This window comes from Zootoca vivipara, chromosome 1, assembly GCF_963506605.1.
Source record: "Zootoca vivipara chromosome 1, rZooViv1.1, whole genome shotgun sequence".
Lineage (NCBI taxonomy): Eukaryota > Metazoa > Chordata > Lepidosauria > Squamata > Lacertidae > Zootoca > Zootoca vivipara.
The window spans coordinates 89,468,821-89,591,863 of NC_083276.1; the positions used below are offsets into that span (position 1 = coordinate 89,468,821).

Sequence of the window (123,043 nt, forward strand, 5' to 3'; positions counted from 1 at the left end):
GCCACTTCTGGCAAACCAGAGCAGCACATGGAAACACCGTTTACCTTCCCGCTGTAGCGGTTCCTATTTATCTACTTGCATTTTGACATGCTTTCGAACTGCTAGGTTGGCAGGAGCTGGGACCAAGCAACAGGAGCTCACCCCGTCACAGGGATTCGAACCGCCGACCTTCTGATCAGCAAGCCCTAGGCTCAGTAGTTTAGCCCACAGCACCACCTGGGTCCCCACATGACTCCTAGTAAATTATTATTACTAGGAGTCTATATTAATTTATATACTACCCTTCATCTGAAGATCTTAGGGCGGTTCATAAGATAAAAATACAGGATTAAAGCACAAAATAAATTGTTAAAACAACCAAACAAACAAAACCAATAACCCCCCTCCCACAGACACATTTATAAGGCCATAGAATATTAATAATATGCATAAGTTTATCTGCATCGAGATGCTGGAGGGGATGTTAAGAAATTTGACCATACCTCCACCTATGGTGGGGTTGTACTAGAGTGCAATAATTTTGGGCAACAGTATTCAGAGAAATTGATACTATCTCAAAATGCCACATTGTCCCAACAGCTCTATTAGTTCTTTTGTCTGTATTTGATTAGGGCAATCAAAATTTTCATAACAAAGACTTGATAGTGCACCATTAGGCTGTGCTATAAATAGTTTCAATTGCTACCTTTCATGCATTCACATACCTGTGGTTTATTTCTTTTGACTTTATGTTTGTTTTTGTTCAACAATGATCTATCAATGGTATATGGATTATGAATAATGTCATCAACTCCTGTTTGAGAACACTGTAATTTGTAGAAATTTGTATAATCTTTTTAAAAGTTTGAAAATTAATGTAATTTTTTAAAATGAACTGATTAAAGGTGAAGACTTGTATTTATGCCATTGCAGTCCTGTTGAGTATGATTAAAAAATAAGCCAGTTTAAATCCAAGAATCGGGCTTTGCACATAAACTCATAACTCTTTTGCACTAGATTCCAAACTACCATCTCCCACAATTTCTTGGTTTAATTTAATATAACAATAACAAGACTTGCTTTTCTCTATGGATTACTGGGGGAGGGTCTTGGCTCAGTGGCACAACATTGCTCTACATGCAGAAGGGCCCAGGTTCAATCCCTGACATTTCCAGGCAGTCCTGGGAGGTATGGACAACACTTCGCTAGATGGACCAATGGTCTGACTCAGTTCTAGGTAGCTTCATGCCTTCCTAAGCCATTTGATTTCAACTGCTGCCTTCCGCAGTGGAAACTTTGAGCTGTAGATTTAAGGAGCAGGGCACTACCAGGAGCCACACACAGCATGTGCGTGTATGCCATCTGTTTGCTCTTAAGACATTATCTTTACAAGAGACCTCAAGTTCTAGGAAGATAGCAGACTTGCGTAGACTGTCTGACGGGCCACCTCCTGATGGCAAACACTGTAAATGAAGATTAAACTCAAGACTGAAAAAATAAGGAAACTAAACAACGGATCTGGAACCGAAAAGGTCATTCTGTGCTTTCTGTTTTATACATTGGAACTGGCAAGTGACTAGGCTGCTAACACACACATTCTTCCTGTAAAAGCAGTGTCACGAGGAAGAACATCTTTCTGCTTTTCATATTGTTGAGGGAACGTGAGGGAGGCAGATGAGATTATGTGTAGGGTTTCTGCTCTTTAAGTCTTTTCAAGGATAGCTAACCTCCAGGTGTTGTTAGACTCCTATCAGTCTCAGCCAGCAGGACCAATGGTCAGGGATGATGGGAACTGTATTGTAAACATTTCAGAGGCTGTGACAAGAGGAAGAGAATAATATTACTAGAACTGTTGGAAAAGATCTGGACTAGGTTGGATTAAAATGATTGGAAAGAACTTGGAACTTTGATTAGAATGGCAGCAATTGTCGATATTCAGAACCCTCAGAATTTGAAGCATGGGGAAGCAAAAATTTTATAATTTGGCATAATATTTGGTTTACTAGATATATATTTGTATAATTTGGAATAAATGGTTTGATATGATTGATTTGTAAGTGAAAATTTAATAAAAAATTATTAATTTTTAACCTCCAGGTGTTGTTAGACTCTTATCAGTCTCAGCCAGCAGGTCCAATGGTCAGGGATGATGGGAATTGTATATATATATTTCTTAAATATTCTGTTTTACGATTTAAAATACTCATTTTACATCCTTAAGATATCAATCCACTCATCAACCTGGAATGAAGAGGCAGGTAGTCTGTGCTGGGACTGGTGTTTAACATCTTTATAAATGACTTGGATAAAGGAGTGGAGGGGATGCTCTTTAAACTTGCAGATGACACTAAACTGGGTGTGGTGGTTAAGAGATATCTTAAGAGATAGAAACAGGATACAGGAGCTTGACATGATGACGTGGGAAAGGCTCTAAGGGTTTTAGTAAACCTCAAGCTGAGTGAAGTCAAATGGGCCTTAGAAAGCATTGCTAATAACAAGGCCAGTGGAAGTGATGATATTCCAGCTGAACTATTTAAAATTTTAAAAGATGATGCTGTTAAGGTGCTACACCCAATATGCCAGCAAGTTTGGAAAACTCAGCAATGGCCAGAGGATTGGAGAAGATCAGTCTACATCCCAATTCCAAAGAAGGGCAATGCCAAAGAATGCTCCAAATACTGCACAATTGCGCTCATTTCACACGCTAGCAAGGTTATGCTTAAAATTCTACAAGGCAGGCTTAGGCAGTATGTGGACCAAGAACTCCCAGAAGTGCAAGCTGGATTTCGAAGGGGCAGAGGAACCAGAGACCAAATAGCAAACATGCGCTGGATTATGGAGAAAGCTAGAGAGTTCCAGAAAAACATCTACTTCTGCTTCATTGACTATGCAAAAGCCTTTGACTGTGTCGACCACAGCAAACTATGGCAAGTTCTTAAAGAAATGGGAGTGCCTGATCACCTCATCTGTCTCCTGAGAAATCTCTATGTGGGACAAGAAGCTACAGTTAGAACTGGATATGGAACAACTGATTGGTTCAAAATTGGGAAAGGAGTACGACAAGGTTGTATATTGTCTCCCTGCTTATTTAACTTATATGCAGAATTCATCATGCGAAAGGCTGGACTAGATGAATCCCAAGCCGGAATTAAGATTGCCGGAAGAAATATCAACAACCTCAGATATGCAGATGACACAACCTTGATGGCAGAAAGTGAGGAGGAATTAAAGAACCTTTTAATGAGGGTGAAAGAGGAGAGCGCAAAATATGGTCTGAAGCTCAACATCAAAAAAACCAAGATCATGGTCACTGGTCCCATCACCTCCTGGCAAATAGAAGGGGAGGAAATGGAGGCAGTGAGAGATTTTACTTTCTTGGGCTCCTTGATCACTGCAGATGGTGACAGCAGTCACGAAATTAAAAGACGCCTGCTTCTTGGGAGAAAAGCAATGACAAACCTAGACAGCATCTTAAAAAGCAGAGACATCACCTTGCCGACAAAGGTCCGTATAGTTAAAGCTATGGTTTTCCCAGTAGTGATGTATGGAAGTGAGAGCTGGACCATAAAGAAGGCTGATCGCCGAAGAATTGATGCTTTTGAATTATGGTGCTGGAGGAGACTCTTGAGAGTCCCATGGACTGCAAGAAGATCAAACCTATCCATTCTTAAGGAAATCAGCCCTGAGTGCTCACTAGAAGGACAGATCGTGAAGCTGAGGCTCCAATACTTTGGCCACCTCATGAGAAGAGAAGAATCCTTGGAAAAGACCTTGATGTTGGGAAAGATGGAGGGCACTAGGAGAAGGGGACGACAGAGGACAAGATGGTTGGACAGTGTTCTCGAGGCTACGAACATGAGTTTGACCAAACTGCGGGAAGCAGTGGAAGACAGGAGTGCCTGGCGTGCTATGGTCCATGGGGTCACGAAGAGTCGGACATGACTAAACGACTAAACAACAACAACAAGCTAAACATGATGCAGCAGTGTGATGCATTGGCAAAAAGGGGGGTGGCGATTGATATTCTAGAATGTATTGACAGAAGTATAGTGTCCAGATGACATCCAGAGCGCTGCATCCAGTTCTGGGCACCACAGTTTAAGAAGTAATTTAACAAACTGGAATGTGTCCAGAGGAAGTGACCGGAAGAATTAAAAATCAGGAAGACCAAAATTTTAATAAGGAATGGGGGAAATTCACAACCTATCTTACAAACCATTGTAAATAGCTAAAATCATTACTGGGATTAGAATAACACTTGTATTTTAATGGTGAATTTTGGACATAATGGAGATGCAAAATATTTGGATTATTGTAAAAGATGCAGGAGGAAAGGACTAACAATAGGACCCTCAAAGGGGAGGAAGGAAGTCCAGGAGATTATGTGGAATCTTGTTTCTATATTGCATGTTGATATGTTATTGTAAAAATTTTATTTGAAAAACCCAAATAAATAAATTTACCAAAAAAAGAGAGGAATGTGTCCAGAGGACAGTGAGAAAGATTGTGGAGCATCTGGAACAAGCAAACCAGGATGAATGCTCAATAAATAGGTTGCCTAGAGGAGTTTGACCAAACTGCGGGAGGCAGTGGAAGACAGGAGTGCCTGGTGTGCTATGGTCCATGGGGTCACGAAGAGTTGGACACGACTAAACGACTAAACAACAATAGAGGGGAGGAAATGAGTCAGAACACCATCTAGCTCAGTATTTTCTACACTGACTGGCAGCAGCTCTTCAGGATTTCAGAGAGGAATCTTTCCCAGCACGACTTAGAGATACCATGAAGCTGGGACATTCTGCATGCAAAGCAGAGGCACTACCCACTGAACTACAGCTCTTTCCCATTCTTGCAGAGTAGAGAGGCAATGTTCTTCATACTCTGGAAGCTAAACCTGTCCTGGCTAACATTTCCCTGTAACTCTGAGCAAGCTACACTTTTCTTCTGCAGATGCAGGATTCCTACTCATAGTTTATGAGGGGAAGGAAAGGAGTAAAAGTTCAGCCAGAGAACCCATACAACGTAGTTAACTTTCCTCTCTTTTTATGGACTGGCTATATACCAGTAATTCGGCCCCTATTAAGTTAAAAAATGTGCTACTGAAAGAATCCGATAAAGGTTTCTTAAGAGAAACAAAGGTCAGTGGATAGCAGTTAATTTTACATGATTGATGAACCACACATGGCTGATAGAGCACATTTTGTGTAATGAATATATTGACTTCTGTCAATGTAGGACAGCTCGCATTGCTCCTATTCTTTACATTTGTGCAATGTCACTAGAACAGAAAGTTCTCCTTGGCACAGGGAAGTTTGACATATGTTTATGGAAGGTGCAGGAGGAAATTTTCCTGGGAAAGGCCCCCTCCCCCAAATGCAGGAAGATGTGTCTGTTTTTCCTCAAGTGCCATTGTTGTGTTGTTGTTTAGTCGTTTAGTCGTGTCCGACTCTTCGTGACCCCATGGACCATAGCACGCCAGGCACTCCTGTCTTGCACTGCCTCCCGCAGTTTGGTCAAACTCATGTTCGTAGCTTCGAGAACACTGTCCAACCATCTTGTCCTCTGTCGTCCCCTTCTCCTTGTGCCCTCCATCTTTCCCAACATTAGGGTCTTTTCCAACATCATGGGTCTTTGCCATTATGTATTGCATTAGCACATAGTGCATTAACTTAATGCAGGAGTGGCTAACATTTTTAGACCTGGAGGCAGCGTTACCACTTTACAACCCCTCTGGGACCCACATGCCAGCATGCCCAAAACATGGGCACAGCCACCACAACTGCACACATCACATGCACACAGTGACTGGCCTAAGATCCCACAGTGAGGTTCATAGTTGAATGGGAATTTAGTTTAGTCCAGCCATCTAACCACTTAGACCACACTGCAGTTTTCTTTAAGCTTTAGTGTGGTGCAGTTTGTATACCGTAGACCCAGGTGGAAATCCCTACTCAGCTATGAATTTTACTGGATGATCTTAGGCTAGTCACTATCTCTCAGTCTAACCTACTTCACAATGTTGTTGAGAGGACAAAAGGGAAGAGAGAAAGAGCCATTGCACACCACTTTTAGAGCTCCATTGAGGAAGCGAGGGACAGAACTAGGATGAATAAAAAATGTGAGACTATAAACCTTCTGGTATGCTAGCTATCAAGCACCACTGAGGTAGTAAGGGGCTGGACTATCCATAATTTTCAGTTACAGGTAGGTAGCCGTGTTGGTCTGACGTAGTTGAAACAAAATAAAAACATTCCTTCCAGCAGCACCTTAGAGACCCACTAAGTTTGTCATAGGTATGAGCTTTCGTGTGAACTGAAATACAGTTAAATCTCATACAAGTTTATGCAAATCCAATAGGACCCACTCTCAGGTAAATGTGCATATAAAGTATTGTTAATATGACATTTGAGAAACAACTTCAAAATCATTCTCCATTTATGCTTGCATAGAGTTTATTTGACAATGAAACAATAGCCATTTCTCTCTCTTTTATTGCAGGTATTTGTAAATCACAAATGATTTTTTGTATTTTTCATTAAAAGCACAGAGTTAAAGATATTTCAGCTCTATATGGGTCTTCTCGTTTAAATAAGCTACTACTTTTTCACACTCAGAAATGTGCAATAGGGTATTGTAATTCTCTTGACATCAGCACTGCGATACATAGACTAGATTTTGGCCAAAAATGTTAACAGTTGTTTCAGGCGGGTGGAAAAGAATAGCAGATACCACTGGGAAGTTCTCCTGATAAACCCCACTGAAATGAATGGGAGTTGCTTAAGAACACAGCTACTGTGCTCTTATGTAGCTCTCATTCCTTTCAATGAGGTTTGTCCACAACAAATTCCTGGAGAACTACTGTGTCCTAAATCTCTGGGCCTTATAAAAGCTACATATTAGTGGCTGGTTTTTGGAGCTGATCTAAAGCGAGAGGAAGCCTCTTATAGTGGTAGGAAACGATTCATTAAGATCTTGGAGTTATGTTGCAATTTTTCCCACTGGGTCGAATCATGATGGATGCTGATGTACAGGGCATGGCCTCTGAGCACAATCCCCTCCAGCGAATGTCGCTGGTTAGGAGGGCTGAGAAACAGTTATCGTACCACCAGCCGCCACCATTATCTAGTGCACAGTTTGCACTGGCCCTCCGGTCATTATCCTTGTCTTCAGCAGAAAACCTCATGTTGTCATGGGTTCCCCATTCGCCTATAGTGGTCAGTGAATCCCCAGCATCCCCTGTATAGTTCCCTAGCCTCAAAGCATAACCACTGTCTTCATCATCCACTTTAAAACTCTGGTATTCCGCGTACTTGGTTTGCCCTTGACTGTCCTCTATGACAAATCGTACAGAGAAGGCGTTCTGGTTGGTTAAGAGGTGCATGTATTCATTGCCGAGCCAGTGGTTTCCCCGCAGGTCCCCAAAGCCAAGCTTATAAGAAAGCCATGGCTGTGACCAGGCTGCCTTTGTGTTGACATTGTTTCTGTGCAGGACCGTCCAGCCGCCCCCATCATACTCCATGTCACAGTAGACCGCCAGCAAGGGAGAGTATTTGGGACGGACGACATACAGGCCGCTTTGCTTCCTGCCACGGACTTGAGCTGCTCTGCAGTCCCTTGCAATGTATTCTGAAACAGAAGAACCAGACTCCTTGTGAGTTCCTTGCAGGCAGACACATAGAAATAAAACCCACAAGCAATTCAACAAGCTGAGGTTTTTGGACTGGTGCTGCGGACCTTTTAATAAGGAACTTATCGCCACTTGAGATAAGACATGCTCCGACAACCTGCTCTTTCAGAAGCACGCTTAAGGCCTTTTCCGAATGCATTTTTAAATTGATTATTTGCTGAACATCTTCTGGTGTTATTTTAACTGTATTATTTCTGGTGTGTATTTCATACATCGTTGGTTTTCTGTGTACCCCACTCTGATTTTTTTAACAACGTGAGCAGTTTATAAATCTTTTAAATACCCCTCACTGGCAGTGGCACCATCACTTTGAGAAAGAGGTTCAGGGCCCCACTCTGCAGAATAGGCAAGAGGGCTGACTTACAACATACATGAAGTAATAAATCCACCATTAAGACCAGAGTCTAAAATGATCGGAGAGCACCATAGCCAGCTGGCCTCAATTCAGTTCTATTAGGCCTTTGCTGCATAACCCCTCCCTTAGCAGACACACCTTAAGCCCTATGGGAACCAGAAGATATTTGCAATGTGTATCACTAGTGATCATTAGCAGTAGATGGGGGAACCTCTCTAGATGCCTAGGCCTTCAACTCCCATCAGCTTCCAAGCCAACATGGCCAATGAACTGGGCTGATGGGAGTTGTTTTCCAACAACATTTGGAGATTCTACAGGTTCTTCATCCCTGCATCAGGTAGCAATGGTCCCTTACCAAATTTCCTCTCTTGTTACATTGTCATTTAGGTTTTGAGTAGCATTTCAGTGCTTTTTGTTACCTTCATAAATGTTGGGTTTTCCAGCATTAATCAGGGAAGCAGCGTCTTTGGTTGTCAGCATATGTTTATTGGCAATTTTTGATAACAGCTCATCCTTAGTTAAAGATGATGAGATGGCAATGAGAACGCAGAAACAAAGAGAAGAGTAAAGTAGCATCTTGGGAACCTGGGGAGGAAAAAGACCAGGTCATGAACAAATAGGTTCAACATTGCCATCTTCCTAAGGGAACTACTGCCTTCTGACAAAACGCCTCTTCCAGTGCAGGAATTAAAGTCATTATCTTCTGCGATCCAGTGGCATTTTGTACTCTGTGAACCACTTCCAGATATACCTTCTTATAACAATTTCTGCAACATAACTCAGAGCCAAAAATATGTAGAATTGATTTTAAAAAGAAATCAGTAGAAAGGACTAGAAAATAACAGACATTAGAATAAGTTAAGAATCAATGTACACACTTCCATGTACTCTGTATCCAATGTGCTCCCACCACTCGTTTTGGGAAGCCTTGTGCACATGATGTTGGCCACAATCTACAGCTATCCTGTAGCTTTTGTGTGTGTGAAGCACTGTGTTTTGATGCATTCCCTCCCCCACAAAAAACAACCCAGTTTCAACCAAATTCAGAACCGCTCATCAGATGAAGACACCCCACTAGCGTGGACTTAGGTGGGAGACTTGGGTAAACATCAAACCATTATGATATGTACAGTACAGCAATGTGCAAATACTGTTTCAAACACAGTGAAAAAGGACAACCTTGTTGCATTGTAAGCCAGTATTGTGTACAGTATTGCCCCAGATGTACAGGATCACATGTATCCTTAGGTCCCCTTGAAGATTTGATGGAATTTTTATTTTTTGAACCCGAAAATTAATAAAATAAACTATTAATGCTGGGACTTTTCCTGAATGCCTAGAAATGGAGTGGTCTGTTACTGTGCACAAATGATGGTTTCTGCTTAGCATCAGCGATCCAATGAAGCCTTTGCACTTTGATAACTATACAAATGTATTGGTTGAGATTAAAGCCTGGCTTTAGGACTGATAACATGTTTATTTCTGTTTCCTAATTCAAAACTTAATTTCTTTCCTAAATTCTGTACCTAGCAACAGAATAATAAAACTAGCTTGGCTAATAGGAGACACTGCTTTTTTTTGGGGGGGGGGGGAACACATGTATACTTACTAAAAAAGAAACCCTTTTGAAAAACTTTAAAATGATCATTGCAACCACCACTCCAAAATGTAGTTGAATTAAGTTAGTTGTGTTTAATTCCCACAGAAATCAATGGGAGTTGAGTGAAGTCATGAACCCATTTCATTTCATCAGGACCCAGGTTCAATTAACTTCAGCTGCATTCCTATACATTTCTACTCAGAAGTATGTCCCATTTAGTTCTATGGGGCTTAGTTCCAGGTAAGTGGCTGTAGGTCTAACTTTGCAGCCAATGTATTGGGGTGGGTGTTATTGTTTTGTTTGTTACTATGTTGTATCTTTTGGTGCTTTTATATTGTAAACCACCCTGTAATCCTTGGATAAAGGGCACTATTGAATTGAAATGAAATGAAAAAATTCATTTATTGTTCCAGATCTGAACACATGTCTGGAGACCAGTTTTAGTTTTCTCAGGGTAAACCTTGAAGTGCTACTAATGCCTTCATACCAATTTAATGGGATATCATGGTGGAACAGAAAAACATGAGGGTATCCACTGCAAGCAACAACCATTCCATGCCACCTTTTTCCCAATAAGACTTAACTGTGTGCTCTTGCTCCAAAATTTAGTCAAAGGTACCAACACTCTTGCCTTTTCATTGTAATGGATTAAGTAAACCAGACACTGGCTGGAGCCTAGTATCCAGATGTTAGTTACCCGACCACTGCTGACTATCTAATGAAAACGGTTGCATATTCTGAATGCAGCACTATTTATATGGACACAGTTCATTTTAAACCTTAAATCTTTGCTTCTTGTTTCTTTGTTTCCATTTCTCTTTACCTGTTGTCTAACTTTGGGTTGTAGGATCCTTAAGCTAGGAACTATCTACCCAAGGTCCCTATTATTTGTAATAATATTGATATGCATAATACATTGTATTTGATGCCCAATATGTGTCTCTTCTGACTAGCTGGCCAGGCTAGGGGTTTTGAACTTCTCCAAGAATTTGAAAAATGGCACATAACCCCCCCCCCCAATTATATTTTAGAACTTGGGACGTAATTTTGACAGTCAAACATGTTACTGATCTTAAACGCGGCAATTACGTTCTTTTCAAAGAACAGTAGGGGGAGTGAGGTTGTACGTTGTGCCGAAGTTTAACAGCCTGTTTTGAATAAGAAGAACTAAATCTAGATAGGAGAGAAAATGGAGGTTAGAACTTACCTTTCTGACTGATGCTTCTTAGAGGCAAGATTGCATGATCTGAAGAAGGCTCCTTCAGACAACACAAATGATTTTTATTTTGCTTATATGCTAATATTTTATACTGGGATGGGCAAGCAAAGTAAATAGCTCATTATAGATGTTTGCATAAAGTGTCATTGGATGCCCAGTCATGCAGGAACAGCTTGTAAATGGGTGACCAAACAGTAGGGAATATAATCTTAAACAGTTCCTGCTGCTTTGGGGTGTGCCCTATAAACTCTTAAGTACCATAAAGGATTATATTTGCAAAGTAATTTCAACTTTCTGTCAACACAGCCAATGGCAATGGGGAAACTTCCTGAAAGGTTGAATGCCCACCTATGGCTTTAGCTCAAATGATGCACCTAAAAGTTTGCTGTCTGGGTGGAGGGAAATTAAGCACTGTAGCACCATAGTTGGCACAGTTTGGCAACAAGCAGCTCTTTTAAGCAAATCTTCAGGCGGTTTCCATCTGCCGCACCATTCACCAACTGAAATATAATTAAGGGGCTCCCCTCATGCTCTTCAGTGATAATTTATCTTGAAATCAGACCCTTACAATAAATGGGCATGTGTGTGCCCATGTGCATGCACACAGGGTAAACTTCAGATCATATAGAGCAGTGTTTCCCAACCTTGTGCCTCCAGCTGTTTTTGGACTACAACTCCCATCATCCATAGCTAGCAAGACCAGTGGTCAGGAATGATGGGAATTGTAGTCTGAAAACAGCTGGAGGCACAAGGTTGGGAAACACTGATATGGAGATCGTTTCTGTGCAAATAAAAATCCTTAGCCACATGCAAACCTCCGAACATTTTTGCTACAGTTTTGGGGAAACATTCACAAAGAGCAAGAGCGAGGGTGGACATTCTAGTTCGAGTTGCCTGAAAACAAACCACATGCAACAATGCAATGGCATCTTCACCTGGGAGCGTACGGCTCTCAGGGAGTGGCAGTGCAGATGTTTTGCATGGAAAAGGTCCCTGATCCTATATTGTGGCATCTCTAGGTAAGGATAAGAAATGGTGAAGAGGTGCTGCCAGTCAGTGTAAATAGATAAAAAGGAGCAGACCACACTAGTGGTCTAACTTGATATAAGACAACTTCATATACTCTTGTATGACAGTGATCTACTCCAGGTATGTCTACACCGCAGCCTTAAATTGCTTTAATATCCTTTTGCTTCTGTCCCATCTTTGAGGGAACTGCAGTTTGGACTGGGGCAGGAGGAGGCACAAAAGGGCCGAAAAGAATTTTTGGCATCTTACCAAGTACAGTTAAAGTGTTCTTTGAAGGAAGTGATATAGAAAAAAAATAGTTATAGCAGAATAGAAACTGATTTAAATCAGGACTGCAATCTTCCCCTCACTCCATCTTGGTTCTAAGGTGACACAGACTCATAGCTGTCAACCCCCGGATTTGAAGATGGTAAGGAATCCTATGGGTCTGTCAATTCCCAGATATGAAAGTAAGGGCGCTGAATAAGGGAATTTCCTGCAAAAAGGGGGGGGGAGTTGACATGCAGACTTCATGGCTACAACACGAAGCCAATTTTGGCACACATCCTCCTTCTCTCTACCCCCTGGTTTCTGCAACATCCATCCATCCTGATAATTCTGAAGAGCTCAGAAGTGTGTTTACTATTTTGGGAACCTGTAGATGATCCTATCAAGACATTGCCCAACTGTGGATTGTAGCATTTTTCTTATGGCCTTTCCTTTCCTTTTTTTTTTTTACAAAAAAGAATTAAATAATCTTTCTCGTAAGTACTTCATATATTTCTTAATAGAGATGCAGGTGATGCTGTGGTCTAAACCACTGAGCCTCTTCGGTTTGCCAATTGGAAGGACTTAACCATATTAAATGATTAATTCAACCACCAAAAGTTCATTTACAAATAAATGGACTGTTTACTCTGCCTAGGATATTGTTTTGTCATGCTTTATTTGTGTTTTTTTTTACTTTTATGCTGCTTTAATTTTTAGCTTTACTGTATTTTACATTTTGTATATTTTATTGTCACGTGGTCTTGGTTTTTACTGAAGATTATAAGCTCCTTTGTGGATGAAGTTCCTCAAAAAGTGGGATATATATGGTTTATGCAACAAACAAACAAATAATAGGAGCTTTTACGTGTCTTATAAGTTCATTGGTATTTTGACTGGTTTTATAGCATACACAGTTTATTTAAATGTGTATGTTCACTCTGTGTCAAGCTGCAGTGAATTAAGAATGCTAATTAGAAGCAGGAGACACACAAGAAAAACAGCACAAAATTACATTAAATGAAGGATGCAATCCTTTCATGGGAGTATGTCCCACTGAACACATTAGAACGGATAAGACATAACCAAATTCCAACATTTTTGCTCACGGCACGTGTCTGGTTTTTTTAGAGACAACAATGGCTCAGAACGTTCCAGCTGCATGGGCTGGTTGAGAGATACTGGGCAGATGCAAAGCCATCTTTCCCATAGGGCTTAGTGGTGCGTCACGCCAGGGCGCCGGCCTCTCAGAGGCGCTGCAGCGTCCGCCACCTGTGCCCCGTCAACTATATGGCTGGCAGGCATGCAGCTTGCCTCCCAAGCCTCCGTGGGGATTACTCTCCCGCAGTGGCATGCGGGAGAGTTCCCCCCCCCCAATGGCTGGCAGTGCGCAGCTTCGGCCCCATGGTAATTTGGGGGCGCTGGGCAGATATTTGCACCCCAGCGCCACATCTGCTAAAGACGAAAAGGAAGTGTCCCTAATTCAAACAAATTTGCAGCAAATTACAAAGCTCACAATGCACTCTTAAGTGAAATTGGGAGGGTGTGAAGTGATGAATTGTCTACCTTGATCTCCACATTTTTAAAATTCCACTCCTTGGTTCTAATGCAGTGGAAATTAGTTTTACGAGCAGCTCCAAGCCTAGATGAGGGAGTCCATTGCTCCCCACCACCACCACCACCAGTTGTATCTTTATGCCCTTGGAACCATCCACAGGTATACTGGGGGCCTCTGCAGCAGACATGCCCATGTGCTTGCAAAACCCTTCTCTGCTGGACACACATCTAATCAGTCCTAACCCCTTCAAACTAGTGAACTGGGGAGTTAGAATTGCTTTCCCCCCCTTAGTTACCGTATATAAAAATAGAATTGCACCAGTTTGCTGAAATGGGTAAAGTGAATGATCTTTCTTGTGAAGACCAGGACCTGGATTCCAACATCTGTGCTGACTTCCTAATTCTTGGCCCCCACTTTTTAAATCTGCACTAACAATATAGTACAAAACCAATTGCGCCAGAGTTATAGTTCTTGTCCAGAAAAACATAATTTCCATGTAGTCCTTCACTGACACACATAAAGGTGCCTTTGATTCAATGCATGATGGAGAGCTGCTCGTTCAGTTTTAAGTAATTATCATCATGGGTTTAACAGGGGTTTTATCCAGTTGATTTAAAACAAGCTATGTGTACATTTTAAATATATAAATAATTAATACCACTTGGCTTACATTTTTAAAAACTCAGTTTACATTTTTATTTACAGTTTTATTCATAATTTTATTTGAGGAAAAGGGGGTCTGGTTTTAGTTCCCTTCCCAAGAGCTTATTGAAAGTGATGAAGTAGGTACAGTGGTACCTCGCTAGACGAATGCCTCACAAGATGAATTTTTCACAAGACGAATGTGTTTTGTGATTTCAATGGAGACTCGCAAGACGAAGTTTCCTATGGCACGCTTCGCAAGACGAATTTTTTTCGTCCCATAGGGTGCCTCGCAAGACGAATTTGTCTTGCGAGGTACCCTATGGGAAACCTTCAATGCATTCCTATGGGAGCCGCTTCACAAAACGAATTTTTCGCTATACAAAGTGACTCGCGGGACGAATTAAATTCTTCTTGTGAGGCACCACTGTAATCCTACTTTGACTCAAAATACATGGGCAGACAGTTCATCAAAAGCTGTGTCTTGCCAGCACTTTCCCTTCATCTCTGAATCATAAACAGGCACCCCATTCACTCCTTGGAGGAATTCCATGGAAAAGCATATTTTTTCCAGCTATGCTACAGCACCATAGGCCAAACCCAAGGACATTCTACAGAGCCATGTTCTGCACCTCCATCTCTTTAATTTCTTTTTCTTTCTTTTTGGAAAAGGGAGGGGTAAAATTAGATAGGAGTCACAGAATTGGGTGAGGGGTTAACACTTTCTCCAAGTCATCAGGTGGGAAAATGAATGAGATTGGAACCATGGCATTTGTAGAATGGAGTTAATAACCTTCCTCCCCACCAAGCCATTTCCCTCCATCTAGAATCCAATCACAGATTATCTGTGTGTCTTCCCAGCTTTGGCCTTACAAACTAAGCACTTTGCTGAGTCCTGGCTCTTGGACCTGATCAGCTTCTGTTTTTCAGAAGGTAGGTAGCCGTGTTGGTCTGGATCGAAGTAAAATAAAAAAATTCCTTCAGTAGCACCTTAAAGACCAACTAAGTTTTTATTTTGGTATGAGCTTTCGTGTGCATGCACACTTCTTCTTCTGAAGAAGTGTGCATGCACACGAAAGCTCATACCAAAATAAAAACTTAGTTGGTCTTTAAGGTGCTACTGAAGGAATTTTTTTGTTTTTCAGAAGGAATTCTCTGGACCACACTGCCTCCTAGAGGTGCTCTTAAAATAGTGCATCACTAGGATCAAATGGGCGTCAAGTTTTCCAACTATGGCATAAGGAATACAATGCGGGCTTTGCCACGGATGACAGAAGCTTTGTTTTTCCAGGGCTTATAAATGCAGCAGACAAATGCATCATCATGGTCTAACAGCCAGACCATCTGCATGAAGGCTGAGTGCCAAATCTCACCCAGCGCCATTAGCGAGGCTGTGCTATTAGAAAAGAAAATGCTGTAAGATCCCGACCCACTAATTGCATCTGACAGAACGTTTTCCCTGGTTGAAGGAAAGCAAGCACAGCCTTTTGTTTCTGTGTGGGAGCAAAAATAATCGTCTTATGGCAGCATCTGATGGATTCTGTAGGTTTTTCAGAACCTATTGCAAATGCAGAAAAGGGGCAAGATTAAAGGGGGACACAAGTACTTAATCTTACAGGGGAAGATTCCTAATACTTGATTCCTCCATTGATTTTTCTATTAGGCTAGGGCATCAAGTGTGTGAACAATTAATGAATCTGCACACTATGTATTTGTCAATCTGTGGTGGTCGTGGTTAGATTTCTTTGTTTAGACATCCTGTGTTCAGTCTGATCCTGGGAGAAGTTGGTACCCATTTGCTTCTGATTGTGTGTGTGTGTGTGTGTGTGACAGAACCATATTTCTCCCTAATCATATTGAGAGATAATCTCATCTAGCCTCTTGTACCCAAGCGGGGCTTTCTAAAGAAAATCCATGTTGCCTAAAGATTTATTTAGCTTCTCATGGAAAATCTACAGTGGGAGTGGGGGTGGGGAGTCTGCCCTACTCTTGCGGCCAATTTATTCCCTTGACCAATCACTTTTATGGCCTGGTGTTTTCCCCTGTATATATGGCAATGTCAAGGGAATGATGCTCTATAGAGAGCGTGAGAAGGCAGTGAGCCTACAAGCTAAAATTCTACATGGGGATGAAACAGAAGAAGTGGAGGCAAGGCTTAACAGTCAATAGGAGAAAATGCATTAATTATTATGTAATAATAATAATAATAATAATAATAATTTAATAATAATAATTTTATTTATACCCCGCCCTTCCCAGTCAAGACCGGGCTCAGGGCAGCTAACAGCAAGAATATCAAAGCAAGCATAAAAAAAAACAATTCAATTAAAATGCAGATTAAATACAATGTTAAAATTCCATTTTAAAATTAGGAATCTACAAGTGCAACCTCATTTAAATATCTGTAGGATAAAGCCTTAGGGGAGGGTAACACTGGGGTCAGACTGAGTCAGTCCAAAGGCCAAGCAGAACAGCTCCGTCTTGAAGGCCCTACGAAAAGATGACAACTCCCGCTGGCCCTAGTCTCCTGAGAGAGCGCGTTCCACCAGGTCGGGGCTAGTACTGAGAAGGCCCTGGTCCTGGTCGAGGCCAGTCTAACCACCTTGTGACTTGGGATCTCCAGTATGTTCTTATTTGTGGACCTTAATGCCCTCTGCGGGGCATACCGGGAGAGGCGGTCTCATAGGTACAAGGGTCCTAAGCCGCATAAGGCATTAAAGGTCAAAACCAGCACCTTAAACCTGACCCTGTACTCCACCAGGAGCCAGTGCAGCTGGTAAAGCACTGGATGAATGTGATCTCGCGATGAGGACCCCGTAAGAAGTCTCACCGTGGTATTTCTGCACCCGCTGGAGTTTCTGGGTCAGTTTCAAGGGCAGCCCTGCATAGAGCAAGTTACAATAATCATTGCATTTCTATCCCGAATTGTCTAGACTGGAAAGAGAAGTTGCTGAATTACAACTTATCACCAAGCTCAAAACCATGGAGGGACCTGGTTTGAACAGAGACATAGGATTCTTATCTCATTATACATGATAAAGCGATCTTCAGCCATCTCAACCCTTGCTTTTTCATGCAAAACCATTTGCAGTCGTTTTCAGTCATCAACAGCTATCAGTCAGTCAATCACCCACTTCCACCACCCTTCTGAGTGATACCCCCTCCCCACCCCACCCCCTCCCCACCCACTCCCCACCCCTTCTCCACATAAACGCCTGGGGACTCCTATTTCAGTGTATCTGAAGAAGTGTGCATGCACACGAAAGCTCATACCAAAATAAAAACTTAGTTGGTCTTTAAGGTGCTACTGAAGGAATTTTTTTTATTTTACTTCGACCCAGACCAACACGGCTACCTACCTGTAACCATAAATAAAAGAGTTACAGGTAGGTAGCCGTGTTGGTCTGAGTCGAAGCGAAATAAAAAAATTCTTTCAGTAGCACCTTAGTTGGTCTTTAAGGTGCTACTGAAGGAATTTTTTTTTATAAATAAAAGAATCAAACAAGAATACAGCCAAACCTAATCTTTGTTTAGGACCCTATTTGATGCCTCTACCTCAAAGTGGCTGTGAAGTGGCTCCTGGGTCATAAGAAAAGGATTGTTGACCTCTACATCCATACCCCTCCCCTTGCACAGAATGGCAGGCTCCTGTTTGCTCATTTGGTCCGTATTGCACATCCCAGGCACATCCTGGTGGTCTGTGTTGTAGCAGAGAGGTGAAATCTTGTTGGCATAAACCACCAATTCGGAACGACTAGGCCATTGTATTTTCATAGGCACTGGTGTACTTTCCCAGGGTACTGCTGCCAGTTGGCACCCTCAGGGATGACATGATAGAAGAAAGCAGACAAAGGACAACAGCTGCAGCAAAATCCACATCAGCAACCATTTGGCCAGGCTGCTGTAGTAGCCACTCTACTCTCTGAGTAAGAGGCAACTCATCATGGCCTGACACAAAGTCAGGTGGTGGTTGGCATCTGCTGCCACCCATCATAAATTCACAGGATGCACACTGCATACAAACATCTTTTTTTAAAAAAAGAGTACTGGAATTATTTATGGTGCAAAAATATTCAGGGTGCCTTCCAAAGGCACATTTTAAAATAAGTTTATTTGAAATCCACGGGATTTAGTTGTCGCAAGTAACAGGGCTTATAATTTGGAGCACCCTGCTAAAATATCCAGGCAATTTAACTCAAGGGGAGTCCTGTCCAAGTAGTCATGTAACTGCTGCTACAAAACCTTTTGTGAAGCCTCTTCTACAGCAGCCTGCCCAGATCAAGAAGGGCAGAAGGGAGATTGGTATCTGCTGGTAGATCTCACTGTGATCTGAAGTAGATCAGCAATGTTTTAGGACTCCCACTTGTTTTAACAATGGCTGCAACAAAATGACTTACCCACCCCACCTTGATATACTGTGAAATGAAGAAATCTGGGTGAGCGGGTAACCACAGGTGGTTTTCTGTATGGAAGGCCTTGTGAGCTCAGTTCAGCTGTCATACTCAAATCCCTGTGCTCAGAATTCTTAAATTCTAAGTGAATGTATTTTGCACCAGTGCAGGCATCCCCAAACTGCGGCCATCCAGATGTTTTGGCCTACAACTCCCATGATCCCTAGCTAACAGGACCAGTGGTCAGGAATGATGGGAAATGTAGTCCAAAACATCTGGAGGGCCGAAGTTTGGGAATGCCTGCACTAGTGCTTTCTATTGAATCAATTCATTTTTGAGATTATTTTGAGTGGTGATGATGTTTCATCAGTTGAAATTGTGTGTGTGTGTGTGTGTGTGTGTGTGTGTGTGTGTGTGTAACCATGCCACTACATGCAGTTTTAATGACTTCCCAACACACTCCACTAAGAGTAAGATCAAAGGTAGGAAATGACATGTTATATATACACTTGGGTAATTCTGCAATCTGGAATTCTGCAATCACCCAATCCAAAATGTAGTACATACTGTATTACTACATAGGTATAGTATGTAGTATACTACATAGGGCTTGCACCCACCACCCCAGTTGACGTTTTGTTCTTTGTGATTCTCCAGTGGTTTGACTTCACCCCTGAAGGTGCACTCCAGTGTCGTTTCAGACAGATGGAAGCCAGCAATTATCCTCAGTGTGAAACTTTGTGTTTGTAAAGATGCAACCTCAGAATTTTGTGCAACTGAGAGTGGGCACAGGCAAACATTTTTCAAGTAGTAACTGACCATTGTGTAATTGTAATCACAAACTAAGGAGGAGAAGAAAGTGGGTGGGTGGGGGGGGGGAGAGTTGAATGAATTATTTGCATCTGTCTTTATTACAGAAGATCTACTGCAGGGCAGATATCTATGCCTGAACTCACTTTCTCCATAAGGGACCCTAAAGAACTAAGGTAAATGGTGGTGACAAGAGACGATGAGCTAGACCTTATTGACAGATGTAAAATTAACATCAGGTCCTGATGGGATCCACCTAAGGCATCCAAGTGTGAAATTACTGATCTTCTAACAAAAACATGTCCCTTGTCCCTAAGGTTGTTCTCTGTACTAGAGGACTGGAAAGCAGCCAATGGAATATCAATTTTTAAAAGGGGAGGCAGGAAATTACAGGCTGATTAGCTGAATATACTCTGCCTAAATTGATGGAATATATTATTAAAGATGAAATTATCAAGCATACAGAACAGGGGTTGACAGCCTGTGACCCTCTAGCTGTTGGCCTCTGAATCTATCAGCCCCAGCCAGTATGGCCAATGGTGGAGGATAATGGCTGTCCACTATCATCTGGAAGGCTACATGTTGCCCACTACTAATATAGAATAATAAGTCTTGTTAAAGAACAAGGCTGGCTTCTAAAGATTTTCGAGAGTGTCAGTAAACATATGGACAGGGGCAATCTGTTAGATATTGCATACTTGGACTTTTTAAAAGCTTTGACATAGTCCTTCACACTGTAGTAAATGTTGGTAAATGTTTGCCCACATTAACCTTGCTTTTAGGGTACATTGTTTTTGTCCTTAAGTATGAGCAATGTACTCATAGGAAAAGGTAAAGGGACCCCTGGACGGTTAAGTCCAGTCAAAGGCGACTATGGGGTGCAGTGCTCATCTCACTTTCAGGCCGAGGGAGACAATGTTTGTCCACAGAGAGCTTTCTGGGTCATGTGGCCAGCAGAACTAAACCGCTTCTGGTGCAACAGAACACTGTGATGGAAGCCAGAGAGCACGGAAATGCCATTTACCTTCCCCTACTGTATTTATCTACTTGCACTGGCGTGCTTTCAAACTGCTAGGTTAGCAGGGACAGAGCAACGGGAACTCACCCCATTGTGGGGATTCAAACCACCGACCTTCCAATCGGCAAGCCCAAGAGGCTCAGTAATTTAGACCACAGCACCACCACCCATGCCCCCACCGTACTCATGAGCAACCATTATTCAAGTATTGTGTACAGCAGGGCTAAAAGTGCACTCATGCAGCTTTCCTATTTGATCCACAAGGCTCAAAGGCTAATTTGATTCAAATTAGAATAGGCTACAGTACAAAACTTGTCATGAGAACCAGCCCTTAGAGGTGAGACTTCACCACAAAAAATGAGTTCATGCAGATTTCTTCCTCCATTTTTGCCGTTGCAAAACCCAGCCAACAAAATCAAGGCTATTGTGATGATAGTGTATTTAGGCAAGATATAGAATAGTCTTTTGTTTTTCATTTTAAAAATTGAGTCCTTTCTGCTCTTTCCATTCATTGCTTCTTACAAACAGCATATACTGTAGGTGGAGGAGATCGTAAGCGTTTGCCATAGATGACAGAGACTAATACCACATCTGTTAAGAATGCTTAATTTCCTTATACAGGACAAAACTCTACCTATGTGTTTCCCATAAAGGGGTGAGCATTGGGTTCCTGTCAGCTCCCTGCCAATTAGCACTGTATTCAATTGGTTAGCAGGTATACACACGTTCATTCGTAATGATTTCTCTGACTGCACTCCCACCCGGCCCATGGCACTCTAAAGCTCACAGAGCACATCAGAGGTTTTTGCAGTCAATACTAAGCGAGGTTAGTTCTTAAAAATTAGTTCAGGAGAAAATCCTATATATTCCATTCCAATCCCCCTGAGGCACTTGCATCCCCTTTTACACAACACAGGGCAGGTTCACTGATTTCCAGTCGTCAGAGTGAAACAAACTGCCCTTTGAGTCATGACCTCCAGAAACCAAACGATGTGTAATTTGGGTGTGAAGATGGGAAAGCACACATCAGATACTTGCTGGCAGACAGGTGAAGCGCTCATGTATCCCTACCTTCCTGGAAGGCTTTTTGTGGGGGGCAGGTTTCCTGTGCCTTCAATGCATGCATGGAAAAGTACATACAGTATTGGGCAAGTGCCTCTGTGGCCTATGTAGTTATTAAAGGTAGAGGGGGCTGGCTGCCACAGTTCAGTTTGCAATCTACCACCCTGGTGTGCAGATGACTAAGAGCAGGAAGAGAGTCCTGCCCCCAGTAACCCTGGATATAAGGGGAAAGATTAAAAACAGAAACACTGAAGAATTAGAACATATGCAGAATGCCCTTCACCCCCTATACTTGGCCACCCAGCAGAGATCAGCTAGTCCTTAGCTCATTCAGCATCCCACAGAGTTCAGGCTATAGCGGCCAAAATAATTCATTCACGTAACTATAAGTCACCATAAGTCTTGTGAGTGCTGCTCTAAAAGAACTGAATCTCCCAGTGTGATTCCATGGGGATGCAGTTGGCTGGCAGTGGTATTAAAAGGCGACATCTGATGGCACCCTGAGCAAATTTAGCCAAATATTGAAGGCCTGCCAAAGCAGCATCTGCCCAGTAGCCAATAAAGCATTTGTTCTCTGCTCCATTTAATAGAGCAGTGCTTTCAGCTCCGTGAAACAAACGTCTCAAAAGATGGCCCACAATCACCTTATGGCTTCCGCTATACAACTTAACAATCGTGGCAATTATCTCTAAGGTACCGCAGCTTTCACCCACAATAACTTTCTTATGTAGAGAAATGAGAGTGTAGCAAATAAAATATTTACTCAAATATTTATTAAAATAGGCTACTTAGAGTAACATCAGCTCCAAGGAACATGACTGGATGTTTGATCCTCAGTTATGAGTGCAAAGAGTTAGAAGGGAGGGGAGGACTCCCTCCCCTTTGCTTGTTCTTTGCAATGTTGCAACTGGTTCCCCTTTGCTAAAAAGTACCTGCGCATAAAACCATACCCCCAATAAGAGTTTGGTCTCCCCTGCGTCTCCCCCTCCAACCCCCACTGAGCTTTGCATTTGGAATCTGGACCAGGCTCTGGGCCACTACAGCATCTCTACAAAAAGTACTGATGACCAAAGACATGGCCATTCAACTGTGATCATCTTTAGACTGTGCACTAAATATTGTGTCATTATACATGCAGAAATGCTACACAGGGGGGCAGAAAGTCTCTGCCAAAGAACGCTGGAATCCGAATCTGTTTTTTCTAAAGCACAAAGCACTTATCTCCTGAAAATCTCAAGCAGGGCCACACCCTGAAACATTTCCCTAAGTGGCAGTGTAGGCAAAATTATGCAACACTAGAGAACATAGTTTTCCTTGATCATTTGTTTAATGCTAATGACGCAGGAGATTTCATTGAATGCAACCTACACTTTGTCATATGTAGGTTGCTTTCTGATATGGGTATAGGAGTGGCTGAATGAGTAAATCCTTTGAACTGAGGAATGTCACATTCCATTGTAGTTACAGATATGGAGAAATGGGTCTTCTTGGTGGATTATTCCACACATTTGAGACTGGCATACAATAGACTTCCATCTGACCTCCTCTCAGTAGTATCATGAAATTTATAACAGCTAATTCGTTCCAGGCATCTGGCCGTTGTTGTACACAACATAATAAGTGACCTTGTAGTAATCAGACAGTTGGTATATCTAGTTTAATCCTTTCTCCTCTGTTTCAGGAGGAGATTTCCCCCAGCCCTGCTACCCAAGAATCTTCATGGGCGAGGTCAGGAACTGAAGCTTGGGTTTCATTCATGTGCCCTACACACTCGTAAGCACAGGTGGAACAAACTCTGGCTTCCCCACTCATCAGCATCATCTCCTGAATCCTTTCCAGTCTTCTATCCTTCTCTCCTGTTTCCTGCATCTTTTCCATGGTTTGAAAAAGTATCCTCCCCCATTCTATGTAGTTTTAGAACACCAGGAAGGGACAGTATATTTTGTGATAAAAATTAATTGAAGTATCCCACAAAATCTGGTTGTATATGTATGGCTTGGAGGAAAGGTTTTATTTCTCTTCAGCTGTCTTTAGTAGAAAGTAAAGAGGGCTCACCTCTGAGTAAACTAGCATAAGTTTGGTATTTGTCATCAAAGGGAATAAATGCAAAAATGGAAACAGCTCTCTGTAGCTCTTGACTAATCGACACACCCAGTTTTGTGCACTGCCAGAAAAATATGCAGGACTGAAATAATCACTCTGGTGTTGCAGCAATTGATGACTGACTGACAGACATATGGGAACCAGATCTACTGGAACACTGAATGCTTCTGTGGCTCTTAGAACCAGATAATAATTAACAATGGCGGCTGCAGTTTGCTAACAAGAACTGTCCTCCAGATTACACAGCCATTAATAATAACCTGTGTTTTTTTTTGTGAGAGTTCAGGTAGAGATTTTGGCCTTTCCAGTGCACCTGTATGCATGCTATGTCGTACTATCCTCCTTACCTGGAATTCCAACCTCTTGTGAGAGACTCTTTTACTATCTCCTTAAGTCTGTGTTCTTAGGTGCTTCTCATATCCATTCATTCTTCCGTGGTATGCTCTTTTACGTAACAATGATCCAGAAGATGTTAGGTGTACAGAGTAGCTAGCATTATGATCAGGCCAGCAAATGTGTGCAGAGATAGGAGTAGGGTGTCTAATATATTTCTTGATAGAGATATCATCATCATCATCATCATTATTACTATTATTACCATTATTATGTGGAATTTGTAAATACAGTACATAAATATTCAGGTTTAAACAACCACATACTTAAATTTCTTCAGAACCATTTGAGTGATTTAAATCTGCACATATTGCTTATCACCATGCAATACTTCTGCTCTGGAACCACATAAAAGCTCATAGAGTTTGTGAACCTACTATTGTGGTATATGGAAAGTCATTACAATTTGCCCCAGAGGATTATAGGCTGAAACAATGGCCAATGTAGCTCAAGAAGAACCATCACTAGTTTGAAGGTAAAGACATTCTTCAGCCTTCTTCATTATTCTCTTTCCTCTCCTGTGGATTGACATGTGTTGCCATCTTGGCTTGCAACCAGCTTCCCCTGATTTCCTGACTAAACTGCAACAGCAGAGCAACTAACATCGGGGGGGGGGGGAAGGAACACATTTTCTTTCATGCTCTCTGCAGTTTCCTACTGATGTCAATGATGCCTCAGTAAGCCCTGCATGAGAAATACAGTGGAAGACAGATCACAGGATTTGGCTTGGATTCCATCTGGCAGAAGACCAGTGCTGTACTGCATTCACTTCCACCAAACCTACCAACAGGAATTCAAAAAGGTTGGTGCATGAGAATGCGCAATCGATTTTTTAGTGTATGTCTTAACTTTAAAGGAGAAAAAAGTTGAGCTTTTAAAAGATAGCTCAGCCCTGAGGATGATTCCCTGTGGTGTGGTCAGTGTCGGATTTATGTACAGTATAAGCTAAACAAGCTATAGCTTAGGGCTCCACTCTCTTGGGGGCCCCAGAAAAACTTAAAGGGAAAAAACCTGGATGTACATTTCCAAAATATAAGATAAAAAAACAAATAAAATAAAACCTACATACAACCACAGTGTTTTGTGTTGTGTAGGCTCCTATGATGTAAGTAATGGGCCCCGCCTGCTAGCCTGCTCCCTAAAATATCACTGGTTTTAAATACCTGGTAGCCAGGTAGCCTGCTCCCTAAAATATCACTGGTTTTAAATACAGTACCTTATTAGGTCCATAAATTACCATATAGCATATATTCAACACAAAAAACAGCGACAATTTGTTGTTGACAAAGGACAGCTGGACATATAAAGGGCTCCATTACGTACATTCAGTAATTTAGGGCCTCATCAAACCTAAATCCGGCCCTGAGTGTGGTCCACAGGTATGATTGAAATGAATAATATTAGGGTATGCTGTCCAATCACCTGTCCCCCTTAAAAATTGTAACTGGTTCTGATTATCAAAATCACATGACCAGGGCATTCCCCTTACTAAACGGTACCCGCAAATCAGTGTACTCCAAAGTTGAAAATCTTGCACTATAAGGGGTTAGGCTAAAATGATCCTCGAGGTCCCTTCCAACCCTACAATTCTGTGATTCTATGATAAAGAGTTTGATCTCTCTTCCATATCTTCATATTTTCCGGGCCTTTACATTATTGAGCTACCACAGTATCTTTACAGTCTCGTAACAAAGACATGGCCACTCTATTTCCCATAGTAGCCTTTTGAAGAGGAGTGTAAGAGCACAAATAGTATGCTGGGGACTGAAGCAATTAACTGAGTATTGGCAGCACGTGTTTTATCTACAAGGCTGTCTTCCTGAAGGTATGCAAAAGCCATTCGATTTTGTTTAGAAGGAATAAAACACATTTCAGATGGGAATTAAGAGTTGCATTGCTGTGAAATCATAAAGACAAACATTTATTGTTACAATGCAGATAATTATTGCTTTTAAAAACTGTCTTCTGCCACACAATCAAAGCTCTCTTGCTTTTATTATTATGAAGATTATCCTAACTTAAAAAAAAATCCATTCAGTTTCATTTCTTCCAAATCAATGATCATCAGAAAAGAATGAAACATACAGGGTTTTGTTTTGGGGTTTGTTTGTTTGTTTGTTTGCAAAACCTTTAAAAAACAGTATCGAATACAAAACACAGCATCTGACTATACCAAATTAACTTGGTGTTCTTTGCATACTTATTGGGGTTTGACAGTATATAGCAGGTTGCATCAAAATCACTTTTGCCTATAAGTTCCCCAGGCATCTAGCTAGAAACTGACTCTTTTGAGGTTTCATGATGTGGATAACTGAATGCATAGACTGGGATTCTGTGGCCCTTCTGTGTGCAGACCAGCTTTCGGTCCAGCATAGGGCTCCCGATGGCAGAAGGGGGAGAATGAATGTGAGTTTCATCAAATCTTCACTTTCCCCCTGTCCCTGCACTATTCTCACACTGTTCCAGAGAGTCCTCTCAATGCCCAAGAGCAGATGTTCAAGGGTGGAAGAAAGAGACTGCAGCGGGAAGGAGCCATCAGTGGAACCCTCCTCTGCTTTACAGCTGCAAGAGCGTCTCTGCTCAAGAGACACTCAGGATCCAAAAACCATTATGTGAAATGGGGGAAGGGCAGTTGAAGCACCAGGTGGGTGGTGCCCCTCCATATCACAGGATCGTTCACCATCAAATGTCTGATGAAAAGAATGCCAGGAGATTCTTGCATGGAAGCATGCAAAGTTTGGTCCTGCTCCAGCTGTTCTGGTATTGTTTTGTTTTATGTGCATAGGTGTGAACTGATTTGCTTCATTTTATTAATATTATGGCTGCACTATTCATTAAACAAACGTCTTCTGCAGCTTGCTGCCAACGTATGTACACTATCGCCACTGATCTAGTGGTATTTTCATATGCCTCCTGACAATACAGTGGTACTTCGGGTTAAGAACTTAATTCGTTCTGGAGGTCCGTTCTTAACCTGAAACTGTTCTTAACCTGAGGCTAATGGGGCCTTCCGCTGCTGCCACCATGCAATTTCTGTTCTCATCCTGAAGCAAAGTTCTTAACCCGAGGAACTATTTCTGGGTTAGCGGTGTCTGTAACCTGAAGCGTCTGTAACCTGAAGCGTCTGTAACCCGAGGTACCACTGTATAAGCAAATGGTGTTATTTGAAAATGAAGTTCCACAAAAGCCATTTTAGAGCCCTGGTAATTACTGTATTGGGACCCAGGTGGCGCTGTGGGTTAAACCACTGAGCCTAGGGCTTGCTGATGAGAAGGTCGGCGGTTCGAATCCCTGCAACGGGGTGAGTTCCCGTTGCTCGGTCCCAGCTCCTGCCAAACTAGCAGTTCGAAAGCATGTCAAAGTGCAAGTAGATAAATAGGTACTGCTACAGTGGGAAGGTAAACGGCGTTTCCATGTGCTGCTCTGGTTTGCCAGAAGCGGCTTTGTCATGCTGGCCACATGACCTGGAAGCTGTACTCCCTCGGCCAATAATGCAAGATGAGCGCACAACCCCAGAGTCGGTCACGACTGGACCTAATGGTCAGGGGTCCCTTTACCTTTTAATTACTGTATTATTATTTATTAAATTTGGAGTGTTTCATGTGAGACAACAGGGTTCCGGTGCTACTTGTTGGATGCTGCAACACCTCCTTCCTGTGCACTGCAATTCTGTATATTCTGTGAGGGAATATTTATATATTTATTATCTCAGTTGCTCCAAGGATCTCAAGGTGGCATACATTATTCCCCCCCTCCTCACTTTATCTTCACAACAACCCTGTGAGGTGAGTTATGTCAAAAGACAATGACTGGACCAAGGTGAGCTTCATGGCTGAGTTGGAATTTAAACCCAGACTCTAACCACTAATCACTCTTAACCACTATACCATGTTGGTATTGGGCCTAAGTTCAACGAGGCAGGTATCTACAAGGCAGCTTGCATGCAGAGATTGTGTTTAAGATATCATCACCTCAAAAAAGTCCACATTTTGCAATCATTTTGGGACAAAACCGATACTATCTCTTTGCTTATGAAACACCAGGTGCAAGCTATAAATGATGACTCATGCTAAAGGTAAGTATTGCCATTATAACAGAGCATACTATGGGCTAATTTCTTACCAGGAAATCATGCTTCATTTAGTTCCTTAAACTGTGGCTTTCACTGATGCCTGTAATATTCCTTCCTATTTCACATAATAGAAAAAAAAAACACCCACCCCCATTGTCCTGCATGAGTTGGAGGAATGCCTTCTTCAGCAAGGAGTCTGCTCTTCTGGTGTGGGTTCCCTGTACAATTTACAACCCTGGAAAATCAGGGTTCCATGCTGCACAGGGAGCCAAATTAGGGTTTAGGGTTTTTTTTTTTCAAAAAAAGGAGACAGAGCTAGCACACTCATCTTTGCACGTTGATTTAACTCAGAACTGGAGTGCTGTGGCTTCATTATTTATTTACTTACTACAGTTATATCCCACCTTTCCTTCAAGGCGATGTACATACTCGTCACCCCCATTTTCTCCTCACCACAACCCCGTGAGGTTGTTTAGACTGACTTAATGACTGGCCCAAGGACACCCAGTGAGTTTCATGGCTAAGATTTCTCGATTGATATCTTAATTTTGTAAACAAGCCTGGGAACCACCAAGCGAATTCCCTTTAGCCTCTGGCTGCACAGTCTGCAAAACTAGTTCACGCACGGTGAACAGAGAACCATTAGCAAAGACTGACCTGCTGTGGTAAGAAAGAGAAAAATATAAGAATTGATAGTTGTGGTCACAGCACAGCCTAGCCACCTGTCTCCAACAACAGCAAACCCTAGTAGTAGGAAGAAACATGCAAGAGTGATTCATCGCACACTTCCCTTGCAGCTGTCAAACTTTGAAGGTTGAAAGGAGCCCTAAGCACAATAACCACATTTCATGGTCACATTGCTTAGGCCAGCCTGTGGTTGTCCAGTTGCTGGTGGTGCTTACCATCCCTGATGGCCAAGCTGTGCGGAGCTAATGGGTCTTCTGAGTCCAAAATATCTGGAGAACCAAAAGTACTCCATCCTGGCTTATATTCTTCACATACCTTTTGAGGCTGCAATCTATTTTAGCAAAGCAAATTAGGAATTTCAGCATGCATAAGTGCAAGCTAAATATATAACTTTACAGGCCTGGTTTTAACTAAGCTTACTCAGAAGAAAGTCCCACTGATTTTATTGGGAGTTCCATCCAAGTTAGCTTTAGGCACTGCACCTGTAAGATTGGTACTGGCCCCCCCAATCTCTGCTGAGTTGGTGCACAAGATTCCAAGGGGCCTGGGTTCCTTTTGGGGGAAATGAGGTGTGGAGGAGTCTGCAGTGCCTTTGCAATATGATTTATGGACACATATTTGCACCAGAAGCTTTCAAAGGAAAAGAGATTTTGCAGCATTCACATCGCAGCAGGAGCCCGTCCTTCACAACAGCTCAGCACTGGTTTCCCAGACACCTCTGTGCCTCTCTCCCAGCCTGCCCAAATGGTTACAGAGGCAGATTTATGGGAGCAGGACCAGTTCAGTTGCATTGGAGCCTCAGCGGAGCCTCAGAGGTGCTGCAACTATAGTATAGAATGGAAGGTGAGAGGACAGGGGTCCCTGAATTTTGGCAACACACATGGTGCTGCTGAAATCTGAGACTCCAGGGTCCACCACTGATGGTTCTGGCCTTCACAGCAGCTGATGGGAGCTCTCCTCCTCCTTCCCCAACTTCTAAATTTCAAAAGGACATATTTTTCCTGTGTGACATCACGACCCCTGCCTCCTTGGCAACCTGCTCCCCTCACCGGAAGAGCCTCCTGTCATTGATGAGTTAATGACTTGCTTCTAACACGTTTTGTCATTCTTAATGACTTCTTTCTCAAGTGAGGCCCTGGCATCTTCCCTTCAATACTCATATTACTAAATTCTGCAATTTATTAATTTCTAACATTCACTGACTTTAGCGGTTATGGGTGCCCTTGCACCCCAAAGTCTGCTACCTCAGATCTGTAACAATATTTTATGGAAACATGGTACAATATTGTATCCTACATACGGGCATTTTTTGGGGGGGGGGATCTCACATGTGCCTGGTGCGAGACTGTTGGCTCCCCAGTACTCTTACACAACACCTGCCTTGGGAATTGTTTTTTGACCCAAAGGTGACCAAATATTAGCTTTAGAAATAAATCGTAACAGTGACATGTTATTCAAATCCTAAAGTAACTGTGGCTAATGTTAACTATGTTTTGTTTCTGAAGACGGTTTGATTCAGAGAATCCATAGCTAATATTAACTACAGTGTGTCAAATTCAGGTGACAAACTAAGCAAGACTGGAAGTCAAAACTTCTATCCTTCTTGCAGCTAAGCACCGGAGTGGGAGGCGAAGCACATGAACCTAAGGCTCACTGTGGCTTGTTCTCATCATGCTAAATTATTGCCACCCCAATCAGACAAGTCTCTATAAAGTACAGAGAGCCAAGGCAGTATTATACCTGTTCTATGTGATCTGCACTTCCCAGGCCAATTTAAGGTGCTGAGTGGCCCTAAGCGATTTGGGGGCAAAATATCATTTTCAGCTATACCTGCATTTTCATGCACACTTCCCCTCAAAATAAGCATTTTGGAACTCATTACTTTACCAAAGCACTGCAAAATTTAGAGAAGTGTGAATTCCAAAGGATTTCTGCATTTCAATTCATGTATTGTTTTGGCAGGTTCACCCTCAGAGGCAAACTGAATTGAATCTGCCCCACCATCCTTAACAACACTAACAACACAGTCTGCTCCAATTCCCCACATCTGTCCACCCAGCATTTTTGGGGAACTGCAGGCTGAGCATCGCACAAGACCCTAATCACAATATACTCCTGCCCAATGCAGCAAAATACAGTCAATCCTGCTGAGCTCTCTGAACCTTCATTTTAAGGCAGCTGGGTATTTCAAACCCATCACACATAAATATGGAACTAAAGCACCTTTCTCTGTTTAATTGAAATCACTATTCATTACATAAAGGTAAAGGTAAAGGGACCCCTGACCATTAGGTCCAGTCGTGACCGACTCTGGGGTTGCGCGCTCATCTCGCATTATTGGCCGAGGGAGCCAGCGTATAGCTTCCAGGTCATGTGGCCAGCATGACAAAGCCGCTTCTGGCAAACCAGAGCAGCACATGGAAACGCCGTTTACCTTCCCGCTGTAGCGGTTCCTATTTATCTACTTGCATTTTGACATGCTTTCGAACTGCTAGGTTGGCAGGAGCTGGGACCAAGCAACGGGAGCTCACCCCGTCACAGGGATTCGAACCGCCGGCCTTCTGGTCAGCAAGCCCTAGGCTCAGTGGTTTAACCACAGCGCCACCTGGGTCCCATAGGTAAAGGGACCCCTGACCATTAGGTCCAGTCGTGACCGACTCTGGGGTTGCGCGCTCATCTCGCATTATTGGCCGAGGGAGCCGGCGTATAGCTTCCAGGTCACGTGGCCAGCATGACAAAGCCGCTTCTGGCAAACCAGAGCAGCACATGGAAACGCCGTTTACCTTCCTGCTGTAGCGGTTCCTATTTATCTACTTGCATTTTGACGTGCTTTCGAACTGCTAGGTTGGCAGGAGCTGGGACCAAGCAACGGGAGCTCACCCCGTCACAGGGATTCGAACCGCCGACCTTCTGATCAGCAAGCCCTAGGCTCAGTGGTTTAACCACAGCGCCACCTGGGTCCATATTCATTACATACCACACCACTGTTCCTGGGTTCAAGTTAAATCATGAAGTCGTCATGATTTTACCAAGGATTCTCACATGGCTCCAGAGTCACAATCCTAAGTTTTGAATATTGGACATAGGTGCAGCTTGGGAATTCTTAAATCAATACTTCTGCACAGTTAAGCCTATCTTTAGGATGTTAAACATGTAGGCTACCTTTGAAGGTGACCTGGAAGCTACAACTAATCCAGAATGTGGCAGCTAGACTGGTGACTGGGAGTGGCCGCCGAGACAGCATGACACCAGTCTTGAAAGACCTACATTGGCTCCCAGTATGTTTCTGAGCACAATTCAAAGTGTTGGTGCTGACCTTTAAAGCCCTAAATGGCCTCGGTCCAGTATACCTGAAGGAGCGTCTCCATCTCCATCGTTCTGCCCGGACATTGAGGTCCAGTGCTGAGGGCCTTCTGGCGGTTCCCTCACTGCGAGAAGCCAAGTTACAGGGAACCAGGCAGAGGGTCTTCTTGGTAGTGGCACCCGCCCTGTGGAACGCCCTCCCATCAGATGTCAAAGAAATAAACAACTACCAGACTTTTTGAAGACATCTGAAGGCAGCCCTGTTTAGGGAAGCTTTTAATGTTTAACAGACTATTGTATTTTAATATTTTGTTGGAAGCCGCCCAGAGTGCCTGGGGAAACCCAGCCAGATGGATGGGGTATAAATTACTATTATTATTATCATTATTATTAGTGAGGACATACTGTGTGGGAGAATTAAGTACCAGGATTTATATTATATTATCATTATTATCATTATTATTATTATATGCTGGGGGACGGACAGACCTGTGGATCCACTTTCACTGTGTTTTAGGTACATAAAAGAAAAGCCTTTCCCTTCCTATACCTGCTTCCTCAAAAGTCTTAATGAGCTGAATAGGGCATATTTCCATATCAGCATGAGCATCATTACAGCGTACGAGCGCAGTGCTACAGATGTTTACTCAAAAGTGAATCCCATGGTGGTTTTTACAGCGTTATACTTGGAAGGAAGAGTTGAAGCTTCACCGCTTAACCCTATGCATGTCTACTCAGAACTCACTCCCAGGGAAGTGTGTTTGCAGGTTGGCTGCCTCAACAGCTTTACGCAAGAATATATTATGGCGATGTTGTAAACACGTCCCGCAAAACAGGCACGCACCATAGCTGCCAAGTTTTCCCTTTTCTCGCGAGGAAGCCTATTCAGCATAATGGAAAATCCCTTAAAAAAGGGATAACTTGGCAGCTATGGCACGCACTCAGCTCGCCCGCCTTTGCAATGCACGGTGCCGCTTTTTTACACGCGATTCTGACTACAAGAAGAAATAATGAGGCTACTGTATGCAAGTTCTGCAGCGATTGCACATCACAAAAATGAAAATTCTGGAGAATCACAAAACACCCAAAGAAGGAAAGCTACGACGATCCAAAAGCACAGCCGCAACTAAGGACAATGATCACAAGAAAAAAAGGGCGTGGGAGAGAACTGCGCTAGATCCAAAATAAAAAGCTGCGCTTCCAAAAAGAAAAAGAAAAAAACCCGCGCCCCGCAAAATAAAAAAGCCCAAGATGAAATCGCCAGCAGGTGTCACTACAGCTCTCATTCAAGCAGCTGCCGTCCTTCCCCTGCCATTTGTAAGAGCCTCGCGAAATACTGCAAAAATCCACCCTTGGTTGCTCTGAATGAAGCTTCAACTTCGGAGAGGCTTACGGCTTACGGCTGCCCTTGCAGCGACGGACGTCCTGGCCAGCCAACCGCCTGCCTCGGAAAGGGAGGTGGGCGGGGCTTCGGCCGGCGCAGCCAACCGCGTCGCGTGATTCGAGCCAGGCGCTAGGCAGTGACAGAGGAGAGGCGAAGGGGCGGGGGAGGGGGGAGCGAGAGCTGGCAGAATTCGGGCGCTTCTCGCGAGAGCTTGCCCCTTCCCACTTTCCGCTGGGTGACTGCGCAGCTGCCATGTTGGTTGCTATGCTGCTGCCTGTCTGAAGGCAGGCTGGAGGAGAGGAAGGAGGGAGGCAGGCTCTCGGGTGGAGGAGGAGGAGGAGCAGGAGGGGAGGAAGACGGAGGAGGTGGCGGCGGCGGCGGCGGCAGCTGCTGTTCGTTCTCGGCCCCCCGCTCAGTGCAGGCAGGCAGAGCCCCGGTGTTAAGCTACCGCCTCCCCCCCCCCAGCCTCGGCCCCACGGCTGCAGGATAAGGAAGAGAGGGGGAAGCCTCCTTGCGGGGTGGGAGGGAGAAAAAGGTCCTTCCCCTCAGGCAGAGAGGGGTGACTTCTGAGACCCCTTCCCCCTCTCTCCCTCCCTCCATTGGAGGGGGTGCCCAGTGGGTGGGGAGGGGGGGAGGCTCCATTGCCTTCCCCCCTCCCTCCACCTGCTCACCCACCTACCCACCCACCCTTGCCTTTCTGTCTGCGGCAGGAATGTGGGGGGGCTCTGAGTTGAGAGGGGGGCGCTCACTGCAACGGTTGCTGGAGACCCCCATCCTATTCGCCTGCTGCTGCTGCTCCTCGCGGGGTGCAAGAACTCGACTGAACTGAGCCGTTTCTGCGGGTTAAATTGAGCCTTTTGTGTGTGAGGGGTGTGTGTGTGTTGGGGGGCAAGACCCCCTTCCCACCTCCACTTTACCTTTTGGCTTCCCTTTTCTGGGTTGCTCCCTTGCTCCATTATCATCCTCTGGAAGGACGTGGCTGTTATATGAAGGTAAGAGAATATTACTGGGGGTTTCGGTTTTAAGTTTTCAAGTTAAATTGGGGGACTCCCTCTCCATTTTTTTAAAAAATAGTAAAATTGCTACATGCTCTCGTTTCAAATGTTGGATGTGTTATATCCCTTAGGTTAAGGATGTAGAGTTAAAAATTACAAGCCCACCTCCTAGATCGCTGTGGGTCTGAGTGCTAAATGTTGGAGGACCCAATAGATGCAGAGGAATGTGTGGCAACAGGAAAGGAGGTGGGTGGGTGAATGACTGTTAAGAGTTGCCAAATCATAATTTTTCCAAAGTATTGATCTGGAGAGGGTAGCATTGATTTACAGTTGTGGATTTGTTGAATTATATAGTGTATATGGTGCTCCTTAAAAATGGAATATGCCTTCTTTGAGTGTGCTGTTTGCGCTAGAAGGGAGTTAAAGAGATGTTAATGTTATTTTAGGTCAAGCTATTTTTCAGTTCAATATTGGTTCACTGAAGATTGGGAAGGTCCTGAAGTAAAGAGGTTCTTTCCCCCCTACCTTTGTTAGTCAAGCTGATGTATTTACAGTAGATGCAGACTGGTAACATTTGTATAAATGGTTTCTTAAACCCAAAGGTTGTGTATGGTTGGCTGTGTTGTGTTTGCGTTCCATTATGTTAGCTGAAGAAGCAGCAGGATTACGTTATTCTTAGGGGCAGTGGAGCCATGACAAAATTAGGTTGTGTGAAGGTGTGTAGGGTTCTTGATTGCATATAAAGGTATTTGAAGGTATTTGAAGAAATGCTTTTATATCACCAAGCCATTCAAATAGGTTCTGAGATCAAAATGTTGCTCTATTGTATTCCATTAATTTTTTCCCAGAATTATGTGTGAAATGTTACATTAAATTTTTATATTAAAAAAAAAACTGAAACGGGCAGGCATCAGTTACTTTGAGGTGTATTTCTAAAAAGACATTCTGAGAGATCAAAAGTCAAGCTAGAATGTGTTGCATTGTATTTTCAAGGGGTAGTTGCCTGTACTGTATATGTACAGTATGTACAAAAACCGAGGTTCCACTGTAGTTTGAATGATCTTGTATCTATCCTGCTTCTAGCAGCACACTGTATGCATATACTAAATATGCAAGATAGTAACTTTGAAAATAAAGAAATTATAATTAAAGGATATTGCAGCTTTCTTTTTATTTTGATGTTTCAGCTAATCTTAAGAACCCTAGGGTTACACTTCTTTGGGGAGATATGACACCTGACATACCTCATGTAAAACTCTCATTTGTCATTATCCCTTTGAAAAAGATGTCATGCCAAATAAAATGCCAATGTTTAAAGTGCCATTCAAAAGAACAATAAGGATAGTGGTAGTGTTTTCTATTTATGGCCCTAATTGATTTTGCAACTCTTCAGTTTTGCTTTCTGAAATTACTTTTTAAAGTTCATAGCATAGATTCACACTGATGAATTGGATCAGGGTTTCATATCAATAAGGGGGGGAGAGGAAGCTCAACTGCAAGTTACTTTATTTCTAAATTAGTGTGTATACAATTATCTTATTGAAGGGATTTATGTTATAATAAGCAATTGTTACCTTTTCTATATCTTCTGAATATGCTCTTGTCTGTCACCTGAAGAGAAAAGAATGTTCATGAAGGTTTTTCTACTGGCTAGATTTTAAATGAAATATAGTTTGATATTATCAAATAAAGTAGCAAATATTAATGTAGAAATAAACACAATAGAATTTCATGTCGTTTTAAATTAATGGGTGGTTATATGCATGTAATAAATAAAATTTGTAAAATTAGCATACTTAACATTTCTCTTGCTTTTTATGCTTCTAAAATCTTAGGCTTCAGCATCATTCCAGATTGTGAAAGTTGGACTTCAAAATAATTCTTTAGGCATTTCCTCATCTCATGAATTACCCAATCTAGAATACTGTAGTAGATATTTTTTTCTTCATCTTTGTTTTGTCAATGGTTAAGTAATGCTTTGTAATGCTGGAGTCAATATTTTCTGATATTGTCAGATGTTTTGTAAGCCAGTAAATCTTCAGTGTATTAAAATAATATGACTTTGTGAAATGAACATTTCTGCAGCAGCATAGCTTTACTAGCTAGCACACTGCATAAAGATAACATAGCACTTGCTAGAATTCTTCTGTCCAATGTACTTTTGGCATCCTTGTGCTTAATTTACTTTAGTTCCCTCCCTCATACATTTTAATGGAATAACAGATGGTAGGCCTATTCAGAAGTAAGTCCCACTGAAGTAAGTGTGCAAAGGGTTGCACCCTAAATCCAGAATCTTGTATGTTGTATCAGCCCTTATGATAGTATGCATATTTAGAATGGCTCACTTTTTGATTGAAATTCTGTCCTGACTACTTCATTTAGGCCCTATCCTGGGTCTTGCATGCCAGTCAATGAATGTTTAGTATGGGCCGCTAAATTAATTTTTGAAAATGCACAGTAGTACAGGCCATTTAAAAATAACATAAAGACATTGAAAGCAGATATGTTGATTGTATGTGTTTAATTTCAGTCATGTGCTACTTCGATCTAATAAGGGGTAATTCATATGTGCAAGCAAGTTTCCATGTACAAGATGCCTCCATTGCATATTCAAATGGTTGTTGTGGTCAGTGTTAGAAACTCAGGTTGACAAATTTGGCATCAGATGACACTGAAAACTAGGTTATGGGTGTACTAACAGTATGTTTAGATGCCATTATTATTACTATTATTATTATATAACAAGGTTACAAAGCTGAAAATGAATGAACTCCAGCTAAAATCTTATGTTAATTTTTCATATGATCTAGTTCTCATCTGAAGACCGCAGAAAGCTCCCCTAATATTCTTATGTGGGTCCCTTCTCTAGTCTTCAGAGAATGGTTGTAAGTGGGAAGACAGAAAAAGGTACTCCATTCCTTCCACTCTGCAGACAAGCTCTTGATTGTCCCTAAACCCTCTTTCCTTCATATTATGTAATCTTTCTGGCACAACAACTAACACTTATTGCAGGCCTACACAACTGATGGCAGAGACATCCGCCTTGCGTGTCCAGTTTGCACAACCTAAGACTTCAGTGTCCCTCAATGACCCCACTCCAAATTTTATTTAGATTTTAAGCACTACTATGATAGTCTGAGGTAAATAAGACTTTCAAATGCACAACTTAAACCGTCATAAACTAACCAGCTAGTATATTTCAAATTAAAAGCATTTCATACATTATGTCCCACGTGCATTAAACAAAGCAACTGAAACTTAACCAAAACATGTTGGGTTTAAAATACAAACAAAAAGTTCTGGAAAGCACAAGTGCAAGGAATGAAGTTTAATCCCCAAATACCTTCCCTTCTCCAAATATGTTACCTGATATTGCTTCAACTTCCTGGACTTAACAACCATCTTAATACTGGGATGTTACTGCCAAAGACCGTCTCTCCCCACCCCACCCCCAATAGATACACATATAGCTCTTACATGGCACCCAGCCCCTACGTCCACTACTAACTTTTGCTTCTGCCAGAAAGCCTTTATATATCTAAATTCTTTAGATAAATTCTTACCTGCTTCCCAGTGCAATATTACTCCGAACTTCCATCATGCCTACCCACGTTCCCTTTCTCCTCTCCGAGCTGACTCCTGGAATGCCAACATATCCCTTCCAGGGAGTTATTCCACATGTACCACCCCACCCCTGAGCGCTTTCTTTCTCACACGCGACAAGGCTTAACACGACAGATGATAGCTCAGTTGGTTAGAGCATAGTGCTGATATTGGTGGTGGCAAGTAGTGGTGCCGAGGTTCCAGGTATGGGGCAGCTGCGTATTCCTGCGTTTCAGGGGGTTGGACTAGATGGTACTCAGTGTCCCTCCCAACTCTACAATTCTATGATCCCTTAATATTTCTCCAAACCACACTGTCCCCACATGCTTATACTCTTCATTGCTCTTCCTCATGCTCCTTCCATGTTTTGTCCTGTCTTCTTGGCACTTTTAATAGTTGCCAGCTTTAAGAGCCTTACCACCCCACCCCACCCCACAGAGGTGTGTGTGCCCCATAGGCCAGTATGGCGTGGCTGCAGCCAGGCTGGGTCCTTGCAAAAGTCCCGGAGCCGGGGGAGGAGGAGCGGACAATGCCACCAAGGCAACCAGAGTGGGGAGAGGAAACCACTGCAGCCAGCCATAGGGAGCTGAGCTGGGTGAGGAAGTGAGTGGAGGCAACAGAAGTCAGGCGCTCCGAGAGCACCTCACAGAAAAAGAGAAGCAGTGATGACTGGCTGGTGGCTCCGAACAAGCTGCCTGGCTCCACTGCCAGAGCCCAGCCTGGCCCTGCAATAGGGCGGGGGAGGGAGAGAGGGAGAGAAGCACCTATCCGGGTGGCCTGGCCAGTTCAGTGTGGCTGCTGTGAGGTGCCATGCACTTTGGCTCATGCTGCAGCACGCACTGGGAAAGTTTCCCTCAGTGGTAACAATTTTACTTGTGAGTCGCACGAGGCGGCATTTTGAGTCCTGTGCTGTCCGCAGTGCCATCCAGGTGACTTACGATATGGTGCAAGCAGGGGTAGTATCAGCTGCAATTTTACTTGTGAGTTGGGCATGTCGGCACTTTGACTCTCACACCGCTCACAGCACCACCCAGGTGATTTGCGCTGCAGCATGCGGGTGGGGGGGGGCGTTTTACTCTTGAGTCTCAGGTGCCATATACCATGACCATGATGCAAAATGTGCTTAACACCCGGGGAGTTTGGATGCTGGTTGTGGTGGTCCAGGATCTCCCTAATTCCATTGCCTTGTCCTGTATAGTCTATTCTGGACGTGATCCAGAAGAAGAATGTGTAGCAGGAGATTGTTCTGCTGCTGTTCTTAGGGAACTCCATTCCTTCTGTTGGAAGGAGGGGGACATGGTGCAAACACCTCCTTACTGCTATTCGTCTTTTTGGGGTGGGGAGAAGAGAGGACTGCAAGTGCTGCTCTAGTAATAGAATTGTGAATCCTGGATGACTGAAAAACTAATCCCATTGATTTCACTTTGTGGTTTTCGTGCAACTACAATATAGTGGAAGCATGAATAAAGACAACAGTGCCTGGGGAATGCCAGTGGCTTAAAGCCAAAAGCTCATTTGAAGAAGCTGTGTATACATGGTTATTGCTGGCAACATTTATGTGTCTTTCTGGCTTCACATAGATTTTTTTTGGGGGGGAGGGGTTACCTTAGAGGTATTGCAGAAACATCTGTAGTTTCCTGAAAAGCAGAATGAGTGATGTTTTTGTGCATGCACATTTCTTTCCCTATCTACTTTTCTGATATATTGGCTTGGATAAATTCTTATTTAAAAACAATTGTAGTGCTACAAAAATATTGTGCATAGTTTTGTTGCTCTAGCTTATGTTTTACCTTTCTAATTCCCATTTTGTAGTTCTTCAAGCTTTGACATTAGAAGGGTAGAACTATCACTTTGTATAGATATAGCTCAATTACACCATGAAAAATGTCTGGATTTTTTAAAAAACTGACACTACTTTCTAAACATGAAAATGTCACTTAAGGTGGCATATTGACTAAGGATGTCTTTTTTAAATACAGCTCAGTTTTTTGTTTTAGCCTCTGTATTGCAAAACTTGTACAGGTTATATGTGGATTTCATCATGGCATCTCCAGTTGGGTCTCTGCTGTAGGCACTCCTACATGAACAGGCTACAGAGATCCCCAATAAGTACTGACTTATGGGGAATCTCTCTGGCTTCTCCTTGTAGGAGATCAGACTACGCCATAAGTGGTCAACCTGCAACAAAAGCTAGTTAACCAGTATAGCATGGCCTGCTTGCCTGATACTGGCATGTCATGACTAAATGCTTGACTGCCTGTTCATCTGGCTCAAAGAAACAGTAGGAGGCAGAATGTCAAAGGCAAATCAGGTTGCATATGTGCTTCAGTATGTTCATCTAGGATAGTACTTATCATTGTTGGAGCCTGACTTGTGGCACTTACCCACACTAGTTGGATGGGGATGCCATAGCATTAACATCTTGGATTTGGTAGGATTGGGTATAAGCTAGCACTGTAAATACATACTGTACTTTTGTCTCTGTGCAAAATTTCATTGATTTCTACAAACACACATACATGAAGCTGCAAAATATTAAGACTCATTCATATATTAAGTATTTTTGTGCACAAAAAGGCATCTAACATGTAACTGCAGCAAATATGTGTCTTATGCATAGACAGTGGTACCTCGGGTTAAGAACTTAATTCATTCTGGAGGTCCATTCCTAACCTGAAACTATTCTTAACCTGAGGTACCACTTTAACTAATGGGGCCTCCCTCTGCCTCTGCACCGCTGCTGCACGATTTCTGTTCTCATCCTGAAGCAAAGTTCTTTACCCGAGGTACTGGGTTAGCGGAGTCTGTAACCTGAAGCGTCCGTAACCCGAGGTACCACTGTAGTCATCATGAATCCAGAATGGACTGCAACTCCTTTGTTGTATACACATGCTGGCAAACTAGTATGTGCAATGGTCCACACCTAAAGCAGTTAAAGCCATTCCATGAAAATGGTGACTTACACATATGTGCATTTTTATTCAAAATTACAGCATTTCTAACAGATCCTAGTAATTTAGAGTCATTGACTATGATAGTAGATTGTAAACAGTACACAAAACAGCATGAACTAAAGTACATTTGCTAGGAGCAGTTCTGAATAACCATACATGGGACCTTGTTTATAGCTGAAATATAACAATTCTGGTGGAGCTAATAGATTGTGACTATTATGTTTTAAGGGGGACGAGCAATTCATTATATCTCAGAAAACTTTGCTTTATTATTATTATTATTATTATTATTATTATTATTATTATTATTATTATTATATCCTGCCTACTCTGGACAGCTTACAGCATACCTATATAAAAACACAACCGAACATCAAACATTAAAAAGCAGAATACCCTATACAGGCAACAAACCAATAAATCCAACCAATAATAACAGCAATAATAAACAGTTTACAGTTATACCCAAATTAAAATAACCACCAACTGCAACTAAACATTTAAACAACCCCAGCCCAACAAAAACAAATAAAAGAGGAACCAAAATTAGAACAGACTAAAACATTGTAAAACATTTTAGCCAGCTGCCCCAACCCAAGAGTTGTTCTAGCAATGTCTCAGTAGCTTCCCAGGAGCATCTTTTGACTGTTCAATGTGAGTCTGGGCGCTGCCCCCTAGGCCAGGTAAAAATGGGCCTTGCAGCAGGGAGTGGTCTTCCTTCCAGCACTCATGTCAGCAGCAATGTTGCTGTATTGGCCTTGGAATAAGATATATTTTAGTCATATGTGACTACCGCCTTTGCAGTACAGCTGCGAGGCCCTGTTTTTTGTGATCTGCTGCCCTAGCTATTTGGATTTCTCATCCTGAGTGCTTACATTTTGGTAAGGGATTGAGTGGTATACAATATTTTTGATACTAAAAGCTAGGTATGCCAATGGTTGATAATTGGCCATCCTTCTTTTCTGGCTGGTTAAAATTCTTTGTAACTGAGATACTCATAAATTGATCCAGCAAAAGGTATTGCTTAGCACTTTTTGTACTTGGCATTATTGGGTTGGATCCAGCTTCTACTTCTGGAAGCTGCCTTAGCCTGATTTTCAGGGCTTCTCCCTTCCCCCTCAGTCCCCATGCCACACCCCATCATTTTCAGCAGGTTCTGCTGACCTCTGGGAGAGGCTTTATAGTTTATAGGGAACTGATAGGGGAGGGGGGGGAAATCAGTCTGACGTTGATTTTTCTCTGAATCCAACACATTCTTGTACAGTATTATTAAATTTGCTGCCATGGAAGACTTTTAGGGGAAAATCTTAATGTGTATCTTTCACTAGCAAATGTTCATATGCTGTTATGTTGCTTTTGTCTAGGCTGGCTGCTTGGCTAAGAAAAGTTTCACACTTTCGAAGTTAAAAGATGGCTTGGATTCTCCAAAAAGAATCCATTTAGAGTAATAGTTTGAAACCATTGGCTTTAAACATATATGAAAACACACCATCTGTTGAGGTTACCAGGAATTGATTTATGTCACCCTGCTCTTCACACCAGTCCTTTTCTGATTTTCACATTTACTAATCATGAGCCTTTGGATTTTCTGTAGCACTTACTGTCTAGGTTCCCCCGCCCAAGCTACAACATGGTTGAACAAGCAAATCTTTCTTTTGAGACAAACAACTCTTCTTTCTTTTTGTACCATGTGCATTCTGGTGCCATCACTGCTTACAAAGTGATGGAAAGTCATCCGTTAGTTTCACCCTGCCTTTACTCAAGCTGCTGTAAAATTGTTATGTACAGAAATAGCCATGCTGCAAGTGTGCATCAAGAAACTGAAGAGTGTACTGTGGTATCATGAGGAGGGACAGGGTCACAGAAAGGTGTGGAACTAGGCAGCAGAATTAAGCACAGCTGCTGCCTGTCCCCTAACACTATTTGATGGCATTGCTGTAGCTACAGTACGTATGACACAGTGATTCATAGGCCACTTAGGATAATGTAGTCTTATTGATTTCAGTGAAAGTACACCAGAGTAAATAGTTTGCATATGCCAGGGATACCTTGCAGGGTGGATTTGATTTAAATCATAGTTTTCTACATAAAGACTAATGCTTGCTGGTATAACTTTAATATGCTAGTAGATGAAGATTTTTAGAATAACAACTTTTCCTATTAGTTTTTTTTATCCCCAGTTTGATAGGTTAATCATTCATATTTGGACAACTTTTCTGTTGTACTTAGGAAGGAGAAAAATAATAATTACCTTAATAATAACAATTTAAATAGATTTATTCAACTGAAACAATAACATTACAACATATGTTATTTGCTTAAACAAACATCCATGTTTGTTAACTAATTTGGCTAAACAAAAACAAGATATATATATTTTAAGAAACCTAGACTGTCAGCTACACAGGAAAAACTTAAATGCTGTCCACTCCAAACAATCAGAAAAACGTTGTTTCTATTCTATTCACTGAACTTCTTGAAACTTAGCACTGAAGGGGTTGATTCTGTATGCATAGGTTTGTAGAACAATAGGATTAAGGTCTTTTTCTCAACTCTGTTCATGTTATAACATTTTTGCTGTGAAGAAGAGGCATGTGATCTTTGCTGAGTCAAATTCAGTTTTGAGAACTGCAAAAGTAAACCAAGCATCCGTGATAATATCTTGTGGGCAGAGAAACTGCCCAATAATCTTACAAAAACCTCTAGAAGAGCATGACATTGTGAATGGATTAATGAAATTTATTTACCAAAAAAATTAAACATATACAACCTTACTCTACATAATTAAAAATAATCTTTATTTCATGATGGAATAACCTTTGGATGGTAATATATTTTCCTCTAAAAGCATTTTATTTTAAAAAATCCAATTTAAATTAAAAAAATCCGATTTTTTTGATTTTTTTTTTTAAAATCATTGATTTTTATCCACCCTGATACCTTGTTAGCTCTCTTCGCAGATTTTAAAGAGTACAATAGAGTGTTGGCCATTTGACTTGCAAAATGAATACAGTAGAATTCAGTCAAATACTGGTCAGTTATACTGTACTTGCAAACAAGGAAGAAGAGGAGACTTCCTGAAAGATTTTATGCAACCCTCATCTTTCCCACTGGGGTGAGGGAAGCCAGCAGCAACATTGTATCAGCTGAGCAGGGTGGAGGGGGTCATGCTCAGTACCTTAATGTAGAAAACATGTAATTGTTTTCCCTGTTTGTGATAATGGAGGGTTCAGAATACTTGACTACCCATAGCAGTTTACTGGTATTGCTACTTACCTTAAAATTTTAAATTATTCTTTTTTTCTATAGAGAAAGTATAGGTCTAAATAATTACTAAAGACAACTCCCCCAAACTTCAGGTTTAACAATTTTTGCAGTATTATTCACCACTTGGGTTATTTTCTAGTCTTGGGAGTTCTTGGCACAATCTCCTCGTTCTTGAAAGCCTTTTTTTTCTTTTTTCTTCTTTACATTTAGCTTTCCAAGTGCTCTACGGCATCTTGTTGTCCATTATTTCTCCCCCCCCCATTTGACCTGCCTTGTCTCTCTCACTAAAGCAATAGAAAACATGTTTATTGTGTTAGCACACCAGTGACTTGTTAAAATTACTACTTTCCCCTGTGATAAGTAGGTAGGATTTGGTAGCTGATTTTTTAAATACTTTGCTTAAGAAGCGAGGTCTACAGTTACGTTGTGATTTCTAGGAATATTTTCTGTGAACTTTCTTGCTAGCGAGAAGTTTAGTTGTACTCTCAAGTCACAAGTGAAGTGGTGTTTCAATTCATTCCTCAGTGAATAATCAATGGATTTTTAAGAGGATGCACATCTCTGGAACACTGTCAGACTGTATAAATATTTATGATGTGGAGGGAAAGCACAGTGGTTGTGCTAGTAATTTTTAATTGCTTGGCTCTTTTTATAGTTTAAAGCCTTCTAATTTCCAGCTAATCTGTTAAAATTAAATATTCTTATGGAATACCTTCTCTCCCAAATTTTACAATGAGCTTTATTATTTCTAGACTGGTTCATTTCAGATTTGTTCCATGGTTTACATGTACAGTCTTAGTCAGGGGTCCCCAAACTTACCCGGCTTTGGGCCGGATGTCTGCCGCGCCGATTGCGTGGTGGGCTGGAGGGTGGGGGAGCACGTGCGGGGGCGCGGGAGCACGTGGCTGTGCGTGCCCATGCGCATGCGCAGACGCTATTTCTGGCACACTCCTGACCTGGAAAGCGCCGGAAATAGCTTCTGCGCATGTGCAGAAGCCTCCTCCGACCCGGAAGTGCACCGGAAATGACGCTTGCGTGTGCGCACAAGCTATTTCCGTCACTTTTCCGTGTTGGAAGTCGGCAGCCGCACCGCGCCGGTAAGAGTGGGCGGTGGCAGCGGGCGGCGGGGCAGCATAAAAGAGCCTTGGGGGCCGTATGTGGCCCCTGGGCCGTAGTCTGGGGACCCCTGGTCTTAGTGATTCTTCACTTATATGGGAGATATCCAATTGGTGTCCCTCTGCTGGCAGAAAGCATCTACTAGTTGCATGGGGAGGGTGACAGTCGATGGCAATTTCTCTCCCTCATCTGCTCTGGATGGCTGCTCAGCAGATGGAGGTTGGGGCAGGGAACTGCAGGAAGAGAAGGAATTGCCAGACATTGCCTCCTTTCCTGCTCCTAGATGCCTTCTATAAGCCTTCTATAAGGGACTTCTATAAGCCCTTCTATAAGGGATACCAATTGGATATCTCCCTATCTGTCATTTCTCTTACTGCAAGACTTCTTGTGATAATAAATTTTGAATAGAGAAGAATAGAATGCTAAAGGTAGCAGTTTGCTTTCCTATATAATTTTACAATTTGACTGTGATTTTAATTACTAGTTAATTGTTTTGAACCTTGTTGTCTTTTGGTAAATTCAGGATATGTACTTATTAGGAAGAGCAGTGCTGATATAAACAGTACAAAATTCCCATGTCTGTATTTGATAGTTGAAAATTGTTTTAGAAATTTGCTCTTACTGCTACTATTAACCCATATGTGCACATTAGCATCTAGGTACACGTCTCTTAAATGACTCACACTGATTTCACTTTGAAAGAATGACATTCTAAATAGAAATCATCACAATGCATTTATTCATTGCTAGTGCTGATTCTGTTGTCTTTGTCCATGGAGTTTTCTTGGCAGGGATACTGGAGTGGCTTGCCAGTTCCTTCTCCAGGTGGATCACGTTTAGTCAAAACTCTCCACTATGACCTGTCCATCTTGGGTGGCCCTGCATGGCATAGCTCATAGCTTCTCTGAGTTATTCAAGCCCCTTCGCCACGACAAGGCATTGATCCATGAAGGGGACAAACCTAGACAGCATCTTAAAAAGCAGAGACATCACCTTGCCGACAAAGGTCCGTATAGTTAAAGCTATGGTTTTCCCAGTAGTGATGTATGGAAGTGAGAGTTGGACCATAAAGAAGGCTGATCGCCGAAGAATTGATGCTTTTGAATTATGGTGCTGGAGGAGACTCTTGAGAGTCCCATGGACTGCAAGAAGATCAAACCTATCCATTCTTAAGGAAATCAGCCCTGAGTGCTCCCTGGAAGGACGGATCGTGAAGCTGAGGCTCCAATACTTTGGCCACCTCATGAGAAGAGAAGAATCCTTGGAAAAGACCCTGATGTTGGGAAAGATTGAGGGCACTAGGAGAAGGGGACGACAGAGGACAAGATGGTTGGACAGTGTTCTCGAAGCTACGAACATGAGTTTGACCAAACTGCGGGAGGCAGTGCAAGACAGGAGTGCCTGGCGTGCTATGGTCCATGGGGTCACGAAGAGTCGGACACGACTAAACGACTAAACAACAACAGTGCTGATTCTACTAAAATACTGGTACTGTGCAAAATAAATATTCAAGTAAAACTGCAGCAGGTATAATTTATTTATTCAGTTTGGAACCACCCATTAACCCAAAGGTTCCCATCCAAAGCACAGTGTTAATATATTGATATTTCAAGTCCTGATAGGTGGTATCTGACAAAGTAAGTTAGTGTAAGGACTTCTGGCTGTGCAAAAGAACTTATTGTCCCTGCATGCCCACTAAATTTGCTCTAGGTTTTCTCCAAGCCCTCTGTAGCAGATTTGAAGGACTCACAGGGGAAGGAAAGGGTGCAGTTCCACTTTGCAGAACTATTTTATTGGGTACTTTTATTGGTTGATTATAGAGAAGTGCAGGTATAGTTGGAATGACATGAGACAGGCAGCAGAAGGGGAGCTGTCAGAATTCCAGTGATGCAAGCCACCTTTTGCATTCAACCCATTTTTGCCTTAAATTCTGGCTTTGGTATTTTTGTGTGTCTTAAAAATATTTATAGATTTGTGTAGAAATCTTAACTTGGTGCATTTTATTGAATTCAGATTACAGTGAGTTTTCCAAAAACAGAAGCAATGTTTTTCCATGCTTCACTACAGAAAGAATTATAATTACAATTTGGTGCATTGTCCAGATGACTCTTTTCTCTTGGGTTTGAATTTATTTCTTTGTGTAAAATGAAATAGATGCAAGGTGCCTTTGTAGTGTGATTATTACTGCAATGACAGATAATGGTTTTTAACTTTATTGGGAAGGGGGAGAGAGTAAAAATATGAAATGTGTTACTGTACTTGATAGAGTAGGTAGACCATGGCCATAAAGAGGTTAATGGCAAAAGCAGCTTGTATGGTGAATTTTCTATAGCTTGATTAAAATTTGGTGGGAGGTGTTTAAGAGAAATTTGCAAAAAGAAATTTCCATTACAAGTTCAAAATATTTATTGCTTTTTAGTATGTGGTATATAAACTGCAAAGTTCATCTTCATAACCAAGAGTGTTGTGAGGTCATTTTTAAAATGAGTGATTGGATATGCTCATACTGTTTCTGTCATAGAATCAAGTACTCAAAATAAATACAGAGGCAAGAAGGCAAATGTTTCTGATGCATTCGTTTCTGCTTAAGTTTTCTTCCTTGTATCTTAATAGATTGTGATGAAGAAAAAAGCAAAGAGAGGGGATAGATTAGAATATAGTGCCTGTAATCCAAACATTTTCATCTGAACTAGAGAAATTTCAAGTTAGACTGAGATTAAGAGCTTTGTTCTGATCACAACAATTGAATCAATTAACATGTGTATAGAGGCCTGTGACTTCATCTAGATATCTACTTCACCTGATATATCCAGATACATCACTGTTGTTGCTTTCAAGTGATAGGGTTTAATCGAGAATCTAGGGCACAGCAACAAATTTTTGCATCAGAAAAGGTATCCCAGGATTTAAGGATATGTGTGGAAATCCCATACCGTAGTTGGATTCTACCCCAGATGAAAATGAAACAAAGCGAACAACCCCCACCCATTCTATGTGACAGTGTGAATTCCTGCCCTTGGTATGGTAGTGTGTTGCTTGTAGGTGAATTTAATGGGGGGAGCGTTCAAACACTTGCTTCTTTCACCTGATTTTAAAGCAATGATGTGGGAATTGTTTGGCTTGATTTGTAATTGGGTTTGGCAAAATGGTCTCTGGATTTGTCCCTTCTTTCCTGCTCCTAGATGCCTTCTATAAGCCTTCTATAAGGGACTTGACTGCTGTAGTGGCAACAATCAAAGTACTTTTGGATCCCAGGAAATAATGCTTTACAGTGCACCTGATTTCCATGTTAAGGATTCAGACTACTGAAAACTACATTTTTGGGGGCTCCTGGTTGTTGGTATGAGTGTAGAAATGAAGCAAATGACTCTCCAGTGACACTTTGGAACCATTGCCAAGAAAGCTGGTAAAATTCCAGTTTTGGCTCCCTATTTGAAACATAGTCAGGCATTGACTTCTGAGTTGCGACCTAAAACAAAAACTTTGGGACACTACTGTTCCAAAATGGAGCTGTTGCAAGAGAGTAGCATTACATGAATATTTTTTCTCCATGAATGTTTAGATCAACTTTAATGTACTATGTGTAAATCAGCCTCTCATAGCTAGTTTTTGTTTTTATTTTTTAACCAAATACTGTACTAGTATCTGATAGCTTTCAGTTTAACTTTTTTATTAGACTTTCTCCACCTGTACAGACATGCACAGTCCATCAACATACAGATTACATACAGTATAGACACCATGAAACATCAAGTTAATCCATCAGAATAATGATATTATTACAAATATCCCAAAAGGAACATGGATCTGTATGTGGAAAGACATCCTGCTGTATGTATGAATCTTAAGGATTATTTATTTACAGTGGACGTTCGGGTTGCGAACGTGATCAATACAGGAGGCACGTTAGCAACCCGCAGCATTTGCAACTCGCAGTGCCGCATCTGCACATGCGCGGGTCGTGATTCGGTGCTTCTGCGCAAAGCGTGATTTAGTGTTCCTGTGCATGCGCGAGTGCCGAAACCCAGAAGTAACCCGTTCCATTATTTCCGGGTTCAGCGCGATATGCAACCCGAAAACACACAACCTGAAGTGTCTGTAACCCAAGGTATGGCTGTATTTATTCCCCACTTCTCCTGACAGGGATTCTGACATTGTATACCTTCACAAGTAACATGTTTATGAAGCCTGAGATTGGGACTCACTTCTGCCATATGAAATAAACTTTTCAAAGTCTTACATTTAAGTCCTAGTTTAAATGATTTTTTTCCTCTTTGTATTAAAAAGCACATCAAGCACAAGCTATGATGTATGTTTCCAAGATCACATAGAGTTCACAGTGTCACTTATCCCTGCTGAAACTAAAGTGATCTTACTATCCTTTGTTAGGTTCTTAGTTTTTTTAATAGTTGGTGAGCAATTGCCTATTGGTTTGTGCCCCCCCCAATAATTCATGTGATTTAGAATATCTAGTGACATGCAGATATTTAATTACTCAAATTTAATTTAAAAAACTCCATTCATCCTGGGAAATATTTACTAACATAATTGGGAAGTCTTGTAATAATAACAACAGAAAAAGCTGAAACTCTTTTTTTTTACTTGATCTCTATACCTTCAATTTTCTCTCCTCAGTTGAGTTCTTTCAATAATCTCTGTTAATGTTAATGGGAATAAGAAAAAAAATGAACAGTAATTAAAAAAAATTAGGGGAACTAAAATCTTTGTAGTTGAAATTCTAGAATACCAGTATAATTGGATTCTTCTCCACCTATGAAAAGATTCTCAAGTTTTTGAACATGGCCGTAATTTTATGCATGATAACTGGCATAACAGGTGGGATCTGAAAGTGCACAAATGTTTTGAAAGCCCGAAAGGAGGATTTGCATATGTCATGTACCATGCATATTGTTTTCAGATTCCCAGCCTTTCTCCAGGATCTCAGGTGGTGATTTTCCATCTCATAACTGTGAAATAGGTTAGACTGAGAAGTAATGACTTTCCCAAGGCCACCTACAGAGTTTCATACTGTTCAGGGATTTGAACCTGGATTCCCACAAGTTTAACATTAACCACTACATCCCACAGTGTCCCAATGTTATATTGCTCAACAGGAATAATTGAGGAGTAGATTATAACAGAAAAATCACTCTTTGGCAGTTTCATAGAACAGGAATCTTATGTAGAGAGAATCATATGCTTAAGTATTATAAACATTCTCTCACAACCTTACCTTGTACTACATGTTTAATGGTAACCACTAAAACAAGAAACAATTTCCCACATGGTAGTGACTCTTGCATTGAAAACTTCATTTGCAAACCAGTCTCAAGATGTTACCTTTGTGTGCAGAACTGGGTAAAATAGTCTGCTGCATTCATTGTTTTTTATCTGCAAGTATCTGAGAAGTGAAGAAGAGCCTGTTGGATCAGCCAAATGGCCCATCTAATTCAGCACCCAGTTTTCATGGTCGCCAACCAGATGCCTGTGGAAAGCTCTCAACAGCACTCTCCCCTCCTGTGGCCCCTTGCAACCAATATTTAGAAATTATTGCCTCTGACAGTGTAGGTGAAATATATCCATCATGGCTAGAAACCTCTGATAGCCTTATCGTCCATGAATTTGTCTAATCTTCTTGACATAGCAGGAGCCAGTGTGGTGTTCCACAGATATTGCTTGACTACAACTCACATCATCCCTGACCATTGTCCATGCTGGCTTGGGCTGATGGCAGTTGGAGTCCCAGCTACATGTAGAAGGTACCCGTCCCCATTTAATGCCATTAAAGCAAATGAAATGGAGCTGTACACTGATCTTTCAGTACTTTAAAATTGTAAACCACGTTGAGTGCCTTCGGCGGAAAGGTGGTATATAAATGGAATGAATAAACTGAATGAATGAATGAATGAATGAATGACTCTTCAGTTAACACAGGAAGTTTGACTTTTGTAATGATTGCAATATACGCAGAAATAATGTCACGTGTGTGAAGTGGTTCTTAACTGAAGCGAAAATATGTGTCTGCCTCAAAATTATATTAACCACTAAATCGTAGAAGTATGGGGGGGTGTACATTGGAAGGTTTGGGCACGATCTGTATGTATATCCATGCAGTTACATGAATGGAAAATGGGAGACTAATCTGTATACAGATGTAATGTTCAAAAATTAAAAAATCACAAGATCAGCAAAACCTGACATCTACAGAAATAATAGGCATTGTTTGTTTGTTCATGGTAAATAGAAATATGGACTGCATAATGGTAGCAGAAGCACCGTTTCAAGAACTCATGACAACAAAACATCTGTAGCTTAAAGTGTGCAAATAAAAACATGGTTTATATCTGAGGCTTCAAATCACAGAATTTGAAGACTTTGGAAGAATAGAACTTGGAACTGGCATTCTATTCAGTGTTTCGTTATTTAAGCAGACTGCACTAAACTTGAACATGCCCAACCAAATGTCTTAACTGAGAGCACCATGCAGTAGAACCTAAGATGTAGGTTTATTTTCTTGTTTATTGACTCCCCCTTTTTTGCTTTCTTGTACTCCCAGCACTTTCTCCATTACTTTTCACGTACAGTGGAACCTCGGTTTATGAATTTTCGGTTTATGAACACTGTGGACCCATCTGGAACGGATTAATCCACTTTCCATTACTTTCAATGGGAAAGTTCGCTTCAGTTTATGAACGCTTCAGTTTAAGTACTCTGTGGACCGTCTGGAACGGATTAATCCACTTTCAATTACTTTCAATGGAAAAGTTCGCTTCAGTTTATGAATGCTTCAGTTTATGAACAGACTTCCAGAACCAATTGTGTTCATAAACCGAGGTACCACTGTACTGAGTTATGCTTGTTCTCTAGAAGTGCAGAGATAGGGAGGAAACTGCTAGAAAATTAAAATCATGATTATGTTCAAGGGATGTTAATGGAAAGAGCTTGGATCACATTTTTTGATCAACTGAAATGCTAAGTTGCAATCTGAATATTGGTTAATCATATTAAATAACAGGAGCTAATTAGTTCTTTTAGTTGTAGCAGGTTTTTGTAGCAAGCAGCTGAAGGGAACAGCAACTTGTTACAGAAATAACTGTGTTTCTGGTTCAGGGAAATCTAAGACAAAATTTATTCAAACCTGAAATGCAGAAATGAGAAAACAGAGGAGTAATTCGTGTTGTTTTTAAAAGAGAATTTAATCCTATCTCTGTACATGTGCATGTCTGTCCTTAACTTTGTTTTCTGTTTGATTTGATTTACAGGTTATAGTTGACAAAATTAATGTTATCCTAAAGCATATACAAAACTGGCAAATATAAATAGCTGTAGAGCCATGTTTACAGAGTAGTTTAATAATAGTCTGACCCTTGGCTGCATGCATGGCAGCTTAGATCAGCATCACACACATTTTAGCCTTGAGTTTTACTCCTCAGGAGAAACCTTGAGCCATGTTGCATTACTTCTGTGCCTTGCCACATGTTGGCAGTCTTCAGAATCTTGAAAATCTGGATTTTATTACGTAATAACTCTGTGATTAATATTAAATTAATAGATTTTTAAACACAACAGGGCTGCTTGTCTTTTTAAGGTGAATTTTGAAAGTGTTAAGCAAAAATACAGTAAACGATCTTCATTTATAGTTGCATGAATAGAAATTTCTTAATTGTTATACGTCATCCTCTCATGTAATATATCTATAGTTTTAGTTCTATGAAAGGCAGGCCTACAAATATATTTATTTCTATTGAACACCATGTTCCATAGCCTCAAGGCAAATGATGACCTTATTCTGCTTATTATTTTAGTTTTCTTATTACATACATTTGTATATTATCTTTGCTTAAATATATTTTCCTCATAATGCTGTTTTTTCTGTCCTTGGCTTTTAAGTGGGTCATTTAAAATACACCAGGACTTGGGTTCCAGAGTGCTAAGATCCATGCATTAAACACTTATAAAAGAAGCTAAGAAATTTTCATCTTCCAAGTAGCATTTTTATGGGATATGAAATTGTGTGTCCCCTCATGTAGTCCTCCCTCCCTCCCTCTTTCCTTTCCTTTCCTTTCCTTTTTGGGGGCATGTTAAGCCCTTATGAAGTGGCTTATGATCATGTTCACTCTCTTTTGACAGAGAAGAAGCAAATTAAGCCTTTAGTATAACTCATAAACAAGCATATAATTTTAGTATGTCACACAGATTGCTTATGGTTGTACTTTTCAGAATCCTTATGAATATTTAGTTTGATTGCCATAATATATGCTGAAGAAATGTGCAACATTTGCCTCCCTCTCTATTTCTTCTGTGTGCTGCTTTCTCTTCCCCATCACTTTTTTATTGGCTGCAGGCTTTCCTTCATCTCCCATGTTGAAGGCAAACACGTATTTGGGCTTCCATCTAAATAGCAGAAAAAAATAACAATTAGCTTTTAAGTCTGTGTCTCTTTTAGCAATATATATAAAAACTATTTTGGTCCATCTTTCCTTTTAATAAGGAAATAAGTATAATCTTTGGCCATTATAAGTACAGTAATAGTAAGAAATATATTCATTTCATAGAGAGATGTAGGGAAGAGAGACCTTGCGTAATACATATGGTGTTCCTTCCTTTGGGAGGAAGGCAGGGATATATATTTAACAGCATCGCCACAAAAACATTTAGGTAACATTTTAGTAACACAGAAAACAAATGTTTAGGTAACATTTTAGTAACACAGAAAACAAATGTAACCATGTTGTCCTATAAGAAATATATTCAAAAGCTGGATTAGGCCAATACCTTTCTTAGGACCACCAAAAAGTCACAAATAGTGAGGAAGCTTTTGAGTTTTCCAAAACACTCTCATCAGGCTGCATGTTAAATAAAGCCAGTGGTGAGGTCAGGGAAGAGAAGAAAGTTGCTGCTGTGTGTATAACTCAGAATCACTTATGGCAGTGAAGGGGTGAGGACTGTGGGAGTGTACAGACCATAAATTTAAGTTCAGATCATGATTTGGCAGTTCTGAAAACAGGCAGTCTCTGCCCAACATGCTTGTTAGGATGTCTGTTTCATTTTACTCTGATTATTCACTATTGATTTTTTTTTATGGCCATAGCTTTTTTTTCTTCAGACAGGAATAGATAAGATTTGCAGCACACCAGCCCCTCTGGAGTGAATAAGGCTTGCCAAATTATAAACAAATATGTTTGCTGGGCAAAGATTAAAGTTTTAACTTTAAAAAAAGAGAGGAAATTTCTAACTTTATTTTGGGGTAGAATTGGGTGACATTTGCAGGCAAGACCAGACTTTCTGAGGGCATGAATCCTCTGGACTGATTTCAGAAGGATAATGGCAGTGGTTTCCTGGAGGGGCAGCCATTACAGTTTTAGGAAGCCCCCCCCCCCAAATCTTATCTTACTTAATGCTCTGTGGACATGGGTCTGAAAATTGCAGACTGGAGGGGTTTTCCTGTGTAAGAAACCTGCCAAATTGTAAGCAAATAGGTTCAGGGAATGTTGTTCTAGATTTTATTGGGGAAGCTCAAAGGGAATCACTTTCTGGGTGAAATCATTCCCTCTTATTAGAAGCTTGTTCACAACAGAGCTCTAGTGTTTATTCTCCCTCCACCATTCCTCCCTATCATTGTCTTAAGCTTAGAGACATTTATTTTCTTTCAGCAGATGCTTGTCTGTAGGATTTTGTTCTTATGTTTGGGTCACCAAAGCACCATGGTCCTTGCTTCAATTTGTATTATCTTGTATAGCTCCCACTTCACCTCAGACAAGCCAAAACACCTTGAGGTGGTACCATTTCCCCTTGAAATTCCACATTTGTCTGACTCCAGTGTAAACCACTAGTGAACATATATAAAGGGCGAGCACATACAAAGGTGAGACTTCTCCAACTATAAATGTTTCTCTGTTAGCAAGTATGTAAGTTACTATACAATATTATGCAAGTAGCACATAGTAACAGTACAGGGTGCCAGCAGTTTATACTTATTTGGGGATGAATGACATCCTGTTTTCTGTAGCATCTGTGCTAATGCCACAGAACTTAGCTTTTGGAGGTTTCTGCTGTGATAGGCATCACAGATGATGCACGTCTCTGTTGTTGCTCACAATATATTCATAACTGAAAATGAATAAAATGATGATACCTCTGTCTCATCATTTTCTGTCTTATTCCAAATGGTGCCGTGAGACCAGTCACTTATATAATAAGTATTGAACTAGCTGTTAAACTAAGTTTGCTGTGAAATAACCTTGAAATCCCAGTGTGAAGTCCTTGGGTACTTTAGGGCGTGTAAACTTGGCAGCCAAAGAAAGTCAAAACAAACTTTCTTAATGAGTAATTCTAGAAGACTAACCTTGTATGCAGAAGCAGAAAGATAATGCTGCAGTACCAAAGGACTTGAGCATGCTCATCCTTCATCTACATTTTAATTTATTCACAATAATTCTGCTTGTACATGCAAACCTGTCTGCTTGTATTTTATATTTCTGAAGGATAAATATGCTGTAGCATACGCGAGGGGAGAGTGTGAACCTCTTCATAAGAAATAATGCAGTGAACAGTTTACATAGCGACATGGTCTGGGTTTATGGACCACATGGATCAAGTATACACAGACCGAGTTCTACACTTTGGAAACATTGAATTAAAAGTATGAATAGCAGGAGCTAGGTACTGCCTTTAGCACAATCTGTTTGACTACCTGTTGTGTGGTTTCTAAAAATTACCAAAAATTATGTACACCAGCCAGTTATGGTACACATGGAGACTCCTGCAAGCAAAGTGAGCTGACAATAACTTCCATAGATATCTGACTTCATCATCAATAATGGATGATGAAAATATACTAAGAAAATAGGATGAGGGAAAATGTAGAATAAACCAAGTTACAGATAATGAAACACCAAAACAAACACAGCAGCAAAAATAAAAATAACACTTACTGGCTCAGTCCCAACAGAGACAGATTTCTTGTGTACCATACTCTCTCTCTTTCAGCATCCCTAGAAAGCACACCAGTGACTCATAGCCTTCCTAGTGTGTCTGGCTCTCGGCTTCCACTGCCCTGAGATCTGATCTCAGCAGCTAAAATGGAGCAACTAGGATTATTCTTACTTCCAAATCAAATGGGCCTTTTGGCAGCTCCATGCATGTTGCAAGATACATGTGCCCCAACTTAAGTCTGTTGCACCATCAGTACAGAGAATTTCATTCAAACATGTGTTCATATGGCTCTTTTTTTTAAAGCCTAGATTCACTGCACTATATTGGATAGTAGTTGTTACTTGGTTGCATTTATTTTGGCAATACTGTATACGGTTCTTCATGGAATCTTGACACAGTATATCCAGATCTACAGCCTGTGTGCTGCATAACCTTGAACCCTGTAAACAAGAACAAGTTATAGTACAGTTGGACACTACACATCAAATGAGTGTCACACAGGCCGAGATTCATGATGCTCATTGCATGTATCTATACACTTAGGACACTAGCTTTCATATACATACAGTATACACATACACATTATTTGTATACTGTCTCTGGGCAGTCTGCAACATAAAAATTACATTAAAATAACAAATAAGCACAACTATTAAATCAATCAATTGCAAACTGAGTAGAACGAGCATTTTCTTATGTACAAAATTAAATATACGAGGGACTGAAGGCACAACTGTCTGCTGCACACAGCATTATGTAGTAGAATCCCCCATTACTTGTCTGTACTGTATATTGCTCCATACCACCGGGCAGGTAGAAATTGCTGTGCAGAGCATTCTAGCTCCAGATAGTAAACTTTGCCCCTGCTGGCTTTGTGATCACTCGGGTGTTGTGATCTGGAAAGAGAATTGGCTCTTTGCCTTTAAACTGCTCTCTTGCACTTCCATGAAGGGAAAATAATTCTGTTGAATTTCCAAAGGGCTCTTTCCTGAGCTTTGTGGTTCCCTGCCAACAAGCATCAGTGTAAACTTATGGAGTGTTGACTTTCATTTAAGAACGAAATAGTGGTGCTTCTTCCCAGGTGTGTGTGTGTGTGTGTGTGTGTGAGAGAGAGAGAGAGAGAGAGAGAGAGAGAGAGTGCTAAAAAAGCTAAATTTTAAAATGTAAGTGTGAGTTATTTATGTAGTTTTGAGCGGAATTCAGCATGTCAAAACTGAACTTTTAGTACCAGTAACTAGGGAGGAAGCTATTGTATTTCTGAATTGCAAATTTTCTTGATTTTCAAAAATGGTTCCCTTATGGTATGGGGGGGGGAGCTGCTCTTTGAGCAATAAAAGTCTGAAGACTCCTTGTGCTTTTTGAACTAGTGCTGTGGTACTCTGGTCCTTATTCTCAATTTATAACTAGCAGGGAATAAAACCCATTCTTGGTTCCACAGATGTTCTTTTAGCGTCATCTCTATTTAACTTCCTGGGGCAATTCTGGTTCTTCTCTAGTAAGAGTTCTTTCAGCAAAGCAAAAAACGTACTTAGCCAGTGCAGAACATTTGATCCACTCTAATGACTTTTATACTTTGTTTAGCTCTCAAGATTAATCTGTAGTTTGGCATGACAAGCTTTGCTTACATTTATATTTATACTGTTTGCGTTACAACTTTATAACCTGCATTTCTGAAAGCTTTTTTTAAATGCAATGGCATTTACTGTTGCAACACTGTAAAACTCTACCTTTGGGTACTTGGGTTGTGTTTGATGTTACATGCACTAAAAGGAATTAGCTTTCCATGTTCATTATGTTAAGTTTGTTTTCTGTCTTCTACACTATTCATAAACCTTCATAAAGCAGGTGTTTGACAAAATGAGCCCAGTAAGTTTGCAAAATACATATTGGACATAGTACTTGAAAACCTGGTCTCTAGAAAGGTGGCTACTTAAAATTCCACCTTTCAGAATTAGATGTCAAAGCTATAACTTAAATAAAGGAGAGAGGTGGTACTTTGGATTGCTTTAAACATTAATTTTCTGCTGTGAACTAATGGGGGGGTCATGAAGTGTGGTGTGGCTTTCATTCTGTTTAGGACACAACTTCATTCTCCTTTCCATTATGTTGCAATTAACATATACAAAGTATTTATTATAAATATATAATAAATTTAAAAGGATAATTTACATCTTAGGAGCACATACAGATTAGAATGAGATGATTGCCATCAGAACCTCTTGTCATATGGCTGTGTATGGTTGTTGTAACACATTTCATAAAATCTCAATGGCATTGCTAGCAGCTATTTCAAAGGTGCACTGCTGCCATGATTTTTTCATAGTAGTATGGATCCATCACCATATGGAAGGAATACTTGGATTTTACACTACATACATGAAGTTGGCCCCTCAGGCACACATTCAAAAACAACTAAGGATTTTACAGAGATTGCCCTGTGATCTGTGCTTCATTTGCTCTTGCCTGCATTTTCCTCCAAAATGTTTGCATCTATTTTACAACGCAGACTTTCTAGACTTAAAAAAAATAAATCTTAGAATATATAATTATGGATGGCTACGAGATAATAATGCAATGTTCTTTCTTAAATAAGAAAGGGTCAAGTTAAAGTTGGTGCTCAAGGATGGCAGAAATTTGCTAGTTTCAGCTTGAAAGGAAAAATACATGTATTCTATAAAACTAAGTAGAATATATTGGATACAGTAACTGAGATTAGTTTTTGTTATTAAACCCAACTTCTGAATTATCAAGGTTAAAGTGTTAATGATCTTTGTTCCTCCCCCCCTTAAAGACGTCGTGTGGACAGTAATGACCGCACGTTTCCGATTGCCTGCTGGCAGAACCTACAATGTACGAGCATCTGAGCTGGCACGAGACAGACAGCATACAGAGGTGGTCTGCAATATTCTTCTTCTGGACAATACTGTACAAGCTTTTAGAGTTAACGTAAGTATAATATTGTAGGAAACATGTTGTATCTCATTTAGAATTGCCTCATAGTAGAGTCCTAGGCTTTAGAAAACATGCTCTTGATTTTGCATATTTAGTTAATCAATAGTATACATTAGCCATCCATTTACTTACATTAACATGGTCATTAATACAGAGTCCTTTCCCAAGGGCCTCCTGGTTTGTTTGTTTTTGACGAGGCTTCACAGCAGGGATGGCCTGAGGAGGATATGGGAAATTCACCTTGCATGAGTGCTGGCGCTAGATACATCCATGTATATAGTGTTTTAAAGACTTTGCAGAATGCACCATTTTAGTAGGGACCTTTGCAACAAATAATACAGTGGTGCCTCGCTTAACGAATGCCCTGCTTAACGAAATTTCCGCTTAACGAAAGGATTTTTCAAGCGGAGCTTACCTCGCTAGACGAATGCGTTTTACGAAAAATTCGTCTAGCGAATCGCGGTTTCCCATAGGAATGCATTGAAATTCAATTAATGCGTTCCTGTGGGCAAAAAAAAAGTCAAAAAATTTAGTGCATTCCTATGGGATTCGCTAGACGAATTTTTCGCTATAAGAAAAGACCCGTGGAATGAATTAATTTCGTCTAGCGAGGCACCACTGTATAGCTTAAAATGTTTTCCCTCTTGTTATACCCTGAAAATGATTCCTTGCTTAATTAAATACTATGAGACCCAAATAAAGGTTGATATTAAGCTAGAATGAGAATAAATTTGAATGTTATACATGTTTTATATTAGTACATTAGTACAATTTAGAAATTATTATTTATTATTAAAAACAGTTTAAAGCAACTTACAATTACAGAAATAAGGTGGGTCTTAAAAACATTCACCTAAAGTGTCAGAAGCCAGAGGTGTGTTAAAATGCACTCCTTTGGACATTGTCCCAAAGCATCTTTTACAAAAGACATTTGGAGTACAGTTCTATGCAGATTTTCTCAGAAGTCCCACAGTGTTCAACAGGACTTACTCTCAGGGAAGTGCACATATGATTGCTGCCGTAATGGTTTATTCTGATTATTGTAACCTTATTGCATGTATTCAAAACAAAAGCATAGAACTACAAATAACTCCATATTTAACATTTTTATTAATGCTCCTTATGTTAAAAATCAAATGGAGGCCCTATTCTTGCTGCCCACTGAGTGCTGGATACATGTATATTTTAAGGTTGCTTTGCAAATAAGTTTGAGCTTTATGAGTATGTCTACAGTAGCCAATAATTTAACTGGTCTGTCAGTAATAACCTACAGAGATTACATTGATCTTTGCTGAATGGAGGCAGCTTGTGACTGATTTAGACCAATGATGGGTTTTACAGTTAAAACTTAGGAGTTTTATCAAAACACTTGTCCAAATAGTGCATCTTTTTGTAATGAGAAAGCTATAAAAATGCATTTGTGGAAAAACAAATGCCAAAAGGCTACTTAGGACACTGTTCAGACACCTAAAATTTACAAAGGGAAAATGTATTGTGAAATAGCTTTTCCATGTCAAATGTTTCTCAACTTTTTTGGTCCTCGGCATTTATTGTGCACAGAAAGGAAGTTCTGCATAAGTAACTTGGCCAACAGGCCAAAGCATGCAAGGTAGCGTGAAAGGAAGCACATAGTCTGGAATGCGTGAAAGAAACAAAGGAGTGGTTAGGAAGCAAACCTATGTGGTTTTGGAGGTAGAAACATGACTAAAGTATTTTAGGCAGGGGCAGACTTGCTTAGCATTTTTATGGCCACAAGGCTGCATTGTAATATGGTGGCAGTAGACAAGTCATCTGAATTTGAGACATATAGGAACATGTCATCTTTTGAGCAAGCCAAAGTTGGCTGTCACATTCAGTTATACTTTGCAAATGAAGACATGTTTAAAATAAATATTTTGAAATATGCAGGCTCTTTTGTTTTTATCAGACAGTTTGTATTCTTGGGCCATGAGTACCTGACAAGAGAAATTGTATGTCAATGTGGACCTTTAGCTTTAAATAAATTAAGAGGTTCTTTTCAGATGCTGTGACTGATAAAATTTCAGGGAACTGTTTTCACAATTGGCATCACTTTGAAAGTCTCAGCTCCTTGCTTCACTGGCTTTATAGCCACAAAAGACAAGGTAAAGCCTGTCCTACGGAAGTATAATGTGTTTCAGAATTCAAAGATCTGAAAGATGCACACTAGGTTTAAAAATGCACATCTGGCATATATATAGTCATACCGGTATCTCTGCTTTAGTTTCTATAAATGCGAGTTTTCAAAATGACTATCCAGGCCACTCTTCCTAAGTTGTAGTCCAAAAATATAAACCAAGAGACAATGCAGTTGAAAAGTGGAATTGGTCTCTTGTTTACATCATAAAACCCTCCAAAGGACCAGAGTAGAAGTCTGGTAAGGTTTGTTTCAGCTTAAACAATAGGAAATTGCTGTATGGGTTATTTGGGAGGAAGGGCAGTATATAAACTGAATGCAATTCTTAATGATGGTAGTAATAATAATTCATATCCCACCTTTCCCACAATGATCTCAGTGTGGTATATCTACCTCCCTCCCCCAGCATCTTGTTCCTGCAACAGTCTTGTTAGGCAGAGAGACTGACTGGCACAAGGTTATCCAGTGAGCATCATGGCTGGCAGGGATTTGAACTCTGATATTTCAGGTCCTAGTCTAACTTTCTCAACTACTTGAGCATACTGGCTTGAAAGTGGGAAGAAGTCAAAGTTGAAATGCAGATTTTCAGGTTAAGGACAATAAAACTTTCTGATTTAAAAGTCTTAAGTTTTCTCAGAGACCCAGTTTCTGTCTCAATTTTTCCAGGATGGGTAGTGATTAGAGACAAAGTAACCTGCTTTGGTGGTGGTTGAATGATTTTGAAAACATTTTCATTTGCTATTTTCTTCCTACAGAAACATGATCAGGGACAAGTTCTGCTGAATATAGTTTTCAAGCATCTTGATCTGACTGAAAGAGACTATTTTGGTTTACAATTGGCTGATGATTCTACTGATAACCCGGTAAGCTGTGTGATTTCTAAACAAATTCCTCTTTGTTGTTCTCAAAGTTTGAGATTGCAAGTTCTACACTTCTAGACACTTGCACTAAGTTTAGTTTGGTGAGGGAGAGACTGATGTTGCAGAGCCATTTGTAGGAGAGCTCTGTTGCAGAACTAAGCACTTACTTACTTACTTAAAAATGATTCAGTAATTTTTTGGAGAGCCTGAAAAGGACCTTACAAGGGATAACTAGGTGTGGCATGCCACTTGAGCATAGCTGCCAAGTTATCCCTTTTTTTAAGGGATTTTCCCTTATGCTGAATAGGCTTCCTCACGAGAAAAGGGAAAACTTGGCAGCTATGCACTTGAGCTTATGAGAGTTTTGATTCTAAAATGGAACTTCCCTTTCCCTCTCCCTTACAGCCTCCCATGACACCCCCCCCCCCCATTTATGGGGTTGAAAAATCCTCTGTAGTGGATTGGAAGAGTCATGGGGGCTGCATGGTACAGAAGAGGAAGCCTCATCACATTCATTGTCATGACATTGGATCTCACCCAAAATGTTGACACCTCTGCTACAGAAAAAGATGAAGAGAATCTATTTATTTCGCTTACTACTTATCCACTTATAACTATAGTATTTTCTTCCCACCCCTAACTTTTGATTAATACATGACATGTTGCAGATTTGCTTACATACTCTAGAAGGGATCAGTACAATCATTCAGTATGCCTAACTTGGTTTTATTTCTGTCACTTTTATTTGTGACTAGTGCCTGACATGCAAAGCAATCATATTTACCAGCAGAAGTTGGCATCTTAGGGTATAAATACAAGTCATTACCTGGTTCTGTAGCAGATGTTCTGCAGATATCACAATCCATTGTAATGCTAATACTAATTGTAGTTTAGTAGCTAGGGAATGTTATTAACTTATCATCTGAAGGCGGGCATTAAATTAAGTTTTAGTCTCCTGGTTCTCTAGAATGGTTTTATATGTTCTTTGACAATACTTCAGATAGTTAATATTTTGCTATAATATAGTGGTTGTAATGGGAACTTTGAATGTCTGGTTTTGTTCCAGCTGTTTATAATCGTTAAAAAAAGCTTATGCAAGATCTCATTTAATCACTTGCAAAGTGATTAGTGATATAAGATTATACATGCTCATAGTATCATACAGGATTTCCAGGGTTCAATGGCCACATTAGAGGGACCCTTAAAAAAAATAAATCAAGGCTATCAACATGCAGAATATGCACAACTTGCAGACTGGCAGCATTAAGATAAATTCAACAGTGTAAATATGTTTTAATGGATGTAATAATGGAAAACTGATTGGTACAGTTTTTGTAAATTATGCAGGGATATAAGATATGTAAAATGAACCACGGAAAGAGAAGAAAGGAAGTCATTGATATTTTAAATATGTAAAGTGTTTATCTGAAATTGAAAAGCAGAAAATTTAATAAAATCGTATTTAAAAAATCAAGGCTGATTAAAACCGGTAGATCTCAAAACAGATTCACCCTCCTTCAGTTGTCTTAGTAAGGTTGATTGTTTACTGTTGCAAGAAAACTTGGGATAGTATTTTGTAAATGAATGCTAAATATGCAAGTGTGCTGTATTTTCCTGGTTTTGAGTATAGTTTTTCTCTTTAAATGGTATAAAGTTTGGAGAACCATGCTAAAGTTAAGACCATGTGTGTCATGGAATTTCTAGAGTTTAAACAAAGCATTTTAGGAGGAAAAAATAGATGTTAAAATAAGCTTATATGAAGCCTTTTTTTACTTACAAGGAGAACGGTGAAGGAAGTAGGCTTCATTTATTCACTGCACTGGAAAAAAAATCAAAATTGTATACCAAGACAACTTAAGTAAAATGTTGCATTGAAGTGGAATTGAGATCCATTCATTAGCATCTGACAAATAGCAGTCCATAGAAACAAGTCATTCATTGTCCTCTGATATTGCTAGCATTCAGGTGGCAGCTATATAGTGTTCCGGGCAGGTTAACACCAATTGAATTCAGAAAGGGATTAGTTGGAAATTGGTAATGTTGAGAGGAATAGAAAAACAGGGTTGATCCCAGATTTGAGGGGCCCTAGACAAAGTGTATTCTGGTGTGCCCGTTCTACAGTTGATGGTCCTTGCTTGGCTTATTTGGTTGTGACAGGCAGCAATGGTGCTTTAAGCAGCACCAGACATCCTGGGACCCTGGCAGCTGACCAAGAACACCAGGTGCTAATGCCCATATTGTGGGGAAGTCATATTCCTGATTTCTGTTGCATCCAGGCTGCTGGATACCCTTCAGAAAGCATAAGCTGAACAAATAAACACTTATTTGTGGATGCAGTATGCATATTTTCGATCCTATCTATTCCATCCATATTGTTAGGCAAGCTTTTTTTCCAAAGAGAGAGCCGCGTGAGCTGAGAATATCAGCAATCTCTGTGTGTTAAGTGGAATTTTTTTTCCGTGGTGAAGACTACATCCCTGCTTCTTGCCCTTAGTTTCATTCTTGTCAGCAAGCTGGCGTTGCATTTGGTAGGAACCAGCTTTCTTTTATCTTGTTTTAGTCTTGGTTATTATTATGCCACATAAGGCAGGGTTTCATCAGGAACAGTTTTCTTTATTATTGTTGGCACGCCCACGTTTTCATTCCTGTTCATTTCCACAACATAAAGCTTTCTTACTGTTGTAATATTTTTACAGTGTTGTATCATTTACTTCAAATTCTCACAGATTGGAGGAACACTCACAGCATGTCATACATTCTTTCGTATTGCACCATCAGGTGACATGTTAGAACAACGTGGTCCTTTTGTTTACTGGTTCTTATAAGAATAGTCATACTGATTGTGCACTAGCTTAGATGACAGATCCTTTGTGGTGATAAAGCATCTTTTCCAGCTTGCAGAGCCTAGAAATCAGTGGCCTAGAAAGCAATTCTTGAAGGCTGCACATATGGTTGGTAACACACCCCTTGGCTCAGTGTTCATGCTGGCTGTTTCAGAGAGACAGAATTGGGCAAGCTTAGTTTCCTAAGGAAAATATGGCTATTTTAAACAGGATGCATGTGGCCTTTTGTTCTTTCTAATATCAGCCTGCACATCTTTAATAGGTGAAGTCTGGCAACCGATTTTTATTTTCATGCTTGTGACACCATTTATATTAGCTCATTTTCCAAGCCCCTGCTAGCTCTCCCCTCAGGAATTAGTGAGTGTTTGTGAAGTCTACATCTTTGGGGGAAAGTATAGACACCTTCTTTAATTGTATATGCCAATATATAGGGGGGGGGGAGAGAGAGAATTTGATCTCCTGCTAAATTTGCCCGTTTGCCCTCTGACAAAGAAATGACCAGTCCATAATTTTAATGGTAGGTTTATTGTAGCTTTGAGAGACAGAATAATTAGTTTTATTTCGGAATTGATAAACAGTTCTTGGAATAATAATTGAATAAATGGGATATCTCATTCAAGGCGTTAAACTTAGCTACAACATCTGGAATTATCTTACTTTTATAGGCTTCTCATTATGCTCCCTCTAGTGCTGAGTTCAATTGCTAATTTTTATAGTAATGTGACAGATTGGCACTTAAAATGATTTATTTAAGAATTAGAGGACAATTGTCACTGCTATAGGGTGTACTAAAAATGTGTAGTAATCTAAATAGGAGTCTATAAAAGTATTTAAAGCCTTGGAACCAGGGTCCAAAGAACCCACCTTGGACTAGTCATCAAGGAAAATTGTGTTTTGTATCTAGCAATTGTGACATACAATAAAAACATACATATGTACATTTGTTTTGTTAAGAGACGTGTTGCAACAATGCTTTGTGTTACTTTAGAAAAACACATAATGAGGTAATCTTTTCATTCCCCCAGAGGTGGCTGGATCCAAACAAGCCAATCAGGAAGCAGTTAAAGAGTGAGCAAAATATTTTTTATCTCTTTTGAATGCAAATGTTCATTAAATAATGATAAATAATTCCTAAATTAAAGTTGTAAAAATCTAATACGATGTTTTGGTTAATTTTAGGAGGATCTCCTCACAGCTTGAACTTCAGAGTCAAATTTTTTGTAAGCGATCCTAATAAGCTTCAAGAAGAATACACACGGTATCAGTCTCTCTCTTATTTTAATAAGATACTTTGATGTTCATTGCATAGGAGTGTCTGCAATTGATATAAAAATGTGTATACATTTTGATTGCATCTGAGGAATTTAGGGATTTTTTATTACCAGCCTATCCGAAACTGAAAATTATTCTTGATTAGCATGTATTCTGTGTAGCATATATTCTGAACGTACCTGCTATAGTTCATGCCTATATCTGGATTTAGAACTTATACATGCTCTTGAACCCAAGTCATGCACAATTTGACAAAAATGCACAGTGTTTTAAGTTGCATTGTGTTGAATATAGTCTGATCCTTACCCACCCATCCCTCCCAACTCTTCAATATCTATATATTAGGGGAAGCTGTGGTTTAAGGGACTAACCAGACATATGCATGTTTGTTAAACATGGGTTTAACCATTCATTTATAAAGCAGGGTGGAGAGTGCAAGGAAGTAGTGAAATATTTTACTTCCCCACTTTATCTTATGGTGCTTTCTTGCTTTACAGGTTTTATTCTTTGCCTCCCACGCTCCTTACATGAAAAGTTAACCCCCACTATTCCTACACTATATTAAAAATGGGCTTACATCTGATTTTGTCCTCAAATTGCAAGTTAATTATTTTAGGGTAGATAAATATGTATCCAAAGGCATACTTCAATACTATACTCTAGTGCCTTGCTAATGAAAATCATATTTTTACATTTGAATTAATATGTTTTTAACATAGACTAAATAATGTAGACGAAAGGTTATTTTTGTTGAACTCGTTGTTCACTGAAGAGTTCAGAGGGCTGTTGCAGCAGTTTTGCAAACACTGCTTTTAAATCAATTGGTTTTCCAGTGCATAAGTGGTTTGCAATCTACGTTGTAAGTGAAGTTCAGACAACAACTAATTAAGCTCCTTTTGTATTTGAACACACACAGAGCTGCATTCACTTCATCTGACCCTATCCTCCCCTTGCCCCACAAAAATATCTCCCAGGCAGCAGCTTCTTTCAGCCTATGACTACAACCAAACAGTCTACATACAGAGCAGCTCTAAATTAAGTCCATGCAAAAGTGTAATGCTACACTTTAAAAAGCACCCCTAATATTTTAAAGTTATAAATAACAGCACTGCAAATAGAGAAGCGGTATTGAAGAATACAGTTTGGGTTTTAGCGCTACAGAAATCACTCTGCAAATCATTGTTGATATGGTTGATGAAATTGGTATATAATTTCCAGAGTTCAACTTCCATCATCATGAAATGAGAAGTTGGGGATTTGGGCATAACTTTTTTTTGTCAGTTTATTTTCATTTACATCCTGGGGAGTTTGAGTAATGCAGAATGGTTTGGAGGACTGATTTATGTGTTACTTGAGTACTAGCAAGATGTAGCAAGAAATCACACCACATAGGGGCACCCACCTGTCAAAATCCCTCCTGCCGCTTTGCAAGTCTTCCCATGCTTCCTCTTCAAACCCAATATCAGAGGTTTAAAAGAGGAGCATGGGGAGATTTGCAAAGTGCCCTTTGAAGCTGCATCCATTCCATTCTTTAAAGGATGGAGTGGAGGTTGCTTCAAAGCACACTTTTATCAAGTGCTTTAAGATGCTTTAACTCTGGTGGATTGCTACTTGGAAGGAAGGCAGAGAGGGAAAGCTCTCTTCACTTTCCTCATTTCCATACAACTGGCACAATTATGCACACTGGCACAAGTATATGTTTGCTTGTCCTCACAGCAAGTCATACACAAGTCATACACCTCAGAATGCCAAAGAGCAAACCAGGTCCTGCAGCAACAGAGAATGCACTTAGATACGATCTTATTGATAGCCTGCTGCATCTCACAATTCCATGGCAAGATCAGGCCTTTGACAGGATTGTCATCTCTGTCCCTTGGGAAATCACTCAGAACTGTTGCTGGAAACTTTCATCTGGCCAACCTAATGCTGCATTGCCATTCACTTCTGCCAGAAAACTGCTGGAAAAAACCTGACTTTGCAAATTCCCTGCTCCCCTCTTTTCTGCCTTTAAGCACGTGTGTGCGTGCACACACAGACATACAGAGAGAGAATAAAGAGGGGGTGGATTGTTCCATCTGCCAAACCCTGAAAGGAATCAATAGGGGTGCCAGGGTAGGGTTTCCTAACTTAATACTCCTGGATTGGGCTTTGGCTCTGAGAATCTGCTCTTTAACTACCAGTTGAGCTATTTGTCATGCACGCCCACCAAGCTACCCTCATCCATATGTCAGATGGAAGAAGAAAAGAAGAGAGCAGCCTAGCTAGGACAGAGGAGAAAGTGTTGTGCATGCAATGTGAAGGAGTGGGAGAAAGATAAGGAGCAAAGGGGCTGATGAGTGCCACAACTAGAGGCAGAGGCCAAAAGAGACCCAGGGAGAGTTACTAGCAGCACTAAAGAGCCTTGGCTGGTTTGGATCAAGTTCCAAAGACTTCTGTGCTTCATAGCAAAACCTGAAGTCTTCAACATGACTTGATCATTAGTTATTGGTTTGTTTAATATTTTTTAGACTGCTAAAACCTGAGTGGTTTAAAAGTAAAAACCGTAAAAATCAATAGAATACAAATGAAAATGAAAGTAATAGTGTCAATAGAAATTCAGAAACATAACACTGAGCAGTGCAATGTAATGAATAAATAAATAAATGTGTAGACAAGCAAATGTATTTAATAGGCATAACCAATGTGTCACAGTTGACTCCACGGAGGAGGGTGTTTTCGCACTTTGGTCCTCCAGATGTTGCTGAACTACAACTCCCATCAGCCTAAGCCAGCATGACCAAAGGTCAGGACTGATGGGATTGCAGTTCAGCAGCATCTGGAAGGCCAATGGTTCCCCATCTACTGCAGAAAAGACCATGTTGATACGAACCATGATACAATGTGCAGGGCTTCCTTTGGTAGTGGTTAAGATTGAGTGGTTCTATACAGGGAAGACAGTCTGCCACATACCTTGCTCCTAAGCTTTTCAGAGCTTTATATGTTAACAGAACCTAGAATGGGCCTTGGTAGCTAATGGGCAGCCAGTCCAGTTCTTTCAACACAGGAATAATAGGTCTATAGCTAGAAACCCCACTCATCATGCTAGCTCCTGTGCTGTGTATTAGCGAAAGCTTCCTAAGATCGCCCCACCTAAAGCACATTGCAGTGCATGGACCTCAGTGGGCAGGGTGTAGTTGCTGAACCAACTGAAGTTGGTGGTGGGTGCTTCATTCCACCAAGGTCAAGTAGAGTTGTAATACCCCAATAATACCCTCAGATTAAGTACCTGCTCCTCCCGAGAGTGTCCATGTCTGCTTAGAACAGGTGAACAGAATTCCTGTAACCTCATAGGATCTCTGCCTTACCAGGCTCAGTCCACTTGCATCATCCATTTGCAAATGTGAATGGCAAAGAAAAGTAGGGCACATTGAAAAGCAGGGCTTGCTTCAGGCTCTTCATCTTTCTTTATTGAGAAAGCCTTTTCATCCCACTTGTGGCTGAGGGGCACTCCCTGGATGTAAAGATGGCTGGAGCTTGGGCCAGTCGCTGTTTCACTTCACAGCACACCTGGCTGTCCTATACTTTAAAAAAAAAAGTTTTTAAAAGGTCACTTGGGGATCTCCTGGACTGTGTGCCTTGGACTTCTGACCAGAAATCCAGCCTTAATGTATCTACTGCCATCTCCTGTTCACTATTGAGAAGCACTCCTGAAAGAAACATTTTGGATCCATACCTATGAATCCCAAGTGTGAAACCAGGATATGCTTAATCCATACAAGTGTATGCAGGGGGTGGGCACAAACTACTATATAAAAGTAAATTACAAATGCATCGCTTAAGAGTAATTCACAGAGAAAGAGAAATAAAGTAGGATGGCTGTGTTTGTGGGTAATTGCAATAAAGTGTGTCATTCCACAACCTTTGATTTAGAGGATCAGCTTGTCTTATGGAAGTAGAAGGAAGTCTCTGTAAAGGCCCATAAGATGAAACACTGCAATGTCATACAGAATGTTTGCTACATGGAAACTCATGTCTTTCGCATTTTATTGGTGACTAGAAATACTTTAAAGGTAGATTGGAATTCTAAACCAATTTCAAGCCGTCACTTCAAGTAAGACATCTGAGATGCAGGGGCCAGAATTAATACACACTCATCTCACAAGGCCTATTTGCTTGGAGGTACATTTCAATAGATTGTTGGTATTCATGGGTATTATTGTTGGAGGCATGCCAGTGTGGCTAATCACATTCTTTTGGCATGGGTTAGAGATGGCAAAATGGAACTTGCAACAAATGTTGCCATAGGGAGGGATGAAGAGATAACAATCAGAAATGGTTTCCTAATAATTTTTTAATATGTCCTATCCCATTAGTTTGGCTTTCAAAATATCACACAGAACAATATTTGTCAATTGAGGCATGAAAGTATGATGCAGATGTACCTAGGTGCAATTAATGGATCCTAACCTTTTATTGATTATATAAATTCTAATGTAAGCTGCATGTGTTACAGTAGCACCAAAATATTTGGATTTCTTATGTTTATATGACTTTGAACTCAGTTTAATTTCTGTGTCTTGCTAGCCTGAAATAATGGCATATGGTGAAATGCAGATGCTGAAGTCAAAAGGTGATCTTAATTTTGTTAATTAAAAATACAATAGTAACTTTGTCAACATGTTGTACTGTGTTTACTTTTTCTTTAAGGTACCAATATTTTTTGCAAATTAAACAAGACATTCTTACGGGAAGGTAAGATTTGCTTGCCATGAAGACTTGGGAACCCTTGCAGACAGTTATGCAAAATTATTTAGTAATTCAGGGAGAGGGTGGAGATAAATATAATGCCTCAACCAAGTTATGAAAATATGTATGTGGCTGCTGACTTCCCATACTCATCCTATGGTAATTTGCAATCCTATAATAAAGCCTATAGAAAAAGGTGTTATAGATATGGTTGCAGTGCTAGGGGTTGTGCGTGCAATTTTAAATTAGTGAATCAGGAACTATGCGTGCAATGCCAAATGAGATTTGGATCTGCCTCCCATCCATCTTAAACAGCTGATCAGTGGAGTCAAAGCTGACAGTGTCAGGCATTTATGTAAGCTTTTGTGATCGCATACCTCTAGGTTGGTATCCAGATGTTTCAATCTCTTTGGATACCAATCTAGAAGCATAGTTTCCTTTTTAAAGCAAATATGTAAAAATAGCAGCTGGTGTGTTTTTAGTGGTGTCATTACATATTTGCCTGCTTTAAAAGGGAAATCTTGTCTATTTGATGCTTCAGGGTGTTTTTGTTATGTAATTCAAATAAATGGGTAAGACTAATTGGCTCTAAATATTACTGTATTGATGTGTGTTGGTTATTTTCCTTCATAGATTGCCCTGCCCTTATAATACTGCTGCACTCTTGGCTTCCTTTGCTGTTCAGTGTAAGTAAAATATTTAATATAAAAATATGTTCTTAAATTATGCTTCTAACTTTACTGATGTTGTTACTTTTCTTTTGTATTAAGAAACACAAAACCTTCAGGAAAAATATTTGAATAGACTGTATTGTGTAAAGCTGATAAATTTATAAAAACAGTTTGTATCTTACCCATGTGCAGTACAATTCAATGCATATCTACTTAGAAGTAAGCCCTCTTGAATTCATTGAGGCTTATTCCCAGCTAAGGTAGTATAGGATTGCAGCCATAATATTAACTCTGAAATGTACATTGAAAATATGAAACTGTTCTTTATATCTAACATGTAAAACATATGACAAGATAAATACATTGGCAGAGTTTATCATGGCATTTGTCATCAAAATATGTGTGGCTGTTAATGTAAAGATTGAGTGGATTTCCTACCTAAATTAATAATAAACTGAGTTAAGTTATATGTATATCCCTTGAAAAACATTTTTCACTTGCTTATTACTATCAAATTAACATGCTTTGTGAACTATTACTGCTAAGACGGGAATTTAACAACCTCTAAAGCTGCAGTTCTAAAGGGGAGAGGGGAAAAGTATTCAAAGTGGTTATTCCACCAAATCCAGCAGCCTGCTGGACTTGCTTTGGCAGGACGTAGGTAAAGGCACAGCGGCACATTTCTGCTCCTCTGCCCTTTTTATTTTTCTTGCTTTAACTATTTCCCTACTCTCATGAACATTGGGAGTAAAATTAACCATGCCAGTTCCAGAGATGGCATAGCTTCTTCCCTGATTTGGGGCTGTGGTGGGGGAATGAGGTGTTTCCTTTTGACCCTACCATGCTGGAGCTCCAGTGTCAACAGGGCAAAGACTGGAAGCTTCTGTGGCGACCGGGAGGAGGCATCCAAGGTTATATATATCTCTTTCTGCCATCCAAGAGTGAGATCCCATACTTCTTCCCAGAGAACCCTCCCAGGGACCATAGGATTGTAAGGTTCGGGTGCCTTTGCCCCCCTTTTTTTGAAAGAAGTGGTGCATATTGTTGCTTCTGAACAGTTTTTTATCAGATTTTGTATTTTGTCAGCCCTGAGTGCCTCTGTAGAACCATTAAAATGGTAACTGTTTCCACAGTTTAGCAAGAGTTTGCAAGGGTTTTTGGAAAAACAGCTGAGAAATCTGGCGTACTGCTATGTTACTGAACCTGATTTTTTTTTTTGTAGAAAATGCATTGCTTCACATAAAAATATATCACCAGTACAAAAATAAAATTCCTTATCCAGAAGTAAACCACATCAACAAAATTACCCATATATAATAAAATGGTGCAGTTTTAATCACGCTGCAGTTTGTGTGACCACCAATAGGAGCCTACCTGACAACTTTATCTTCCCTGGCCTTTGGGCCAGAAAAGCTTCTTCATCCCAGTCTAAGGAGAAGATGGGGGGAGAGAGGTTTGGCAAACTATAAGGGGGCTGGATAGTGATATGGAGTAAGGATGTGTGTGGTTTTGGGGAGAAGATTGCTTTGGTGAGGGGAGGTGGTAGGTGGGGTTGAAGAGCAAAGCGAGCAGGGGCAGCAGTCCCTAGTAGTTATGTTCCTTGTAGTCAATCTAGTGTAACTATTTAGTTCTCTAATCTTGATACTAGAGTGCTTTCAGTTCATACAAACAACATTAGGTGCTTTTGGACAGTTTTAGGCTGAAGTTGTTTCATATGTAGTAAAGGCTGGTGGATTAATTAATTTTTTAAAAACCTTTCTTACACTGCATGGATTGCAAGGTGCTGAAATGGGGCTGTTGCTAAATGGTTTCTCTTAACTTTCAGCTGAACTGGGAGACTACAACCTTTCAGAGAACTTCCCAGGCTACCTCTCAGACTATTCCTTTATCCCCGGCCAGCCTCAAGAGTTTGAAAAAGAAGTGTCCAAACTACATCAGCAGCATATGTAAGCATAAAAGAAAGAAAAAATAAGGTTGCAGTCTGAATAACTGCATGACTAATTTAACCTACCCTGAGCTGCTTGTGTGTGTGTGTGTGTAAATTAAATGTAGCTCCTTACATTATAACCCCAGGTTACTGCATGTGTATCTCATCTTTTTGTGGAGAAATAACTCATTTAAGAACAGGTAACTGCTACAGAGAGAACTAGTGGTGAAAGATCACTAATACTGTTTAGGCTTTAGACTTAAAATGAATGCGTGCTTTCAGAGTACATGGATCTGAAAATACACTTTTACAATCATAATTGTATTTTGAATATTACAACTATATGCTTGGAGGCATGGTGGGACTGCTCCTCTTTAGCGAGAGAAAAACCAGGCAAGGAAGCAGGGGCAGTTAATTGCCCTAAAGCTGATGTAACTACCTCTTGCTCTTTGGGCTCCAGTAAAAAAAAGTTTTAAAATGAGGACCCTCAGGTTCCCTTAAATATATTTTAAGCTATTTTATGTTCTTATTTTATCATTACAGAGGTCTGTCTCCTGCTGAATCAGAATTTAGTTATCTCAGCACAGCCCGGACCTTAGAACTCTATGGAGTTGAATTGCACTATGCAAGGGTAAGCCTCAATTGATGAGTATTAATCATGCAAAAAACAAAACAACATAGCATTGTCTGAATGGTCAATAGTTCTCTTCTTAGAAATTCATTTTTTAAATGTATCATAATTTCCATTACGTTACTTTGAAAATAATATATAGTTCTCTATTTAATATTGCTATTGTTGGTGGTGATGATATCTGTATGTCTTGAGAGACAATGGGGTGCGGCTCCCGGGGTGAAGTCAAACCACTGGAGAATTACAGCACCTGCTATGGCTGCAGAGACCAGTAACTCATAAATGCTGCCTTCCATGTTCTTTTTGCTGTGTTAGCAGCACCAAAGTGAACTCTCTGGGGTGCAAGTCTGGGCAGTATGTGTGGAGGTCCTGGGCTGCCCAGATGACAAGACTCTTGGCCTCACTGATGTGATCCAAAGGAAAAGCAGAGCAATACAAAAGTCACCAGCTTGGGTGCAAGACCTGCCAGAAAGTGGCGTACAAGGCACCATCCAACTGTCTTAGCCCTAATTAATTGGACCCATTTCCCCTTCCCTTCTAAGTTTTTATTTATGTAAAAAATGTATTTCAAGCATTTGTACGCTGCTGTTCAGAGCTGCTTACATACATACAATCAAAACAAGTCAGCCCCTGGGCATACAATCTGTATAGGGAAAAGGGACAGGGAGGAAAGACGGAAATCAAAACCAAAATTTAGGCATTAGTTTCTAAACAGTTCTTCCTATACTAACCAGCTGGCACAATTCAGGTACAGGAGGTGGCTGATGTTGCTGGACCTCAGCAGAGCGAATGGAATAAGCCTTCCACTTCCTGTTTCTCCCACTGAGGCAGTCTGATGGATTGGCTGCCTGCAAGGGACAGCTGAAGGGAGAGGAAGCCCCTTGGAGCTAGCCTGTCACAGCAGAGCCCATGTCTCATTTTACTCAGCCCATCTTTCTCTGTCCCTGAGACTCTGCACCTCTGTTGCCATTAGTTCTTGTCCCTCAACCACCCCACAGAGTGCTGAGATTCTTTGCTTTGTTGCATAAGATTGCTCGTCAAGGTTGGGGTACTGAAATAGGATCACGAGAAATCTTCATATGGGTGTCTGCTACATTGAAGAGTCCACTTTTGATTAACAATTATTTCTCGTCCATTCTAGCCATTGATACAGTCTTTCTAGTCTCTCCCTTTGTTGCTCTGTTGTATAGTAGAGTTTCTGTACTGAGGAGGGATTGCGGGAGGGCCTCATGGATGTTGATGGAAGGATAAGGATGCAAGGTGAAGCAACGTAAAGAGACAGGAAGTGATTGTTGAGGCAACAAAGTTTCCTTCCTGTAAACATTCTAGAACTTCATCTTGCAGGCCAATTAGTCTCCTAACCATTATCAGTAAACTATATGATGCCCACTTATGTAAGTATATTACTTATGTAATAAACTTGAGGATTGGATGGAGGAAGAACATATCCTTACAGAAGCACAAGCTGGTTTCAGGGCAAACCGGTCAATTTTAGACCAACTTTAGACTCTAACATCTTGCGGAAAAATACACCTCAAGAAAAGGAGTATCTCTCTACGCAGCTTTCATAGACTTTAAATCTGCCTTCGATTTAATATCATGAGATAGGCTTTGGGAAAAATTAAGCGCCTCAAATATAGACAGACGTCTACTGCGTCTCATCTGCAGTTTATACGAAAACACTCGGGTCTGGGTTAGGTGTGACCGACAGGGCCATTTATCCAAGGAAATCCAAATCTACCATGGTGTTAAACAAGGTTGCGTCCTTGCGCCTACTTTATTCAACTTCTATATTAACTCCTTAGTAGGAAACATGGAGAAAGAAAATGCCTACCCCCCTAAATTGGCTGGTACACCCCTCCCAGTTCTCTTACATGCGGATGACACAGTTCTAATTTCCTCCTCCTGTATAGGCCTAAGAAAACTCCTAAGATCTCTCACTGTCTATTGTAATGCCTAACAATTAACAATTAACTATAGCAAATCCAAAGTTATGGTGTTCTCTAAAAATAAATGAGACACAAATGGAGAATTGACAATCGACCTATTGAACAGGTATCATCTTTTAAATACCTGGGTATAACCTTCCAGGAAAAGGGCTCGTGGCATTATCAGGTTAAAAATATTATTGCAAATGCCCAAATATCTACCAAAGCTATTATAAGGTTTTTCTATGGAAAAGGGGGCCAATATATTCTGGCAGCCTCCCAGGTGTTTGCTGCAAAAATATTAACACAACTGACATATGGCTCTCGGATCTGCAGCTTCTTAAATTTTGCTCCCTTAGAATCATTCCAGACTAAGTTCTATCGCTGCCTGCTACGGATCCCTTCTTGTGTGTCTAACATAGCTGTCCACCTGGAGGTCGGGCAAATCCCTGTTGGCACTTGGATATGGATTCTGAAGATCCATTATTGGTTAAAACTTACCTTTTCCCTGTTGGGTTGGCATCCTAAACCCTATTGGATTCCTACCAATCCAAATGGAAAGCTACACTGCATGAAAAGCTAAAGAGGCTTGGGGTTTTCCCCACAGGCCCTGATAGCTGTAGGTTTTGAGAAAGCTAAAGCCAGTAATCCGCCAATGAATTTGGGATGTGGAACTGCAATGCCACATGAGCAAGAGGAATAAACACCCAGCAATAAAAGATAATGGGGGAGGATTTACCCCAGCAAATTATTTGTCAAAATTACAAATACCTAAATACAGATGGTCATTTACCCTCGCAAGATTCAATGTGCTGCCGCCACCTGCCTTATTGCAGGGCAGATTCAAGGGTAAACCATATGCGGAACGAGTCTGCCCCTGCGGCTCGATGGAGGTAGAAACTGTCTGTCATGCCTTGTTACGCTGCCGTTTCTATGGGGATATACGCTCGGTATTTATTACCCCTGCTATGCAAAAATCTCCAAATGAATCCGAACTTCAATGTCTAAAATCCCTGGTAGAGGACAAGGATCCTGAGATCACGTTAAAGGTAAAGGGACCCCTGACCATTAGGTCCAGTCGTGACTGACTCTGGGGTTTCGCGCTCATCTCGTGTTATTGGCCGAGGTCATGTGGCCAGCATGACAAAGCGCATGGAAACACCGTTTACCTTCCCGCCGGAGTGGTACCTATTTATCTACTTGCACTTTGACACGCTTTCGAACTGCTCGGTTGGCAGGAGCTGGGACCGAGCAATGGGAGCTCACCCCGTCGCAGGGATTCAAACCGCCGACCTTTTGAGCGGCAAGCCCTAGGCTCTGTGGTTTAACCCACAGCACCACCCACATCCCACGTTAAGGGTAGCCAAATTCTGTGTGATTGCCATGAAACCTAGGGAACAAGCTGTGCTATCATAATGATTAAGACCTTAAATGATAATTTTAGGTTATATATTAGTGACTAAGTTTTAATTTATATATTTTTAAACTGTTGCTATATCTGTATTGTCCCTGTTATACCTAATTGCAAATTCAAATGTATCCCTATTGTGTTTTATGACTTCCTTGATATTGTATGTGGGCTGGAACTGGTCTGTGACCGAAATAATAAATTCATTCATCTTGCATGTTTTCCGGCAATAAGATCTGCAAGAGAACAGAAGACACATAAGCATTCATTTTTTTCCTGTTCTTTTTTTTATAGGATCAAAGTAACAATGAAATTATGATTGGAGTAATGTCGGGAGGCATACTAATTTATAAGAACAGGGTACGAATTAACACCTTTCCATGGTAAGGATGTGTTTAAGGGAAACATTTTGTTTGCCACACACTTTCTTAAATCTGAATAACTTCATCATAAATTGCTAAGTGTACATCAACTCTAAATTAGTCACTCTAAAATGTAGCGTTTGATATGTCCAGTGTGTCTCTTGTGTGGCAATTAGCTTTTGAAAATAGCCCTACAACGTTTGCCACATAATTGTAATGTAATGATTCTAATGGAAAATTTAGTGCATTTAATTTTTATTCAGCTAGAATATTTTGGACTATCCTTTATCACACTCCCAGAGTTACGATTCAGTATAGCAGTGAAATGTATACTATACATGCACCGTCTAGAATAGACAGGTGCTCATCCAATTTATTATTCAGTGTATTCTGTATAGGATGTAGGGAAGACAGTAAAAAGACAGTATTAAATACTTGGGTCCAAAGAGACGAGGGCAGGGTTCTGTTCATGTAGCAGGGCTTTTCCACCACTCCTTCCTGCTGCAGCCCCTTGTTTCCCCCCCAAAAAATTCACTCCTGAATGGTGGAAATCAGCAGCTCTCTGTCCGAGAGTCACCTGATGTACCTCGGATGTTGAGGAAACCCAGATAACATCTGCTGAGGTGGATCTATATGTATTCATTTGAAAATCTACATACCATCTTTCACACCGGCATCAGGACAGTCACAACGTAAGATCAAGTACATTAAAGTTATACCATAAAAATATAGTAAAACAACAGTCTCCTAACTACTCAACAGAAAAGAATTAGGAGCCAGTAAACGCTCAAGGTCTGATTCTTATGTTTCTGTACCCCACTTGAAAGGCCAACTTTCACAGGTGGAAGAACAATGTTTACCATGCAGTCTTATTTCAAAGGCCCTGAATTATGTATATATATTGCAAAACTTTAAGTCTTCTTTAATTGATTTTAACTATGGCATTTGAATATTAGACTGAGGGTGTATCGTGTGTGAGCCACAGTGATGTATCTAATTTTATGGTGCTTTCTTACTTACATGCCACAAACTCTTTTTTTCCCTTTTAGTTAGATGGGGAAAGTAGCATGTATTCCCTGCAGAAATTTACTTGCTCAACCAACAGAGGCTGGGAAGCACTTGTCTGAAGTTCTCATTAGCATACAAAGTTACAGTTACACCCATGCATGGAATCCTATTTAAAACTGCATATGTTTTGCTGATGAAATCATTTGAATGGGGTGAGGTTTATCATGAACGGTGTTTATTTAGCAGCACTGATACTTTCACAGTGTGACAAAAAGCAGAGCCCAGGTAACAAGGAGATTACAATCTGGAATTTGATAAGGAGAAGACCTATGCAGTCCGAGCAGTTGCGCATACTTAAGTTGGTTTTCAACGCCTAAGGGGTTTGTTGAGCCAAAGGTTCACAGAAAAGGTGAATTTGGGGGGAAGATTTGAAAGGAAAGAGAGACAGCAGCATTTAGGATGGTGGTGGGCAACCTTTTTTTCTATTGAGGGCCACATTCTCACAAGGGTAATTATTGGGGGCTGCTACCGGCAGTGAGTGGAACTAGAGCAAATAGAGGATGGAGCCAGAGACAAATGTCTTTCAAAGTAATGAATGCTTCAATTTTCACCTCGGCTTAGAATTTTTGTGGGATATCTTCAGCAAGCGTAAGAGAATGTGCCTCTCTGTCCTCCTTCCCGTGCCCCCACATGTGCTTTAGGTTTTTTTAGGTTGTTGAGCTTTTTCTAAAAAAATCGCCAAAAACAACACTGCCAACATGCATTGCTGTGCGTCTGGATTATTTCCACCCTGAACACTGCTTTCGATAGCAGTATTCTGGGTATGTCTGGATGTATGGCAACCCTAGGCAATGTGGAGGATAGCTCAGTTAGTAGAGCCCCTGAGACTCTTAATCCCAGAGTTGTGGGTTTGAGCTCCATGTTTGACAAAAGGTTCCTGCATTGCAGGGGGTTGGACAAGATGTCCCGCATGGTTCCAATGCTTCCAACTGATTCTGTGATTGAAACAAATCATACTAAATATTTTCATAACTTGGTTATTCACAGAGCAGTGTGGGAATATAGCTTCTCCTTGGGAGGTTAGAACAGTCCTTCAGGGTGGATTGGTTTGGCCTACTTATTTTATTTGGTGTCCCTGGGAAGTGATACAATCTTACAAGGGAGTCAATATTTGGATAGGTGTGATGCTATCTAAGCTGTCTTGTTGGCCACACATGTAGTAAGAACAACTCTTGATCCCAACAATAATTTGATACTTGGATGTGTTGTCGTTTATTAATAGCACAGCAAATGTGCTTAAAATAAGGAATGCATACTACACAGAGACTTTCTTTAATTGAACAACTTGATTCTATAATCATGCCTGCTTGATTGCAGCCGCACCACTTTCATCATCTATGCTCATCAGTATCTTATCCTTCCTTGACAGCAGCAGCACAATAAATATGTTTAAAAAAATGTCGCTGAAATCACCCTCATTCTGATAAAAGCCAGACAGGTGCTAGTTTTGCAGCATTTTATTCTGGTTTTTTTTTTAAAAAATCATTTTTATTAATTTTCCAATAAAAACAGCCAATTAACATATCCATAATCATAATCCAATTAAAAACAATAAACTAAAATAAAAAAACCCAAATTACAGTCCAAATTATTAATTTTTCCAGGCTCCCCATAGTCTGGACCTCTTGAAGTATACCCCCAATATCTTTGTACCTGCCTTCTTGTTGTTGTTCTCATATTTTCCGCATTCTGATCTTAACTCTTTTAAGTTCTCTGTCCCTGGCTATGTGATTCTCAATCATGTCAAAAATCATATATCCCTTAATCCATCAAATATAGCTTTATTTGTAAATATGTATTTTTCCAACTGTCTATTTGCCAGCGCAGCTTTTCTTGACTTCATTCCAATATTCCAATCCGGGTTGGTGTCCAAGTCTATCGTTTAGAGTTTAGTGACGCAGCAACTCCCATGTTGTTAAGTTATTCCAATCCGGGCTGTTATCCAAGCCTGTTGTTTGATGTTAAGCATACTGTTTGCATATTGTAATGTAAATGAACTGTATTCCACAGATAGAAGTCATTTGAGGATTGATCAGCTTTCGGAGACCACACAATCCTCCCTTCTGGGCCCTAGAAGGGGGGCTGCTAGACATCCATTTAGCCTTCTCTCTCGCTCATAATGAAGAAATTCTGCAAACAGATGCACTGTATGTTAGTCCAAATTATTGTCTGAAGTCACTACGAAGTCAGCCAGCAAGCATCTCCCATTTCCCTCAAAAAAGGGAGGAACTCTCATTTTTCTGTGCTGCATCATATTAACAAGCGCCATCTTGTTTCTTCTTTTATCTTTATCAAGTCTTTCAAGTCTAAGTAAAGCTGCACAATTGTAAATAGAAGTCCATCTGTAAATTTTTTAAAAATAGGTTTCTTAATGAGGCTTGGCGTAGAAAAACAATTGTAGGTATTGAGAAGAAAAAAAGAATGTACCAATCACCTCTGTAATCCAAACACCATGATGAGAATCTCTTTGAAGTCCGAGCTTAAATACCAGGGACTGTGCAGTTCTGCAGGTTTTTTCTCAGTCATCTTCAGTCCAGACTATGTCTGTTTATTGTCCAAATCTAATTATTTTATCAAACATATTTCTGGCTATGAGTGTGGCTTCGGAGAGTGCCAGCCGTGTTGTGCCCTGGGACCCAGTGTCCTGCCGCTTGCACCTTGATGCAAGCTGACAATCTTGGACAATTTGCGGGTCTACGAGACACTCCTCCTCCACCCTAGGTAGTCTGCCAGGGGTAATTACCCCCCTATCAGCCCTGAATTACTGGCACAGCTGAGGTCTGATCGTATGGAAGTCAGCCATTTCTCACCGCCGGAAACAGGAAGCCACATTTTATTCTGATTTTTATGAAACAAATACTCAAAAGCTAAGGTTGCTATGTTTTACAAAGGATAAGGGAAATATCCTTTGGTTATTTGCTGAGATTAATTACCCATTCCTCCCCAACCAGGCTCTAGTGAGTTTTAACCTGCCTTCATTCACTTCATCAATTGTAGCAATCATATATTGGGATCATTGATGTTCAAGGAATATCACTTTCTGATTGTTTTGCCTTTCTGGTGGCTGTTTTGGGGAACTTCATTATGAACAGAACTGATCTTTACCTTCTCCTATGGATCATAGTGGCATTGGGCAACAAATATGTTTGTCATAACCTGTCCATATCCTTTTTAGTAGATACCTTTTGTGCATTTTAAAGAAATATTACAGCGTTTTTATTTTTTTATTTCACTTAGGTTGAAGATCGTTAAAATTTCTTTTAAGTGCAAACAGTTTTTTATTCAGCTTAGAAAAGAATTGGTAAGTACTGATATTAACATTTTTATCTGAAGTTGCAAAGTGCTTCACTGTTGTCAGAGATGGTTGTCATGCAAGTTACGTCTTTGGAGCTTCATACATGATAACACTGTACTTCAGTAGTGTGTTGTTCATTATGGAATTATCTAGTGGCAGATACTACAGTTTAAATGGTCCCTATTTTATGAAATGGTATATTAGATATTTTAACGTTAGAGTTGTAGGCTGACTGATAGTCACTTTTGCAGATTGAAAATGGGAGGTGCAAATTCTCTCTCTTAAAATTTCTTAATATAGGGTTGCTTGAGTACAGATCTTCACGTGCCTTTGGGTCTGTATCTGGTGAGTAAAGGGGATAGGAAGCAGGGATTAAGGCTGCATTATGACAGCAATGCTGTGAATTGCTTATCTGCTCACCTCCATCGATCTGCAAGTGCAATGCAGATGCCAATAACAAACAGGTTCCTACCATCATTCTTTGCTATGAGAATGATTCTTAGCTACCAGTCAAGTAAAACAGCTTCCCACCCCTTCAGTGAGTGGCTTAACAGGTTGCCCTTGTGAAATAAGGTACAGTCATGAAAGAATAAACTGCATGATGTAGGAGAGTTAGCAAGCACAAAGAGCACTAGCCGGTGTCTAAATTCAGCTTTATTTACTTTTCTGGAGCTGAGCAGGTGGAATATTCTGGGTTAGTGTACATCAGCCACTCCTGCTTGAGCCTGGGGGTAAGACTGAAACACAGAGAGGATTGATTCCTTAAGAAACATAGACTGTGCTGCTGCTTTCTACCTTGCAATCCATGTACCACAGAGTCAGTGTGTTAGGGCTGGAGCGAAGTTTGGCAGGACTACTATAAAGATTGAAAAACTGTAGTGTAGAGCATCGTAATCTCATCGCAACTCTACACATTTTGTCATGCCGTAAGTTAATCAGATAAGAAACAGGCATGCATGGAAATGTTAGAGAGAGGGTGCACACAGTGTGTGACTACCCAGATAATACAACAAGCTAATTTTATATAGAAAAATGCCAGAATAGATGGGAGAACTCTTGAATGTGGAGCATGGGACACAGAGGAATGCGATCCAGGTTTTTGGAGGGAAAGTTGAGACAAGGTGTGGAGTATAAGAAATTGCCAGAGAAGAAAGGCAAAGATGGGGATTGTCCACAAGGTTTTAAAGAGAAGGGCTAATGAAGGAACCTGGCATGTCCTGGTTGCATATTATAGGTCTTTTGTCAAACTTGCGGGAAACTCTTTTGTTCATTTGGAACCCTTTCGGAAGTTCAAAAGAATATCGGCAGTAGTGGACACGTTTCTTTCAAATGTGGATTTCCTAACACTACTGATGATCTCCTGTAATGAGTAACTTAAGGAAGAAGGTAAATTCAACAGGTTTGGTCAGGGTCATATGAACTGAATATGTGTCCTAAACACTGGAATTTTTTGACAGACATGCAACTGTTCTATAGCAAATAGACCTTTATAAAAAGGCTTTATTTAAGGCAGAGGATTTGAGAACCACAATGGTTAAGAATATTGTCAGGAGGTTTTTTGTTTTTGGGTTTTTTTTTTTAATGACTGGGAGTTGATTTAACAGCCAGGAAAGAGAAGGAATAGATCCCTAATTACAGTGTTCCCTAGATAACCGGAAGGTCCTTTTTCTTGGAATATTTGTGTGTGCTTTTGAAAGAGAACCATTTCATAAGAACTGTAGCATCAACTACATTTCAGAATGCAAGGCTAATTTTATTAAATTTAAATCTTTTTGTCCCAGCATGAATCTAGAGAAACGCTACTAGGATTCAACATGGTGAATTATCGAGCGTGTAAAAATTTATGGAAAGCTTGTGTAGAACACCATACTTTTTTCCGGCTAGACAGACCACTGCCCCCTCAGAAGAACTTTTTTGCACACTACTTTACTTTGGGTTCAAAGTACCGGTACTGGTAAGTTTGGGCCATATTATATGTTTTATGTTAAAACAGGGAAGGGATATCAGCATATTGTTAAAGAATAACTTACTGATAGATCAGATGAAACGCCTGTTGATTTTTAAACATTTAATACCCCAGATTTTTATGTTGCTCTACAGCCTGCATAGGCATCTGGTTAAGTTAGCTTTCTTTACACTGCACTGTGCCAATTTTGTTTTGAAAATGTGTGTTTTTTCACTATAAAACTGTTGATTGAAGTATATCCCTGCCTCCCATATTTTTTTAAAGGCTTAAAATGCTAAGTTCTATTAATATTTGGGGAGCAGGTAGAGAAATGCACCAACTCCATACAGATTGAGGTGAACATGTAGAAAGTGTCCCAGATGGCACATCTTTCCTTTTATAAAGGATAGTCAAACCAATTTCCTGGTGCACAGTGATAGCAAAGTGAAATTGAGGAAAATAAAATAAAATAAAGGAACACAGGGCATGATTGTGAAGAAACAAGAAAAGGACTAGAGAAAACTGCAGCATCTTCTATAATGCAGTGCTATTCTTGCAGGTTCCCCGCTTTCCTTTGGCACAGCATTGAAGAGGAGAGGAGAAGCTTCCACCTCCGTTTTAAATTAACACAGTATAAGAATACATCTCAGCCCTAACCTAAACCGTGGTTAATCTTAACTAGGATTAGTGAAAAGAAGTCAGCTTCCAAAATTCTACTTTGAATTTGGCTTGTTTGCATTAAGACTATATGCATTTTTTCTGGTTTTGGGTGTTGTAACAAGTTGTGATTAGTCTGAAGCAGATGCAAAAGCCTCAAGGGTGTGTGTGTGTGTGTGGACCACATGAGCTCAAAGCTCATGACAACTCACCAGGATGGCCATGTTCTGCCTTTGAATATTAGTTGCTGGTAATCACAAGAGCAGGAAGCACTAGTACAGTCGTACCTCGGTTTACGAACCGCTCGGGTTGCAAACAGTTCGGGTTACGAACTCTGCAAACCCGGAAGTGTTTTCGGTGCGCGCGCTTTGCGCATGCGCAGAAATGGCGCTCGGTTTGCGACCTTTTCGGGTTACGAACTGCGACCCGGAACGGATCGTGTTCATAACCCGAGGTACTACTGTACAACTAATTGCCGCTGTTAAAACAGGATGCTGGACTAGATGGAACTTTGGCCTAATCAAGCATGGCTTTTCTTATATTTATGTATTCACCAGCCGGAATATCTCTGTTGTTAATACCTGATTGCAATGTATATTTGTAATATTCTACATTTTAAAGACTTGGAGAAATTCTGTGGCCAATGTGGTATCCTTGAGTATCTGATAATAGTATCAGTTCAGGTAAGAATTGCTTGGCAATTAGTAAAAGTATCCCAGAATATGGAAAGCCTCTAGTTTCATCAGGTCTAACATGCATTCACTGTTCGTGTAGTAATTTTACTGTTGGACTTGGATGCACCAGTATGCTCATATTTAGGCAAAGTTTTCCCCCCACACTTCCACCACTCTTTTCTTGACAATCTTTATATTTTATTTCAGTGGGAGAACAGAAGTCCAGTCTGTACAGTATGGTAAAGAAAAGGCAAATAAGGACAGGGTATTTGCCAGGTAAACAATTTCAAGTTACCGTATTTGCATCCTGTACTATTGTCTGTGGATTGTTACAGTAGCTTATTTTACCTGTTTTGAATTCTCTTCTTCCCTCAAAATCAGCAAATTACAATAGCTTTGTGCAGAAATTACGGTGCAGATTTTAATGTATGGTGCAACATACTGCAAATTCAGTACCAAAGTGAAATACATGAATATGTTTTCATATTGTACCATCATAATACATATTCCCTTAATGCAAATTCCCCTTTTACACATACTTTGAATATGTAAAGTGTGAAGACAGGCTATGCTTGTTGTCATTGGCCTTTCTTGATGGCTGTGAATTCATCGTTACACTGAATCTGTTACAGTGAATGGTCTGAAAATCTGATCAGCTAGGTTTCTGGATCACACAGTGGAACTGTAAACACATGTCTGTACACAACATCTGAACCTATTTTCTGTGTTAGATAATTTCCCATAACCTAGTTAATGTGAGATGGAATTGAAATTAAAATCTCTGCAATGTTTTGAGTTACCTAAAGGTAGACCATAGAAATGAAGCAGTTAGTGTTTGGTTTTTTTTTACATGGGCACTTATTAGAAGAGGAAGCCCTGGCAAGTGTATTGCTGCAATGTGGTGAACATTTCTTTGAATTGCCACAAAGAACAGGAAGCTTGGGTAACATGTGTAAGTGGGTGGGTCTCCAAGGTTAAAACAGTTAATAATCAAATGTTCAAAATACAGTTTGACAGTTAAATATTTCTGCTGTGTTGGCTGCTGAGGGGCACTACTACAAATACAACTTTTCACTTGGTAATTAAGGTGAGTGTTTCTAGGAGTTGCGATGTTCCTAGAACGAGAATTCAAGCTCATTCAACCTACAGAAATCCCTTTTAAATGCAACACGTCTAAAGCCATCAGCATTTGGATGTTTGCATTCTTATAAATTCTTATTAATCCTTACAGGATTAATTCTTTCCTAGACTACAATAGATGTAGTTGGCAAAGTATTTGCTAAAGTTGTCTATCATACACCTTTTTAATTCTGTTCCCAATATTTTTTCTTTAAAAGCCTGTGAAAAGTTTATGCATCTTGCAGTTATAATCATGTTCGATTTGCAAATTATTTTGTTCATTTTAATCTAGAAATCATCTGGCTAGGTCGCAGAGAAGGCTTGCCTCTCTCTCTCTCTCTCTCTCTCTCCTCTCACACGGTTTGCTGTAGAGATGGTTGTTTGTTTCATTAGCCTGGTTGTGCTCCTCTTTTGATAAGAAAGGTACTTTAATGCAGCTGTTTAGTTTGACTAGTACACATAGTTGCATAGTAGTTGTGTGTAACAAAATCTGATCGCCGTTTTTGAGGAAAAGCAAAAAGCAGCCGGGAAAGAGAGCAATATTTAATCCTTTTCTGCTTGCCTGTGTTTCACTGTAATACCACTTCCACAAACACTTCTACACACACACACACACACACACACACACACAGAGAGAGAGAGAGAGAGAGAGAGAGAGAGAACCTTAATACCCCCCTTGTAAGCCCTGCTCTAAGTGTCTGTGAAGTGAAGTGGGGCAGGTGGCTGCCAAAGAGAGGGCCTTATAGAATAGCCTTTCCAGAAAGGTTTGTCTGCCTCCTTTATGGCCTTTTTCCAGTGTCAAGTGAAGACCTTTTAATTATCTAGGCTTTTCAACTGAATTTACAGCCCACATTTAAAGCAATCTTATACTGCTTCAGAGCATGGATGTTTTTTGCTGCCTTTTATTAATTGTTATTGGCTTTAATTATTATTGTACACTGTTTTTAATTTTTGCCTACCAAATGTTCATTGATGGGCAGCTATATAAACCTAATAGCAATGATAAATGGCATGTCTGAATTCATAGGGATTCAGTATCGTAGTGAGAAAGACTTTGCCACAGCACAAGCTATGATTTGGTTGTTTATACAGTATTCATGAATTTAGTGTTCTGCATCATGTTTCTTTCGGTGTTCTGAAACCCCTTGCACTATTTGGAAGAAATATTTAAATAACAAGTCCCCCTGTATAGGGGAAGGCTAATGTTATTTTCTTGTTCACTTCAATTCCCAATTAATTTCTTCAGAGAACTGCCAGATACATATTGGTAATTTTTGTATTGTTTTAGATCCCCAAGTAAACCTCTGGCTCGCAGATTGATAAGTGGGATGGACTGGGAGGTTGTCAGCAGGAATTCAATGTCTGATGACAGGTTAGAAACTCAAAGTTTACCATCCCGCTCTCCACCTGGAACCCCAAATCAGTAAGTAAAATTGAATAGTCCCTGAGCCACTAGTTACCTCTTATTTTTATTTTGTTGAGGAAGGAAAAGTACTTGAGATCCATTTTTTTGAGGGATGTGTGTTGAACCATAGTTATTTCCATACTAATCATTTGAAAAGAAATTGTGAGGCAACACAGAGGCAGATTGACCAAAGTGTATGTTATAATAATCACATATAAAGAAAAACAAACAAACCTTAAATTATATTGAAGGAAAAGCACCCAGACACTATTTTCATTGCATCAGAAAAACAGGCCTGGTTCTAAACCATAGTTTATGGCTATTGAATGGCCTGAGTGAGCCTTGAACTAGCATGCCTGTCTCTCCTTCCTCCTCCTTGGCATGAGGAAAGGATTGGAAACATTCATTTCCACATCACAGACTATGGTTAGTTTAAGCTTTGTTTCTGATCCTTCCTAATTTCATAAACCGTTTATCAAATTCACTGCAATTTGCATTTCGGATGCAACACAAATGGTTACTTGTTTAAATTGGGAGGTGGATGCTTGCTATCTCCTCCTTGTGGCTGTCCTGAAGGAGAGGGATGTGTGACCAGCCATTCACATAGCACAGCACTATGGTTTACATCAGTCTGTGTTACTGTTGCAATGAAACCTCTAAGGAGGAAGCTACTATGTAAGCAGTTGTTTGTGAAGGGCAGCTGTGTCTATGGTGAGGACGCAAATGCAGCTCATGACTGTAGAAAGTGTGATTCATGGTGTGCGCCTGGGATACTTCATATTTCATTTTTTTCTGGTTTATTTTATTATACTTTTGTATTTGTATTTGCTGTAGTTTTATTGTGTGTTCTTTAGTTGCGTGTCGATACCCTGTAACCAACCCCTCAAGGAGGAATAAAAACACAAAGACACAGGATATAAGGTTAATGTTATTGGGCAAATTTAGGCCACAACTTTATTGGTTACAGAATGTGAGTAGTATTGGCTTAGGCATTGAGTAGACCAGGCTATATCTGACTCCTGCCCGCTGAGCAGGAAGTCTGGTAGGGTAAACCACCAGTAGGGAGAGCCCCGTCAATGCAAACCAACTTTAGCTCCCCCTTGGGTTCCCGAAAGGGTTGTGGCATGGCCCTAGCCCCGCCCCGGGCTTTGGACAAGATCCACACCCCCAGATTCCTTTAACAGAATACACCTACGCATGGAGGGGCAAGCGATGACCAGGCCTCCCCTCCCCCATCAGAAGGTCACCCAATGCCTAACTGCAAAATCTTACAAAGTTGTGACGATTGCTATGAGGGAGGCGAAAACCAAATGGCCTGAGCGACCAACCGAGGTCCACAGCAAGGCCATTAAAGAATAAACCTGCAAATAGGGAGGGAGGGTGGGAGATTGAGAACGCGAGCCGAGAGGAAGCCTCTCGGCTCGCGCCTCAGTTTAAACGTGTCCTGGCCACACACACCCAGCCAGCCGGAGGAGAGTGGGAGGCCACGCGGTCCACCGCAACCCCTCCCCACTGGGAAGTGGAGCGGATTACTAATCTGTTCAGTGTTTTGGGGGCCTTGACCAAAAAGTGGTATAGAAATAAACTGATGATGACCAACTTGGGTACATGAATTTCAATAGGTCTGTTCTATATAGGACTAGCACTGGTTTCAACCCAATGAATTTTTATTAGAAGCTTTTATGTTGGTATTTGTGAACTTCTTAATAGACATATATACAAAGTTTTGAAAAAACACTACAGTTATACCTACTACATACTAAAGTTGACGTGTTGGAGCAATAGTAGTAATAGTCAGGATTTGTGATGGTGGCGTATCTGTTGATGCGTATTTTTTCTTTCTTCCATGGAAATCTATAATCGGTGTAATATATTTCCATGGTGCTTTGCTAGTAAACACTAATGGGGAATATATTCCATCTAAATCAAAGGAAACGGTTTAATTCATGCATTTAGGATTACAGGCAGTGGCTTTGATCCAAACCTAGCCTTCATGGAAAGGAAGGATTCTTTCTGTCTACAGAAAGCTTTAGATCCTCTAGTGGGGGGTCATGCTGACAAAATGGGGGGAGCAACTGCCGCCGATTTTTTTTTTCATTCCCTGCAGCCTCCCACCCACTGTTTAGAAGCATTACCTAACCCTTGGGATCAGATTTTTGGAGGACACACAGGGCTGCTGGGGGAATGGGTAAAAATCACCTCTTTCCTCATCTCCTTTCTGCCAGTGATAATGTCTTCCAAAGAAGTTTGATTTGGGGGATGTTCCTGCCAGGGGTATTCTGTCCAAGACAGAAGAATTTAGAGGAATTGACTAGACAAGTTTTAGAAGCATTTTTTTTAAAAAAGCAGAAATTATCTAAGTCTTGACAAGCATACCTGCAATTATTGAACAAGTGTTCTTTTCCTGATTAGTCGCAACTCTGCATTTACTCAAGAGGGAAACCGTTTACGGCCATCTTCAGTTGGGCATCTAGTAGACCACGTGGTTCATCCTTCGCCAAGTGAGGTTTTTGCAAATCATCGATCTCCTTCTTCCACACAAGCCAACAGTATCATTCTGGAATCATCATCGTAAGCGTAGTTTTTATAATGCTTTATTTTATAGCAGAACAAAAAAAAAGGTTTTTAAAGGCTACACCTAAAAATAATCTACATTTTGTGTTTTTAATGTATTTTGTGTTTCGATATTAGCCACCCTAAGCTCAGTCCTGGCTGGGGAGGGCGGGGCATAAATAAATAAATAAATAAATAAATGGATGATGATGATGTAATTTTTATAGGTTGACAGCCCCATTATTTAGTGATTGCTTTGCAAATGAAAACTGATGTAGCACAATTGTAGCATTTTTAAGAGAAGCATAATATAAATAAACAACACATTGACAAAGACTTGGCTACAAATTGGGAGTTGCTTGTTCAGATTTCGCCTCGGCTGTCAGGTGGCCTTAGGCAAGCAATTCTCTTAGCTGCACACACACCTGCTGCTATTAGTACATATTACACCATTAGTAATATGGGAAGAATAATACTAATCTGACTTAAACTGGCATGCTGTAAGGATCTCAGTAATGTACATGTAACCTTGTGTTCCTTGCACTATATAGATGTTAAACATGCAGTGAGTAATACTTATTATTTTTTATAAATATTGTCCATCCTAACTCTTGACAATATAGTTGGCCATAACCAGTGTCAGTTTGTTAAACGTTCTTGCATTCAGTTCCTGGCATCTCCAGTGGAAGGGAGTTTAATTCGGCCCTAGTTCACATTAAAAATCATATGCCCTATGTGTACAAGTAGTTGTGGCCATTCCAAATGATTTTGGCAATTGAAAGGTATGTTTAGCATCTGTAATTTTTTATCATGAAAGCAGTAGTGGGGGGGGGGAAACATGCATAACAGGCAATCCAAATGTGTTTTTAAGAATCCTTTTCTCTCTCTCTGTCAAATATGAAACTGTTATTTTACACAGCAGTCTAGATATATGTAACACAAACAGAGCTTATTAGAGTAGGGTTTTTTTTCCTTTTTTATTTGATTATGCAAATTGCTGGATGCAGTAATACAGAGGGCTGCTTTGACTGCAAAATAGTCTGCTTTCACATCTCTTGTCTAAGCATTCATAAGGAAATTCAAAGCTGACTGGGCAAATATAAAGCAGGCAAGGTTTTGCCCAAAGCTTCATCCCTAGTTCTCACAATTCATTATGGTAACACATTACAGTGTGTTACACTCACAACCACTGTGTTATTTTACCTAGTTTCAATGGTAGCTTACTACTTCACATAGTCTGTTTATAAACAAATGCATAGTTCCTTTATTGCATTTTTAAAAAAGAAATAACTTGATTGTGACTTTAGTCATGCACATTGTGTTATAACAAAAGTGTGTACTGATCAGGAGTTGGACAGACGTCACAGATGAAGCTAGGACATTCTTAGGTAACACTGACTTGTTTTGCGTGGACGAGAACCATTAGTCATTTATCAAATTAGTTTTGTATGTTTGTGGATTTTACTGTCCCAATGGTGAATTAATGCTGATTTGAAATGTTTGACAGTGATTCAATGACAGCTGCAGTTACTTATTAATTCTTATTCAAAATAAAAAGTAATATATTATCAAAACTGTCACATTTGCAAAAGTTCTGTAGAAATTTCCAGTATGTATAAGTACCCAATTAAATTCATGTACTGCAAATTGATTACTATCCACTTGAATAAGTCAATGACCAGATGTGGCCTACAGACATGTCAAGTTAGTAATTGGAATATGTATAATCAGGCCAACTTTCAACCTGTCCTTCCTCAGAGCACTTTGTACAGATTGCTTCTAGTGCACATGGGTTTAAGCAACATCAGGTGTTCAAACATGCAATAAAAGTGGGCTTTTCTGCTTCCACATCTTGATTGAGGATCTCCTCCTTTCCTTACTGTAAAATTTGTCCCAACTAGTAAGTGGGAGAGTTGAAATTTTAGAATGAAATCCTTGACATAGGGCTGCTCTGTGTTTTTAAGAGGATCAAAGCAACAAATTATTGAGATCTCCTATGTCATCCTTAATTTTTCGTCTAAGATTTAATTTGGAGGCCTTGTGAATTAAATACTTAAGGGAGAGGTGCATAAAATTCTTTTTGAAATGATCCTATTTATTAATAGCAAATTCATTCTCTCAAATGTGAACCCTTAGGTATCCAAAATACAACACTCCTGTCAAAGAGTAATAGCAGGCTTGGGAAAACCCCAACTTTTGCAGAAGTACAAAAAAATTTTTTTGTTGGGGAACCATAATTGCGGGTGCAAGCCAATAGTGTCCAACACACCAAAATTCCAAAGTCTTTTTAGTATAGTTTCTCTTTATTTAGCATGCAGTTCAGAGTTTTAATGAGATTCCTTTCATTTTGTTTGTAGATCTCAAGAGACCCCTGTAGATGGGCAACCACCTGCACTGCCACCTAAACAATCTAAAAAGAATAGTTGGAACCAAATTCATTATTCACTCTCTCAGCAAGAATTAGATAACCATATCAATGAAACGTACGATGATGATTCTTCTTCATCTCCTGAAAAATCTACAGTAAGAAGCTACTTTAAATTTGTTTGTCTAGTTTGAGTCAATATTCTTCTTGGGGGGGGGGGAATTAATCAGTACCAGTAGGTCTGATGGAAGTAGATCAACTAGAGTGAATTAATAGCATATAAATAATGGTCCTCAGGTTCCCTACCCCAGTTCATCATACTCTTGGTGAAATGGAACATGAGTCTGAAAAACCGCTTTTAATATATATAAAAAATCCTTCCAGCAGCACCTTAGAGACCAACTAAGTTCGTCATTGGTATGAGCTTTCGTGTGCATGCACACTTCTTCAGATACACTGAAACAGAAGTCACCAGACGCTTATATATAGTGAGAGGGTGGGGAGGGGTATTACTCAGAAGGGTGGTGGGAATGGGTGATTGGCTGACTCATAGCTGTTGACGACTTTTAATATAACTCTTATTTCATGGATAATAGAGCTAAAAGTATAGACACAATGTAAAGCAAATCCTGTGTAACATTCTCGTGTAGCTCTGGGATATTTTATAGCTTGTATTAATTTGGAATAGTATTTATTCATTTGGTCTATTTATATTCCATCTGAAAGACCTTTAGGCAGTATAATAGTTATGAGATGTCTTTTCAAAATATTTGCATAAATCATATTCCCAAACTGTAGCTTTGTAGTACACAATATACTGCAATTCCCTTATTTGCACACACCACATACCCTTTCAGTGAGCCACACAACTTTCATTATACTTATGCAAACCAAGATGGTAGGTACTTGGAGCACACTTCTTGGTAATGAATGCACTGCTGGTACTTCGGTCATTTTTGCATCAAACAAGTCAACAGTAAATCCATTAACTTTCAAGAAAATTCCAACAATGTCACAAGGAAATTAAAACTTGAAAATATCTTCTTATATGAATACTGGTTTTCAAGTAAATGTGTTTTAGGATTAGCTATAAATTTCTAGTCCGTCTGTCCCCCCTTCCCGACCCGCCATAACACCTTTCTTACCTTTCAGTCTTAAACAGTTATGTGCTCATTGTTAATGAGAGACATTAACTAGCTATGCAATAGATGATGAATTATGGATCACTTGGGGTTTCAGTAGTGCCTAAAGAAATTCAGGTATAGAGAATAACAATATGTTTTCATTTACAGCCCAATGGTGGGATTCCCCATGACAATCTCGTTCTGATCAGAATGAGACCAGATGAAAATGGAAGATTTGGTTTCAATGTAAAGGTATTAAGAACTACCCTTTTTCATATATCTTTGAATACAGCTCGTGCTGTACGTTCTTTAATTATTGCCCTTTCCTTTAAAGGGTGGATATGATCAGAAGATGCCTGTCATAGTGTCCAGAGTGGCTCCAGGAACACCTGTAAGTTGTCAGAGAAAGTTTGCAGTGATGTCTACTTAGATATATTATTTCAGAGTGCATTTTATTCACGTTGCTTCTCCCCTGGCTGTATGTAGCAATCTAATGTTCTAAACATGGCACTATCATAAATAGTCTTAGAAAAGGACTCTAATAGAGAATCTCCAGTGTTTTAATATAGAAGAATTCATAATTTGCTGTAGTATATATCTGATCAAAGATAATTTTCCTATCCTTTATTTTTCTCCTACAGTATATAATGTAGTGGTTGAAAAATCCTCTTTGTTTGTGTCGTGCTCTGCTTCCCAAAAAGTGTAATTAAAGCTTAGTTTAAATTGGAAAATGAGATATTTTAATTCACAGAGATAATAATTGTTTATAGGATTTAAAAATGGGAAAATTAAACTTCATCTTACCAATGATAAAATGGTTGCACTGTCAGAATTTGGGTTAAACCAAGGTTCATAAATTATTTATCAGGCCTGAGTCTTTATTTTTTCATATATTCTGACCCTAGTGATTAAATCTTCAGATCAGAACCACCACAGTATCTTGATACGGAGTTCTTTGTTACTTAAAAATAAGACAGCAAACCCTATTTGTAATATCCACTGCATTACACACTTGTTTCCTGTTGCAGGCAGATGTTTGTGTTCCTCGTTTGAATGAAGGAGATCAGGTTGTACTGATCAATGGCAGGGATATTTCAGAACATACCCATGATCAAGTTGTTATGTTTATTAAAGCTAGCTGTGAGCGGCACTCAGGGGAGCTTGTGCTCCTAGTTCGACCCAATGGTGAGTAATTTTATCAGTGGAAAGTATGCTTGCTTTTTGCTGTTTTACCATATTCCTTTCAGGGCGTTTGTTGTGTCTCCTACTACCCTTATACTGGCTATGCATTTTTATACTACTGTGTAAAATACCAGAGAGAGGGGTGTGTTAAATGAAAGCAGTCAAAGCATCTTGTGGCATCTTTCAACAAGCATTGTATGACACAAGCTTTTGTGGACTCAAGCCCACTTCATCAGATGCATGAAGTGCAATCTTAGTTAATATGTACATTAAGAAGATTGTAAGGTGGGCATTGAGTGGTAATGAGATTTTAAAAATGCAGTCAGTGATAAAATACGAAGAGTTTCCCTATACTAACAACAAGAATCCAGTAATTATTTCCTCACCTCCAGGTATGCCATACATTTCATTGCTTCCCTTCCCCAATGCCCTTATCACTCCTGTAGGTATAACAGGGGTACACTAGTTACATAGCCTCATATACCATTACAGAATTTCATTGGCTGACCTTAAATTCCAGTATTGCAAAAGAGGAAGTAATATTTTTCTGTCTGCTTTCTCTGTGCTGTTCAGAGTGTTATACGTGTCTTGTCATGTATTTTGTTACTCACCTTTTTTCCTAAGCTAAGAAAGCCAAACTTTAGCTTTTCCTCATAGGGAAATTGTTTCAACATCATTGATCAGTTGAGTTCCCTTTTCTGTTTCTTTTCTTACTCAGATAATTAGTTTTTATTTTAACTGGATGGCCAGAACCAGAACACAAAATTTCAAATGCAAGCACACCATGGATTTAGGATACTAGTAGACTTATTTTCATTCTTTCTTAATTTCTTTCCTTTGCCAATTTATTTCAGTCATCATTTCCTGGTTAGTCACTACTAATTCAGACTCCACCTGTGTATATCAAACTAGTGTTTCTCCTGACCTCCCCCCTTGCTTATATTTCTACTCTTAACTTACATTGAATCTGATTTGCTATTTTGTTGCCTATTTAACTAATTTATTTATTATTTATACCCCGCCCATCTGGCTGGGTTTCCCCCGCCACTCTGGGCGGCTTCCAACAAATACCAAAATACATTAAAATATCACAATTAAAAACTTCCCTAAACAGGGCTGCCTTTAGGTGTTTTCTAAATGTCAGGTAGTTGTTTATCTCCTTGACCTTCGATGGGAGGGCGTTCCACATGGCGGGCGCCACTACCGAGAAGGCCCTCTGCCTGGTTCCCTTTAGCTTTGCTTCTCGCCGTGAGGGAACCGCCAGAAGGCCCTTGGCGCTACAAAACTAATTTGTAGAGATTCTACTGGAGTTAACTCCACCTGGGTTTTCAGCAGCCCTAATACTTTGCTGTCATTTTCATACAGTGGTACCTCTGGTTAAGAACTTAATTCGTTTGTCACCTTGTATTTGACTTAAGAGTTTGTCACCTTGTCTTTGACTTAGTTCTTCAGATTCCCTTCCCTACAAAACAAAAAAACAAACAAAAAAACATTTGGTGTGTCTGTCTTAACTTATTCTCAGGGAAGACCGGCATAAAGTTCATTTAGCGTCTCTGCAGTCTTTCTCTTCCCTCCATAATAAATCATTTCACACATTGTCATCTAATGGTCTGACTTCCTCTCTTGCTCATTTCCTGCTTCTGATATATTTATATAAATTTTTGCTGTAATGTTTTTGTCGCAATATATTCTTCAACGTAATATTTTTGCTTGTCTTATCAGCTTGAATTATTCTTACCAAAGCTTGTAGTCCTTTTCTATCGTGGGCAAAACTTTTTAAAGCAAGCCTTTTTATATAGTTTCTTGGTCTCTGTTTTTTTAACTCGTGTTCTAAAACTAGCAGTCCTAGGCACACTTCTTTGGGGAATCGGTCTCTTACACTAACAAGGAAATAATGAATTGGATCTGGCTGCAGGTGTCATAGTTGTAGCTTTCTTACAAACCTTTCCTGAGGGTTGGGAAACTCTGTTTTATGGAATGTGGTGCAAGAGACTGAGGGAAAGCTCATGGAAGCTGCCAAAAATCAGACCCTGAGGTGTGTTCTACATTTATGAAAGACGCCTCCACCTGATTTTCAGGGATTTTCGCTGAACCTTAGAAGAGACTTTTTGGAGGGCTGCTTGGAAAGGATGAGGTGGGAAAGTAATCTTTCAGCTACTTCTGTGGGATGGTGCTCAGGCTCCTACTCTATCTAATTTTGCATGCTGTCAGTAAACATTTATTTTTGAGGTATTTGCACAGGTCACACATGTAGTTTCCAGGCACGAAATGAATGCAGGGTGAATGTTAAGTGATAACAGCATGCATTCTAGTAAAAAAATTGGCCTTTTCTATTCTTAATTAACAATCACACCACTGGATAATAAAATGTAAAGCCAAATGTTTTCCAGGTACAAAGGAGAAGGATACCAGAGTGTTTTTATTGATATAAATGTGTGGATTGATATTACATAAACAAATTCATTTTGTATCCATAAACCTCTTGTTAAAATTGTAGCTAGCTTGGGGTTTTAACTCTCTGGTGCAGGGTGTTTTGACAGGAGTTCCTTTCCCATCATGTGTGAAATGGGAGAAGAAAGCAACCGCCTAGATCAGTTGCTTGGAATTTTTGCGCTCAAGCACACCCCATCATGCAGAAAAGATCCATGCGTGTTTCCTTCATGTGTTCTCACTGGTCCTCAGTGGGGTAACTGTGCCCCTGAAGGACCAGGTGTGTAGCCTTAGAGTAATTTTAGACTCTAAGCTGTCTATGGAGGCGCAGGTCAATTCTGTGTCCAGGGCAGCTGTCTACCAGCTCCATCTGGTGTGCAGGCTGAGACCCTACCTGCCCCACAGACTGTCTTACCAGAGTGGCGCATGCTCTGGTTATCTCCTACTTGGACTACTGCAATGCTCACTACCTGGGGCTACCTTTGAAGGTGACTTGGAAACTGCAATTAATCCAGAATGCGGCACCTAAAGTGGTGACTGGGAGTGGGGCTGCCAAGACTATATAACACTGGTCCTGAAAGACTTACATTGGCCCCCAGTATGTTTCTGAGCACAATTCAAAGTGTTGCTGCTGATCTTTAAAGCCCTAAACTGCGTTGGCTCTGTATACCTGAAGGAGCATCTCCACTTTCATCATTTAGCCTGGACACTGAGATCTAGCTCTGAGGGTCTTCTGCTGGTTCCCTCACTGCAAGAATGTGATGTTACAGGGAACTAGGCAGAGGGTCTTCTTGGTAGCGGCGTCCACCCCGTGGAACAGCCTCTCATCACATGTCAAGGAAATGAACAACTATCAGACTTTTAGAAGACATCTGAAGGCAGCCCTGTAGCAGGAAATTTTTAATGTCGTGATGTTTTACCATTTTTTATATGTGCTGTAAGCCACCCAGAGTGACTGGGGGAATGGGTGGGGTATGAATAATAAAAATATTATTATTGCTGTTGTTTTTATTACTATTATTATTATTATTATTATTATTATTATTATTACTACTACTATTATTCTTGACAACATATTGTATTTGAATGGATGAAGCAGCTGTCCGCAGTTTTGCAGAGTTCTCTTCCTCAGTGATTATGCTACTTCTGTTTGTTGCAGCTGTTTATGATGTGGTAGAAGAAAAACTGGAGAGTGAGCCAGACTTCCAATACATCCCTGAGAAGTCCCCTCTAGATGGTGCCCACCAGGATGATATTGCTCTTAGGGAATCGATGTTTCAACTGGCAGAAGGGCTTATCACGGGAACTGTCCTGGCTCAGTTTGATGTAAGTAATGTATTTCCTGGGGAGTGTGTGCTTCTTGGTGTGCTTTCCAGCTGAAAATCCTTTACTCTTGGGGCTAGGAGATATCCTATAGCTAGATCCACATTACTTTGATTAGGTCAAGCAGTATATGGCAAACGGTTTGCATTCCTCCCCTGCCTCTTCTCTTCCTTCGCTCACAAACTTTTGTGGGCTCAATTTAAAAATCAGTGGGTTGGTTTTTTTTTTTAAAAAAAAAGAAGCCTATGTTATTATCTAATACCTGTTTTTTTCTGAGTGAAGATGAGCCTTTCTTAATAGCTATAGGCAAACTCCTCTTAGTGCTTCCTGGTCAGCTATTCCATCTGTTACCCTTCAGTACCGCGGCCCAATAAGAGTATATGGGGTAAAAGACTCCTCAATTACTATTACGTACAGCTTCCATTTCTAAAATGTGTGTAGTGCTAACCATATAGCCAGACCTGTAATCCCAAATGCACTAGATAGCTTTTGGCAGTGATGCTCTTCCTCAGTGTTCACGAATAGACTATTGGCATGGTCAGAGATGGCACTGACCATATGCTTGGAAGGTGCATATGGAGAGATCTGGTTCAAGTCTTTGCTTTAGAGTTTAGACTAGCACTTTTATTTTGCTCAGGGACAGCTTTTTGTCAGCCTGATGCCCTCCAGAAGTTTTGGAGTGCAACTCCCATTAATCCCAGCCAGCATTGCCATATTGTCTGAAAATCTGGAGAGCACCAGATTGGTGAAGGTTCTCATATGGAAATAACTAGTTAATGACTATTTGTAAACTATACCAGATTTTGAGTCTAATCTGTTGTGAATGAAATAGTAAACATTTAACATTACGTAACACACACACACGATATATTGAAATATGTACAAATGTCGGTCAAATTTTGGTCTGCCACTCATTTTTCTGTCCAGTCTAAAATGTGTGCTTTAGACTCAACCTCGGCCCTCCAGATGTTTTTGGCCTACATCTCCCATGATCCCTAACAGGACCAGTGGTCAGGGATGATGGGAATTGTAGTCTCAAAACATCTAGAGGGCCGAGGTTGAGGAAGCCTGATTTAAGACAATAGTTCTTTCAGCAAAGATTACTACCATAGAATGTTGTCAACTTCAGTGAGCTTTATTCTGTAGATCTATTAAAATAATTGATTTAAGGAAATTAATTTCATTTCAAGTATCCTTTCTTTTTTGCATCAACACATGCATATACCAATTTGGCAATACACTCTAATTTTATAAAGAAACAAAAATGAAAATAGTACTTGCTGACTTTTGGGTTATTCCTAATTTTGCTGGTGAGTTTTTTTTCTTTTTAGAGGAAGTGAATAGGGTGTATATTGCTTTTCTCTGGCTGCTGCCATTCTTTTGTTTCAGAAACATAACTGAGTATATAATTCCTTTACCTTCAGAGCATATTGCTCATTTTGATTACTTTAGTAATGCATTTCTCTTCTCCACTAGCCCTAAGGCATTAAGAGGAATAAACAATATGGTTTATGTTCTGCTTTGTGCTGCATAGGGACTCAACTGTATCTCATTCGTGCTGCTTCCTATGACTGTAAACCCACAAAATAGGGTGTTACTTTCAATTTGTGTGTGGAGTGGAAGAGAACATCTTTTATGCTTTTTTGAAGAATCTTGTACAGTACTGGGTGCTGTCACAGTTCTCATGACTAGGTGGGCTGTTATTTGGACTAAATATGCTATTTCTTATATTCTCCTTATATTCTTCTTTCAGCTTAGGGAACCATCACTTTTGAGGTCTCATTTGCATGGCATGGTAAAGCAAACAATGGGTTATGGAGACACTGCAAGTGTGTGGCCTCCTGGAGAGGAGCTCACAGCCACTTTGCTGCTGTGCCACATAGAGTTAATCTAGTTTGACTTAATATTTATTCATTTGTTTGGCTCCCCAAAGCAGTTTACAAGCTAATAACATACATAAAGCAGTTACACATACATAAACAATTTAAAATATTTATAAATATTTTTTAAAAAAAAACAGTTTAAAACAACAGCAGCACTTACATAAAATCAATTCAAAGCTCAAGACAGCTCTACCAACTGGGATATAGGTTTTAGAAGGTTTGTAAAAAGAGGGACATCTTTAGCAGGAACTTAAAAGACAATAAATATAGCTAAGGGCATAGAAACATAAACCCAGAGAGTTGTAGAGTTGGAAGGTACCCCAAGGATCATCTAGTCCAACCCCCTGCAATGCAGGAATATGCAGCTGTCACATATGGGGATCGAACCTGCAAAGTTGGCATTATCAGCACCATGCTCTAACCAACTGAGCTATCCATCTATGTGATACGCAGTGAGAATGAGTTCCAAAAGGTAGGTGCTGCCTCACTAAAGGTCCAATTTCAATATTGTACAGAATGGACCCCCTGATAGGATGCAGGATGCTGTCTCTTGCAGAACACAGTGACTGGGTATGTAGGGGAGCAGGTGGTATTTTCAGTAACCTGGCCCCTTTGCACACCAGTAGCTAACCGGCAGGGACACGGGTGGCGCTGTGGTCTAAACCACAGAGCCTAGGGCTTGCCAATCAGAAGGTCGGCGGTTTGAATCCCCGCGACGGGGTGAGCTCCAATTCTTTGGTCCCAGCTCCTGCCCACCTAGCAGTTTGAAAGCATGTCAAAGTGCAAGTAGATAAATAGGTACTGCTGTGGCGGGGCAGTAAACGGCATTTCCATGCGCTGCTCTGGTTTGCCAGAAGCGGCTTAGTCATGCTGGCCGCATGACCCGGAAGCTGTCTGCAGACAAACGCTGGCTCCCTCGGCCTATAGAGCGAGATGAGTGCCGCAACCTCAGAGTCATCCATGACTGGACCTAACAGTCAGGGGTACCTTTACCCTTACTAGCTAACCAGCAGCTAGTGCAATTCTTTCAGGAACGGCATAAAGGATGACAATATTACACCCCAGTGAGCAGTCAAGCTGCTACATTTTACATTAACTGTAGCTTCCTAGTCATAGGTAACGGAGCAGATTGCAGTACTTCAGTGCCGAGGTTACCAGCACATGGATGACAATAGTCAGCCTATCCAGTCCAGAAACAGCCATAGCTCTTTTACCAATCCAAGCTGGTAAAAGGAACTTCTAGCTAGCGATGTCACTTGGGCTAGCTAGCGATGTCACTATGAAGCTTTAGGAGAGCATGTCCCCGTCCAAAGCAGGCAGTTGACAAATTATCCTGATCTTGGAACTTCCCAACCACAGTGCCTTGTGTTTTACCAGGATTGAGTGAGTTTATTGTCCTTCATCCCGCGCACCACTGAATCTAGGCATCAGACTCGTTAACTATATAAACCAAGAACTGCAGTTTGTAGTTGGTGCGGAGATAGAGTAACCATAACCTTTCGTTTGAAAGACACAGTAAGCCAAACATTGGCGTAGCTTGGTGTGGCAGTAAAAAGGACTGAAGAGGAGCAAAGTGGCTGTAAACACCTGTCCAATTTGTACTGTGCCATATGAACCAGGTTTATGTATATCTTGTCATTTCAGGTAGGCGATTCCACGTTGCCTTTTGCTCGTGGCTTTTTCCCTTAAAACAAGGATTATGCAGTTGCTATACGTGTCAGCCTTCAGACATGTTATTTGATGCAAATTCTAGGGGTAAAGTTAGCTTAATTGAAAAAAAAACCTGCAAAAGTTTAAAATGCATGTGATGCTTCTCTTTTCCAAGCAGGGAACAATATGTTCATGATAAATGTGCTTTTGTTTTGTTTTGTTTTATATCTCATGATTACTCTGCTTGTTACAACCTGCCATTTTTGTTTCTGTTCAGCAACTTTACAGGAAGAAGCCTGGGATGACAATGTCTTGTGCCAAATTACCTCAAAACATTTCCAAAAATAGATACAGAGACATTTCGCCTTGTAAGTGCTTACATGGATATCAGTTAATGCATTTCATTGATTACCATTTGGAGAATTTTACATAAGTTTTTGTTTTCTTTTTTTTCAGATGATGCTACACGGGTTATTTTAAAGAGTAATGATGATTACATCAATGCAAATTATATAAATGTGAGTTGGAGATTACCATTTCTCTTCATGTTAATTCCATGTTTGGATTCGGCAGTGAAACAATTAGCCCTTTGGATTTTAAAGACACACAAATATTTATTTTAAAATGTCATTTGATATTGCTTAGATATATTCTAGTTGGTTAGTGTAATTGTAACATAGATGGAGAGAATCCTGCTCATGTAGTTCCTCATGTCTGTTGGAAGCAGAAAAGTTAATAATTTTTCTGGGTATTCATTCCCCAGGTGTTTAAAAAGTCCTTGAATGAACTTCCAATTAAAATAGTGGTTAAAGAGGAAATTATCTTGATGTTTGGTCAAACTGTTCTAGAGGAGCAGTTGACAGTTAATTATGCAGTAAAACAATTTACTAGCATTCTGTTTATTTCTTAATATGCAAGTTCATAAAGCCCTTCAAAGCTGTTTACATTGATTATATCTATACAATACAAACCACATTAAAAAAAAATCACAGATCATTAGTTGATTATTTACAGAATAGGTTTCCTTAATTGTCATCATAAGCCTTGTGGCATAGAAAAGCTTTCAATGAGCATTTAAAGGTTAAAATAGAATGCACTTGCTGAAGATTACATATGATTTAGGCAAGAGTACACAAAGTTGTGAAGTTACTAAACATATTCTGCAATTTTATTTTTAGATGGAAATCCCTTCTTCCAGTATAATAAATAAATACATTGCTTGCCAAGGTCCTTTACCAAACACTTGCCCTGATTTTTGGCAGATGATTTGGGAACAAGGCTCATCTATGGTTGTAATGCTAACTACTCAAGTGGAACGGGGAAGAGTAAGTCAGTCTGTAATTTTAACTCTTAAAAGCTTGTAATCCCAGTGCAATGCACCAGGAAGAAATTAATGTGGCTCATCTTTTAACCAACCCAACTCACACTTCCTAAACCAATATGTGAACTAAATATTATTCAAGAGGGTTGTCCATCAGTTTCAAAGGATAACACTATTCATACACTAACCTGTACTAGGAACAGCCTAGTGAACTGGAAAGAGAAAACTTGTACGTGCTGAGAGAGTCCCTGTTTGTTCTTGTGTTGTTAGGTAGTCTACTTTAGCAGTTCTAGTTTAGATTTTTGGGGGGTGGGGTGGGAATAAATGTAAAAATATTTTATTTCTTGCATTTGCATACTGCATTGCAAAGTACTAAAATAAACAAATGTTATGAAATAAAAAACAGAGTTTTCTCAGGCTAAGTTATGTGGTTCTACTTTTTATAGTAATCATGGAGTCTATTTCCATAGTCAGAATTGGGTATAAATATGGTGAATGGAAACAAAGGAAGTATCCTACCTAAAATCTTTCTTTGACAATTTTTTAAAAGGGCTATTATTATTTCCTTAAAACAGTGTACAAGAAATTATTGCATGTTTCAGATGACAATGAGAAGTAGTTAAAATTGATCCAAATGCAACTTTTGGAATCTAAGCAGAAACTTTTATTTTTTAAACAAAAACCTGTTGACAGGTGAAATGCCATCAGTACTGGCCAGAGCCCACCGGAAGCTCCTTGTATGGGAATTTTCAGATCACTTGTCATTCAGAAGAAGGAAATCCTGCCTATGTCTTCAGAGAGATGACAATGTCTCATCTGGAGGTGAGAGAGACCATTCACTGGCTATTTATATAATTCTGTGAAGCCCTTTAAAACTAAAACCATCTCACTGCAAAAAAGTTCACTGCAACATTAATCTTTTGATTGTTCTTTTTAGACTCCCTAGAGAAATGGCCCACTGTGTCACTATTCCTTGTTACCTTTTGTTGCCGGGTCCAACTTTTATTACATTCCATTTGATCCAACATATTGAACTTGGGGGTGGGCAGAGAGCCATGAGACTGTATGTTAATTAGATATCATTAATACATTTTGTTTAAGATAATGAAATCGGTGCTTTTTTATGATTTGCAAGGCTGCCATAAAAAAACTAAAATGCTGGTTGGGGTGGATGGGAGTCCAAGTCCAATAATGCATGTTGGCTACTGATGGCTTAAACATTTATCACTGTGAACTGTAACATAAGAAAAATGTAAGTTTTATTCCAATTTTGTTGTGGATCTGTTGATTCTCTGCAGACTTACTTGTGCTGAATACAGCAACATGTTTTTGTGGCATTTCAAAGACTAACAAATTTATTATGCCATTAGTTTCTGTGACCAGTTATACGCTAGCAGCTCGGGAAAACACTTCATGCATCAGTTGAAATGGACTCTAGTTCATGAAAACTTATGCCGTAATAAATTTAAGACTTTAAAGGTGCCGTAAGAGACTCTTTGTTGTTTTTCCTGCAGCAGACTTAATATGGCTATCCCTATGGAAATAAAGATACAAGGCAGAAATTAGGTAAAATGGTAGACTGGTGCTTTTCCTCAGGAGAAACAGACTTCTGCCTGATGCATATGAAACACAAAATCTTGTATGCACTTACGTCTACATAAAATGGCTCAATAAAATATGTAAATTTACCTGTTTTGTATCTTTAAACATGGGTGGGGAACCTGTGATTTTCCCCAGGTGCTGTTGGAGTCCACTTTTCAGTCCCAGCCATGATCACTAACAGTCCAAGATTATGGGAATTGTAACCTGGCCATACCTGAAAGACCACAGGTTCCCCCATACCTGTTTTAAGGATTATCTTACATGTAACCTCAAATCAGGGACCCAGGTGGCGCAAGGGACCCAGGTGGCGCTGTGGTTAAACCACTGAGCCTAGGGCTTGCTGATCAGAAGGTCGGCAGTTCGAATCCCTGTGACGGGGTGAGCTCCTGTTACTTGGTCCCAGCTCCTGCCAACCTAGCAGTTCGAAAGCACGTCAAAATGCAAGTAGATAAATAGGAACCGCTACAGTGGGAAGGTAAACGGTGTTTCCATGTGCTGCTCTGGTTTGCCAGAAGCGGCTTTGTCATGCTGGCCACATGACCTGGAAGCTATACGCCGGCTCCCTCGGCCAATAATGCGAGATGAGCGCGCAACCCCAGAGTCGGTCACGACTGGACCTAATGGTCAGGGGTCCCTTTACCCTTTACCTTTTAACCTCAAATCAGCACAGCAAATGGCCCATGGCGTCTGTTTTTGAAAATCCACAGGACACTTTTTAATGATCTTGCACTTTGTTTAAATGGCATGAAGCATCTAGATATTTATTTTGTGACCAGTGAAAGTAGAAACTTGAAACCGAGATAGGTTGACTTTGACAATTAAACTTGTTATAGGAAGACACTGAAATGATCTATTGCATTTGAACAATTTTTGTTTTGCTAGGAAAATGAGGACCGTCAGCTTACTCAAATCCAGTACATAGCATGGCCTGATCACGGGGTTCCTGATGATTCCAGTGACTTCCTGGATTTTGTGTGTCTCATCAGGAAAAAAAGAGCTGGCAGAGAAGAGCCGGTTGTTGTTCACTGCAGGTATTTAGCTTGTGGGGGAAACTCACTGCATCACCCATCTCAAGGTTTCAACCAAAAACCTTATTTCATTTTATAGCCTTCTTCATTTACAAATATAGAGCTGAATTCTTGTTTCTGTTAAATTAAAAGAAATACTTACTTGCTGTTTTCTTTTGACCTTCTGGTTTTGAATGAGAAGAGCTTTGCCTAATTGTCTGGAAACATGTTTTCATGCTTCATAAAGCTATGATGTCTTTATGTGCCAGAACTGGATAGGAAACTAATTTAGGAAGCTGTACTAACCGTGCATGTGAAGTATGAGGCTAAAATAGAAATGGCTGAACTATCTTAAAGAGGGGTACCTTACTAGTAATGTACATAGTAATTGTGCATTGTATTGTTTAATACATGTTGCCAGCAGCATGCATGGCTTCTTTATTCTTCCTTCTGGCCTAATAGTTATTCAGTTTCTGTAGCTTTTTTATCTGTACAGCAGCTACCGGTACTGCAGTTCTGTCCATGCTGCTGCTCTGCTTCTAAACTTTTTCTGTTCACCTACAAGTGGTTTTCATTCAGAACAGGTAAATAGGCTAGGGCTCAGTTTCAGGAGCTTCATTAACTAAACACCAGCTGCTGGAGACTGTATAAATGGGTTCTCCCATTGCACTGTAGGTCAAAAGCATAGATACAAGGCTAGAATTCTTTAATTCTTGTTTTAAGTTCTTACTGTTGTTTTCATATTCAGCTTTGGATTTCGGCGTCATCACAAACATAAAATATCATGGGTGGGATTTACCTAATGAGCCGTCAGTGGAATGCAATGGAGTCCCCCCGTGTCCCCTGAAATTGGCTCTGGGGAACCCTCAGAACAGCACACACAAGGGGCAAGCTGAGTTGCTAATAGGCTGGGAAATCAGCCTTATTTAGCAGGTAGTACATTATGCTGGTGGCACTGTGGGTTAAACCACAGAGCCTAGGGCTTGCTGATCAGAAGGTCGGCGGTTTGAATCCCTGCGACGGGGTGAGCTCCCGTTGCTGGGTCCCTGCTCCTGCCAACCTAGCAGTTCGAAAGCACGTCAAAGTGCAAGTAGATAAATAAGTACCGCTCCGGTGGGAAGGTAAATGGCGTTTCCGTGCACTACTCTGGTTCGCCAGAAGTGGCTTAGTCCTGCTGGCCACATGACCTGGAAGCTGTACATCAGCTCCCTCGGCCAATAAAGCGAGATGAGCGCCGCAACCCCAGAGTCGGTCACAACTGGACCTAATGGTCAGGGGTCCCTTTACCTTTACCTTTAAATAATCATAGAGTAGGTATAATCTCTTGCTGAGCTCTGGAGTGGAAATGGGTACAGTCAAACCTGTGTTCCCGAACGCCTCCATTATCGTATGTTTTGGCTCCTGAATGCCGAAAACCCGGAAGGCAGTAAATGCTCCAGTTTTGGAATGATTTTCAGAAGCCGAACGTCCAATGTGGCTTCTGCTTGAGTGCAGGAAGCTCTTGCAACGATTTGGAAGCTGCACCTCGGCTGTTGAACATTTTGGAAGTCGAACAGTCTTCTGGAACGGATTATATTCGACAACCAAGGCTGATAATCCTGGGAATTATGCCCCATTTTTCTCTTTATCCAGTCTTCCGTGTTTGCTACCACAAAAGAAAAAAGTTACATAGAATTCTAAGAGACCAACTAAACACCAAAGGATAATTATGGATGCAGGAGCACGCCAGAGCTCAGGAAGACCTTGTTACTCAAACCATGTTGGATGGAGCCAGAAAAAGCAGCTCCTGGCTATTTCTTGAATATTAAGAGATCTTGAATATATATTGTTGCTCTGTACATTCTAAGCATGTTGATGGATCACATGGGTTCTAGTAAGCCAAATAAACTACACAGGTCTGAAGTTAGCATACCTCCACTCTAAAACACTGCCTTTGAAGAGTTTCCTAACAAGTTCAAACCTAGCTGTTTGCCTATTTGTGTGATGTGGCTGCTTCCCAAAGAACAACAGTTATAAGTACATATATATTATTTCTCATTAAATCTACTATCTTTGTTACGGAAAAGTGTTCGTTAAGTGGAAAATGCTGCTGCTGTATATGTAAGCTAACTCAGAAAAGTTTGACTCAGGCCACTTAATTATATATATCTCCTAAGTACTTTAAAATATTAAATGTGATAATAATTAGTCCTTTTTATTTTACAGTGCTGGGATTGGACGAACAGGAGTTCTTATCACTATGGAAACAGCTATGTGTCTCATTGAGTGCAATCAGCCTGTTTTTCCCTTGGATATTGTGAGAACTATGAGAGATCAAAGGGCCATGATGATCCAAACTCCTGTAAGTTATTGATACACTAGAACAAACTGCTTCCAGTATCACAAATGCCTAACAATGACTTTTAAATAGATGAATCTTAACTGAATTTTAAAGAAACAACCAATTTAAATTTTTAAATAAGTATTGATTTGTATGTAACTTGCAGCATCTGCTTTGTCAAACAGATGTCGTTTGTTGCTGGTAGTGGTAGACAGTTATGAGAAAAAAAGATACAAAACTTTTAGCCATACATATACCGTGTTTCTCATATTTTAAGACGTCCCTATAAAATAAGCCATGGCACGATTTTCATGCTTTGAAAAAATATAAGACATACCCCGAAAATAAGCCGTAGTGCTACCGTAAGTGCAGTTCTGGAGGGCCTCGCCAAAATACCCAGCAGCGCGCGCCGTGTGGAGCCCCGAGCCAGCGGGACCCAGCTGAAGCGCCGACAAAGCCTCAATCATCCTGTGCTGGGAAACGTTGTGGCTGTGGGGTGGTGGAGGTTACTCTGGCTACCCGGCGCTGCTCCTTTCACCCTCCGCTGTTTGTGGCATGCAGCAGCAGCAAACTGGAAGGGCCAAGCAGCGCCTCGTGGTCTGCAGAAACGCTCACACAGTGCAGGATTGTTTTCCAATTATCTCGGGACAGTCGCTCCACCTGGAGCCATAACTTGCCTTTCTCTTTCGCCGTGTAGCGCCAGCGATTATTCCCCTCCTCCCTTTCTGCCCGCTCTCTCTCCCCTCCTCCCTTCCTTTCCCCTTGGCACGGGACCCGCTGAAGCGCCGACAAAGCTCCCGGCAGCGCTACACAGAGCGCCCCGAGCCGCAGCAGGAGTGGGTGAGGGTAACGGAAGGCGGAAGTGGTGTGTCTGCCGCGCGCCTTTCCTCTATGGTCTCTACGGGTGCCGCGGAGGAACCTCCTGGTGGAATTGCGCTCGCCCCTGGCTTTGCATGGAGCACTGCCGAGCGGGCGAAGCCTGGGACGCCCCGGGAGGGAGCAGGAGGCGGTGGCGCCTGCGGCGGAAACAGGAACGGGACGGCGGAGAGGCCGAGAGCCACGGTGCTCCTCCTGCGGCTCAGGGCGCTCTGCGCAGTGCTGCCGGGAGCTTTGTCGGCGCTTCAGCGGGTCCCGCTGGCTCGGGGCTCCATGCGGCGCACGCTGCTGGGCGCTTTGTCGGTGCTTGAGCAGCAGCAGCAACTTACCAGTTAGTAAAAGAAATAAAATAAGACACCCCCCGAAAATAAGCCATAGGCTTATTTTCTTGAGTAAAAATAAATATAAGACATGTCTTAAAATGTGAGAAACACGGTAGCCCCCTTGCATGAGGGAGCAATCAAACCAGGAACTCTTCCATTAATTATAGTTTCTAATGTCTTGTATGCTGGGAAGCCATGGTTAAAGCCATAAACTGAAGTTGGCCTAATATCCTGGCATTTTCTGAAGCCTATATACCAGTTTTTCCATTTTGTTCAAAATGAGAAACTATAGTTAATGTAAGACTTTGTTGATTGTTCGTTCATTTGCATTATGAGAGGAGCAAAGGGGCTATGCGTGGAGCTAAAACATTCACTTGTATTGGCTTATGCTAGCCTGACCCCAGCCGTTGTGTCTGGTGTCCAACACCTGCTTTCCCCTCCCTCTATCAAACAACAAAGGAAATGATTAGCAAGGTCAGAGCTGATGCTATTCATCTTCTGTGCACACAGTACAGGAACACCATCTGTGGACTCCAGATGTTTCCTCCCCTCTTCATAGCACACCTCCATGCATGGAGTAGGAAAAATGTACTTGCAATAATGTTTCTGCTTACATACCGTAAATATTTTTCTGGATCAAGGTGCACATATTTGATGCAGAACAAGTAGTTAACCATATGCGATTTTATTTAGAGATCATGAAATGAAGTGAAGGCTTGCTTTTAAGTTCAAGAAGGAAATTAAAACACACATAGGAAAAGTGATTTAGTGTTTTGTTATCGCCATTCTAAAACTGAAATCTGAATCTTTCCGTTTCCCCTGTAAATGTTCATACTTCCGCATGTTAACCACAAGGTGGCATTGTCCTAGGTTTCATGTTTTAAATGTGAATTTAGATTCACCCTATATATTAGAAATTACATAGCTATTGTCTTGTGCGAACACAATTTTCTTTTTAGATCTTTGTTTCTCTAGATGCACTAAAGACTGGTTATATGCTAATAAAAACCTGAAAAGGTAGCCTATGGATATTATAAAATATAGGATGTTATAGAACCTAGAATTCGTATTTATTCTAATGATCAGAGTGAGCAACTTAAACAATATTTAAATAATATGTCAGTGGGAGAAAATCTCAAGGCTGCTACTTAAATATTAATTTCACATTCTTTGTTTGTTTGTTTTAAATTTTCAGCCCTTGAAATGTAAGTTTATATATTTGTATATGAAAAATTTTTAAACTGTTGTATCAAACGGTGTCTCTCAAGTACTGAAGACTTCCTAAGTTAGTTTCTCCAGTTCGTTTTTCTGTGACTTATAAATTATCGCACTGTTCTTTCTAGAGTCAATACAGATTCGTTTGTGAGGCTATTTTGAAAGTGTATGAAGAAGAACTTGTTAGACCTTTAACGACTTCGCTGCATTAATAGAAGACAAAAGATACCTTTCAGAAGAATCCATATAAGACACTGGTGTGCCATAACATTACTTGCAAAAAATGGTGTCTGAAAGCAATGAAGAAATGAAAAAGGACATGGAAAAAAACTTCAGCACTATTGCACTTTATGTTGAAACTGAAAATTGATCTCTAAAACACTATGATTTTTCTGTGTTGGAAGACTCTTTCTTCATGCTTTGCTTCGAACAAACCAGACTTAAGGAACTCCATGACTTTCCAGACATCATTGTAGTGCCATACAGTCCCTTTTTGTTTGAACTGCTACAAAAAAAAGGCTTGGAACACTTTTCACTCTTTGGTTGACACCTATGTCTTTTTAAAGCAACAACAATACACACAAAGCCATTTCTTCCAGTGCTAAATTTTGCTGTGTTAAGATCCTTGCTGTTTTGTTTTTTATTTTGGTGAAACATTAGCAATATTACTACTACTAGACACACTGCCTACTGAAGCAGCACATTTTGCCCAATGCCCATCTAAAAATCTAACCTGATTAATAGTGGAAAGCTACATTTTCGTCTAACTCGGCAGTAGCTGCATAAAGGCCCGTTTAACCAGCATCTTATTTAGGGTGGAGTAGGAGGGGCATTTATTTTTGACCTGGTAGCTCTGTTTCTCAGCATGTCACAACATTGGTGTGTTTTGTAACATCTGACGACATTACCTAATGGGAATGAATGCATGTGTTTTGTCTTAACCCCTTAAGTGCCTTGAGACTTACAGTGTATGTCTTTAATGACAAGGCACTTGTATTGGCCCTAAAGGGGGAAGTATCATCATTGTAACATTTACTTTAGCAGGTTCACACTTTAAAGCATGGCCCTTGGTGCTTAGAATATGGTACTTAGAATACGATAGGGGGGTCACAAAAATACCATTCCTTCTCTTTCTACAAGTACCTGCATGCTACTATGGGTAGCAAGAGCACCCCAGCCTATTAAATAAGTAATAATTGTTTACTGCTATGAAATGAAGTGGGAAATCTGACACATTCCTTTCAACTGGTAAAATATTTGCAACATCAAATGTAAAGCCAGTAGATAGTTTTAGAATTTCTTTCTTTTAGCCTTCCACAGAGGTAAAAAAAAAAGCTTTGTAATTGAGTACGCTATACCTTTTTGATAGTTCTGATAACTGTTTTAAAACTTCAAGGTAAGCTTTCCCCATGACCTGCTTGCCAGTTACATTTCCCGAGTCCACATTTGTGCTTTCTCAAGTCATGTTTGTGCTATACTGTGTTTTGACAAGACAAGGGGAGGAGGGTGCATAAAATGCCATCAGCTTGTTTCCAAAACATTTATGCTTTCCATATGTTCTTTGGGATCTCTGTGTTCTTTTGTACTCATTTTTATTTCTGTGCCTCTTTTTTGAGGTCATTAGCATGTATGCAGTTGGAGGCACTTAACTGATACAGAATCTGAACTCATTCTAGGGTCATGTAAAGGTTTTTGACTCCTTTTTATTAAAGAAGAGGAAGAAGAAGACCTGAGACAGCTTCTTGCACAATATGCATTTGGGATTCAGTTGTTTCTTTATGAAAACCTACGCTGCCCTGTATTTTAAAAAGGTTTGAATAATTAATGTTTTTTTTAAAAAAAGCAGAATATGCAGACTATAGATGATAATATAAGGTTTGTCTTTTATTTTATTTAAAAAAACACCCCACTTATTCTCCTCTATATGTGCTGGAAGGGGCTGCAAATCTGCTGTATAAAGTTTGTACCCAATGCCCTGAAATTGTGTGGTGCAAAGTTGTAGCAGCTCTTCATCATGATACCAAATGAAAGAGAAACTTTATTTTTTGCAAAAAAACAAAACGTCATCTGCTGGCCTGTTCGTTTATTTTCAAAGCAAATCCAGTAGTCTCCATTTCTGGTTTTGAAGTTATTGCAGCATTATCCTTTTAATATAACTTCTTGAGTCAGTGTAGAAATGAATGCTAGTGTCAATGAATTCCTTTCATCCAAATTGTAGTTTCATTATGATAAGGTATAATGGGCTTCTTAAAACACACACAGACACACACACACACACCCCTACCCCTCAGTCTCTAATTGAGCATTTGTTCAGGGTGTAGGAATACACTTTTGTCTGCTCTCACAAATTGGAATGAGTGCTTGATAAACTGCTACTTTTGACAGCTCTGAAATTGAAGGGGGATAGTGGACTCAAATGTTCTACATCAATTGATAATTGAAGGATCCAGTGGCTTTTAATAGTTTGTTTCTGTTCAACACAAAATGAAAAGCTGAAATGCATTTTTAAACTATGCTTCAGACAGTTTCAGATTACCCAGCACAATGTGAGTAACTGCTAACAATATTGCATTGCATCCTAAATCGTCTTTAGATGTTAGTGCAAGCAATGTGAAATCCTTTTTATAAAAAGCCTCCAGTAGTTCTACCAACCAGTCAGATGGCAAATAGGAATATAAATAATGCTATATACTGCATATTCATATTCTATTTTGAACCGCTTACTTCAAAAATGGTTTAATACCTATAGAAGGCTTTCCTGCTTTTAATTTGGAAATAGTTCAGTGCCATAATCTTGGTTATTTGCAGGACTAATTTAAGCATTTGTAACACGTTAAAGTAAATATTAAATTACTGCATCCATTCTAGTGAAATGTGTTACTGTTGCCAACGTATGTTACTATTGCCAACATATAAATGAAAACAGCATTGCCCATTTTATAAACTTATAACAAGGGAAATTACTAGAGTTGTATATCATTGATATTTTAAATACGCTGATTTTCTTATGTGAGGTTGCCAAAGCAATTTGAATCCATGTGAAACATATATACCACAATGTATAGTTTTGTTGGCATATATTTTTGGTACTTAGGGTGTTGATCTGTCATATAGGCAGAAACATTAGCTGCCTTCAAACCTCCATCACCCCTGATATAAGCTGATTTAGGGCTTACTGGTTAGTAGTAATGAAGAAATATGGAAAGAGATTAGTTTGGTAGGGCAGCAGATCAACAAACCACAGGAATTTCCCTCAAATGCACATAGTAAAGAAAATATAACAAAGCATTACCATGCCATAAAAGTGGATCTTCACAAAATGCATCTTCCCATAGTGGTATAAATAGCCTTTTACTAATATTTTTATATGGCCTAAAAGTTAATACTGTTCATTGCTTTGCATTGGGTTATGAAGATCTGTATCAAGCTAAAAAGAAAAGGGAAAAAATATTTTTTGTATGTTTTTTCATTCTGTACAAAACATGAATGTATGTTTCAGGAATAATGACATATAAAATGATGGGTGTTATGGATGTTGGATTTTATGAATAATTATTTTCTTACTATTTGCTAAAAAAAAGATGGGAGAGAAAAGAATCATATGTAACACTTCCTGTTGTTGTTGTTGTTGTTGTTGTTTTAATTCAGGTTGTTTTAATTGTAAATAAGAGCCATAGGGAAATGGTTTAGTGCCAATGTATGTTTCTGATGTATGTTTTTTGTGTTTTTGTTTTTTATCTTAAGGACTGAAAACTATGATTATTTAAAGTACTTTTGAAGGTTTCTAATGCAGAAATCTAGGACTCTTTGAGACTTCTTAAAATTGCTTTTTTGCCTTTTTAGGTGTGTGGCTTTTGGGGTGGTAGAGGTATACCTTGGAGAAAGTTAAATATGAAGTACCCTCAGTGTCAGTCATTCTCTGAGCAGCATGACTTTAAGTGTGCCAGCTAATCATGCCACTTAGAGCATAGTCCCTCCAAATCATTGGAGTAGACATCCACTTCCAGTGCTGCAGTAATGTCCCTATGTTAGCCTAAGAACAGGATTCCTGGTTGTCCCTTAGTGGTTTTCCTATACCCCAACATGCATCATTTGAAACCAAGATCAGCATAAGGCCACAAATTAAGTCTAAAATATTAGACATCTTCACTGATGTAATAAAGCCTATCACATTAATACATTGTAGTCCAGCCCATTAACATACTAGAGAAATAATATATTATAGGGTAGCAGTATCCCACAGCTCCCAATTTAGAAATGCTGTCCTATCACAGAAAGCACAAAATGCAAGTGCAGAGAGCTGGGGAGAGGTTTTTGATGGAAGTAGTATGGCTTGCACCTTGCCACAAGCAATGTGCAGATTTAGGTTTGTTGCATCTGTGGAAGGTTGAAAAGCAGCAGAAATGCTTCAGTTGCAGCTGTGCATGAAGGCCCAGAAGAAGGAAATGCCGTATTGTAGAATCTCAGCAGTTTTTCCATCTGGTGGAGCAGAACTCCATTAATTTTTTTGGTAAGGGTCTGCTTGATAGGGAGCAGAATCACTAGAGCGTAACTAAGAATAGGCAGTGCGTGGTTGGCAATGGATGGTTACCCAAGGTCCTGAAAGAACTCTTAGGAGTTCTTGCCATATACTGTATCTTGCAGGTGCTGTTCCTCGGTCTTTGACTTGGCTGTTGGAAAGCAGTGCAGACACCTGGTACCACCTGCACTTTTAAAATTACTGGCCTTAAACTTACCTGCATAGTTAGATTCACAGATCACTTAGATCAGCATATGCTGTGCAAGAGAAAGTTCAGCATATTATGCAGTCTCTCCTATTTTTATGTCCCAACATGTAACAAAATCCAGTTGTCTGCATGTGTATTCCAGCAATATGTGCAAACAGACTGAATCCATGGCATTGTAAATATCCATGCGCAGAGAGAGGGGGAGAGAAGCAGCCCGAGAAAGCAGCTTGGGATGTGCAGGGGAATTGCTCATTGCACTGGTTATTAAAATTAGCCTCTGGATGTTATCCACAAGGCTCTTGGGGTGTTGAAGTTGTACGTTGACCAAAGGGTTCAATGAAATGTGTCTCCTTCCCTTTTTGCAGTGCAACTGTAAGCAGTTGGTATTCTTCACTGCAGTCCTTGTTGGGCTGAGAAGCTGATTAGGGTTGGGGGGAAATAGCTTCAACCAAGTGAAGTAACAAATGCTTTATATGAATACTGTGGCTTGGATCCAAAGGCATTCTTGTACAAGTGGAAAGCACTTGACCACAATTTCTGCTGATTTTTCTCCTCCTCCTACAGACCCTGTACCACATCACTTGCCATGCTAGAAGGTCCCTTGACCCCCAGGAGTATAATTTGGAGGCTTTAGTGAAGAGGAATGGTGGGAAAGCCCATATCTTTGGATGCAAGCTGATAATTAAAAGTCTTGCAACTTACGATCTGGGAATCATCTTAAATTATGTGTCCTAGATTTCCTGCAGATATCCCTTGGGTCTCTTGTAGTAGCTTGTGTGTATGTGTGTGCATGCATGCTCTTCCTAATTTTAATACCCAGCTGCCATGTAGAAACAAACACAGGTCTTTGTTTCCATCATGCAAAACTAACTTTCAGTTAGCGCCTTTACCACTTGCAATGGAGGAAAGGAATTTTGGGTACAGATGTTAAATTGTAACCAACAAGTTCATTGTTTAACAAAGCAGTATATTGATTTGTTAAAATTGAAGTGATGTACAGGAAAATTAATGTTCGCTTTGATTTAGTCATTGCCGCCAAATTAGAAGAAATACAAACCAAAGTTAAAATGGTTGTTTCTCAGTCTTCGGAATGGTATAGTAAAAAGATTAGGAGAAAGTCTTCTTTGCCTATTCGGAACTTTGAATGCTTAACTTTAACAACCCATAGGCTTTCACATCAGTTGCAATCTGAGTTTTTAAGAAAGTTTAGAAAGTATTTGCTTTCAAACATCGGAGGGCAAGTGGTGAAATTGTATTGCCTTTAAACCAGAGGTGACAAACCTGTTGCCCTCCAAGATGATGTTGGGACTCTTAACTCCCAACAGCCTCGGCCAGTGTGGCCAATTGTCAGAAATTATGAGTGTTGTAATTGAGCAACATGCGGAGGGGAACAAGCTAGCCACCCCTGCCTCAAACCAAATGTTCTGGCCTATGAGAGATTTGAAGACCACTATGTTAACACTTTGGAAATGGCTCTTTGGAAACAATGTTAATACTATGGAAATGAAGAGACCTTGACGGACATTATTTGGTGGAATTACTTGATATTTAACACATTTTAAAATATTTACTTTTTGCCTAAATTTCTTGAATTTCAAATAGTAGCACTTTATCTAATGCTTTACTACTGACATAAGTTTTGGAGAAAATAAAATTTGCTACCAGGTTGGAGAGAGAGAGAGAGACTTAATTGTTTCCTGTGCAAAGTTGATTGGGATTGTTCCTCGTGTGAATTGTTTTATCAGTGCGCTACGCTTCTGACTTGTTTTCATATGTTTTAAAATGCATTCTAGTAAGCTAAACACTGTGTACACTACCACACGACATACAGACCTTAAATGTCAAGGCCTGAGTACCATTCTGTAGTTCTCGTACAGCATCCTGTTTTGTGGTATTATAGCAATGCAACTGTTGATAAACATATTTCTGGTTTAGGTTTTAAAACCATAATCATAATAATAATGATACTAAAAGTAACCCCCACAATGTAGCTGCTTACAAGTTCTGATTGTTTTTCCCCCGGTGGATTTAATCTAATTTAGTAGTTTACTGTGGCTAGGGTCTCCTGAGTTGGGCAGAGAGCTTTTCTATGTGCTTCTTGGATCCATCCTTGTTGCTTCCAAACTTTAAAGCCCTTTGGGAGTAACCTCTGAGGAAGAATAGGGAGTTGTGGTCAGGGGAAACATCAGTGCATACTTGGAAGTACTTCTGTGTATCCAGGGAGCTCTCTGAATCCTGGCTTATATATATATCTGCTTAGCATTACTAATATTTGCATAAAACTCTGGAAACCAGGGGGGTATTTAAATTGTAAATTAAAAAGAATAGATAATGCACAAAAATAGTTTTTAAAGGGAAAAAGTTGCAATTCCTTATACACAAAGGCTATGATATGGTTGGAGCAGTTAAAGCAATTGGCACTAAGTTCCTTTGTATTCCTTTATAGGAGTATGTCCACTTCCTGATGCAATTTGAAGGGGCTGGGCTTCAAATTTAACATGAATTTGTATGGCTCTGGTCGTCCTAGAAAATACTTTTTTAAAAAAGTGATTTGTCTAGTCCCCACCCCCCTTTCCTGTCACAGGTGCTACAGTATATGTGTAAATGTAAACCTAATATTGTGTCTGGATCATAATCCACAATCCTTTTGGGTGCCCAGATTTATTTTTGTTGCTAGTGGTAATGAATTTGCATCCCCCCCCCCCGTGACTTTGCATTGTTCAATTCAGTTGGGTGTTGCACTGCTCAGTGAGCTGGCTTTGAGCATCTCAGTAGGTCATCTCTAATATAATTGTGCATCTTCTGTTTACCACACAGGTTTACCTGATATAGATTTGTCTTTTGAATTTATGTGTTTATTTTATTTTTTAAAAAACAAAAACAATATAGCAAAGAACCTCTATGCTAAGCAGCAGGAAATGTGCTCCGTTGAAAATGACATGCACTTGAATTTGGTCAACACTGGACAATGAAAAGAATTCAGCATTCATCACTGCACCTACTGTACGCTTTAAAAGGGCCTTATGTATCTTGCCTGCATTGGGGTAAAATGAGAGTTCTTGCCATTAATAAAGTACACTAATGTTCTACATACTATACCAGCAGCTCTCCAGAAATAAGAGAAATATAACATTTAACAAATCTTGTTTTTAGTCTTAAGAGCAACTTCATTATGTGAAAAATATGCTGTTATACATATTTTGTGGGTATATTTAATTTTGATTGACAAATAGTTGTCTAGGTACAAACTTGAAGAAAAAAGCATAGTTTACTTGTGGATCTTAATTGTTTAATTGAAAAATAAAGATGTGCTTTAGTAATTTAAAGTTTGGATATGTTTTTATTACTGAAAGTTGCTAGGTATGCTGCAGTACTGATAATTATCAATGGGTTTTTTGGTCTTGGTCTTTGGACAGTTTTGGGGTTTTTTGCACACAAACAGTGAGGGAATTGCTGTTTCACTTGGTTGTAAACTTACAGTACAGTACAGTATGTGGAAATTCACTGATACTTAAGCATTGTTGTAAATGATCCCATTGTAAACAGGCCACCCTTACCAGAGTTAATACTACCGGTAGAGGTGATCTAACCTTGGGGGCTAGTTTTTTTTGTGTGTGTGTGTGTGTGTGTGTGTACACATCAGTAGTGATAGAAGAGTCTCCTGTATAACATACTGCTGAGCTTTCATCATGCACATTTATCCTAATGAGGAATAGTAATACTAGTTTGGCATATCACAGATAAAGACAGAATTAGGTTGAAAATAGTGAAAAGCCAAGGCTATGTTAATGAGTTTATTCTATTTTGGAAACTCTTAATGTGTATTAATATTATTTTTTATTTGCATACCTTTTCCACACACACCCCAAGCTCAAGGTAGCGTACCTCTCTCCCTCTCATTTAATTCCCACAACAACTCTGTGAGGTTGGCTGGCTGAGAGGCAGTGACTGGTCAATGTCACCCAGTGAGCTTCATGGCTGAGTGGGGATTCGGACCCTGGTCTCCCAGATCCTAGTCTGGCACTAACCACTATACTATACAGTACTGGCTCCCCACTATACTATACTGGTATTAACTAGAGAAATATCAGAAGACCACGGCAGGGTTAAATTCCCTTCCACCCATGCCATGTTTCTATTCAGGTGTGATGATGAGGGCATACTGGCTACTATAATTAAACATCAGCTAGACAATAATAATAATAATAGTTTATTATTTATACCCCGCCCATCTGGCTGGGTTTCCCCAGCCACTCCCAACAATGTGACAAATCAGTTTCTCTGCCTTGGTGTTCAGTTTGTCTTCTACAAATCACAGGTTTCTGCTTCTTCAGGATAACGGGGGAAGTATTTGAGCAGGGGATGGAAGACTACAATTCTACATTACCTTACTTGGTGAATCGTGTGTACGGTAATTTGCCAATTAGATTCATCTTAATATTTCAAGAAAAAAATCTCACATCTCTTATCCTATTTTATTTATTTTTTTCTGCCACGTCTTAATATCCCTTCTATATCCCTTCTATATCCCTTCTCAATAGAAATAGGTTCCGTGCAATCTAGTCCTGAAATGGCTTCAAACAGTTCTTCCAGGTATTCTGCTAAAGTGGTATAATCAACCTTTTAATACCTTATCTTTACCCCTATATTTCTCTCTTGCCATCCAGTTCTTCAATTATTTCTTGTGTTTTACACTTTTTTCCCATTTCTTCCTACAAGTCATCAGACTGTCACTTTCACCTTTGTTACATGTTGATCAAACACTTTTAAAATATTCTTTCATTGTGTTTACAATGTGTAGAACTAGTGCTCACAATGCCCAGCCAGATGCCCACAGAAAGCCTGCAAGTTGGACATGAGTGCAACAACCCACCTGTGATTTCCAGCAACTGGTATTCACGGGTACAATGCCTCTGACAATGGAAGCAGAACACGCTCATCTACTAGCTACTGATCGTGTTGTTTTCCACAAATTTGTCTAATCCACTTTTAAGGCCAGGTTGGTAGCTATTACAGCCTCTTATGGGAGCAGGTTCCATATTTTTAACTCTGCAACTGATTCAGCTCCATTCAGATGTCCACTAGTTCTAGTGTTAGGGAGAGGAGAAAAACTTCTCTTTTATCCAATTTCTCCACGCCGTGCATAATTTTATAAACTTCATGTCACTTCTTTATTCCCACTGCAATCCTAACACTGCAGGGGAAGGCTGGTGCACAGCCCAGGTAGGCAGGTGTCTGTTCAGAGATGTAAAAGATTTTGTGATGCCTCTCGGGCAGCCCAAAAGACCTCCACGTGTATTAACGAGAGTGATTTAATTATACCTGCCTTTTAAGTCTCAGGTAAAGGGCACAGGTGATTAGTTTGGACTTCAGGCTCTATCACCGAGAAAAAGGAAAGTTTCAGAAATGCTGACATGCATATCACTTTCCCTCCAGCACGAGGCACACTGTGCTGCCTTGCTTACCTTCAAATGGTTTAATTGAATGTTAGGCTGAACACACCTTTTTGGCTGGTATGTGCTAGCACAAAAAGCAACATTATTATTTGCTGAAAATTGTCTTTGTCTTTGGGTAGTAGGTGTATGGAGCTGGTGCATGTACTGTATTTGGCATGTGTGAGGGTCATTCTACACCATACATGGCAGCAAACCCACGTTTACCACTGAATGTACACTCAAAAAAGTGAGGTGAGGCTAATCCTAAATCTCTGAGTGATCAGGGATGGGGAGCCTGGGGGTTCTCCAGCTGAAATAATGAATACAGCAGGCATCCCCAAACTTCGGCCCTCCAGATGTTTTGGACTACAATTCCCATCTTCCCCGACCACTGGTCCTGTTAGCTAGGGATCATGGGAGTTGTAGGCCAAAACATCTGGAGGGCCGCAGTTTGGGGATGCCTGGAGTACAGTATGCCCCTACTTTTCTAGGTTGCTTCCAAACAACCTGTTTGTTGAACATCCTAATTTGTTTGCAGGGAGCTTGTAAGACACCTGTTTTATCAGGTGTCTGGCTGTTATACAGTGCCATGTCACGCAATTGCCCAGTGCACTTTCCTGCCATTCATCACAGAAGCCTGGGTTTTTGTGGAAGTGGGTTTGTTGCACAATAGCACCAAAGCCACCCTCCATGGACAACCTGAATTTGCTGGTATGCAAATGAATAGTAGCAGAAAAACAGAGAACGTTTGGAAGCGCTCCTAGTAAATTTTGCTTAATGTGGGTTCATTGCCCCTTAGCAGACATCCCCAAACTTTGGCCCTCCAGATGTTTTGGACTACAATTCCCATCATCCCTGACCACTGGTCCTGTTAGCTAGGGATCATGGGAGTTGTAGGCCAAAACATCTGGAGGGCCGCAGTTTGGGGATGCCTGCCCCTTAGCATTGTCTTTAACATCCCCAAACTGCGGCCCTCCAGACGTTTTGCCCTACAACTCCCATGATCCCTAGCTAACAGGACCAGTGGTCAGGGATGATGGGAATTGTAGTCCAAAACATCTGGAGGGCCAAAGTTTGGGGATGCCCGCTTTATGGTATCATATATAGCTGGGTGGGTGTGAATGTGGTGTTCCTATGCACATTTACCTGTGCCCCCTTGAACCGCACCTTTATTAAGTAAATATGCATAGGATTGTGCTGTAAATATTTTTTGGTCATATATGCTGGGGCAAGGAACTTATGGGCTAAGGGAATGTTGCTTCCTCAACCTAATTCTATGTGATTTAGGGACCCTAGGGAGGAGAAGGGGGGGCACGGGACGAGCCTTAAGCAAATGGAAGGAGCAGAAAGAGCCCTCTGCCATCTATGAGGTCAGGCTTCTGGCAAAAGGGATCTTTCCCCC

At 40.3% G+C, this 123,043-nt stretch overlaps 2 protein-coding genes across 4 annotated transcripts; one reads left to right on the forward strand and one right to left on the reverse strand.

The window, feature by feature from the left end:
• Positions 1-6,389: 6,389 nt before the first annotated feature.
• Positions 6,390-10,974, reverse strand: LOC118091549 (fibrinogen-like protein 1-like protein). Its single transcript, XM_035128639.2, has 3 exons — positions 10,829-10,974; positions 8,441-8,606; positions 6,390-7,605 (listed from the first exon to the last, which is right to left on the reverse strand). The coding sequence occupies exons 2-3, from the start codon at positions 8,595-8,597 to the stop codon at positions 6,944-6,946; spliced, it is 819 nt and encodes a 272-aa protein (XP_034984530.1). The 5' UTR covers positions 8,598-8,606; positions 10,829-10,974; the 3' UTR covers positions 6,390-6,943.
• Positions 10,975-33,791: 22,817 nt separating this feature from the next.
• PTPN4 (protein tyrosine phosphatase non-receptor type 4) lies at positions 33,792-115,012 on the forward strand. 3 transcript variants are annotated; one of them, XM_035128650.2, is made up of 28 exons: positions 33,793-34,530; positions 59,200-59,354; positions 62,271-62,378; positions 66,244-66,286; positions 66,398-66,476; positions 71,177-71,221; positions 71,849-71,901; positions 73,712-73,832; positions 74,357-74,444; positions 78,075-78,163; positions 82,448-82,511; positions 82,806-82,850; positions 84,287-84,459; positions 85,989-86,057; positions 88,189-88,323; positions 90,718-90,876; positions 93,216-93,381; positions 94,516-94,599; positions 94,682-94,738; positions 95,376-95,532; positions 99,119-99,285; positions 103,093-103,183; positions 103,272-103,333; positions 103,994-104,140; positions 104,830-104,958; positions 106,621-106,769; positions 108,951-109,086; positions 111,608-115,012. In XM_035128650.2, exons 2-28 carry the CDS (start codon positions 59,217-59,219, stop codon positions 111,689-111,691), a joined length of 2,838 nt encoding a protein of 945 aa, XP_034984541.2. In that variant the 5' UTR covers positions 33,793-34,530; positions 59,200-59,216; the 3' UTR covers positions 111,692-115,012. The 3 variants fall into 3 exon arrangements, with proteins under 3 accessions (XP_060134631.1, XP_034984541.2, XP_034984546.2); XM_060278648.1 differs by lacking the exon at positions 88,189-88,323 and having other exon boundaries at positions 33,792-34,530; XM_035128655.2 differs by lacking the exon at positions 82,806-82,850.
• Positions 115,013-123,043: the final 8,031 nt, after the last annotated feature.

Coding starts and splice junctions, on each gene's coding strand:
- LOC118091549 (XM_035128639.2), bottom strand. CDS start 8,597: ATGCTACTTTACTCTTCTCTTTGTTTCTGCGTTCTCATTGCCATCTCA. Junction 7,606..8,440: donor AAAACCCAACATTTATGAAG/GTAACAAAAAGC, acceptor CTTCTGTTTCAG/AATACATTGCAAGGGACTGC.
- PTPN4 (XM_035128650.2), top strand. CDS start 59,217: ATGACCGCACGTTTCCGATTGCCTGCTGGCAGAACCTACAATGTACGA. Junction 71,902..73,711: donor GGCTTCCTTTGCTGTTCAGT/GTAAGTAAAATA, acceptor CTTAACTTTCAG/CTGAACTGGGAGACTACAAC. Junction 94,739..95,375: donor GAGTGGCTCCAGGAACACCT/GTAAGTTGTCAG, acceptor TTCCTGTTGCAG/GCAGATGTTTGTGTTCCTCG.